General features: G+C 41.5%; 1 protein-coding gene across 1 annotated transcript; it reads left to right on the top strand.

The window, feature by feature from the left end:
- The first annotated feature begins 20368 nt into the window (after positions 1-20368).
- On the top strand, positions 20369-21100 carry LOC147444720 (uncharacterized). Its single transcript, XM_086528138.1, has one exon. The coding sequence runs from the start codon at positions 20369-20371 to the stop codon at positions 21098-21100; it is 732 nt and encodes a 243-aa protein (XP_086384264.1).
- The last annotated feature ends 123079 nt before the right edge of the window (positions 21101-144179 follow it).

Below are 144179 nucleotides of genomic sequence, written 5' to 3'. Positions count from 1 at the left end.
ATTTATTTATTTTTTGATTTTTTGGTCCTTTTTTTCTGACCCAGCTATAGAATAGAACGTATGATAGCTCAAAACAAGCGTCTCGGCCAGAGGGACGTGCCGTGCTTTACAGCCCTCCGTTTGGTCACTTTATGCCCTCGGAATCCCTAAAACCGTCAATTTCTAGTAGGGAACTAGGCCCAAATTAGAAAGTCTAAGGGTGCAAGTGGGAAGAGAAGGGAGGAGAGTGGAGGACTTGCCCCACATGCTCTCATTCCCTCTTGAGGGGGTAGGGTATATATATAAGAGTGAGTCTAGTATATATCATAAGACTGAGGACTAAAGCCTGGGCCTGGGCTTGGGCTTGGGCTTGGGCAAATGATCCCGATCCCGATCAAAATTTTAGTGTAGCCCCCCAGTCACTCACGCTTAAATGTTTTCGTTTTTTTTTTTTAAAGGCGATGGCCACGCGCGGTTTAGCTGACCCTTTCTTGGCCACACACACTCTCACCTACCTAACCTCCCAGTCAACAGCTCACATACAACTCACTACCTTATCTACTTATTAACAGTGCTGCTTACCACTGACTAATCTGTTAACTGCTTGCTGACAGTGAGCTAACTGTCCACCTACTTCCTCTCTCACTACCTTGCTGTGCAAAGACTATGTGCAGCCAAACCTTGACAGAAAACTGTGTACAGACTGTGTGCAAACAGAAATTGCTAACTGCCTTCCTACTTATTCATTCACTACAAACAAGCTAACGACTACTAATTGTGCAAATACTGTGTGCAAACAGAAAACACAACATTATGCAGAAAATACTGTGTGCAAACAGAAAACACAACATTATGCAGAAATCACGAAACTTGCAGACAACACAGAAATTAACAACTTACAGAAAAACAACTCATTCCTCTTCCTCTTCCTCTTCTTTCCTACTACAAACAACTCATAGGAGAAGCACAAAGTGCCTCTTGGGCTTAGTGCAGGGCGATTCCCCGGCAACGGCGCCAAAAATGTGCGCTCCTTGCCGCACTGTCGAAGCAAGGGACTTGCCGATACACCATGTGTGAGCCACAAATGGCTCCAAGCACACAACAAGACTAATCTAGCAAGCTCAAGAGAGCAAAGGGTGTGTCACTCACCGCTCTACGCTCGCCTTCGTGGTGGATTCCTCGCCGCGGTGAACAAGAAGCTGCAGTCGTGCTGCGCTCAACCGCTTTGCCGCTGTCATGCCTTCGTAATGCTCGATCGCACACACACTCTCCCTCTCTCTCTCTCTCACATACACACGCACACGAGGAGGTGAAGAAGAAGAAGATGGAGATGGAGATGGAGCAAGAGCACTCTTCTATTGCACAAATGAGAGAATGAGTGAATTTTAGGTTTAGTTGGCTTTTATATGAGCTCACCCCATTCACACTTGGGCGCCCATGCTTAGCCAACTAATCCCTTGAATGTCCCAGTTAGAGTGCGCCTCTCATCGGCGATCACTCTTACCCTTTTCCTATTGGTCCGACAAGCCCGGTACCTGACTCTACCAAATACATAATACACGTCCGTCGTAGGTGATGGGGTGTCCGTGAGCCGTGAGGGTTAACACATTTCCAACGATATGGTACGGCTTTTCCAAAGCATAGTCACTATCCTTAACAACTATTATGAAGCCAGTGTAAGCAGCCGCAACAACCCTCCCATGAGCGCATGCATGTCTAGTTTGGAGGTCGTGGAGCTAACATGGCATGACCTTCATCAGAAGCTTGCAGTGCTCTGGCCCTGGGAGAATCAATACGTGGCAGATATGGGCCCTACAAGTTGTGGCAAGTCTACTTTTCTGGTTAGTATGTAATACGCTCTGCCGTACGTCAATGCAAGGGACTTGCCTCCTACACCATGTGTGAGCCACGAAGGATGCAAACACACAACAACCCGGAAGAAGCAAGCGTCAAAGAGAACTAGGTGTGTCACTCACCGCTCAAGCTATCGTCGTGAAGGATCCTTGCGCGATGAAGAAGAAGGAGCAAGCGTCGCCACCTCTCAACCACCTCGCCGCCGCCGCACACACAAGAGCTCGATCGCCACCGCACATACTCTCTCTCTCTCTCTCTCTCTCTCTCTCACACACACACACACACACACACACACACACACACACACACACACACACACACACACACACACACACACACACACACACACACACACGAATATGCCTACGCGAGTAGAGAATGAGAATAGAGCAAGAGCACCTTGTATTAGCTTATGGGAGAATGAGGTATTTTTAGGGTTACATTGACTTATATAATACTTGGCTGTTTTGGGCGTCCACACTTGGGCTGCCAAACCTAACTCAAACCCTAAAAATAATAAAGTTGAGGTGCATCTCCCAAATACAATCCATGATCGTCCAAAGCATCTAATGGGACCGACAAGCCTAGCCCATGACTCTAAAAAATTATGTAAATGTCCATCTCACAGGTTAACATGCCCCCCTTCCTGATGTAGATTCCATCGTCGGAAGCTATGAATGTGCACAGCAACAGTCGATTGTATGGCTCCATAGAAGAGGACCTTCAGCACAAGAAGAAACACAAGAAAAGGTGAAAGCACAAGTGCAGCATGTGAGGAAGTGCAAGAGGTGACATGCAGACATTGGAAACTATGGAATGCAAGAAATCAGGATGTGTTACGTTGCCAATGTAGAATAAAAAAGTAGTACCTATGTAATGGTTCATTAACCCAAGTTAAGGCCTTATTAGAGCGCCTCAAAGAAAAGTAAGCATGATCTAGGGCTAAAACAAGTACTCGATTGACTAACACAATTGAAAATGGTCCATTAATAAGAGTCAAACCTAGTAATGCTCATCGGTTTCTGAGAACTAACCATCAATGGCAAAACACACATAAGAGTGATAACATGAAGCACAAGGAAGATTTTCTTTTCTTTTATTCACTCTTTTTGTCCTTTTGCTTTTTCTTCTTATTTTTTTTTCTTTTTCGTTTTGTCCCTTTTGTTTTTCGCTTTTTGGACATATGTGCCAAACTCAGTTGGGCGAGCTCATTGAGCACCCGAGAGATAGCTAGGACACTCTAGGCCTCTAATACTAGCTAGGCAATGCAAAGTGAATGATTATGCCAATAGTAGCTGGGAGCCTCGAGGACTCTAATACCAGCTTAAGCACAAATCTCAGGCATTTTTACTTCCTTTCCTTTATTCACAACTTATGCGGGAGCTACTAGAGATGAACTAGACACTCCTACCCTAAAGCATAGCTAAGTCAAATAACATTAATGAACAATTTACCAATCAAGGCCAGCAAATAAAGTTACTAGATTTTAGCCGAAAGCCATTATACCTACTTATACTAATAAGACTAAACTCGTCGTGAATGAAGCACAACAAGGTACTAGGTCTAAAACCTGTGAGCATCTACACTGGCAACAAGTAACACACCATAATTTCAATGCACTTCTAGCATACTACAATGACAACCATGCAACAACATTAAAATGTGGAAGGTCAAAAAAATAGAAAGAAGTACACCTGGTAAGCCGATGGATCGCGCACATAGCTACCTTTGGAGCCAATGCCACAGTCACCAACACTGCATAAAAAATCACCACAAGCACTACACACCTCCAAAAGGCACATTAGTGAATGCATCTAGACACTAGTGGGGTGTCGGGGCAATGATTCAGGATGGTAGGGTGCACTCTCATTGAATAAGTACTCTTGCTCTTTTACTGTTTTTTTGTTTTCTTTCAACTCAAATAGATGAGTTACTATAAGCTGTACAGATAAAATCCCGTGAATCAAAAAATTCAAAGGTCAGGGAAGGAAGATGTAGAGAGTAGCAATTGAATGACAAGTAAGCACTCCCCCCTTCCTCGGGTATATCATACCTTTTGAAAAGATGTTTTCACTCGTTTAAACCAATTGGTCCAATCGGGAACAAGTGGTGAATGGGGCAGCAATGTTGGAATCACGCTAGGTGAAACATCAAGTTGCAACGGTGGTAAGGTACTCTCCCAAGAACGAATATGAAATGGTGAATCTGAGGGTGGAAAATTTACAATGGGTGACGTAGGTTGTACTAGGTTCTCTGAAGAATGTACATTGGTATAAAGTGATGGTGTAGAAGCTTCGACATCACATGATGAACTTAATGAAGAACCAGAAGCTTTGGATGACTCACCTCTTTCTGAGAACAAGAGATATGATGGAGGAATGGTAGGTGTCTACACAGACTTAAAGTCAAATTTATCATTTTCAACTATCTTTCCCTTACCCCGGTCATCCACAAGAATTGGCAATGGAGGAGTGGATGGGAAATCTCTCACAGGTGATGGAGAATGATTCAAGAAACGTTTAGGAACCCAAATGTGACAATTTCCATCATAGTAGCCCTAGGCTTCAAGCAAAACTTTAGGTACCCACCATAAGGTATTCTGAGGATTGCGTTTATGGTTGCCCTTTCTCCAAGGCTTCCTCTTTGAAGTAGATGGAGAAGGAATCAGTGGAACCTTGGGAACCCATTCATACGTAACTTGTTTCCCAGTAGGAGCAACCCTTGGGGTAACACTGGTGGTGTCAATCGTAGAGGTTGAAACCTTTGACGGAGCAAAATCAATGGAGCTTGTTTTAAGCACATGTGGTTGGGGAGTGTCAATTGTTTGCATAGGCACAATATCATGATGACTCGGGCTTTGTCTCTAGAGCAGTAAGGCTCAGAGTTGGGTTTTTTGTTGTGATACATCGAGTCTCCCAATCAATTATGCACTTAGTTTCTGACATCCACATTCTTCCTAGGTTGATGTTGCCTTCCATACTACCAGTAGGCATGACCAAAAAGTCTTGCACAACCACCCCATGCTCATAAGAGACAGGAGCATTCAAGATGCCCAACACTTTAGTGGTTTTCTTATTGATACCCTTGAATTTTATGGTGCTATCCAATAAGGTAGGATTTCCTAGTTGACACCACACGCCATACGATAATAAATTATGTCTAGCGCCTGTGTCTAGTAATGCATTGTATAATACCTTTCCATATGGACTATTCAATTCAATTGGGTATCATAGAGGTGAATCAAAATCCAAAGGATCCTCATTAGTCTCCACAAAGAATGCTCGTGTAACACCAAGGGTACTCATGGCTTCATCCCGTATATCTTGAGAGAGCACATGTGGTATACTTAACATGTTTATGGGCACCAATTGTGAGGTTGGTACTTCAGCCCCCTCAGGTGTTACAAAGATTGTTCCTCTAGTTCCCCAGGTATCTATAGTGGCCGCTAAGTGTACCTACTGGACATTATCCGACTCAGTCATGCCAGGTAACACATCCATATAGGGAGAGTTTTGCTCAGTATCTGTCTCCTCCCTACAAGTATAACAATATTGTAGTGGTGCTGAGTTAACTGTGGTATCAGAGCGATTATCAATGATGGCTCTACTGCCAAGAGGATGCACTTTGCCAGTCACAAGGTCCACTCGAATGACAGATTCCTGGAATTGTAGATAGACATGGTTTTTTGACCAGTCGTACACCATTTTTGCTTCTCTCATGAAGGGTCGTCCTAAGATCATCTCGTATGACATACGATGCTTAGAAAAGTCCATGACAATGAAGGTATGTTGTACCCTGTGTCCAAGAACCTTGATCTTAAGATCCTTCAGTATCCCAATAGGCTTAGCAATGGTTCCATTTGCCATCTTTACTACAATGTTTGTAACTCCAAGACGAGGTCTTCCCATGGATTCCCAAAAATTCTTAGTAACAATGCTAACTCCTGCACCACCATCAAGGATTCCCTTTACAGTTAACCCCTTAGTAGTGATGGGTAGAGTGGCATTAGACTCATCACCTTCAAAGTATTGACCCAACTCATTGACAGGTACCTCAACTACAGACTCGTGTCCCTCTAGGTCAGGTTGTGGCACTAGCAGTTCCTCATCATTTACTTCCTAGTCAGGCCTATGCATTTGTGCAAACTGCGGTAATCCAGCTTGGAGTTCTCCATTAAGGAATGCACAAAGCGCTGAGCATAGTTCAGGAGCTCCATCCAACTTAGACATGATTGTGGTCCTTACTTCAGAAGACATGAAATCCATCAATTTGGAAATGTTCAATGGGACCTTTTGAGATTCTTGTCTGGCATCGAGAACTAGTGGAGAGCGGATCTCTACTTCTTCAACGGGGTCATGTATTTCCTCACTAAACATCCTCGCAAATAGATCAGGTGGTTGCCCAGTTTGTGATGACTTACCTTGACTTCCCTCTTGGATGATACTAGGTATGGCTAAGGGTTTTTGTTCCTTATGAGGATGGATCTGCGTGGGAAACACGGTATCGGTAATTCTGATCTGCTTAGTTTCGGGCTCTAGATTTCTTTGTGTCTCTTCCACTAAATTTCTGAAGTGTTTGGCTTGTTCAATCTCCTCCACGGGGTTTGGATATGTTCCTATCGTCTTATTGGTTTTCTTGGGGTTTAACCCTTGTGGATTCTCTTGGGAGTTCTTATTCTGTCTGGGAAGTGAAGACACCTTCTTTTTTGGGGGCGGAGGCATATTTTCCTTTTGATGTCCTTGAATTGTATCGTTGCTTGATCCCTTGTTGTTATCCTCCCCTTTAGTTGTTTCACTTATGGTGGCGGGTTTAGTTGCGATGGTTTCAACTGAATCATAGTCATCATCGCGGTCATTCAGATATACGGGGTCATCTCCTATCCCAATGTTAGTCTTTGAGCTTGGATCTGAATTTGTAGCCTTGACTGATTTCTTCCTTCGTGTTTTCTTCTTCTTTTCTTGGCCAATTGATGCAGCATCTCTCTCTTCAAGGACATAGTTTTGATTTTGAAGCATAGAAAGTGTGAGTATATTCACTGGCGTAACTGGAGTTGTTTGGGGCGCAACCTCAAGCAAGTTCAAGGGTGTAATCTTGGGTGCACTCAGGTTATGTGGACATTTTGCAATCAAATGGTCTACACCACACCGATTACAGGTCAGTATTGGCATTACAAATGAGCTCTCGTGATTGGCTTGCGCTAGGGTAGCATTTGTTTGTAATCTATTTGGACACTCCGCTACACGATGTGGTCCACCACAATCGTAGCATTGAAGAGGTGGTCTCTTGGCAAAACTATTGATATTTTGTGCCCTTGGAGCAAAAGCAAACGTTTGATAGACCGGTCGTACTTGTCCAAAAGGATCTTCCATGTAATAGTGAGGAACCATGTCAAATGTATCAAGTTCATACAGAATGAACGGATCTACGTCATCATTATAATCACATGTACTAGACAAATCACACCCCACCTGGTTCATTGGGGTAACTCTTGGATGTGGAGGTTGTGGTCCTAGCATTTGAGTTGGTAAAGGAATTGGTTGGATAGCATTTTGGGGTCTCGAGACTAAATGAGATGGTGTTTTCTCAGTAGGTGGAGCAGGCATTAATGCAGGCACTTGAGGTTTATTTGTCCAAGTCGTAGGGGGCCTACTCGCTAGCATGCATTTCAGTGTTAGGCAATCCTTAGATTGATGCCCATACTTACCACACGTCTTGCAATATCCATTGAATTTAGCCCTAAATGTGGGACATTCACTCGTACTATGCGGGCCCAAACAAACTGAGCACCATTGTTGCACCCATTTTTGGATACATGTGACTATTCGGTGGTGCACGATTATCCTTCATACCCTCTTGAATAGCCATAATAGCCTTGGTGTGATGCTCTAAGGTCATGTCTGCTAACTTTTTCTCTTTAACAATGGGCTTTATAGTCATTGGCTCATGCCCAGATACTTGTGAGCTAACAGACTTGGCTTCCGAAGAAACCTTCTTTCCTGCAATCATTAAATTATCCTCCAACTGGATTGCATTCACAGTTACATCTTCCCAAGTAGTAATGCCTCGAATGACTACGACATTATAGATCTCTTCATGTTGCAACCCTCAAATAAACCTATCAAGAAGTTGATTATTATTGAATCGCTCATTTGGGGTGCAGCGAGAGTTTAGATGTTTTAAGCGACTGATAAAGTCTCTCACTGACTCTCCTTCCTCACGCTCGGCTTTTTGGATTTGAGATGCTACTCCCCAAAGCCCTCCCTCTCGTACATATTCTTTTAGGAACAATCTTCAGAGAGTAGGGTAATGAGTGTGCTCTTCAGGTCTTAAAGTCCTATACCAGTCTCCAGCTTTTCCAGTCAAGGTCAAGCTAAAGGCATTACACCTATTTAGCTCATTGTGTTCTGTTAAGGAGTCGCACACATGTTCAAATACTTGAATATGTTTCCTAGCATCCTCGCCCCCATTAAACTTTTGAGTGAGCTTTGCTACTTGAATTGCTTTACTTCTAGGCTCCCTATCAGGTGCATTACGCATATTTTGTGCAATCGAGTGCCCAATGATCTGAGCAAAGGCAGCCAAATCACCCACAGGAGCAGGTAAGGCGGTGGGGGCACTGGTGGCATTATGGGTGGAGCATGGGTTCGCATTGGCCTTGGCATAAACACAGCCGATGCGGGATGTGGCATGTGACTAGGCATGGCCCCACCTGAATAAGGACTAGGGTAATACGCTTGTGGAGCATACGTCATTGGTATATTGATGCAATAGGCCCACTCCCTAGAACACACAGTGGTAAGGAATACATCATTGTCGGTGTGGAGATTACATGACAAGGTGGGCGGAGGCCATGCCTTCAAGTAGGATCACAGCCAAGGAAGTCAGAAAGTTTGTTTTTGAATTCATATGTTGTAGGTTTGGTGTGCCATTGGAGATCATTTCAGACCGCAGTCTAGGATTTAAGGGAGAAGTAGTCAGAAATCTTATGGAGCACTTAGGGATCGAGAGAAGGCACTCTACTCCTTATTATCCACAATGCAATGGCTTAGTGGAAAAGGTGAATGGTATGATTTTCAAGATCATCACCAAGCATGTACATCAAAATCCAAAGGATTGGGATAAGCACTTGAGTGCAGCCCTATGGGCCTACGGCACCTCTTTTAATACTTTACTTGGATTTACCCCATTTCATTTGGTGTTTGGCCAAGAGGCCCTTTTGCCTATCGAAGTGGAGCTAGCAAATTTGCGAGTACTGACCACTAGCACAGAGACGACACAGCGTGAGAAAGCCAAGAGCCGCATCTTGGATCTACAAAGGTTGGAGCTGGATCAAGAAGTGGCAGTGGAACATTATGCGAGGGAAGCTGAGAGAAGAAGGCTCCAATTCAATGACAAGGTGACCAACAAGGGCATAGGTGAAGGGGCTTTGGTTCTCAGGTATGACAATCGCTTTGATTACTGGCATGATGGTAAATTCTTGGCAAGGTGGCAAGGCCCATTTTTGGTGAAAGAGAAGTTTGAGAATGGTAGCTACCAACTACAAGACATCAGAAGAAAGGTTCACAACACTAGAGTTAATGGTTGTAGGTTGTAGCCATACTTTTGCAGAATTAAACTGCAATCCACCCACAACTTGGGAAGCCTTTCAGAGCATGAACCTCAAGAATCAGACTAGAGACATGAATGCCTCTAGTTACAGGGGGAGGGTTAATATGATGCGTGTTTTTTGAGCCAACAAAAATAAAGCAACAAGAATGAATCTTGTGTTCTAAAATCTCTTGGGTTTCACTTTAGGTTTTATTGATCTTTTTACAAACTCAAAAAAAAGAAAGGAAAAAGAAAATGCAGGACGTCATTGATCCGAGGGAGAGGGCTCAACAAAGCTATGTGGTTCGACAACAATGCTGGAAAGGTGCAAGGAAACAGTGCACGACTGAGGCTGAGCACGGTTGAGACTCGAATAGACAAAGCTAATGGAGCTCTCCATTGCGACTCTCATCACTACAATTTTGGAGCATCCAGAGGCACTCATCAGCCATACACATACTACATCACATGTAACTTTGGTCCCATAGGTCATATTTGACCTCCGAGGACGATAATAAAATCTATCTATCTATCTATCTATCTATCTCTCTCTCTCTCTCTCTCTCTCTCTCTCTCTCTCTCTCTCTCTCTCTCTCTCTCTCTCTCTCTCTCTCTCTCTCTCTCTCTCTCTCTAGCTCGCTGGAAGAGAAGGGAGGCCTAGGAGGGGGAGCTTTCCTCTACTATTAGGCTATTATAGAGCCCATCATCAATTTTGCGTGTGTTATTGAGCTAGCCTTGGGTTGAGGGCTAATCATCAATTGCACAAGACAAAGAGGCATTTTCAGAGTGGTGTTAGCTTTCTTGGGGGTCCTTGCCTATTTTTGAACAAATGGCAAACAAATTTGTTTCTTTAATATTTTAATGCCTAAAAAAGCAGCAAAGGGGCAGCCTCGTCTGGACCTAGCTCCCACCTCTTGGGTCCCCCACCACGCCACAATCATACCGTACGAGAGAGAGAGAGAGAGAGAGAGAGAGAGAGAGAGAGAGAGAGAGAGAGAGAGAGAGAGAGAGAGAGAGAGAGAGAGAGAGAGAGAGAGAGAGAGAGAGAGAGAGAGAGAGAGAGAGAGAGAGAGAGAGAGAGAGAGAGAGAGAGAGAGAGAGAGATTACCCCAAGGTCCCCAAGCAGAAAGGGGTTTTGGTTTACGAGTATCGGTGCAAGAAGGGACTTAGCCAGGGGGGATAAGTATTAGTGCCATTCATGGCATAATACCCTAGCTAATGACTCCTTAATTACAAGATAATTAGACAAGACTCAATGAAACAAGGGTGGAGTGAAATAGAGTAGAGTTGCATTAGGATTGCATCAAGATTTCTTTGAGTACATGAGAGCTCTTCTTATATAGAGCATGTGAGAGAGGAAGTACCTGGAGCTACATGTTCCCCATGTCACTATGTCATGTGTCCCTTGTGATATCATGTGTCCCATGTGATATGCTTCAAGGTAGAGGAGTTTCCCATGATGATGGTTACCCTTATAATTTCCCCCCTAAGCTTCATCATGGGTGTGTCTCTAAGCTATGTGATTCATCTAGGAGAAAGTAAGAGTCATTGATTCATCATAGTGGATCAACATGATTCATCACTATGGATCAATGTGAACTCTATCATGTGCCTAGGGTTAAAGCTTCGTAGTGAATCATAATAATTCATGGAAATAAGTGTAGAGGTTTGATCATCATGCCCTTCATTTTGTACCAGTGGATGTTTTTATCTCATATTTCTCTTCTTCTTTCTGCATGGTTGTCATCATGGTTCTTGGATTTTGAATCATACTCTTCATAGGTCTATTGGTAGGATCATCTGCATGAAGGTTGGTGTATTTCGTGAGCGTAGTCATCATCATGAGAAAGGTCTTACCTTGGTGGGCCAAGGCAAAGTCTAATTCTCTTTACAATCAGGGTGGTATCTCCATAGTGGAGTGCATAGAAGGCTTCGTGTCTGTGATGCATGCTTGGGCTTGTGCTTTGGGAGGTCTTACCAAATAGAGAGTCTCTCTATGGCAGTGTCTAATCCTTGATCAAGATCTACAAAATCATACCGTTTCTTGTAGCAAGAAAAGATAGAATACAAATCAATTAAGAACTAATAGGACATGAATCTCCCTCTTAAGCTCAAAAGTGCTAGGTTCTCTGCTTGAGGATGAGGTGGAATGAGAATGTGATTACAAATTGTCTTTGATATACAAAGAACCTTAGGCATAGAAACCACCCTTAGAGATTTTAAGTAATTTAAAAAATTGATGAATGAGATTAAAAAAATCCAATTAAGGTTCTAGGGGGTGTTCTCTGCTCGTGGGGCTATTGAACACCGAGGGAATCCTTGCGTGTCTACTTGAATGCCAAGAGAAGTTAGGCGAGCAAGTTATTGAATTTGAGAAGCAAAAGAAAAAACTTAATTAAACCTTCTCCAACAACCTCTGCAGCACAGAAGATCTGCACCATCCGCCCATTAGAGTGGCGTGATTGAAACCGAGTCCCCTTGCTCGCAAGCCCACCTTGACAAGAGTAGACTCTTCACAAGCCTTTGGAAAGTTTCAAGCTCTAAATGAGCTCTTGGGTTTTTCTGTAGAATTTGACAGATTTATGGCAGAAGCTCTAACTCATTGCCTGGTGTCCCAATCAGTGCTAGATTTTGTGAGCGAGGTCGTTGGGGCATGACAAGGCTATGCATTGAAGGGTTCGGGTTCAGCCACCTTACAACCCAAGAATTTCGGTTGACTTTGCTGCTCGGACTGTAGCGCTAAATCGGTTCTAATCGCGTGATTTGAGGCGTTAATTTGCTCAATTGTGGTGAAGCCTAGGTGCGCCCAAGGCAACGCTACAATTTTGTGAGGAAATTGAGCCCATTTACGTTATTTAAGGTGTGCCATGCTTCCCCCCATTGCAATCGATTTCTGGAAATTAATAATCCACTATAATTGCCTTAATTATAGAAAAGCTTATGGGTCACTCGATTTCTACCTATGATACTTGAGATGAGCCTTGATGTAGGGGAATATCACCAATGAAGAATGGACATTTGAGTGAAGGATTATCTTCTCTAATTTTTTCCCTTTTTACTAAGCACTTGTGAGTAGTGGTGCATGCACATTTCTCACTAGTGAATAGTAATTAGGGATTATAGAGAGATCAGTGCAAGGATTAATCTAAATGCAAAATGGATGCAAGGAGATATTGAATCAATCAAACATGGCAAAGAAGAGGTGCCATGATTATCTAGTCTAGAAATGAATGCCTAGGATACGAGGTAACTAGACCTTGTGAGGCTTTGATACCACATGAAAGAAGTGGCTTAGCTAGGGAGGATAAGTATTAGTGCCATTCATGGCATAATGCCCTAGCTAATGACTCCTTAATTACAAGATAATTAGACAAGACTCAATGAAGCAAGGGTGGAGTGAAAATAGAGTAGAGTTGCATTAGGATTGCATCAAGCTTGCTTTGAGTACATGAGAGCTCTTCTTATATAGAGCATGTGAGAGAGGAAGTTCCTGGAGCTACATGTGACTTTGTCATGTGTCCCTTGTGATAGCATGTGTCCCATGCAATATGCTTCAGGGTAGAGGAGTTTCCCATGATGCTGGTTACCCTTACAATCACCCCCTTAAGCTTCATCATGGGTGTGTCTTTAAGCTATGTGATTCATCTAGGAGAAAGTAAGAGTCATTGATTCATCATAGTGGATCAACATGATTCATTACTATGGATCAATGTGAACTCTATCATGTGCCTAGGGTCAAAGCTTCATAGTGAATCATAATTATTCATGGAAAGAAGTGTAGAGGTCCGATCATCATGCCCTTCATTTTGTACTGGTGGATGTTTTTGTCTCGTATTTTCTCTTCTTCTTTCTGCATGGTTGTCATTGTGGTTCTTCTATTTTGAATCATACTCTCTATATGTCTATTAGTAGGACCATCTGCATGAATTTTGGTGTATTTTGTGGGCTTAGTCATCATCATGAGAAAGGTCTTACCTTGGTGGGCCAAGGCAAAGTATAATTCTCGTGCATTTACAATCGCGGTTTCATCTCCATAGTGGAGTGCACAGAAGGCGTCGTGTGTGTGATGCATGCTTGTGCTTGTGCTTTGGGAGGTATTACCAAATAGAGAGTTTCTTTATGGCAGTGTCTAATCCTTGATCAAGATCTACAAAATCAGACTTTTTCTTGTAGCAAGGAAAGATAGCATACAAATCAATTAAAAACTAATAGGAGGTGAATCTCCCCCTTAAGCTCTGCTTGAGGATGAGGTGGAATGAGAATGTGATTACAAATGGTCTTTGGTATACAAAGAACCTTAGGCATAGAAACCACCCTTAGAGATTTTGGGTAATTTAAAATTTTGATGAATGAGATAAAAAAAACCCAATTAAGGTTCTGGGGGGTGGTCTCTGCCAAATTTTGTGGAGAAGCACATTTATCGGGACTTCTCGTGGGGCAATTGAATCCGAGGGAATCCTTGCGTGTCTACTTGAATGCTGAGAGAAGTTAGGCGAGCAAGTTATTGAATTTGAGAAGCAAAAGAAATAACTTAATTAAAGCTTCTCGGGCAGCCTCTGCAACACATAATTAGTTGCTCTGCAATTACCCCTACGGAGTATGTGGTGCCTAGTCTGCGCACATAATGTGGTGCCTTCTAGGGCTAATTCGAGCAGCCTCTGCTACTCGGACTATAGCGCTAAATCGGTTCTAATCGGGTGATTTGAGGCGTTAGTTGCTCAATTGTGGTGAAGCCTAGGTGTTGGGGTCCATCATTGAAGCAACAATGGAGACAACAAATTGTCAATCCAAGGGATGAGCTACCCATCTAGGGCAAGAAACATCACACACAAGAGAGTGTGTGAGAGCCTGTGAGTGGATTAGGGAGAGAGGTGAGACTAGTAGAGAAGGGGATTAGTTGAGAATCAAGCCAATCAGACTCCATTGGACTCTAATCACTCTCCAATGATGCCAAGATCAATCCATGAGGCTTTCTTAATCCTATGCCAACACAAGAGAGTGGCAACTAATCAATGCACATGATAATTAGCCTTTCCCGCTAATCTCACAAGCACACACACTAATTAGCACTCAAGGGGCAATTGGAAGAGAGAAATGCATCTTAATCTACACCAATTGAAGGTACACATAGAGATAAAAGATTGTAGCATGCAAGAAATCACTCTCTATGAAGCATACAAACAAGAGGAACATAGAAGAGATCCATCAAGATTAATTACCAATTACACACACACCAATTAGCAACTAATCACATCAATTAACAAAAGAGTTAACCTAAGAGAGGCAAGAGTGAGATACAAGAGACTCAACTTCATAATCTCATGCCAAAAAGATACATGTGTGAGCCTCCATCTCCATCTCCATAGCCAAAAGCTTGAGGGTGTGAGCCTCCATCTCTACATGTGTGAGCCTCCATCTCCAACTCCATAGCCAAAAGCTTGAGCTCTCTTCTCTACCCTATCTCTTTGAAAATGACCGACCCTCCTATTCACATTGGTGCAAACTCACCTATATAGTACTTAGGGTTTCTAAAGTGGTCAGCTGCCCAAATGTGAATAAAATATCCCTGGCACTTCTATGACACTCTAGGTGTCACGGCTCACTACACATACAACTTGGAGCTCATGGAGAGACCATCAATTGAATATACAATGTTTGGAAACTCAAAAAGACGTGGTCATTAATACATTCAAGTGCAGACGTGGACATATATTCAGGTGAAAGAAAAGACGTGGTCTTTAAAATATATTCGGAAGATTTTGAATAAAAAGTTTGCGTAAGTGATTTGTAAGTGATTTGTCAACATTTTTTTTTTCTTAGAACGAGACAAAAATCCAACTATTCAGGATTACTATAGCTTATTCAACATCCACCATCAATTTCTAAAGCTTCCATGGGTCACCAGATCACTATCTACAGTCCACACTATTGATGGAGAGATTGCTTGTTTAGAGACATGGATGGCTTGGTGGGATGTGAGAGTGCAACACAAGGGAGGGAGATTCCTAACACAAGATGAGTCCAGAATGTTTGTGCCAACAACTAGCTTATCTGAGACAAAGCATTCTAGTATGCGTGCATCTATTGGTTTCAAAGAGAAAATTAGCTTGTACAAGGCAGCTGGTGCAGACATGGCAATAAAGGTGTTACAAAGCATTAAGTACAATGCTTATCTTCAGGGTATTAGATCTGAAACTGGTCCGGTCCCGGGGTCAATGACCTTGCACAACGATTCTTGACACAGACATCAACCGCGTTGGCTGCCAAATCACTCATTGATTTGACACACCCTTCAATTTCTGAGATGGGTATGCAAACTCTCAAGATGAATAGAGCTCCATTAAGAGAAAAGAGTGTTAAAAAGAAGCGCCCAATACTCGTTGATGCGGATGAGGAGCTTGATGAAGATAGTCATAGACCAGAGTATGTGACAGTCAGTGAGCCTGTGGTAGTGGGACCTTGTGTGCATGCAGAGACTATGTCTGGAGTTGGTGAGCATTGACCTGAGGTGAATGTTCCAAATACTATGTGGGCTCTCAGAAGAACCGAGCCAGGGCAAAAGACGACTTCCACGCTATGCATTGCTCCACACGCTGAGCTTCTTGACGAATATGTACTAGCAGAACTTGAGCCCAATTGACCTCCTTCAATTTCACTGTGCGTAAAATAGCTCTGACCTTTAGATAAATATTCATGTCTTTGTGTGTAGCCAAATTTCTTCAATGAACCAACGATAGCATTCACGAAGATAAATATCTTGACAACTAGTCAAGCGATATTCCCCACTAGACTTCGGTCCAAACTCCAGCTCCATGTCAGCTAGTAAAAACCTCTCAGAAGCCATAGTCACCCATGTTCGTGGCAGCAATAAAATCTGAGAGACCAATTGATCACTCAATCGTATCTCGTCTCTATTCACCGTAACATTCATTCCCATGTTGAGCTCTCTGAGAATCTGCACTGCTCAAGAATGAATAGGTATATCCACCCACATGATGGTAGTATACGCGAGTAAACGCATATCTTGTAGCCACGCCTCTGCTCTAGGTACCCCAAAATGTTGAAAAGGCGTTACCGCAGAAACTGTACTTGCAGGCTCACCATCTCTGCGGGTTCACGAAGGAAAAGAGCAAGGGTAAAAGGAAGAAGTAAAAGCCAAACGATGCTCAAAAGCCTTAACGTAGATAGAAAGTTTTGGCATGCACAAAGAGTGTGCTTAAAATAGCTGAAGGCGCGCAAAAATTGGAGCAATGAAAATAACTACAACACAAAACCCGAGATACCATAAAAGTCATATCTTTCCATGAATAGCCCATCACCCGTAATCATCATGATCGAAATCTTTAAAATCTCTATCGACGGAAATGAACATTGAATGGCCGCCGCCAAATGATAATCACGGAGTTGAAACCCATTCACTGAATCTTTTAGCATTTTTCCTGATAAAGTGACCGAATGAAACGAATTAGGACCTGCATCCGAAAAAATCCAAAACGGATCAGACCACCAACAAAGCAAGTTTTCCAAGCATTTTCCCCAACCGTGTATTGAAATCCAAAACCAATTGGCCCTTTTTTAACGTTCTATACCGAGAAGCACGATTAGTGGTCTTTTTTCGGCGAGCTTGAACAACTTGAGTCCAGTGGAAGCTCAGAAGCCAATCCTCTTCAAGCTTCGAAATTGCCTCTAATCGGAACACCAGCGAATCTTCCGATAATAATCTGTCTTTCACCGCAATGCGCAGACTAGGGACCACATACTCTGTAGGGGTATTTGCTTCCATTCCAAAAGCTAGCCTAAAGGGTTTCAAACCCGTCGCAACCTTGAATGAGGTTCGGTATGCCCAAAGTTCCGACAAAAGCTTTTTGTCCCAATCTAGAAGATGCGTAGTAACCAACTTAGTCAACATCCGCACAATTTGCTTGTTTGTTGATTCTGCCAATCCGTTCGCTTGCGGGTAACAATCCACTAGAGAATGGGCCAAGGGAGAGTTGAGAGAGAGAAATCGAGCGTTGTAGCCTCCCTTAACTGGCAAATGCATAGAAATGTGCCAAGTGGCACTCATGTGACCATTTTCCCGTTCTGGCCCTTCCGGTCTAAAAATCTCACAATGCACGCGTTAGTTGACTTAGCGACAGAGTTATTTAAATGTTCCCCATGACAAACTGGAGCTAATGACACGAACACATTTTTTTGGCCAAAAATAGCAGCTTCCCTAAATTTTAGGAGATGCTTCCATTGCATCGCTACTGGTCTTTTGACCATCATTGGAGACTACCATATGACCAACACCTGCAATGTGAACCATCTACAAATGATTTTCCACTGGTGACCCAACCTTAGCTAGTCTCTTGTCTTCTTCTCCATTTTCAGTGCCAACTGGCCTAACGAGACAACTGTCCGGTCAAGACTCCCACTGGACATACTTGTCCGTTCCACAGTGGCCATACAACTCCCGGGCATTTAGATTTCCAGAGGGGTATTTCCAAAAAGTAAAACAAATATACAACAGGAAGAAAATCAGCAAAAAGATAGTTATGCATCACAGGCTTGTGACATTTATTGCCAATAGGAACAGTGGATGTTTCCTTGGTTTCACAGGCAGCTCAATGTTTCAAAATTGATTTTGATGATACTGAATTGCGGGATTGGTTCCCGACGCAGGAGCAATCTCCGGAGGATGAAATCAAGGATATCATTGCACATGAACGCATTTTTGAATCTCAGATGGCTCACAACAAATGCGTAAAGGAGGATGAATTGGAAGCGGTTTTTCTGAATGCGGTGCCTTCTGCTTCTCCTGTCAAAATTAGTAATTTGATGAATCTAGATTTTCGGGCAAAACTTATCACCTTGATAATGGAGTTTCGGGATGTCTTTGCTTGGGATTATAAAGACATGAAGGGGTTAAATCCTAAGTTTTATCAGCATCATATCTATTTGAAACCAGATGCGGTTCATGGCAACAACGCTATCGAATGAATCTGCATATTGCCAAGCAAGTAAACGAGGAAATTGTACGATTACTAAAAGTGGGGTTTATTGCGCCAATTGAAAATCTGGAGTGGATATCACCCATTGTTGTGGTACCGAAGAAGAACAAGCAGATTCGGCTGTGTGGGGACTATCAAAAGCTGAACGCCGCGACGATTCCGGATGCTTTTCCGTTGCCATATTTAGACTCGATGCTTGATGAAGTTTCGGGTCATGAGATGTATTCGTTCTTGAATGGGTTTAGTGGTTACAATCAAATCCACATGGCACTGGAAGATCAAGCAAAAACTGCATTTATCACCTCATGGGGAGTCTTTGTTTGTTTCGTTATGTGGTATGGGTTGCGCAATGCTCCGGGAACATTTCAGCGCACAGTCAATGAAATTTTTTCTCCATATCTGGCAGAGTTTATGAGGGTTTTCCTAGACGATTTATCCATTTTCGGGACAATGTCCAAGCATTTAGAGTATATTCAGTTGTGTTTGATGAAATGTCGGGAGGCTTCCTTTAGCCTCAACCCTTCGAAGTGTGCTTTTGCGGTCAAAGGTGGGAAGCTTCATGGACATATTATATCTCGAGATGGTATTGCGGTGGATCCGAAAAAAGTTGCGGCTGTGATGCAAGCACCACCATTGCGTACACCAAAGGAATGTTTGCGGTTTCTTGGCCAGATTCGATGGCATGGTTGTCATTTGCGATTTTTGGCTCATTTGGCTATTCCTCTAAATAAATTATCACATGCAACACCAAAGGAATTTCGGTGGCTTTCGGAAGCTGATACTGCATATCAACATATGAAAAGTCAACTTTCTCGGGCTCCGGTCTAATTGGGAACTAGATTTTCATGTTTTTGTAGATGCTTTGGATATTGCTATTGGCAGTGTGTTGATGCAGAAAAAACGGAGGACATGGTTTCATCCGGTGTATTACGCTAGTCGTCGATAGTCTGCGACTGAATGTAATTATTCCGTGACTGAAAGTGTGTTTGGGAATGATTTACTCGGTGAAGAAGTTCCGGCATTACTTTTTGGGAAGAAAATTCTATTTTCGTGTAGATCATTCGGCATTGTTATATTTGGTTCGGCAACAGCAGCTGACGAGTCGCCTAGAACGATGGATGCTTTTGCTTCAGAAAATTTGACTTTGACGTTATTCATAGACCTGGTGTGTAGCACAATGTTGCGGATTACTTGTCTCGTTTAGATCCTGGTGGTGTTGATGACGCATTTCCAGATGCGGGCTTATTTCGAGTTCTTCAAGATTTTGATGAAGCACAGGAAGACAATTCTGGGTCTGCTGTGCGGAAAATTCTAGATCCACCTTGGTCTTGGTATGAAGACATGTTTTGCTTTTTGGACTCAGGACAAATGCCGTCACATTTATCTAAAGATCAAAGGCGGAGATTGACATTGCGCAATAGATCCTTTGAGATTATTTTGGGAGAGCTTTATTTCCGGAATGTTCAGGATGTCTTGATGCGATGTGTATTACCGCAAGATCAGTCGGCCGTGATTCGGGATTCACATAAGGGACTTGCGGGGGGATATCTTGCATGGAAGCTTACGGTGAAGAAAATTTTCCAAACAGGGTTATGGTGGCCTTCTATGCATCAGGACACTCAGCGGTTTGTTTGGTCTTGTGATGTCTGCCAACGTCTTGGAGAACCAACAAACAAGGACCGGTTACCACTTTTTCTTGTCTTGCCTTTGGAACCATTTCAAAAATGGGGGTTAGATTTTATTGGACCCTTTAGTCCCATATCTTCTGAGGGTAATCGATATATTTTGACGGCAATGGATTACAACACTAAATGAGTTGAAGCATGGGCTTTACCAGACAATAAAGCGGTTTCTATGCGCGGTGTTTGTTCACTGATATTTTTACACGGTTTGGGTGTCCGGTCGAGCTGGTCAGTGATAGAGGCACACATTTTTTCAATAATTTGTTGAAGGAGATGACAAAGTTTTTCTTTATTATGCACCGCAAATCGTCTCCTTATTACCCGCAAGCAAACGGATTGGCAGAATCAACAAACAAGCAAATTGTGCGGATGTTGACTAAGTTGGTTACTACGCATCTTCTGGATTGGGACAAAAAGCTTTTGTCGACACTTTGGGCATACCGGACCTCATTCAAGGTTGCGACGGGTTTGACACCCTTTAGGCTAGCTTTTGGAATGGAAACGATTACCCCTACGGAGTATGTGGTGCCTAGTCTGTGCATTGCGGTGAAAGACAGATTATTATTGGAACGTTCGCTGGTGTTCCGATTAGAGGCAATTTCGAAGCTTGAAGAGGATTGGCTTCTGAGCTTTCACTGGGCTCAAGTTGTTCAAGCTCGCCAAAAAAAGACCACTGATCGTGTTTCTCGGTATAGAACGTTAAAAAAGGGCCAATTGGTTTTGGATTTCAATACACGGTTGGGGAAAATGCCTGGAAAACTTGCTTTGCCGTTTTGGATTTTTTCGGATGCAGGTCCTAATTCGTTTCATTTGGTCACTTTATCAGGAAAAATGCTGAAAGCTTCAGCGAATGGGTTCCGACTCCGTCATTATCATTTGGCGGCGGCCATTCAATGTTCATTTCCATCGATAGAGATTTTAAAGATTCCGATCATGATGATTACGGGTGATGGGCCGTTCACGGAAAGATATGACTTTTATGGTATCTCGGGTTCTGTGTTGTAGTTATTTTCATTGCTCCAATTTTTGTCCGCCTTCGGCTATTTTAAGCACACTCTTTGTGCATGCCAAAACTTTCTATCTGCCTTAAGGCTTTTGAGCATCGTTTGGCTTTTACTTCTTCCTTTTACCCTTGCTCTTTGCCTTTGTGAACCCGCAGAGATGGTGAGCTTGCAAGTACAGTTTCTGCGGCTAACACCTTTTGAACATTTTGGGGTACCTAGAGCAGAGGCGTGGCTACAAGATATGCGTTTACTCGCGTATACTACCATCATGTGGGTGGATATACCTGTTCATCCTTGAGGAGTGCAGATTCTCAGAGAACTCCACACGGGAATGAATGTTACGGTGAATAGAGGCGAGATACGATTGAGTGATCAATTGGTCTCTCAGATTTTATTGCTGCCACGAACATGGGTGACTATGGCTTCTGAGAGCTTTTTACTAGCTGACATGGAGCTGGAGTTTGGACCGAAGTCTAGTGGGGAATATCGCTTGACTAGTTGTCAAGATATTTATCTTCGTGAATGCTATCGTTGGTTCATTGAAGAAATTTGGCTACACACAAAGACATGAATATTTCTGTAAAGGCCAGAGCTATTTTGCGCACAGCTGAATTGAAGGAGGTCAATTGGGCTCAAGTTCTGGTAGTGCATATTCGTCAAGAAGCTCAGCGTGTGGAGCAATGCATAGCGTGGAAGTCGTCTTTTGCCCTGGCTCGGTTCTTCTGAGAGCCCACATAGTATTCACCTCAGGTCAATGCTCACCAACTCCAGACATAGTCTCTGCATGCACACAAGGTCCCACTACCACAAGCTCACTGACTGTCACACACTCTGGTCTATGACTATCTTCATCAAGCTCCTCATCCGCATCAACGAGTATTGGGCGCTTCTTTTTAACACTCTTTTCTCTTAATGGAGCTCTATTCATCTTGAGAGTTTGCATACCCGTCTCAGACATTGAAGGGTGTGTCAAATCAATGAGTGATTTGGCAGCCAACGCGGTTGATGTCTGTGTCAAGAATCGTTGTGCAAGGTCATTGACCCCGGGACCAGTTTCAGATCTAATACCCTTAAGATAAGCATTGTACTTAATGCTTTGTAACACCTTTATTGCCATGTCTGCACCAGCTGCCTTGTACAAGCTAATTTTCTCTTTGAAACCAATAGATGCACGCATACTAGCATGCTTTGTCTCAGATAAGCTAGTTGTTGCCACAAAAATTCTGGACTCATCTTGTGTTAGGAATCTCCCTCCCTTGTGTTGCACTCTCACATCCCACCAAGCCATCCATGTCTCTAAACAAGGAATCTCTCCATCAATAGTGTGGACTATAGATAGTGATCTGGTGACCCATGGAAGCTTTAGAAATTGATGGTGGATGTGGAATAAGCTATAGTAATCCTGAATAGTTGGATGTTTGTCTCGTTCTAAGAAAAAAAAATTGTTGACAAATCACTTACGCAAACTTTTTATTCAAAATCTTCTGAATATATTTTAAAGACCACGTCTTTTCTTTTACCTGAATATATGTCCACGTCTGCACTTGAATGTATTAATGAACACGTCAATACTAACCGGACTACGCCAACGATTCAAGAACCCACTAACCCTTGAATGATCCTTTTAAAATTTTTAATGGAATATATGAACCTCCATAGCTCCTGCGCATTGAAGTTTGTCGAAGCTCTGTAGACCAAGGTCCTGCGTAATGAAGGTCTGGAGACTTGCATGGTGCCGTGCACATTTGTAGCTCCCTTTCAACGTGCCTTGCAGCTCCCCTTCCACGATGTGTAGCCCTGCAGGTAGTTCGTATATTCGCTTTCTGTTTTCTTTTTTTTGTTTCCCTTCCACGCCGTGCGGCCCTGCAGGTAGCCTTCTGTTTTTGTTTCCCCCTTAACCCATGCACGATGTCGTGCGGCCCTGCAGGTAACCTTCAGATTCGTTTTCTGTGAGTTTTCGTTAGAGCGCCATTAGCTGTGAGGTTTATTCTATGCTTATGAAAATGAAATAATGTGCTTATGAAGCACGTTGATCAGTAGTTTGGGAACAAGAGCGATTGATTGAGTTTTCCCTTCAACCCATGCATGACACCGTGCGGCCCTGCAGGTAGATTTAGTTTCATTTTCGTTAGAGCGCCATTAGCTTGCACGTTGAAGTTTGTTCTGTGAGGTTTATTCTGTGCAAGTTGATTTGGGTGACCCAAGACCAGAGTTTGGGAATATGATTCTGATTTGGGTTGTGGTATCTGTGGATGTGGATGTGGAAAATGGAAGACCTTTGTTTTTGTCAGCAGCTAACACGTGAAGGGTGTGAGGCACATGAAAATATTAGAATACTCGTCAGAGGGGATGTTGGTGACGGTGGCCTCGCCGGTGGCGAGGCAGTAGGCATACTGATAGGATAGTGTTAGCAGGGCTAACGACACACATGCGATCTACAGTGGATATGAGTGGCATCTTTACCATTCTATTATTTTTGACATTTATATTTTTGGGTTTCCAAACATTGTATATTTCATTGATGGTCTCTCCATGAGTTCCAAGTTGTATGTGTAGTGAGCCGTGACACCTAGAGTGTCATAGAAGCGCCAGGGATATTTTATTCACATTTGGGCAGCCGACCACTTTAGAAACCCTAAGTATATAGGTGAGTTTTCACCAATGTGAATAGGAGGCTCGGTCATTTTCAAAGAAATAGGGTAGAGAAGAGAGCTCAAGCTTTTGGCCATGGAGTTGGAGATGGAGGCTCAAAGATGTAGAGATGGAGGCTCACACACCCAAGCTTTTGGCTATGGAGATGGAGATGGAGGCTCACACAAGTATCTTTTTGGCATGAGATTATGAAGTTGAGTCTCTTGCATCTTACTCTTACCTCTCTTAAGTTAGCTCTTTTGTTAATTGATGTGATTATTGGTGTGTGTGTGTAATTGGTAATTAATCTTGATGGAGCTCTTCTATGTTCTCCCTCTTGTGTGTATGCTTCATAGAGAGTGATTTCTTGCATGCTACAATCTTTTATCTCTATGTGTACCTTCAATTGGTGTAGATTAAGATGCATTGCTCTCTTCCAATTTCCCCTTGAGTGCTAATTACTGTGTGTGCTTGTGAGATTAGCGGGAAAGGCTAATTATCATGTGCATTGATTAGTTGCCACTCTCTTGTGTTGGCATAGGATTAAGAAAGACTCATGGATTGATCTTGGCATCATTGGAGAGTGATTAGACTCCCAATGGAGTCCGATTAGCTTGATTCTCAACTAATCCCCTTCTCTACTAGTCTCACCTCTCTCCCTAATCCACTCATAGGCTCTCACACACTCTCTCATAGACGGGTTGTTCATCCCTTGGATTGACAATTTTTTGTCTCCAACACCTAGGCTTCACCACAATTGAGCAACTAACGCCTCAAATCACCCGATTAGAACCGATTTAGCGCTATAGTCCGAGCAACAAAGTCAACCAAAATTCATGGGCTGTAAGGTGGCTGAACCCTTCAAGGCATAGCCTTGTCATGCCCCAATGACCTCCCTCACAAAATCTAGCACTAATTGGGACAACAGGTAGTGAGTTAGAGCTTCTACCATAAATCTATAGAATTTTGCAGAAAAACCCGAGAGCTCATTTGGAGCTTGAAACTTTCCAAAGGTTTGTGAAGAGTCTACTCTCGTCAAGGTGGGATCGCAAGCAAGGGGACTCAGTTTCAATTATGCCACTCTAATGGGCGGATGGTGTAGATCTAATGCGTGCAGAGGCTGCCCGAGAAGCTTTAATTAAGTTTTTTCTTTTGATTCTCAAATTCAATAACTTGCTCGCCTAACTTCTCTCGGCATTCAAGTAGACACGCAAGGATTCCCTCGACATTCAATTGCCCCATGAGCAGTCCCGATAAATGTGCTTCTCCACAGAACTTGGCAGAGACCACCCCCCAGAACCTTAATTGGGTTTTTTTAATCTCATTCATCAAATTTTTAAATTACCCAAAATCTCTAAGGGTGATTTCTATGCCTAAGGTTCTTTGTATACCAAAGACCATTTGTAATCACATTCTCATTCCACCTCATCCTCAAGCAGAGCTTAAGGAGGAGATTCACCTCCTATTAGTTTTTAATTGATTTGTATGCTATCTTTTCTTGCTACAAGAAAAAGTTTGATTTTGTAGATCTTGATCAAGGATTAGACACTGCCATAGAGAAACTCTCTATTTGGTAATACCTCCCAAAGCACAAGCACAAGCATGCATCACACACATGACGCTTTCTGTGCACTCCACTATGGAGATGACACCGCGATTGTAAATGCACGAGAATTAGACTTTGCCTTGGCCCACAAAGGTAAGACATTTCTCATGATGATGACTACGCTCACAAAATACACCAAAATTCATGCAGATGATCCTCCTTATAGACATATGGAGAGTACGATTCAAAATCCAAGAACCACAATGACAACCATGCAGAAAGAAGAAGAGAAAATACAAGACAAAAACATCCACCAATACAAAATGAAGGGCATGATGATCGGACCTCTACACTTCTTTCCATGAATAATTATGATTCACTATGAAGCTTTGACCCTAGGCTCATGATAGAGTTCACATTGATCCATAGTGATGAATCAATGACTCTTATTTTCTCCTAGATGAATCACATAGCTTAAAGACACACCCATGATGAAGCTTAAGGGGGTGATTGTAAGGGTAACCAGCATCATGGGAAACTCCTCTACCCTGAAGCATATTGCATGGGACACATGCTATCACAAGGGACACATGACAAAGTCACATGTAGCTCCAGGTACTTCCTCTCTCACATGCTCTATATAAGAAGAGCTCTCATGTACTCAAAGCAAGCTTGATGCAATCCTAATGCAACTCTACTCTATTTTCACTCCACCCTTTCTTCATTGAGTCTTGTCTAATTATCTTGTAATTAAGGAGTCATTAGCTAGGGCATTATGCCATGAATGGCACTAATACTTATCCTCCCTAGCTAAGCCACTTCTTTCATGTGGTATCAAAGCCTCACGAGGGCTAATTACCTCGTATCCTAGGCATTCATTTCTAGACTAGATAATCATGGAACCTCTTCTTTGCCATGTTTGATTGATTCAATATCTCCTTGCATCCATTTTGCATTTAGATTAATCCTTGCACTGATCTCTCTATAATCCCTAATTACTATTCACTAGTGAGAAATGTGCATGCACCACTACTCACAAGTGCTTAGTAAAAAGGGAAAAAATTAGAGAAGATAATCCTTCACACAAATGTCCATTCTTCATTGGTGATATTCCCCTACATCAAGGCTCATCTCAAGTATCATAGGTGGAAATCGAGTGACCCACACTACAAGAGGCTATTCATATTAGCGACGCTCACACAGCGACGCTCAAAAAAAAAAATTCCCGGCGTCGCTATGAGCGTCGCAAATTTACAAGTAAATTTGCGACGCTCATAGCGACACCGGCTGGGCTAAAAAAAATAACAGAGAGCGCCCAAAAACTCAGATCTCAGATCTGAGTTTTTCGGCGCCCTCAAGCAAGGAGCAGGTAACGCTCTCCCTCTCTCTCTCTCTCTCTCTCTCTTTCTTCTCCACACACACACACACACACACACACACACACACGAGGAGAGGAAGGAGAGCCAGGTATGCTCCTTCCCTCTCCTCACTCTCATGTTCCCTTCCCCTCTTTCTCTCTCCCTCTCTCTCTCTCTCTCTCTCTCACACACACACACATAGTGTTTTGAGAGAGAGAGAGAGAGAGAGAGAGAGAGAGAGAGAGAGAGAGAGGGAGAGAGAGAGAAAGAGTACAAACATAAACAAAAACGCACACACACATACATAAACAAAGAATGCACACACACATTGAGAGAGGAAAAGAGAGAGAGAGCATGCATAAACAAAAAACGCACACATTGAGAGAGGAAAAGAGAGAGAGAACATGCATAAACAAAAAACGCACACATTGAGAGAGGAAAAGAGAGAGAAAACATGCATAAACAAAAAACGCACACATTGAGAGAGGAAAAGAGCGAGAAAACATGCATAAACAAAAAAACGCACACACATTGAGAGAGAAAGAGAGAGAAACTAATTTAACGTCGTAGGAAACTAATTAAAATTAAAAGACCTAAAGATCTAGCCGACGAGGAGTTGAACTCAAGACCTATTATTCAAGAGGGAAATGGCATAACCAATCTATCATACTTGACATGGGTGATAGAAAGGTTATACCATTTATCTCTTTTTATTGGCACACACACGCACACACACAAGAAGAAGAGAGTTATAACGTCGTAGGAAACTATCCTAAAAGACGTTAAAGATTAGGTTAGATGTAGACTTACGTTAAATTAGATTTAGGTTTATATAAGTTAAATTAGATTAGATTTAGGTTTATTTTTAGTTAGATTTACGTTTATTTACGCTAGATTTAGATTTACATTATATTAGATTAGATTTAGGTCTCCATAGACTGCGATGCCTGCATGCAGCGGGTGAAGAAAGCCCTCACTGGAATATAGGGTATTGCTGCCTTCACTCATGGTGGGCTCCGTCGATCCAATAGTACTGGTGAAATGTCTTCAGAAGATAGGGAAGAAGGTGGATCTTCTGGGCGGCAAGAGTCACTACATCCCCGACAATGACCATCTAGACAACCTCTAGTCATTCAACATCAACTTCAAAGTTAGTAACAAGAGCAAGAACAGTCCAAAGGGCCAATTGCTGTCGTCAGATGTGGATGGAGATGAGGCAGCGTCACCGCCAGAAGTTAACTCTCACATCTTTAGTGATGAGAATGCCAACTCTTGCCGAGTTATGTGAAAAATTATGTGTTAAATCAGTTTTAAGGTTCTTATAATCCCTGTTAGTTTAGTTCTTTGTTTTTAATATAACATAATTTACGTTAGATTTAGATTTATGTTATATTAGATTAGACTTAGGTTTATTTAGGTTTACCCACACACACACACACACACACACACACACACACACAAGAAGAAGAGAGTTTTAACGTCGTAGGAAACTATCCCAAAAGACGTTAAAGATTAGGTTAGATGTAGACTTACATTAAATAAGATTTAGGTTTATTTTTAGTTAGATTTACGTTTATTTAGATTTACGCTTATTTACGTTAGATCGAGTCCACGCAAGAATTACTTACGGTTTAGGGTTTAGAGTTAGACGAACAGTGATAAGATCTACTGTGAAAAGATGTTAAGATGCTGTGAAGTGCTACAGCTAGAGAAGAGGCAAAGGGGTTTTGTCCACTACATGCAGTATCATGTAGACGTGGGTCTGTAGATTTTTTGTACCCACAAATATAGGTATTGACCAATAAAGACGAGATTATAACCCGGTGGTTCTGATCTCCGTGCACCTATAGACCGAGGTGTGCGGGGATTGGACATCACTAGAGAATGTGAGGTAGAGAGAGGAGAGAGAGAGAGAGAGAGAGAGAGAGAGAGAGAGAGAGAGAGAGAGAGAGAGAGAGAGAGAGAGAGATAAGACGAAGAATGTCAATAGAATATTAAATTTGTTGTCCAGGTTATAAGATTTTTATCCTCATTATGAGTAGTGACGAGGATGTGGGACCGTCCAACCGAAACACCTATCTCTCAACGAGGGTCTTATATCCTTGTAATCAATGCAAGCATGTTGTGCGACGGACAAGACGTGTTTCTTTGCAGCACGTTCGCGAATTTGGCGAGTTCAATCCATCTATTATAGATCGAGTTGTTGCCAATTATAACTCGTCGGACTCTGACGCTGGCCAACAAGCAGCAATCTTGCAACCCAATAGAGGTGTTCACAGGCGCTTTGGTCAAGCAGCATATGTGAGGCCACAAGATGTAGCCTCTGACAGCTCGGGGGATGATCATGCAGAGCACATTCCCAACGAGGCAATGTTTGAGCCCGAGATTGATGAAATGATCGAGACGATCATGGATTCAGAAAGGCTTATCTATGATGATATGAAAAGTGAAGCCGATACACCATTGTATAATGGAGCACGTATGTCTAGATTGAAAGCACTCCTGGTTCTTCTCAACATGCAGGCAAAGTTTGGATGGAGTGACACTAGCATCACAGCGCTTTTCAGGTGATCTATTACAATTAGTTTACTTTAATAAAACACTAAATGTATAATGATCTGATAGATTTTTACACGACTGTATCGTATTTTTATGTTGTGTAGATTGCTTAAAGAGCACATACTACCAGCAGACAATGTGATGCCAGATTCCCGAGATGAAGCAAGAAAGATTTTGCGAAACTTGGGGATGGATTACAATTCTATCCACGCTTGTCCTAATGACTGCATTCTTTTCAGAGGGGAATACATAGACATGGAGAAGTGTCCGAAATGTGATTCCGAAAGATATCGAGTAGATCTCCACGGGACAAAAATTCCACAAAAGGTTTTGTGACATTTTCCTCTGCTTCCTCGCATCAAGCATTTCTTCGAATGTAAGTCCATGGCCGCCCTAGCATCATGGCATGAGGAGAATAAATCTTCGGATGGTGTGCTACAAATTCCTGCAGATTGTGTAGCCTGGAAACATATAGATGGAACATGGTTGGAGTTTGCCAGGGAAGCTCGAAATTTGCGCTTAGGCGTGGCTATGGATGGCGTAAATCCATTTGGTCAAAGATCAACATCTTACAGTGTATGGCCCGTTGTCATCGTCAACTACAACATTTCCCTGTGGTTGACTACGAAGAAGGGGCACCTATGGCTAAGCTTGATTGTGCCAGGGCGATATAAAGTGGAGAATATGGATGTGTATCTTCGTCCACTATTGGAAGAGCTACAACAATTGTGGATTGGCATAGAGGTGGTGGATATGAGCCGACACACAGAACGACGGAATGCTTTGATCAGAGGCATTCTAATGTGGACCATGCATGACTATCCTGGGCTAACAGAATGCTTAGGTGATCTATTGACACTCCTCACTCAGACACTGTAAATCTTGTTTTTTCCCATAGTTGATCTATTATCATGTGTATACATGCAGGGCTTCAAACAAGCGGATACAAAGCATGTGTCACATATGGACCTAGACTGAATGCACGTAGGGCGCCCTCACTGAAGAAGCAAATCTACGAAGGTCATCAAGCGTATCTTCGAGAGAATCATGTGTTACGCGATGGCTTTTTGGGAAGAGAGCCACCAAGGATGTCTGCACAAGCATAGTTAGAGCTGAAGGAGATGTGCGATGACGGATTGCCTCCAGGGATGAGGAGACTATCTCTATGGTACGAGTTACCATACTGGCCCCGACTCATGATCAATCACTTGCTCGATCCAATGCACATATTCAAGAATGTGGGTAATCTACTATGGGACGATCTGACCGGCAAGAAAGATACTTTGGGAGCCAGAGTTGACCTTAGAAATCTGGATCGTATGGAGCAATATTGGCCGCAAACAGCATCTGATGGATGGATAAAACTCCCTAAAGCACCATGGATTTTCACAGGAGCCCAAGAACGCAAAGTAAAAGAGACCATTCAATCTTTGCGGATCCCCATTGGCGTAATGCACTCGCTCCGAACGTGTTTTACTAAAAAAGGAAAGCTTACCGGTTTGAAGTCACACGATTGGAATAAAATGTGTCAGGTATGTTCATAGTGGACTTTAATATCATTGCATAAAATGTGGACTTTAATATCATTGATGCACATACTTTACAGTTTATTTTACCGGTTGCCATTGAGGGATGTTTGTCTCTCGACATCCGTAACACAATCTACAAACTTGCAAAGCTGGTGCAATGGATCTCACAAAAGGAGATCAACGTAGACTCCATACCATTCGCCAAACTAAATGCTGCGGAGCTTGTGTGCATGTTTGAGAAACATTTTCCTACTACCATGCTAACCATTCAGGTGCATCTTCTTGTTCACATAGTTGATGAGGTGGAAATAGCTGGCACAGTTCATTCCAGATGGATGTTCTTCTTAGAACGTTTCATGAAAATGCTTAAGGGATATGTGCGTCAAAAGGCACGTCCGGAGGGTAGTATGACAGAAGGTTGGTTGGTATCAGAGTCCCTAGTGTACATTGGAGAGTGGCTAGACGGATTTGATAAAGCCCGGGACACGCTATGGAGAACCATAGATGATGAGCGCATATCTGGGATTGTCATGTGCAATCTCGATGTTGAGAAGAAGATGACGGAAGATCTAGAGGCTAAAATTAACCAATTTTGCATGCTTCACAATCCAGTGATGCAAAAGTGGATTTCACAATATGAGGATGCAAAGCAAGAGCGACAAAGGGCACGAATCGAGTGGAGACGGGGAAGACGACCACCGATGCACTATCCGACGGGTCTGGAGAGCCTACCAACATTCATGAGCTTAAGATGGTTGCACAACCAATTGAAAAGCGCACAACAATGCGGTGATAAAGTGATTGAGGAAGAGTGGGAGTACTCTCGGGGTTGCGCGACCAAGGTAAGTTTGCAATGTACGACTAGCTAGTGACTTTATTTCTAAACGTTTGAACGGACACTCATAATCTTTGTTCGTTGTAGTATAAGTCATACACAGGAGCATGGTGTAAAGGTCGACATTTTAGGGTGGAACGGATCGACAAAAAGCGTTTTACTCAAGATTGTGGAATCATGGCTAGATTTTCTTGAGGTGGATTCTACTAAGAAATGGACTGACCTAAGAGACACTTTTGTACTACCCGAGCATTGTGAACAAGTAAGTATGTAAATAGTTAACATCCCCCTTTTACAGGTTATGTGCTTGAAAGCTCTCATGTAAGTTATGTGGCTCTGGTAGGTAATATTTCATCCTACAAAGTCTACATCAAACTGGTGGTACGTCATAGAGGTAGCCCCTCGTAGTGCAAGGACGTATGAAGGCTACCACGTGCCAATCACAATGGCATCAATGGAGGAGATCAATGGAGAGCTCTATATAGATATAGGAAGTTATGCTGAGTTTTGCGAGGATGAGAGAGAGATCTCTTAAAGCCACAAATATTGTATTTGAATAATTTTGCTCCGTGTTGTAAAAGCTGTGGCTCTCTAAGTACCTTCCATGGTGTAAAACGCTCTTTTCTACTCGCGCTCACATCTTTTGAGCCAGAATTTATACCTTCTGCTTGTTCTTAGGTATGGTTGGAATTAGCCGGATCTGGCTATGGTGCTGACTTACAGAAAATCTAATCTTGCTTGGATATCTGGATTATAACTGGTTTTTTACAATACACCTAGTGATGATACTAGCATAAAATATATTCTAATGTTTTACTATTTTCCTTGACTTAATTAAAAAAAAGCTTCTGCTTATTGCCTGGTTGCCTGGCTTAGTTTTGGTCTTCATACACCATCTAGTTCTTGGTGATGATACTGCCTTAAAAACCTCACTTGAGTTTTTGGCATAAACTATGATTCTGACCAATATGTTATAATGTTACTATGGCTCTGGCTGTTACTTCTTTGGCTTTTACTTCTCTGAACTGATGGTTTAGCTCTTACTGTAGTTTCAAAGGAAACTCATTATAGGAATGTAAAAAATTGCATTACCTATTGCATATTATTGGTTAACTTAGTGACATTAGGTTTTTGTTCGAGTGATTGATAACCCTAGTTAATCTGATGTTGAAAGCTTGGTGGAATTATTGGTTTTGCTATCGAAATGTTATGGGTCATATTCTGGTGGAAAGGGCTAGCTTGGTCAAATGATAATCCTAGTTGTTTTTGACTTTGAAGGGCTCGACATCGGAACACACTTTTAGGATAAAATTACTTAACTAAGCTTTGTTTGCAAGCTTTTTACATACAATGATATGGATCAGTTGACATTTTGTACATTATAGATATTTTATAATAGAAGAGATGCTAAATATATGAGTAACTCTAGCAAACAAATGATGGTAAAAAATCCTCGAGACTTTTAATATGCAGGACAATATCTAGTCTAATTTTTTCTTAAGTTTTGTAAGGTCCCCAACCCGCCTATACCATGATCGGGATGGGATCCTTGACAGGTCTCTAGGCTTATAAAAATCGGAGTCTCTAGACAAGAAAAATCCAAGGAATAAACCTTTGTCATTGATAATGGCTTGGGTCTATAGCCTTAGAAGAAGACCTAGTCCTGTCTCGCAGCGGAAACGGGATAACATACTAGCAATCCCAAAAGTCTTTCGGCCCTATAACTTCCACATATTTGGGCTAAGGTATCCTCAACCAACGCTTTTTTCCCTCTAACAGATGTGAGGGCACAGTCGTTGGTGGACTCCTCTCCAAGTGAAGAAGTTTTCTAAACATTTTAGTGCGCAGGGATAGATAGTTACCTGACTAATTAGGTCCACCCGTCCATGATTGACAACCTTAGTCAATCCCCACTTACCACCCCACACTCACACATGATTCATTTATCTTACTATCACATTGTTTTAAACATTTAAAATAATGGTCTCTTTTAACTTTTCATCACAGTAATTCCTTGAATCAATTATTAAAGACAACAATGAAAGCATTCTTTTAGAAAACAGACATCTTTAAACTTAAGACAGGGTACTGTCAATCAAAACATTATCCATAATAACCATGACCAGTACTCTTCTTGTCTCAAGACCACCTAAGGGTGAAAAACGACACCCATTCCTTATTCAAATCCGGAGTGGATAAACCCCCACCCAAGGTTTCGGGTGCCCATACACCAAACCAGTTGCCCATACAACCGGGCGGCTCCCTTAGGATAAAAATGGTATCCTAACTTATGTAGAAACATCAAGACATGACACAGAGTAGAAACTCATCGTTCATGGGGGTAACCGACTTATCCGTGGCTAGAAAGCCAATCATTATCATCAATTTATATCAAGGAGTCGGAGGTGTCTTGAGACAAGCTGTCTTAAGGATGATCAAACATATCGTTCCTAATTCAACCAGTTTTTACCCAAACAATTATTTCCTACATTATAAACAAATGCACGTTGGAAGTTACCTTCCGTTTTCAGTCAGTTTATCCTTCTTACGTATGCAATTCTAACTTATAAATAACTTAACTAATTAAAGACTTAATTGAACAATGGGACACCCACCTGGGATTGATTGGCCATCTGCTGCTGCGCTGGTGCCTGAAGACTCTCCTCCGTAGGCCTACTACTAGGCCCGGCTTCATTGTCGTGCGACGCTCTAGTTCGTTTTGGAGCAACGTCCTCATCATCAGATGTAGGATTTGCTCGAGTCCTTTTTTTTTGGTATCATAACTTCTTATCCTTATAAAAGGATGTCTAATCATTAGGTAAATACCTTAAAATCTAAACTTAACCTTTGTATTCAACCGTAACCCGTCCAAGGTTAAATTTATAGTCTTAATTGGTAAATTCTTGACCTAGTAATTTCTTATTTGTCTATATAGGTATGATAACTTTTTCCACCGCTTCTCTAAGGGTTTTCTAAGCTCTCCTATCTTTCTTATAATTTTCTATATCTTTTCCTAATTTTTCCATCGACTTTTAAGCTAATAATCTACTTATTTCAGGCTTAATATTTGTTGTATTTAATTTCTCTTAAAGGTTTCATTTCCTCAACTTGATATCATAGGTTTACACTTACTATAATTTTCTTAAAAACTTTTGACCACAAATTTTATTTATTTTAATTAATCATTTACTAAAAATAGGACTTTTGGTCAATTATAATTTTCTAACTTCATCAATTAACTATGGTATAATTACCACAAGTAGATAAGGTAATTTTTGACCTCTTATAATTATCTTATTATTTTATAACTTAATTATATAATTTCCATCTTCAATTTTCAGCTAAAAATAGTATAATTTGACTTATATAAATATCTATACTACTCTTATAACCTTGACATAACTATCAAGGCCTTTTTACCCTATAATATAGCTCTGATAAATAGCATGTAATCATATAGCATGATTTACTAATTTCCCTCTTTAGTTTTTAGCTAAAAGTAGTGTAATTTGACTTTGATAAATATCTATACTACTTTTCTAACCTTGGAATAATTATCACGACCTCTTCAACCTATAATATATCTCTGATAAATAGCATGTAATTATAGAACATGATTTACTAATTTTCCACTTTAATTTACCCCTAAAAATAGCGTAATTTCACTAAGATAATTAGTTAAACTAATTATCTGAGATCAGAATAATTATCACGGGTTTCATAAACTCTAATTAACCTCTAATAAATAACTCATTTCAATTTGAATCTATTTGCTAATTTCCTCTATTTAATTTGTCTTAAAAATCAAAGTTTTTCTACTAACATAATTATTTAGATTAATTATCTGAGATTCCCCTAATTATCACGGGTTTCTTAATACATAATTAACCCTTTATAAATATATCACAACATTTAAATTAAATTTACTAATTTCCCCTATTTAAATTACTCAAAAAATAAAGTAATTCTGCTAACTTAATTAGCTAGATTAACTTTCTGAGATTGTATTTATTATCACGAGTTCTTTAACACCTAAATAACTACTGATAAATATATCAAAACATTTGAAATCCATTTACTAATTTTCCCTATTTAAATTACTCCAAAAACAGAGTATTTCTACTAAATTAATTATCTAGATTAGTTTTCTGATCTTCTCCTAATGATTAAGGGTTTTTGAACATCTAATTAACCATTGAAAAATATATCACAACATTTGAATTCCATTTACTAATTTCCCCTATTTAAATGTCTCAAAAAACAAGGTATTTTAGCTAAAGTAATTAGCTAGATTAATTTTCTGAGCTTATCCTAATTATCACGGGTTCTTGAACACCTAATTAACCACTCATAATTATATCATAGTATTTGAAATCTATTTACTAGTTTCCCCTAATGAAATGTTCAAAAAATAGAGTAATTATACCTAATTAATTAGAAAAACTTCTCAGAAAATTATAGGATAATTTTTCTAGATTAATAACTATCTAGTTCATCTCTGATAAATAATTCAACTTAATCTAATCCTAATTAATATTTTTACCATTAATTCATGGTTAATTTGGCTAATTTCTGTCTTAATATGATAGGATAAATAATCAGCTTAGTATTACTAAGCTTAATTATAATAATCAACAGAGATTGATTAATTTAAAGAGGTTTAAGGAGCATGCATAGGCCTAATCTTTGATTTATTAACAGTTTATCTTAATTTAACCTTGCTAATTAAGAAGGATTAGGTTAATTACCGTTAGGGTTAATCAATTAGAGATTAATCTCTAACTATTTCTGCGTAGCAGTCTCTCTAGAGGAAAGAGAGTGTGTCAAGACTCCGAGTGTGTAAAATGTGAAGCTAGGGGTCATATTTATAGTTTTCTGGCACTCTTAAGCTCTCACACGCTTAAAAAAGCAGTTGCTTGCAGTTCAAGCAGCCCCCTACAGGTCAAAAAATGACTCCTACTGCTAAATGAGTCCCTGGCAAGTCAGTGATGACCCTCCCATTACCTACCAGCTTTTAAAATATCAATTATGCTATATTTTGACCTATTTTTGCTTAATTGGTAAATATCTAGGAGGACTTTGATAAAGTCTATGCTTAAATGATTACTGCAAGCCTTTAATTTTACCTATTTTACTGAATTCACAGTGTAAACTTCCAGGGGTCATAACTATGTCAGTTTTTATCGGAATTCAATTCTGAAAATTTCTAGCCCGGGGTTTGTTGTGCTTAAGATTCCAAAAATACCAATATTTGCCATGGTCGGACAATTCTACATTTCTTTTTCAATAATCATATCAGTTTGATTAAGCTTTATACAACCTTTAAGGTTTCAGAAACTGGAAACCTTACAAGTTTGACATGGATAACAATTGATAGATTCTTTGAAGCCTGCCATACGTAGCCAAGTCTAATATATCTGTTGTCTTGACGATGCGGGTGATAATTCTATCTTGGCTTAAAGAGGTTTAGCTTGCTGAAGTTTGACTTTGGAAACATTTAATGATGCAATTGGAATACTTTTTGATACCTTTGTACAAATTCCTTTGGAATGAAACTTCATTCTTATTATGTTGTACAACTATGATTCAAAGATTGAATTGTTTTTGTACTTATCTTTGCCTTGACATCTTTAGCCATTCGTCTTTTTGAACTTCTTGTTCATTGGTGTGTTATTTATTTAAGTTAAGCAGCTACAAACACACCCCCACCCCTTTAGTGAGTTTCTAGTAGTTTGAAGCCCTGAATACCAAGTATTGAACCAATGATGCTACTTTTGTTTCAATGAAAATATCACTACTACTATCTTCTAATGTTGTCTACCCATGTTACATACCCAAGAGAGTTTTAGTAATGCTGAATTAAAACATATCTAAACAATTCTTTTTTTGAAATTTTGGGTTGTGACTACAATTGAAAACGAAAATTGCTTTCAAAATCTTAAATAGAATTATTGTTGTTTTCCCTTTGAATCCTCACATGGCTATAGGGTATTAGCTAAGTAGTGAAATAAAACAAAGTTGATATCTAGCTCCTATGAACATAGTGTCAACAAGTGGAACCTGATTACGGTTTTTTTGGAAAATTGTCATTAAATCAAACATGATGCTAACAAAATTTTCCTCAAGTATTGTGGCTGGTCTCTTTTCCAAAAGAATTAAAACGGTACTAGGTGATAACATCATCTAATTATATGTGTCAGATTTGGAATCTTTTTGACTACTTGGTAGCTTGTAAGATACCTACGGGAATCCTTGCTTAGTGTAAAAAGTTTGCATTAATATCTTACAACACATAGAGGATATCTTTGGATTATAGTTTTAATTTGAATTTTCAGCATGGTATATATTTTACATTAATCTATTAAAAGTTCTATATAAGCATCATGGCTTAAGCATCTTGAAGGGTATGCATACTTTTTTTTCTCAAAAAAATGACCAAAACAAATAGAATGCTAGCCAAACATTTAGGCTGGTTGACTCCTTAAACAATGACTAGACCTGTTCTGAAAATAAGGAATCTAGATAGAAATGCCTTTTTCGATTACTTGGTGTGACATGCATTGGATAAAGAAATCATGCATGGATTACACTATGTAATTACATACAATGGCGACAACACCTAATCATTTTAGTAGAGTTATTTGAAAAAAAAACTTTCTATGTGTTATATTATCGTTGTATATGGTCGACAATTACTTGAAACTGGTTTTGTTTCTCAAGTAACAAGGTGTATTATGCAGAATAGAGTAATTATGACAAGTGGATTAATGGTGAGATATCTAGACAATAGAAAATTGCTACTACTGAGAAATGACATATTTCAAGATTATGAGTTTTATTGTGTTAGTTTGAGGGCATGAATAGGAAAAGCGAGCTTTAGGGACCTTTAAATAATTTTAGTTTGACCTTAGTCCTCTTGTGAGGGTCTCTCTAGGAGATGTCATAACTTTCTGGATATATTTTTCTTGGAAATTTATTCAAGATATAGAGGAGATGCTATCAAAATTTTGAAGATCTTAGTAAAGCATGAACTTCTTATCAACTCTAGGACATATAGGGTTTAGGGTGACTTCCCGATTCTGATGATACATTAAAAGTTTGTTTACTTTAGTATATGGTGATAATAAGTGATAGTGTGGAGGTTAGGTTGTAAGCTAATTTTGTAGGTGTGACATGGTTAACAACTTGACTAGTTTTGACACCTATAATACACACAAGCATACTAGCCAATTCTCAATGAATTCTTTTGTGTGGATGCACGTAACAACTGGATCCTTCTTCTCGTAGGATTAGTGGAAGTATATCTCTAGGGAGTGGATATCTTCAAAGTGGATCGCAACAATTAGAATACCTAGAGAGAAGAAGTTATATATCAAACTTGTTTTTCAATGATAAGTTTCACTCATAAGTATTTCAGGCTAAGGGATGTATTCTTTTATGGTATACCTTACATGTTGATACTTTTGAAAAAATGATTTGTTACATTATTTTTTGGACAAGTGGATTCTTCCCTTGAGTAAAAATAGTTTAGAGGATGATTATTATTCAATGAAATCCTTGATAATAATCCTACATTAGAATTTTAAAAGAGAAGATACTATCCAAGGTAAGGCATAGTAGCTACTCTACAGGTTTATACATTTTAAAAATTTTTGAATTGAATTATTGTTATTTACCCTTTGAATGCTCACATGAATGCAGGGTATCAGCTAAGTAGTAAATAAAATAAATTTGATATCTTTTATGAATATAATGTCAACAAGTGGAACGTGATTACAAGTTTTTTGGAATATTGTCATTAAATCAAACATGATGCTGACAAAATTTTCCAGGTTACTGTAGCTGATCTCTTTCAAAAAAGAATTAAAACAGTACTAAGTGATAACAACATCTAATTATATATGTGTCAAATTTGGAATCTTTTTGACTGCTTGGTAGCCAGTAAGGTAATTATGGGTAACCTTGCTTAGTGTAAAAATTTGCATTAATATCTTACAACACATAGAGTTTATCTTTGGATTTAGTTTTAATTTGAACTACTAGCATGGTATATGTTTTACGTTAAGATATTAAAAGTTTTATATAAACATCATGGTTTAAGCATCTTGAAGGGTATGCGTAGATTGTTTTTGGAAAACGTGACCAAAAAAAAAAAAAGTTAGCCAAACTTTTAGGCTGGCTGACTCCATAAACAATGGCTAGACCTATTTTGAAAATAAGGAATATTCTAGATAGCAATGCATTTTCCAATTACTTAGTGTAACATGGATAACAACTGGACTAGTTTTTTATACATGTAATACGCATAGGCATAGTCAGTTCTCATTGAATGCATTTGTATGGATGCAGGTAACAAGTGGATCCTTTTTCTCGTAGGATTAGTGTAAGTCTATCTCTAGGGATTGGATATCTTTAAAGAAGATCACAAAAATAAGAATAGCTAGAGAAAGGAAGTTCTATAGTAAACTTGTTTTTCACTCATAAGTATTTCAGGCTAATGTAAACTATTAAAGTAAACAATTGATATGGTGTTGTATACATGTAACTTTTGTTTCTACCTAATATCATTATGATTATCCTTGTCCATATGTCATTGTCCTTGTCTAGATGTTAGGTTTGATCTACTTCATTGTATGATTCAATAGTTTGTATAATCAAACTATTGCTAGGTTTCTCATTTCACACACACACACACACACACAGGAAGTCATATATAGGTAGGTGTATCCTTAGGCAAAATTTGTACTCACAAAGGGGCCCTTTAAGGAGTTTGACTTTACCTCTCTCTACCAAAACGGACGCATGGATAAATTTTTGCAAATAAACTCCAAAGTTGGCGGAGGTTTGACAATTAGAATGTCCTCTTCAAGCTCTATCTACTGATATAGCACGCCATGAGATTCCTCATATTTTAGAAGATTCTTTTTTTGATTCACCTATGATGTGACAACTCTGTCGGAATCTAAAATTGTTACAACTCTGTCGGATAAATGTTACAACTAAGAGTCTAAAATTGAGATTGCACCACCAGTATGGCCATGAATGTGGGTGTGGTCTAGCGGCATTAATTCCATGTTGCTGCAAGTAACAGATGAGACTAGTATTATGAGTACAACTAGCTTACATGTCTCCAAAGTGGTTTGCAAATATAAACAAGGGCTTGAGTTCTTTGAGTGGAAACTGGCATTCCCCTTCTTACAAATCAACTTGTTCTCTTTCGACTGGTGCTCAGTTAAGTTTGGTTAAACCAAGGAAAATGGGAGGATCTCTGCACCAAATTTTTCTCATGTTGATGCCTTCGAAGAGTGTATACTCTGTAATTGGCAGGGTCGGGAATGAGCAACAGTGCAAAAGTGCGACTCTCCATGCTCAGTAGCTTGCCCCACCAAGCATGATTCCCACTACTCCACCACCCCCTTCCTTCCACTAATTAATTTGATGCTCCACTAATTACTTTGATCCTCCCCTAATGTTTATGAACGCATCGTTGTTGTCCTACTGTTGTTTATACCCCTGCTCATCATAAGGTGCAGCTGCAACCCCACCTTGATGCAGGACTTGATGCAGGACAACACATAAAGCAGCGGCACCAAAATTACTCCTTCATGCATCTCTCTCTCTCTCTCTCTCTCTCTCTCTCTCTCTCTCTCTCATGCACGCATGAGAAGCACTCGCTTGAACCGTCACCTTTTGAGGAATTTAGTAAATCAATTTTATTTGTTGTAAGCGATTTTCAAAAACTTCATTCTTCTTGCTTTTCCTGTTTGGAGGAGTTGAAGGCTTCACTTGATTGTTTAAACTATTTTTTTGAACGAGGTTTAATTTCTTGTGTTTGAGAAAGTGTCATTGTTGTCCGGCTAAGATTATACATGAATGCTCTTCTTAGACTATTCATCTGGTGGGACTTAAATTCTGAAGTTAGAAGGGTAACTTAAGTTTATTTATTCATTATCTGTGGTTTGAATTGGTGTAGTTCATACATTTGGTGGTATGTTATTTATGTTTTATCATTTCGTGCAAATGGTTGAGCTCTATTGTTGTGGGTTGAATTTGGCTTATGAGAGGTATCCACAAGTTCCTACATGGACAAGAAAGACACTACAAAGCATGAATGTATTCATATTGCAGCTTGAGCTGCAACACCCATGGTCCCCAAGCAAGGGAGCATGAATAGTTGGCCATGCCAGCCAAAGGAAATTGATGCTCTTTGGTGATGTCCAGATCCAACCTTTGACTTTGGAAACCATAGAAATTTAGTACATGATGAGCTATTTCCCCAGCTACTACTGAATAGCTTGCCTATATTGTATGTATGGTTTTTGTGGACAAGCTCTTATTGGTTGTAGAATGGCTTCATAAAGAATTAACAAAAGGACTTGAGCATGGAGACAAAACTAAGGGCAGAGAGAGATCCGTACAAACATATACGAAGCTACTTGTGGGAAGTAGTATTGGTGAGTACTCAGCAGTATGTAAGTGGATTCAACAAAGTGCATCTCTGTAGGAACTTGCAAGTTAAGAGATGAGCGGAGTCAACTATGACAAATTGGGGGATGGCATGCCCCACTAGGCAAGTAATGAAGGTTGAAAATAGCCAATGCAGTCATGCAGCATGTCATGCACTCTTGTATGTGCAATGGGTAGTTGATGAGTCCAATGTCCGTGGTGACATGAGCTTAAGATAGCTTGTATGTCAAAATTTGTGTTGACATTGGCTTTGAGCAGATGAAGAGAGAGAAGAGAAGAAGAAGAAGCAACGACAACCATGTAGGTAGAAATGGCAAACCAATCATCAAGGCCTTTTTGAGAGCAATGGGGATCCATGACCAACTACATTGCCTCTGGTATAATACATGATCTTCATTTATTTGAAAGTGCCTTAAAGAGCCAAAAATTGCAACCAGCCACTCATGAATAGGTTTGTTGCAAGAGTTCTCTATATGGGAACTTGGAAGATAGGAACCCTAAAAAACAAACGTCGAAGATATCATAGCTTCAACAACTGCTACGACGATTGTAGCAATTGTGCCTAGATCAAGTTCTTGATGAGTTACTTGATTGTTTAATGTTTTAGTTTTTTATTCATGGTAGACCTCGTGATTTTATCACTTGTTTTAATAATCTATATAAGAATTTTTATCCCCAAATAACTATGTTCCCAAAAAAATCACAATTCAGATGAATACCGACATCTATGTTTACTTTGGGACTGTAATCAAGTAAAATCTTGTAAACTTATGGATACTTAAAAATAAAAATCCATTACAGAACTTCATGGAGTACAATTGAGATTATGATAAAACGTCCTTGAATAAATTCCAAAGCGGTTATTCCAAAACCAAACCGGGGTCCTTTTTCCACTTTTGCAATATTATTACAAAAACCATGCCATACACTTAGGAAGATGACCAAAAATCCTTTACAAATTAAACTATGAAAAAAAAACCTCCTAGAAGTAACATCAATTGGGTACTTTTATTCCAAAAAACACAAATGGGGGTGTTTCCATTATCCACCATGATGGTTCTGTCTACTCTTCACCACTAGACGTGGTTGTCTGCATTTGGCATAAAAAGTTGTCACTTGTGAAAATATGTGGGTGTGTAACTTATTGTACGATGGTGTATGCTCTTAGCTTTTTATGTGGTAGGTGTGTCCCATTTCTTCTATATCATTAGTATATGAACCCTCTATGTGTGTGTGTGTGTGTGTGTGTGCGTGTGTGTGTGTGTGTGTGTGTGTGTGTGTGTGTGTGTGTGTGTGTGTGTGTGAGAGAGAGAGAGAGAGAGAGAGAGAGAGAGAGAGAGAGAGAGAGAGAGAGAGAGAGAGAGAGAGAGAGAGAACCAATTGAGATTACACATTGAGATGGTCTAGGGCCGGCAACAAGAGAGGTGATCTCTAAACACCCCTCAATGCTCCCATGCCACTCAATTGGGGCTAGGGAAACCACAAACAAGAAAAACAACAACAAACCCATAACCAACAAACAAGTGAAGGGGCACCACCTAGTTAGAGAGTGAACTAGGATGCAAAAGAGGAGAATCCTTGAGAAACACAAGCGAGAAGTAAATGTACACTGACACTAATATCAATTATACCAATACACACACCAAATACCTAGAGAGAGAGAGAGAAAATACTGAGAGAGAGAGAGATATTTTGTGCAAGGATTTAGCTTCAGTTTCAATGATTAAGGTGGGTGTATAAAAAACTTGGAGGAGAGTCAAGAAACACATTATCTTAGGGTTACGAGAACCCTCTGTGACCATCATACCCTCTTATAATGTTGTCCCAAGCAACAAAAAAAACACAAGAGCTCTTGAGTCACATAATAGCAAATACTACAACAAAATCCCAAAATGAAAACGTGTCACCTTAAACTAAACAAGATGAGGTTGCCAAGTGTGAATTGGAAAGACTCCAAAAATAGTTTTGAACCACGGTTGCACCCAAATTATTAACTCAATTGATGTGCAAGAGTAGGTACAACTTTGATGGGAAGTTAAGAATCACTCACTCCCTTGCAATGCTACAAGTATCTCAAAGAAGCTTTCTTATTAGTAAGGGTGTGATAATTATCTTAACCTCAAATAATTAGTTTCACTAATTATCTCAGTAGAATTACACTGTTTTTAGGGGAAAATAGCAAACTGATCCAAAATTCTTGAGCTAATTATCAGAGGAAAAACACATCTTGGGGAACCCTTGATAATTATCTTAATCTTAGATAATTATTTAACTAATTATCTTAGTAAGAAAACAATTTTTTTAAAGAAAAAAGTAATGGGGGAAAATAGTAAATTAAACTAAAAACCTTTGAGATAATTATTAGAGGTAAATCACATCTTAAAAAACCCGTGATAATTACCTTAACCACAGATAATTAGTTTAGCTAATTATTTTAGTAGAAAAACACTATTTTTTAGGGTAAAGTAAAGGGAGAAATTAGTAAATCATGTGATATGATTACATACTATTTATCAGAGTTAGACTAAATGAGAAAAAGGCCGTGATAATTATGTCAAGGTTAGAAACTTAGTATAAATGTTTATCTAAGTCAAAAGATACTAATTCTAGCTAAAATTTAAAGAGGGAAATTAGTAAATCATGTTATATGATTACATTCTATTTATCAGAGTTAGATTACATAATAAAAAGATGGTGATAATTATGTCAAGGTTAGAAAAATAGTATAGATATTTATTTAAGTCAAATTATACTAATTTTAGTCAAAAATTAAAGATGGAAATTAGATAAGTGAGTTGTAAAATTAAAAGATAATTACCAGAGGTCAAAAACATCCTTATATACTTGTGATAATTATACCATAGTTAATTAGTCATTTTAGAAAGTTATAATTGACCAAAAATCCTATTTTTAGCACAAGATTAATTAAAATAAATAGACTTTGTTGTCAAAAGTTTCTAGGAAAACTATAGTAAGTGTAAAACTGTGATATAAAGTTGAGGAAATGAAATCTTTGAGAGAAAATAAATAGAATAAATATTAAGCTCAAAATAAGCAGATTCCAAGCTTAAGATTTGATGGGGAGATTAGGAAAAAGATATAGAAAATTAGGATAGCCTAGAAAACCCTTAGGAAAGCTATGGAAAAAGGTATCATACCTATATAGGCATATAAGAAATAACTAGGTCAAGAATTTACCAATTAAGATTACAAATTTAACCTTGGATGGGTTACGATGGAATACAAAGGTTAAGTCTAACTTTTGATTAATTTACCTAATGATTAGACGTCCTTTTTATAAGGATAAGAAGTTATGGCACCTAAAACCCGAGAAAATCATACATCTGCTGATGAGGACGTAGCTCCAAAACGAACTAGAGCGTCACACGACGACGAAGCCGGGCCTAGTAGTAAGCCTACGGAGGAGAGTCTTTAGGCGCCGGCGCAGCAGCAGATGGCCGATTAGTCCCAGGTGGGTTTCCCATTATTCAATTAAGTCTTTTAATAGTTTAAGTTCGTATTGCATACGTAGGAAATGAGTAAGAATCAAAAAAAGAATAATTGACCAAAAACTGAAGGTAAATTCCAACGTGCATTTTTTTATAATGTAGGAAAGAGTTGTTTGGGTTAAACTGGTTGAATTAAGAAAGATATGATTGATCATCCTTAAGACAGCTTGTCTCAAGATACCTCCGACTCCTTGGTATATTTTGATGATAATGATTTCCAACCACGGATAAGTCGGTTACTCTCATGAACGTTGAGTTTCTACTCTGTGTCATGTCTTCATGTTTCTACATAAGTTAGGATACGGTTCTTTTATCGTAGGGGAGCCGCCCGGTTGTATGGGAAACTGGTTTGGTGTATGGGCGTCCCGAACCTTGGGTGGGGGTTTATCCACCCCAGATTGTGAACAGTGAATGGGTGCCATTTTTTTTCACCCTTAGCACTAGGTTGGTAATGGGACACTTTTATGTCCTGGGACACTTTTATGTCCCGTTAAGTGACCATTTTCCTTGAATTATGTCAAGAGTTTCAAAATGGATTTTGAGGTGCTATCTATCTAGAAAGTTGTCTCATGAGCTGAAAAAAACTCAACATTTTTTTGGAATATCAATTCCATCTTTAACCTTGTCCTTGCACAACATTTCACAACCTAAACTGTGTGAAAAAACGGGTCCTATTTTTGGCTTTTTTCAACTTTTTGCAACTATACCACTCTAGAATTCATGTTTGTGAGGTCTATAATGCTAGATAACTATCTTTAGTAGTCCTCAACATGTCCCGATGCTTCTAGGGAGAAATAAATGTTAAAGTTGTAAGTTATGACCAAATTACAAAAATTGTCAAATCTTTTTTTTTAGCCAATTTTAGCTCCTCTATAATTTTTTTGGTGGCTTTCATGATATCCAAATGCAGTTTTGATTTTCTATGTCGCATATTGAAACATAAAGGTAATATTCCTTGAGTTTTGGGGCACCTAATACCCTATTTTGCATAGTAGACAACGATGGTTGATTTTTTCAATTACAGAAGAAAATGAAACATTCTAGTATATCAGTATAGCTTTTTTAATATTGTTAGTTTCTTGTGACAACTATATGAATTTTGTAGGTAGTAACCATATCTAGTCATAAGGATCAAATTTGGCTAGATATTGAATAGTTTCTATGGGATTCTACAACTCATAATGTTGAACCCAGTGTTTTCATGTTTGCTGTATTTAGCACTTCATCTTTGTCCCCAAGATTCCCCTTGGTAAGAGATGTATTATTCTTTTGACATGCTCCATGGCTCCTTATGAACCTAAAGGACAATAGGGAACTAAGAAAACATGCATATATTATTTGTATTGAGCGTGGCTATAGAAACTTTGATGATAGGTTTGCAGAATGGTAAAAATTCAACTTTTTTGAACCTATTTCTTTTGGCAAAACAAAAAATAGTGAGTGAGAAGCAATTATATGTTCTGATCAACAACCCATTGAAGCTAACTAGGGAATTTATCTCAAGTCCTACAAAAATCCCTAATTTTATTTTTATGCAACAAAATGTAAGAAATGACAGTTTTGATGAAAATGTAATGGTCCATCAACTTTGGAGGCTTGGTGTGACGAAAAGATGAGAAATTTTACAAGTTTCTTATTTTTTCCATGTGTAGTAGGAACTATAATCTCATGAAAGGATTTTACAAAATGAGTGGATCTACTATGGTTTTGGAGGTTTTTTCCAAAACCCTGAAAGGACACTTTTATGTCCTGTTAGGTTACCAACCTAGTGCTAAGTGGTCTTGAGACAAGAAGAGTACTGGTCATGGTTATTATGGACAATGTTTTAATTGACAGTACCATATCTTAAGTTTAAAGATGTCTATTTGCTAAAAGAATATTTTTCAAATCTGTCTTGAATATTGATTGAAGGACCCACTGTGATGGAAAGTTAAAAGAAACTAGTATTTTAAATGTTAAAAAAATGTGATAGTAATTAGAAAACAAAAGAATCATGTGTGACTGCGGGGTGGTAAGTGGGGATTGACTAAGGTTATCAATCATGGACGGGTGGACCTGATTAGTCAGGTAACTATCTATCCCCACGCATTAAAAACATAGAAAACTTCTTCACTTGGAAGAGGAGTCCACCAGCAGCTGTGCCCTCACATATGTTAGGGGGAAAAAAACGTTGGTTAAGGATACCTTAGCCCAATATGTGGAAGTTATAGGACCGAAAGACTTTTGGAATTGTTAATATGTCATCCCGTTTCCGCTGCGAGATAGGACTAGGTCTTCTTCTAAGGCTATAGACCAAAGCCATTGTCAATGGCAAAGGTTTATTCCTTGGATTTTCCTTGTTTAAAGACCCTGATTTTTTATAAGGCCTAGAGACGTGTCAAGGACCTCATCCCGATCTTGGTACAGGCGGGTTGGGGATCTCACAATGTTGAGCTTGATTGTCTGCAAAGCATCTTGACCATAGACCAAATGAAATGGTGTGAACTCTGTGGCCTCCCTGTATGTGGTTTGATATGCCCACAATGCCCCATCCAAGAAGTTGCTCCACAAATTTGTCTTGTTTTTTTACCATCTTTCTAATAATTCCTACAATGACACCATTACCTTTTTCTACCAAACCATTTGACTAGGGATAGTAGGGTGTATTGTATCAATGTAAAATATGAAGCTTTTTCCAAACTTCTGTGAGAAAACCTGCAAAGGTGTGAAAAATGTGCAACAAATGTGAGTGTAGAAACATTTCCTCATTGTACTTTCATTTACCTTTGCCACACTTTGTGCTTCTACCTACCTAGTCATATAGTCTACTGCCACTAGGATGTAGAGTTTACCATTTTTTGTTCTAGGTAGTGGACCCATACCATTAATGTCATATTTTTTGAAGGGTCCATTTGCAAGTACAATTTTCCTTGGACCATGCACTAACCTTCTATTGCCATTAATCTTACACTTGTTACAACATCTACACCAATGTTGAACATCACCTTGGCCATACATACCCCGCAAGAAAAACATTCTTCACAGTTAACTCTTGGGAAAAATGACTACCACAAGATTTCTCGTGAAAACCTTTTAGAAAGGCTGGAATTTCCCCATTGTTGATACACTTCTACACACATGATCCTTTCCTCTTTGATAGATGGATCCTTGTGGAAGGAGATATATACTTTCCTTCTTTATGAGCCTCCTCTTTTGGGCCTTTGTGAAGCCTTGTGGAAACTCACCCTCCAAAATGTAGCCAATAATGGGAGCCAATGACTCCATTCCCTACACTGGTACCTTGGTTGCTTGACAATGTGTTGCCACCATGATGACCTAAACTTATTTCTCAATATATGTAGCTGCTTGTTGTGCAAGTAAATCAGCATCTTCATTTTGTTTCCTAGGAATATGATACAATTTCATTTCTTCAAACCAATTAAACAACCTATGAATGGCATGACTTTTGTCCTTGGGATTTTATTCTAGCATGCCCAAATGCCTAAAATTTTCTTCACAATGAAAAGTGCATCCCCCTTTACCATGAGATGTTTTGTACCTTGACTAATGTACATCTTCAAACCATGAAGTAGTATGCCGTATTTTGCTTCATTGTTGCTAGTTGAATTTGGTAGATTGACCTTCTCTTTCATCACTACCTCTCCACTTGGGTTGATAAACACTAACCCTCCCCTACTTAGCATGTGGCTTGTCAAAAATCTCCATCAAAGAACAAGGTAAAAGCATTGGGAATACTTTTAGGTGGTGGCAATGTTAGGTTCTTTACTTCAAGAACCTTAATCTCCTTTTCATGCACCCTATAAGTGAGAATCCCTACCAATTGTGCACGCACACTATCTTCTACCTTGAAATATTATTCAAACTATTACAATTTCATAATTCACTTTTAAATCCTACTACTAAGGCTCATTTGAGATTACACCCAAGGAAACAAATTTTCTACAGTGAGAATTACAAAAGGTTTTGGTAGCAGGTAGGATTTAAATTTTCTTACCGCAAACATGATAGAAAGCATCATGAGTTTTGCTTTTGTGTAGCCTTTCTCCAATGCATTCATGACCCTACTAGAAAAGTAGATGTTTCGCATCCAAGAATTGTGGGGATCTTGTTGTAGCAAAACAACACAAATTGTATCTTTTCCAACACTAGAGCTAACAAAGAATGTGTACTCCCAATAAGGAGTCATGCGTGTTGGTAGTTTTGATAGAATGCCTTTAATGTTATAATAAATTATTCGAGCTCATCAGACCAAAAAAACTAGACTTGTTTTGTAGATTTTTACAAGGGGTGAAGTAACTCTAAGGCTAGGTAAATAAAGCGGGACATATATTTCACCTTCTGAATGAATGAGATGACCTCCTTGAGACTTTTGGTGATGGTAACTCAATGAGAGCTTTTGCCTTTGAAGGATCCACCTCAATGCCCTTATAGGAAACCTTGTGACCAAGCAAGATCACTTTGTCCTCACCTATATGGAATTTTTTGGGATTGAGGAGACCTCCCTGTGGTAGAGCTTCTTCAAACCTTGTTCTACCCTTCGTAGATGCAACAATTTTGAGCTATAAATTCAGAAATCATCAATAAACACCCTAATTGATTTTCGAAAGAATTCTTGAAACACTATGTTCAAGAAAGTTTGAAAAGTTGTGAGAGCATTTGTCATGCCAAATGGCATGACTCTAAAAGCAAAGCAGCCCCAAGGAGTGATGAAGGTTGTTTTCATTCGATTCTCCAATGCGATACCTATTTAAAAGTAGCCTGAGTAGCCATCACACACAATGTACTTCTCATGACCAGCGACCTCATTTAGTATCTCATCCTAAAATGGGAGGGGAAAGTGATCTGGCTTGGTTGCCTCATTGAGTGGCCTATTGTCAACACATACTCTCCATTTTCCATTATTTTTAGGAGTGACCACAACTGGGGAGACCAATCTAAATTCTCTAAGCTTTCTTACCTCCATGAGTAAAGCCTGCTCCTTGATGACTCCTAGCATTTGTAGCTTCTGATTCTTAGATTTGGCCTCTAGCTTTAACTCGATCTTGATTTGAACAACATCTACTCCATGCATGTCTATGTTGTATTTAGCAAAAGAAGAGACTACTTACACACATAAGGCGGCATGCATAGAGAGCTCTTCTCCATCTATGCAGCCCCAAGACTTACTTACACACAACATAAGGAGAGAAGCCAAGCAAATAGACACCATGGCGCACAAAAAACTTTCTCAACAAACAAGCAACCAAATGAGCACAAAATATGAGAAGCTGCCAAGATATGCTTACCAATTTTACATGCGTTTAGAGCAAAAGTGTGACGACGACACCCCAATTGCAACAATTTGTTGATCAAACCATGAGATAGATCATTGAACTTGATATCCTTGGTCTCATATAGAATCTAAAAGCATTATTTAGGGATGAGTATGATAAGAGAAATGTTTGCAAGAGAATGGTAGCAATAGCATATTGATGCTCACTCTATGGTGCCGCTTATGATACCGAGCTTAGGAAATGGATAGGGAGACAAGAGGAGAGAGAGATTAGGGATTCCCTAACCTTAGATGAGCTTATTTGCAGCAATGGAGTAGGTGTGTGTATTTTTGTGCTTGCCAAAGGGCCTTTTTATAGCTGTACAAGACCTTGGGTTAGGTTAAACTTGACTAGGGTAGGTAATTAACCATAGTTAGGTTCCCTTTTGACCATTCCTTCAATTATGCAAATAAGGGACTTATTTTTTCATTAAAAATATCCTTTTAAGTCGTGGAGGCTCCATAAGGGTTGATAATGTATGTGGGGCCCACCATGATGTCCTTCCAGTGGCTCCTACAGAGTGTCCCCATCCTGTTTGTTGTGTCTCTGGAAGCATCTTGAGCCGACCCCTCCACATGCAAGTGGTTTTTAACTCCCCATTGGTATTTTAGAATGTTGGAGAAGTCAGGAAAACTTTTCACCTTTGTGGTTTACCTGATTGTAACTTTGACCTGCAGTAACAGTGTCCGTAGCACCTTGTTTTCACCATAACTTTCAGCCTGTAACTCAGAATTGGGTTCTGTAAAAGGAAAAGTTGACCTTCTCAAAGTGTTTAAGCTGACTTTGGAGTGTTCTTCAAGTATAACCATGAGCTAAGGCGTTCAAGATGCATCCAAAACACCTTTTGAACCAAGTCTCCTTGTAGGGGGCCCTTTAGCATGCATCCAAGGTGTAGCATGCTTTTTCAAAAGAGAATCCACCTTAAACAAATGAGGTAGGCTCCAATAAAGTTTGATTTATTGGGGATATACATTATATTTAAGATTTTTTGACCAACACAAGTAAATGATCCAAGAGTTGGGTCACATAGTGGTGGGGAAGGGAAGGCCTACAAGGTTAACCCTACCCTTGAGAGAAGATGGGTAAGATAAGTGCCCATAAATTATTTATTTACAAATTATGGGATTTAGATAGCTAATTAAATTAGTAAAGGTAATTAGTTAAAAGAATATACAGTAAAAAAACTAGGAGAGTAGAATTAAGTTTACTATTTACATTTAGCATGAAGAGAGAAATATGATGTAAATGCATAAAGATCTAAGAAGGGTAAGGTGTTTGTATGGAAAAAGGCTATTACGAAAAAAGAGAATGAACACTAGGTTAAAACTTTGATAAAAAATATATACATTTGAGTAGAAATGTAGTTCAAATGCAAGGTTACCATTTAACGCTACTCACCGAAAAAGGTAGAACTCCTTCCACTCCTTGTGGAGGTGGTCTTGCTCCATTTGGTCTTTGCAGAAGCATTGGTTGATGACTAGTTCCTTCACTTGCATTCAAAATTGGATAATTCAAGTTAGTTCTCCTTGGCCACACAGAGGGCCAAGGACAATTATACATCTCATGCCAGATTCCTTGAAATTCCAACACTGTAGTACTCATTGCTCCTCAATTTTCTTTAATTGTCCTTTGGGACCTACATCTTGTGCAAGATAAATTGACAAATTGTTGAAGGATCCATTAAACTTTTCAATTACCTCGTCTATTACCTCGGGCATCTCTTTATATGTGGATGCTTTTAATACCTAAACATATTATGATGTTGAGATATGAGGGATTCTGTTTATCTGCAAAAAATCTGACCTTTAGCCTATCACTATATACCACATTATTATTTGGCTTTTGTTTCTTATGACTGGCACAATTCTTGGATCACAGGTTGTGCCCTGAAGTAATTCTAGTATGGTATTTTTGGTTCTCGACAATTGTCTGTCGAACTTGCTAAAAGTAGCATTAGACTGGCCCTGAGAAAGGTTTCGATATTCTTCGAGAACACAAGCTAAATGCAAAGATGAGCAAGTGTTCATTTTTCACTACAGGGATTGAGTATTGGGGATTTATTGTTTCACATGAAGGAATCTCAGTGGATCCTACTAAAGTTCAAGAAATTGTTGAATGGCCTCAACCATCAAATGCAAGTGAGCATAGAGGATTCTTGGGAATCACAGGATGGTATAGAATCTTTATAAAAGATTATGCAGTGATTGCTTCAACCTTGACCGATCTTCTAAGAAAAGGAGTGAAGATAAGCTAGGAACCATTACGCCAAGAAATGTTTGACCAGCTGAAGCAGAATGTGACTAAAGCACCGTGCCTAAAGCTACCAAATTTCAACCAGGCTTTTGAAGTCATCTCACTGATGCTAGTGGAATAGTAGCTGGAGGGTATTAGTTCGAGAAGGAAAACCAATAGCTTTTACCTTATGTAAGCTTAAAATCCATGAAAAGAACTACCCACCCATGACCTTGAACTATTGGTAGTCATTCACTACTTATTGGGAAGAAAGTTTCGATTTATAACCGACCATAAGAGCTTAAAGTGGATTTTCACCCAAGAAGACTTGAATATGCAATAAAGGAGATGGGTAGAAATTTTGCAAGAATTTGACTTTGACATTATCTGTCGTCCCGAGAAGGAAAACATGGTTGCAAATTCACTCATTTGAAGACCCTTTTTCAGCCTCAAATCTATACCCAACAACCCAATCATTAAAAATATTAAGGAAGTTGCACCATCTAATCTAGAGTATCAAAGGCAGCTTAACCTTATTCAATTTGGACAATCAAAGAATATACCTTCAATGTTACACTTCTCGCATGATGGAGCTTGTCTCTATCATAGAGATAGGATATGTGTACCAAACTTGGACACTAACTTAAAGAAGGCTATCTTATTTGAAGCCCACGATAGCACTACGTCAGGACACCCAAGGTATGCAAAGACTCTCAATTCCGTACGTAAAAAATTTTATTGGATTGGGAAAATGGTAGATGTGTTACACTATGTTCAAAAATGCTTAAAAGGACAAAGCCTTTAAAGCTGAGAGAGTTAAACTTCCCGGTAAACTTCAACCATTGGACATTACTCACATGAAGTGGGAGTGTATAAGTATGGACTTTGTTGTTGGATTACCTATAGTACAAGAAGGATATAATTCACTTATGGTAGTTGTTGACCTACTCACAAAGGTTGCGCATCTCATACCGGTCAAGACAACTTTTACCACCTCTGACATTGTGTGACTATTTATTAAAGATATTTTTGGATCGCATGGATTTCCCAAATGGATTGTAAGCGATCGTGAAGCAAAGTTCACTTCAAACTTTTGGACCTCACTCTTCAAGGAAATTGGAACAGAATTAAGCTTTAGTACCGCATACCATCCTCAATCAGATGGTCAAATAGAGTAGGGCAACCAAGTCATCAAAGATCTTCTTGCAGTAGGGATCCTAAGCGATGGATTCAATTTTTACCTCTAGTGGAGTATGCTTACAATGCTTCTCATCATCAAAGAATTTATATGACCCCATTTTGTGCCTTGTATGGTCAAGAATGTGTCTCTCCACTCAACTTTTTTTGACCCTACCATCAGAGTTGAAGCATCCAAGAAGATGTTGTAGGTCAATGTAAAATCAAAAGATTCTTTGAAATAGAGTTATCAGAGTCCAAGCATCCAAGAAGATGTTGGTGTTCGATGGAAAATCTAAAGATTATTTGATATATAATTATTAGAGAACACCTTCTTCAATGGAGAGACACATAGAAGCTCTCAAAAGACGGTGACAAGCACAAAGCGCAACATGGATCCCGACGGCCTCAAATGCCAGGAGCCGATGCACTCCGAGCTGGCCACAATGAAGCGAACAGGGGGCACCACTTAGATTTGAGCGGCTATAGGATGCGGACGACAGTGATTGGAAATAACACAAACTCTACACACACACACACACACACACACACACACACACACACACACACACACACACACACACACACACAGAATGAAACAAGTGATGAAAACCCTTGGGGTGTGAGGGAAAACTATTTTCATGCAATATTTACAACAACCTTGTTTCCGACAAAGTGGAAACCATGGTGATAGAGAGAGAGCGATAGTGATCCTAATAGTGCGTTCTCTAGAGGTTACTCATAGACACGAGGATTTTTGCTAGCATGAGTGTGTGTGTGTGTGTGTGTGTGTGTGTGTGTGTGTGTGTGTGTGTGTGTGTGTGTGTGTGTGTGTGAACCATTGGAGTCAAGGTGTAGACATGGCTTCTTCACATAGGGATCATTCCCACAATGCTACACTAAATCCCCTCTCTCTTGATACAAGTGTTGCCAATCCCTCCCACCAAAATGCTACCAAATGATGATCCCCCCCTCGATAGTGACCTCTCAATGTCTTTTTATAGGTGTTGGCTGCTTTAGGTTAGGGTAATCTGATTAGGTTTAAGGACCTAATCAGGGGAGACAAAGCAAGGCGGTGGGTCCTAGTTGGTTGACCCTTGCTTTGTCTTGGGGAATTTTAAAAATTAAAACTCCTAGGTGGGCCTTTGTGGCCATCACCTAGAGGAAGGTGATAATTTACAATCGAAAGTTCTTACAAGATCTGGTTTGAAACTGGGAAAAACGATGACAACCTACGGATTTCACTGAAGAGGGCGTCGTGGACGAGATGCCGGCGAATGGCGGGCCTCGTTGGTGCGTCAGTGTAGCACGTTCTTCATTTTTTGTCCTATCTAGTTGGAGTCTTTCCAGATCCAGGATGTGGTTGCGGAGATTGACAATTAGGCACTGTACTTGGCTAGCCACGACTCGCAAGCTGTCTATGTGTACCTCAATGGGTAGAATGGCCTCCTTTCCATAGACTAGATGGAAAGGGGTGAAACCTAATGATGTTCAGAATGTCGTTTGGTAGGCCCATAGAGCGGCCATGAGATGTTTATCCTAGTCACCTGTGTGATTATTCACATGTTTTGTGATGATTTTACAGATCATGTTGTTTACCTTTTCCACTAGGCTATTGCATTGTGGATAGTATGTTGTGGAATGTCGGCGTGTAATGCCTAATTTTTTCATCAGTTCTCCCACCATGTCGCCTCTGAAACCTAGTCCTCTATTAGATATTATCTATAGCAGAGTGCCAAAACGGAAACAACAGTGCTCAAATATGAACGTTGCTACCTCTTGGGCTGTAATGCGTGTGGTGGCTGCTGCTTCCGCCCATCAGGTCATGTAGTCTACACCAACTAGAATGTATAGTTTACCTGATTGGGACCTTAGTAGAGGATCGATTGCATATGTTCTCCACTTTTCAAATGGACCATCTGAGATGATAGGAGTCGGTGTCTCATAGGTTAGTGTACGATCAGTTGACACATCCTTGTTCAGACTAGGCCAAGAGAATCATGCCTGTAGAATCTTCCTACTGGTGATATCTAAAGAAAAATGATTGCCGCAAACACCATCATGGAAACTTGAGATTACCTCTGTAATCTCACTGGAGGTTGGTACTTGCCTGAGAATCTGATCCTTGCCTTTACAATATAGGTGGTTGTTTACAAGGCGGTATCTTGTAACCTTCCTTACCAGCCATTGTTTCTGGCCCTTAGTGTACCCTTCAGGACACTCTCCTGTATCTAAGAAGCTGATGATATCAGCCATAGCATCGCTACCTTGAAAGAGGGGTAGTTTTAGTTTAATTGCTCCTATGGGCACGTCTTGTATTCTTTCCTTGACTAGAGCATCTTCCTCCTTATTGTCTATCCTAGTAACATGAAATAATTGCACTACTTCAAAATTTATTAAAAGATCCTTAGCTTGTCGTAGTTGACCAAGTAAAACCTGATTTTTACAATTCCAAGTGTCATTTATCTGCTTTATCAAACGCAGAGCATCGCCAAACACATTTAGGCATTGAATCCCCTGCAAAATACACCATTCTAATCCAAAAATTAAAGCCGCGTACTCTACTTCATTGTTCGAGTGGGAGTGTAGCAGCTCCCCAATGGAGAATACCCTCTCCTTTTTCTCTTTGAAAATGACGATGCCAGCTGTGCAGATTGGTCCACTGTTCTCTTGTATGCTCCATCAAAGAAAAGAGAGTGAGCTCTTTCTAGTTTAGCGCTTTCTACCATTGGTGTCACTTCTTTACCTTCTGTGTTGACCTTCAATTTTTTCTCATAGTGATGATGAGTAAGAATACCTACTAGACTAGCCCTGGTGGAGTTTTCTACTTGCATGGTGTAGTCAAACTCTTGTAATCTAACCAGCCATTTAGAGATCCTAGATGAGACATCCATGTGTCGCATTACATACGGAAAAACCTCCTCCACTGTCAGAACTACAAAGGGTTTAGGCAACAGATAAGAGCGAAACTTTGTAGTGGGAAACATTAATGCGAGCACCATGTGCTCTACTGCGGTGAATCCCTTTTCTCATGGGGTCATGACACGACTAGAGAAGTAGATAGGATGCTTGAAAGAGGTTTGGGGGTCCGTTTGCATTAGTACGACTCCAAGTGTATCACTTCCTACATTGGGGTTCACATAAAATGGCTCGTCCCATCTGGGGGGTGAAATGGTTGGAAGTGTGGCCAAGATTTGTTTTACTTTGGTGAACTGTTGCTCATTTTCTTCACTCCATGAGAAGACATCTCTATGGGTGACTTGTTGTAGAGGGAGAACCACCTGAGATAGAAAGTGAATGAACCTGCTTATGTACCTTACCTTCTAAAGAAAAGAGACCAACTGCTTAGTTGTGGTGGGTGATGACAAAGATACCACAGCTTTCATCTTGCTATGGTCAGTCTCAATCTCTTTTTCTGAAATTACATGGCCAAGGAGAGTGACCTTTCTTTTACCAATGTGACACTTATCCACGTTGAGCTGGACACCCAAGGTTTGCAGCCTGGTCAGGCTATCATAGACTTTGCACAAATGGAGGAAGCATGAACTATAGATGCAAAAATCATCTAAGTTAGTTGGCTAAACATGGGCGCCCAAGTGTGAATAGGTTGAGCTCATATAAAAGTCAATCTAAACCTAAAATTCACTTATTCTCTCATTTGTGCAATTGAAGAGTTCTCTTGCTCCATCTCCATCTTCTCCTTCTTCTTCCTCTTCTTGTGTGTGTGTGTATGTGTGTGTGTGTGAGAGAGAGGGAGTAAGAGAGGGAGAGAGAGGGAGTGTGTGTGCGATCAAGCATTACGAAGGCACAACGGCAGCGAAGTGGTTGAGCACGGCTTGAAGGTAGATCCTTCTTCATCGCGGCGAGGAATCCTCCATGAAGGCAAGCGTAGATTGGTGAGTGACACACCCTTGCTCTCTTGAGCTTGCTAGATTTGTCTATTCGCGTACTTGGAGCCATTTGTGGCTCGCACACGGTGTATCGATAAGTCCTTTGCATTGACACGTGTGACGGACGCACACATTTTTGGTGCCGCTTCCAGATAAATGTCGTGCATTAAGCTCGAGTAGCACTCTATGCTACTTTGTGGTGCATTTTTAAACTTTAGGAAAGGTAGAGAAGGAAGGTGTGTGTGTTGAGAAGAAAGGTGTGTGTGTTGTGAAGGAGTTTGTTTTGCTATTGTGTACTGTTTTTGTTGAAAGGTACTTTGTTTTGTGTTTTTCTTGTGATAAGGTGTTAGGATTAAGGTTGTAGATCCATAATGTTAGTTTTGTGTAAAGTACAGTAAGTAGTTCTGTTAGTTAATGAGTTGCTCTTGTAGTGTGTTAGTGTGTAACAGTAGTTGTATTAGTTGTAAGTAGGTAGGTTAGGTGTGTGTGTGCTCGTGCGCGCAGCGCAGTCACAACAACTTTATCCAAAAAAAAAAAATAGGACCGGGTTCAAAAATATCCCCTAGACCCAAGCCCAAGCTCACGCTCTGGCTCAAGGCCTCAGTCGCCCTTTAAAATTACATAATTTAGCCTCACACGTAGCTAAAAATCGACCTTTTGGAGCATCAACAGAGCTTCAGGTAACCGAACAAGGTGTTTTAAAGCACACCACAACCACCTGAGTGATATGCTCATTTTGAGCTATCACATGCTCTAATCTAAAAACCGATCATTGAAAAACATTAAAAAATGTCAAAAAACCGAGTGAAAACGGGGTGCAAAACGCATAAAAAAGTAAGTGGTTAACCTTCGAGGTTATTTGCCGATGCTTGTAGGGTGCCAAAGGAACATGCATCTGCGCTTTGGTTGTGTGCTAGAAGTCGAGAAACTAGAGAGCATTTCGACTTACGCGAGTTCTCAATATCCACCTACCTTAGGTTTTGGGCCCTCGCGGCAGGGACCCAAGGTAGTACAAACCAAGATCCAAACATAGCGGCTAGTGACTCTTCCTCTCACTACGACATCATGGAGGGTTACTCAATGCCTAATATTGATAGCTCAAGCCAAGACCTGCATGCCATGGGCCCACGGTCCGGGCCGAGCGTGCTTAGCCGCTTGAAGGAAACCTTTAGTAGAGCCACTCGCTCCGAACATGGAGCTAATGATGCAAATGAGGGGGGTGGGGAAGTAAATTCACCATCCATGACCAATGTAGATCCTATGCCCTTAGAGAGTGTGCGTGTGAATACTCCATTCACTGCACCCCATGACTCTTCAGAGCTATGGCCCTCCGAGCCTATATTACAAGATGGTAGAAGCCTTGCCGAAGTGCAAGAGGTTAAGTGATATATCATGGCGGCGATGGAAAAGGAAATTGAGAGCTTATGCAAGGAAGAGCAACGAAGAGAGTTAAAAGTGAAATTTCCTATGTCAACATCCTTTCTAGGAGAGCAATCGAGTGCTTCTGAATTACCGACCACTAAAGGTCAACCCATATAGAGACACATTGCATCTAGTTCAAAGGATATCCCTAGCACCTCTATCCTAGATGGAGCGTTCTTAAATGAGAACTGGGAGTATGAACTATAAACATAAACCCTCACCGACCTATACACAGGTCACACCTATCACGTGGGTTGGTTAGATGTCCTACAATCCACAACGAGTGCTACTAGCATGGAGGATCAACAACAAAGAGTTTGTGAGGTCATCCATAGGGTTATTGAGCTAGAGAGACAGAACAAGGGGGTCCATATTCCTTCAGATGATATCCACTTTTAAGGTCAATCCTACTGAAGTAGGTAGAGCCTTGTAACTTATTAAACATATCTTCTACCCGAGGCACAAGAAATCTATTTTTGATAGTGATATGTTTTAGTGCTCGATAGTCCACACACATACAGTATTGGCAAAAGGACTGGAAAACAAAAGGTAGAAGAACTAGACCTCACCATCCCTTTGGCTACCAATTTATGTACTTGCCTCATGATCTCCTCTTGTTGAGCTTGTGAGACTCGATGAGGAGGCTTGTTAGGCGGTGAGATTCCTAGAAGGAGCTCAATGCAATGGTCATCATTCCCTCATTTTGGACGTAAGTCCATAGGGATATCATCGATGAACACATCTTGGAATCCTTTTAGAAAATTAGACAAGTCTAACTCTTCTTGATTCCTACCATTTACATTTGATGAAACCTTAGGATCTTTTAGAGACTCTTTGACAAAAGTCATGTACGCAAAAATTGAGCTCTTCGTTGATTTATCAAGAGCAGGAGGATTTACAAGTGGAATAGTGCGACCATGCTCACTAGAATCTATATACATGTTCTTTCCCTTGTAGGTGAAGTAGATTCTCCTTTTAGGGAGCTTCATATTTGTAGCCATATGATCAAATCATGGCACCCCTAGGATAGCATCCTCATGTTGGAGAGGAGAGATGAAATAGTATTCTTTCTCGGCATATCTTTGGACATGAAGCCTCAACTTCCCAATCAATGGAGTAATGGAGACTTGATGTCCCTTGAAAGTTGTGTCAGTTGTTACCATATCCCCCATCTCGAAAGCTTGAATGCCCAATTTGGTGGTCAACTCCGTTGACATGAAGTTGTGAGTAGAGCCAGGGTCAAATGAGATGAAGGCATCATTCTCTCTTACCTTTCCCCAAGCATAGGAAAGTGATGATCCTCTACAATGAACATCCTCTTTGGGAGCTCTGATGGTGGAAGCCCTAGGAGTCTCACTACGAGCATTCTTTTGCGGCAAGATCCATAGCCATGTCCTTGCTCCCACACTTGAAACAATTACGGTCCTTGCAAAAATCTTCAAGCTCTTTAGGAGAGAGTTTGTTTTTGCCTTTGTAAACTCCCTTCTCCTTGGACCGATTGTTGTTGTTCTTGTTGGAAGTGCCTTAGGAAGAATTTTGAGCATTGGCTTTCCCCTTTGCATCATTCTTGTTTTGTTTTTCATGAGCTTGACATTCTGTCTAGCCCCTTGATGGAAATTTATTCATGAAGCAACCACGGTGTAATGGATTATTTCAGTGATAGAACCAGTCCGTTGACAGTTGATGTATTTAGCCATCTCTTCAGCAGGTAATCCCACAAAAAATTGCTGCTTTTGCTCGACAAAGTCTATCTTTTGAAAGATAGTAGCCTTGAGATGTAAATCCAAGAACTTGTCTACATACTTGTGGATAGACTCATGAGAGATAAGCTTCAATTAGCTCTTCCATTTAGTGAGCACTTTGTCCTTTGCATCGCTTGCAAGGAATTTCTTCATGATGGAAACTTGTAAAGTTTTCAATGTCTTTGGGGCTTCGCCATTGCCACAAAGGCTAGCCCACCATTGACAAGCTGATTTTTGGAAGTGCATAGCTACATGGCACATAGCTTGGAGGACTCTGTGAAGCCCTCGTCTCCAAAGGCCACGTCAAATTGCTAGATGAAGGACAACACTTTGTGGGTAGCATCAAAGGTGCCATCATAGGTGAGAAAAGAGATACTCTTTCCTCCCTCCTTGAACTTATTTAGCTTTTGTGAACTTCCCTGTGCAGGGTATTATTTGCAATGTCCTCCCCTCCTATATTCTCTAGGAGACTAGCCATAACTTTCGTCGAAAGAGGAAGAAGGTGAAGAAGAAAGAGAAGAGGGTGACCTCTCTCTTGCCATTTTCTTCCTTTGTTAACTCTCTTCCCTTTCGGAGTGACAAGGAGAAGGACTGTGTGTTGATCTTTTCCTCTTGGGAGGAGTGGGCGATCATCTAGACCGCCATCTTCGTCGTGGAGCCACATCTTCAGAGGAACTTAAAGTTTCATTGCTTTCTTGCTCTTTGGAATCGTCCTCTCGTATGGGAGAGAGTATTCTTTTGGGGGTCTCTTCAAGAGGCCTCCTAAGCTCTCTCTCCTCTTGAAGAAGAAGGGAAATTACATAAGCACGAAGTTGTTGAGTAACTTCGGCTTGGAAATCCGGGTTGCCCATAGCTTGCTGCAACCTAGTTACTAGATAATTCACAAACATGGGGGCATCATTCATTAGCACTTTCATGTGAAAAATCAAAGCTATCAATGTTCATTATACTCTCTTGGTTATTGTCAGCCATGCTAACAAAATTTTTGTACATACTTAGTGTATGCTTTGCCAATTCAAAACCTTAGTTGCCACTCTTCTTAGCCTTTGAAAATTGGCTCTTAACTATCTACACCCACGGCTCAAAGTGGTTAATTGTAGAGAGTAGTGGAGTAGGTCTAACATAGCAGAGTTCTCCAGGGCTAGCTCCTTTTGGAATTCTTATGATTCAATAATGGTAAAGTCGTGAGCAAGCAATAATGGTAAAGTCGTGAGAAAGTCTAAAAAGACTCCATTATAAAGTCTGAGGCTCCCGAGGTGTGCACCATATAGCACATAATGGGCTCAACATAACAGATAATAGATCCCAATTCCACTTAACCTAATATAATTTAATTAATAAAATAAACCATTTACAGGCTACTTAAGGACATCTCCTCTTAAGCAAGAAAAGAGAAACCAAATTCTCTCCTACCAATGTAATGGAATTGGCCTATTAACTTAAGAGTGGCAAAAATTAAAGAGAGAACTTTTGAGAAATTGCTTTGTGAGCATAGTAGGTGAACATAATTGATGGTAGCAACATAAACATAGCATTTAGTTAACTTGGCATGAACAATACTTTTGCAAGAGAGACAATATAGAGAACATGACAATAGTTGAGGACCGGATTCATGTGGAGTTGTTCCCCCCTCCAATAGGCATTTGTATTATGATTTTTCCCATCAAGAGAGACATGTTACAATATAGTCTTTGTGTTCCTTGTAACCTAGGTGATGTAATGAAGGTGAAAAGATTCATGCATCACAAGCATAACAAAAACTATAAGGAAAGCATTAACTATCCCAAGCCTCAGTTCGAAGACCTCAAACACCTTCGAAGGTGGAGAGAGCTAGAAGGGAATGCGGGTAGGGAAGAGGAAGAAGAAACATCTCATAGGAGAAAGAATTAGTTCCTTACTTATCATTGCTCTTCTTGCTAGTATACATAACAACATAGTAATAAAGATGGAGAAGATGGAAAGCTTAAGCATTGAATCGTGGATCTTGGTTGGATTTGCACTCCATAGCCAAGATAATTGTTCTAGGCTCTCAACCTCTCTACTTTCTTAGAGAAGGAGAGGGAGCTCTTGTACTTTGCACTTCACACAATGAGAGTGTGTGTGGGAGATTCTACCCCCTAAGAAAGGCCCCAGCTTCCTTGGACCAACCCCTCTTGTAGATCATGCTTGAAGCTCATTAGACCCTTCTATGCCTAGACAATCACAAGTAGAAGGTAAATCAAGTAACAAGGGTAGAATTGGGACAAGTGTCCCCATTTACCCTTTGAGAGAGAGGACTTGATAAATGCAAAGACAATTAATTAAATCTCCTAAAATATCACTGGACCCCTTGAGTGTCCAACCAATAGGCTTGAGGGACACCATGAGGACAACATGACGAGGAACTTGACAAGTGTCCCTTTTTTGCCAACCTCTTCTCTCTTCTTGGTCGACCCCTCTTCCCAAAAGCTCTTGTTGAAATTCCCATTGGTTGCTATGAAGCTTAGCCAATGGCAATTAAGAAGCATAGTTGATAGCCTTGTGACAAGTGTCCCCCTTTCCTCTTTTGTGAGAGATTTAGGTAATTACAATAATTTATTTAAACTCTCATTGGAACTTTCAGTCTTCTGGCCAATAGGAATCAATCAAGCCATTTGGCTACTGGATGCTCATTGGACCCCTTGGTAGACTGTCCAACATTCTTCTAGGGAGATTAATTTATATTGGTTCTTTTATCAAGAATTTTTAAATTGATTCGAGTGATTCTACTCTAGCCTAATTCTCATCGATCCACCTCTATGGCCATCCAATAGGATTTGAGGGGACATTGGAGGCAACTATGGGCTAGCAGCTTGCCATGTGTTTATTCTTCCCTTTGGAGAGAGCTTTGGAGTGTGTGTGTGTGTGTGTGTGTTTCTCTCTCTTCCCCTACCATTAGGGATCGCCCCCTCCTTCCTAGGGATGTGGAAAGACTTTTTAGTCTTCCCATAACCATCCAATTTTCCCCACTTTTGGTCATTGGACAATTTAATGAAATTTAGAAACTTTAGCCTATGGAAGTCCTAATGGAGTTAAAACTTCATTCTTTTAATCTTCATTGGTGCACATTGCACTTTTGCACATTGTCCCCCTTTAGATCCCTATTTTCTCTCCTTTGGATCCCTACTGACACCGGTCTGGCAGTCTTACCAATATTCTAGCTTTTACTCCCCTTGTACCTCCCCATATTAAATGATCAATTTAACATGAGAAAATCATTTGGGAGAATTAGATATTAGTTTTTACGACGTTACCTCTCTCTTGAAATCATAGTAGTCTTGAAATTTGAGGTAGAGAAGATAAAGCCTAGTGATTAGTCCGTTTGCTAGCGGGTAGATGATCCCTATTTTACCCTACAACACCTTTCCAAAATGGATGGCCAGTCCATTTGGTGCTTGAGAGCCTTATCTTCCACAAGCATGTTTGCACATTAGTCCGTATCAATCTTCAATGTAACATTTAATGGCCTAGTAACTTGTGTGTAGCAGAAATTAGCATGAACATAGTGAGCATTTCATTAGAATAGATTCCTAATGAAAATAACAAGAGTGCTTGGGTGGAGAGAGAGCAACAAAAAGCATAACACCTATTTAGATAGCATGAACAATACTTCAAAAGAGAGAGAAATTAAGCTATTGACAACAGTTGAGGACCGCATTTACATGGAGCCGGTCCCCCCTCCAAAAGGCTTTGTATTATGGTTTCTCCCATCAAGAGAGACATTGTACAATACAATTCTTTGTGTTCCTTCAAGACTAGCTAGTGCAATGAAGATGGAAACTTCATGCACTAAGCAAAACACTTATCAAACACAACATCAATTCCCTCACGGTCTTAGACCCAAGATCTCACACACCTTCGAAGATGGTGAGAGCTAGCAGGTTATCAGACTAGATTGAGAGGAAGAAGGAGTATTCTTACGTGAAAGATGTACATCTCCTCACATAATCACTCATATTAACATAGATTAGCTTAGTAATTAGCATGGTAGAGGAGATGAGCATGCATTGAAGCTTCGCTCTTGGTTGGATTTTCATCACAAAGCCAAGAGTTGTTGGTGTAGGCCTCCCTTCTCACAAGCTTGGAGTAGGAGATAAGCTTTCTATTAAAGCTTGAGAAGGAGAGAGAGAGTCTTCTTGCTCCACACATTGATTGTGTGAGTGTGTGTGTGATAATGCCTTGCAAAAATCAGCCCCCTCTCTCTCTTGTTTGACCCCTCTTGCTATTTGCTCATGTTGCAGTCCTATTGGACCTCCCAGGCTTAGCCAATGGAATTTCAAGATCATAAGTGATAGTCTTCTGACATGTGTGCCCCTTTCCCCTTTTGTGAGAGATTTAGGTAATTTAATAATTCAACTAAACTCTCATTGGACCCCTTTGCCTCCTAGCCACAATAGGAATCAGGCAAGCCATTGGGCTGCTAAATGCTCATCGGACCCCTTGGGAGACTGCCCAATAGTCTTCTAGAGAGCTTAATTCCCATTGGTTCTTGTATTAAGTGTTTTTAAATTAATTAAACTAGATTTACTCTAGCCTAATTCTTATTGGTCCTCCTCCAAGGCCATCCAATAGGATTTGAGTACTCCTTGTGGGCATCTGGGCTAGAGAGCTGACATGTGTCCCTCATTCCCTTTGTGTAAAGGGAGCTTGTGTGTGTGTGTGTGTGTGACTTTCTCTCTCATCCCCTACTTGCAAGGCTCGCCCCCTCCTATGTAGTAATGGATGAAGACTTTTGGGACACACACAAAGCATCCAATTTTCCCTAATGTTGACCTTTGGATCCCTATTTTTCCTCCTTTGGATCCCTATTGTGGCCGGTCTGCTAGCTTTTTCTAGCTTTTTTTGCCAATATTCTAGCTTTTTCTCCCCTGGCACTTCCCCATATTAAATGATCAGTTTAACATGACAAAATCATTTAGGAGAATTAGATATTGATTGTTATGACATTATCTCTCTCTTGAAATCATAGTCGTTGGTGCAGCCAAAGTGTGTCGACTCTAGAAAGTGGCATGGGCAGATATATGCAGGCGAGGAAAAGCATGGCAAAGGGCTAGAGAAGCTAAGAAAATCATGGGATGACAGGTAGAAGCGGAGTTGTATGAATGATGTGGCTTATAGGCCAAGGAAGGCTCCATGAGGGGCTAATTTGGGTAGCAGATGAAGGAGATGAAAAGTGCAAATTTTGGGTCCATGAACATAGAGCTTGAAGTGCTGAAGGAGAAGGTCCAAACGGCTCATCAAACCGAGCTACGGAGCCCAAGTTATTGAAGGTTGAAGTTTCAATGGATTGTAGATTCTTGCCGGACAGGGCAGTTGGGGACAGGTGGTCCAAGTGGAAGTCAATGTACATGTGTGTAGAGTTCAATTTATGGAGCCTACCCGTTTTTTCAGATTGTGGATCAGAGTCATGGTTTGCATTTTATGGCCAGTTGAATTTTTTTGGGGGGGCGGTTCTGAGCCCACTTGGTTGCATTGAAGGGTGTGCCATCTGGCATCTTTTGGGCCTTGCCAAAGTTCTTGGTGAAAGTGTGCATCATGTGGAGCTAGCACAAATTAACGGTGCATCAATCGGATACTCGGTCAGCTAGATGTGGCGGGACGAAGCCGGGAGGTAATGCCGAGAGGAAAGTGACAGATACTTTTTGGTTTTTTTTTTTTTGCGGCCTCGGATGACAGCATTGGAGACCTCAAAATGGGGCAGAAGGCAGATGACTTGATGATGAATACGGTGAGTTTCAGGTCGGGCTCCAAAGTCGGCGCATAGGCCAATTGGGCAGGACATAGCAAAGTACCCAATACAAGCAAAAAGAGGTTTTTTTTTTCCGAGAAAAAGATCCTTCTATTAGTTAATGAAAGTTGCCCGTAGGTCTACAACCACCTCTGCAGGAGAGGGCTACAACAAACATGATGGGGAGACTCTCTCAATGAAAGAAAAACATATATACAATGAGGCTAAATCAAGGGAGGGGAGGAGGGAAGAGCCACACAGGTGGTTGGTAGTGCCATTTGAGCACACCCTGGACAATGGTATAGAAAGGCCCAGGGAGACAAAGTCGAAGGAAAGCCTCGCGGTGCTCCCGCATGCGGTCGGAGCTGCCCTGTAGTCCCTCAAGCTGTCCTCTAAGAGTATGGATCAGCTTTAGCCAAAAGTCACGAACAGTCTCTGCTGGCGGCACAGAGCGGGCCTCAAAAATGCGGAAACAGTGGGCCCACCAGATGAACCACAGTGTGAGGCCACTGATGAGCTCCCAACACTCCTCTCTCTCACTGCGCCACTCCTGTGGAGTAAGCTCTATAGCAGGCTAGAGTGAAGGACGCCCCCCTGTATCACTATCATCCTACTGGTGGAAGATAGCTCAAGAAGTCACGGGCCCGTGAGAGTGGACCAAGCCGCTGCCCCCCAAGTGTACTGTCTAGCCGTGGAGAGAGTAGGCATCAGCCGAAGAACTTGTAGCCACACCTGCTCGGCCGAGGGACAGTCCCAAAGACAATGACGTTGACTCTCCACCAACTGGTCACAGGCTGCACATGCGGTCGAGAGACCACTATGCACAAGCTAGCTCCCTACTGCTATAGCTCTGTGTGCAACCAGCCATTGAAACAAAGTGACGCGCCTCGGTTGTCTAGATTCCCACAGTCTCTACCAAAAGGCTTCCAAGAACTCGACGGTGAGGCCCTCCTCCTGCCAATTACATGCTGCAGCGGGGCGGGCCTCTCTCTGTGCTGCAAGTATATGACGTCCAAGCCGAACAGTGTAATGAAAGAAGGGAACTCCTGGGTGGTCTGCAATGGAGAAGGGGTCCCTCCATAGCCACTCACCAGGATCCCACTGTACTCGTGTCAGTGGAAAACACTCCCAAGCCCATCGCCTCCAGTGTCCAATCTCAAGAGCTGTTGGGTCAGGGTCTATGACGCAAGTCCTCCCACAGATGCCCGTAACTCGGATCCTCTGAAAACAACACTCTGCTACCTGGGGGGTCTCTATTGCAACTCGCTGTAATCGTCCCCCACCCTGAAGCTCGAAGAACAGGGTTGGGAAAGTCTTTGAGCAGGCCCTGACTGAAATGAGAACCTCCAGTCGTGTGAAGGCTCCCATCCACCGGGGTGCTACTGGCTCTAGAGGCATGAGCCACTCAGTTGGAACTGACTCTGAGATGTCCTGACACATGCTCTGCACCCCTCTCATGCTTTGCAGCTGGAAACCTTGCACCTCCTCTGACAAACTTGTGAACTCTAGCCAGTCACATAGAGAGCGCGCTAGACCTGCTGCCATGGGACCCCAGGAAACATGAGGCCGACTACCAACCAAGTGGCCTCTCTGAGTGCTAACCATGGGGTTCCAGACGAGGGGCTGCCGTAGGCGCTCCTCCGTGCACATCGGCTATCGCTGCTCCAGGCCATGCCATAAGAGCTCCCAAGATCGAAGCAAACTCACAGCGAAGCGGTCCTCCGGTCTCCTGCTCAAACCAACTCGGCACATCTCTGTAAAGATCCATCTGGTCAAAGGTTGCCAAGGGAAAACTGACTGAGGCACCCTGGCATGAAGCCTCTGCAACAAGAACTCATTCCAGGACTCCTCACCTGGAAGAAGTCCTCTGACTATGAACTTCCCTAGAAGGGCTCTACTCTGTTGTGTTGGATCAATGATCCCAAGCCCTCCCTAAGAACTAGGAAGCATGATGACCGACCAAGCCACCTTGGCTGGGGCCATCTGAGTGTCACATCCTGACCAAAGGAATTTCTTGATCAGTCTCTCTACCTGGCTGATACAAGAACTCGAGAAGATCCAGTAGGAAGTGATGTACCATATAGTCGCCAACAACACCTGGTTGGCAACTACTACTCTACCAGCCAGCGAAATTCGTGCTGAGCTCCAATGTAACAACTTTCGCCTGATGGACAGGAGAAGAGGAGAAATTTGATGCTCGGGAGACAAATCCAAACCAGCCTGACAACTCAAGTACTAAACTGCAGTCCATGGGGGAATCCACCTGAAACCCTCTTCTGGCATCCAATCTAGCACAGGAGCACTACCAACTAAGAAATCCACTGTCTTTCTCCAGTTGATCAATGCACCCGATGCACAACAGAAGGTCTCCAAAGCCTGCTCACATTTGTGAATATTGGCCTCCTGGCCATCTAGGTACAAGGCTGAGTCATCGGCAAACTTAGCGTCCAGTAGCTCCTCTCCCCGAATAGGGAGTGCTAAGCCCTGAAGACCAACCTGCTGTGACATCAAAAATCTGCTCATCGCCTCCGCATAGAAGAGAAAGAGAAAGGGGGAAAGAGGACAACCCTCTCTGACCAATCATGTGAGCATGAAGCGCTCACCTCTCCCCCCTGCCAAAAGCACCTGAATGTGAGCCTATCTGTATAAAGCTGACACCCCTCTGATCCAAGCATCTGAGAAGCCCATCCTGCGGAGAGTGCCCTCTAGAAAGTCCCAGTTAACTCGGTCGTATGCCTTCTCAAAATCGAGAAGAAGTATCACAAGGCCCTCACCACGGAGCCGTGCCAGGGGAGAAGCCTCCCAGAAAGTAGATATGTTGTCAAGGATACTGCGTTCCTTGACAAAACCTGTCTGAGTCCCATGTATAAGGCTCTCTAAAAGTGGTTGAATCCTCAAACTCAAAGCCTTGGCAAGAATTTTGTAGGCTGAGTTGAGGATGGTGATGGGGCTCCACTGTCAAAGCTCATCTAAGGAGCCACCCTCCTTGGGAATGAGGTAGATCAGGCCCTAACTCATGCTGTCAGGCATCACTCCTATGTGCAAAATGTACTGAAAAGCACTGCAAAGATCTGGGCCAAGTAGGTCCCAGTACTCCAAGAAAAAGCTGGGGGTCAACCCATCCTCACCAAGACAGCTACCACGAGGGAGGGCCCTAAGAGCTGTGTGCAACTCCTCATGCTGAAGTGGCATCTCAAGCCTCAAGTGCATCTCCTTTGTCACAAGACATGGCATCCATGCCCAAACCTACTCCCTGCATGCATCGTGCCGCTCTGGCTGAGGCTCAGCCGATAGTAACTCACTGTAAAAGTTAGTAGCAATTGCACGCATATCCTCGGGCTCACAAGCAATTGACCCATCGGGCCTCCTCAACTGAATGACCTTGGAATGCGAGTGCCGAGGTCCCACTATCTCAAAAAAGGCACCAGTCACTCTATCACCCACCTGAGTCCACTGAGATGTCTGTCGGTGAAAGGCAAACTCCTGACGCCTCTCCTCTCTGCTAGCAAGCTCCTGTCGAGCCTTCTATAACTGCTCCTCCAACCATGGACTGTCTGGATGTTGATCATGCATCCTCTGTAGTGAAGCAATGCCTCGTCAAAGACGCTGCTCCGTCTCCCTCAGCGCAGCCCAACGAGCCAAAGACTCTTGAAGAAAAAAGAGGCTAAGCTGAGCTAGGCTTGAGGCCACTCTACTACAGGTGAGGCCTGGATGTCCATGACCTTTGTCCAGAGAGACTCTACCCTCTCTCTAAGTGATGAGTCCAACAAGACCCTCTCTAGGATGCGAAGCATCATGCTCCCAATCCTCTGCCTGTGTCCGCCACCGTGAGGATCAGTGGAGCATGGTCCAAGAAGGAAGTCCCTGCGAGGATGCCCACTGAACCCCCCATGTCACTGAAGTGGTCACTAGTGTAGAAGCAATCTATCCACGATAGATTCACTCCTCCCACTCTTCGGTCCGATCTAGAGAAGGCAAGACTGGCTGGGGGCCTCACAAAACCAAAGTGCTGCCATGTATCCGAGACCCTGAAAGTCATACAAAACCACTCCCAAGTTGCCAACTCAACTCCATGCACCGTAGCATGGCTGCCACCAATCCTATCAGAAGGGTCCTCCAACATGTTGAAGTCCCCTCCTATACACCAATGATAGGCCTGCGGCAAAGACTCAACAATCTATGACCAAAACTCTGCACGAGCACTCGCCACATTGGGCACATAGATGTTCAAGAAGCCCACAAGGCCACCCTGAACCCACATAGTAATCCATTGAGCCCTGCCTGGCACAATAATCCCTCTGCCCACAATGGCCTGCTGCAATGAGTCCGCAATAGTCATACATACCCCACCTTGGATGCCTCCAGGTCCAAAAGCAGCTGACCAAAAGGTATCATAACGTTCACACAAAATCTGACCACATCGTCGAATGCGACTCTCACACAGATGGTGCTCCTTAAGCATAATGAGATCAATCTCTCCTCCCACAAGCGCTGAAGCTCCTGACGCAATCGGCCCTTCTATCGCTGAAACTGGGGCCCACCTAGTCCCTACACGTTCCATGAGATGATCCTCATGGGGAGGGAGAGAGAACAAAGGTTTTCGCAGTAGCAAGACGGACTATCTTCGAGGCAGGCTTGGATGGGGAGTAATCCGCATCCGAGCGTCCTCTAGATAGGCATGACTGCAGTGAGTGCCTAGCCCAAGCCCAAGTAGAGCGAGCCGTGCGTAACGCAACCTACTCTATCCAGGAGTCTTCATGAATGTATACATAGCAAGGCAGACACTGCGTATCAGCAAAGAAGTACACCACAATGTGCCTACATCCTGTTGATTCTGGGGGTGTCACCACAAACTAGGCCAATGGCCACAAAGTCTTCAGCATATCTGTAACTCCAAGTTCTCCCGTATGGTGAGATAACTCTAAGACCTGTGTATGCAACCATCCCACCACTGAGTCAAGGGACCACTTTTTCTCGGCCCTACCACAGAGGGGGAAGGAGAAACCAGCTTCTAAGTTCAGGGCCTTTGTCTCCCTAGTGGCGAGGAACAAAACATGAACCCTGAAACAGGCTGCCTCATGGTCTGCTGCGGAATCACCGAGAAAACGAGTGAAACCGTAGTCGAAGAAAGTCCCAGTGGCATCGGATGTCAATGCTCGTCATCCCACGAGGGATGGTTGCAAGGGAGGATGTCTGAATATTCAGAGGGGCCGCAAGAAGGGCTTACCCTCTCTCGCTAGGCAACTCATGGCAAAGGCGCTGCCAAGAGATCTCCTAGCCGCCGAAGAGGGACCAGTCTCCTGAGCCGACTGAGGAACTGCAGCAGGAGGAGGGGGAGAAAGATCTAGGAAGAGTGGAGGAGAAGGGGGGCGGGATGGGGCGACAGTGGTAGAGGGGCGAGGTGGAGAAGCGACGGGAGCAGAAGGCGAGGAGGAGGAGGCAAAGGGGGGGAACTCTTGGGGGGGGAGTGTCTGTCGAGGGAGAAGCGAAGGTGGGGGTTGGTGCGAGGATCTCCTCCTGCTCAAGAGGACCAAAACGGTTCCCCATGGGAACCCACTATTGCTGAGTAGGCACCTGAGGGCCACTCTGAGTGCCAAGCTGATGTTGTGGCCCCTGGCGTTGGCGGCCACGGGCCTGCTGCCACCCCTCCTCCACTGGAGCCCTAGGCTCGGAGGGTGGCTCTGCATCTGTACATTGTGCCACTAGCTGTGGCTGCAGGCCAGCCCTGGCAGGCTGGGGATGAGGCTGTGGTGCAGGTCTCTGCCTCCTCTGTGGACAGGCCTTCGCTAGATGACCCATCTGTCGGCAAATGAAGCACTGGTTTGGGAGGCCCGAGTACGCCACACTCTGTGAAAACCAACCTCCACTCACCTGAGGTAAAAGGATAACCTTCGGGAGCGTGTTGGTATCTCTGACCAAAACTCGAACTAAGGGAATGCTAGCCGCCTTGGCAGCTACTGATGCTACCGTGCGAGGTGTCTCCAAGACAGTCCCAATGGCAGAACCAATCCTGGAAAGAAGTGGTAGGTACTCCCTTCGTAAACTCGGAAATCACACTAAGATGGGGATGTCTTCCTCCTCTACTAGAACAACCAAAGCTGGGTCAAAACCATGTCGCCACTATCGAAAGTGGGCACGTGATGCTCAGATGGCTAGTGGACTCATAGCTATGACCTTGGACGCCATATCAGAGGACTCAAACTCGATCTGATAATGACCCCGTCCGAGAATCTGGACATCCAAAATATTTCCCACCTCTGCAAGAAGGCGGGCCTAGAGAAGGTCTAGCAGCTCTCCTCTGCTAGGTCAGGTGCTGAGAATCTTGCAGATGACCGAGGTTGCCTACAAACACTCTACCTCTGTGGCAAGCCTCGCTTGCTCTATAGGCAAGAGAGCAAGTCGAATGGTGGGCTCAGCGGGGTCGGGCAAGGGCGCTTCTGGCGAGTCCTTCTGTGGATAAGCTGGAGCCTCCATCTGTGTCTATTGCTGTGGCGTAAGAAGGGCACGACAGGAGGACGCTGCAATTGGGCACGCCAACACTGCTCCAAGGAGTTGAAACAATGCCGAAAGTGCCGAACTACATGGAGTAACCGAGGAGAAGGACCCAAACGTGCCGGTGAATGGGTCGAGGCGGGGGGGGAGGGGGAACTTTATGCGGGCTGCGGCAAGCGGGCAGGCAGCGGGTCTGAAGGCGGGCGGACGGGTTGGGACAGGGGCAGCACGAGGGGGGGCAGCGGGGGCTGAGGGCAATGCTAGGGGTGGGAGGGGGGGGGGGGTGAGGGTGGCGATGGCGCAGCGAAGAGCTCACAGCAGCAGCGAGCGCGCTTCAAAAACAAAATCAAAAAGATTTTTTTTAAAATTCAAAGGATGAATTTTTTTGATGGCCTTGAAGGCCATTGTAAGGAGATTCACCTGCGAGCCGCCACGTGGCATGGGGAGGTAATCCCACATGCGGTTCTACAATGCAAGGTGGTGGGGTATATAGGCTACAAAAAGGCGCCCTTTGAGAGTAGGAAGGCATGTAGGAGCACCATGAGCTCTTGGCTATGGCGTGAGGGTGGCAGCCCTGCAGGGCGCTACGTATGGCGGTGCAGCCAGTGGTTTTGTCCAGGGGAGAGGTGGCGCAGGTCGCACGCCCGCAGGTGAGAAAGGAGGTCGTTTGGCCTTGATGATGTGGCAGGCCCGCGACTAGAGGCAATTCTTGTGGCTCACATGGGGCCCCAAAATTTTGAGGAAAAGAGAGAGGGCAATAGCGACCTCGCTATTGCCTCCCTCTCTCATGAAAGAGGAAGTTCCTGCAGTAGAGGACAGCAGGAGGTAGAAAGAGAATTTGAAGGCCCAAGAAGTGCAAGGGCGGCCAAATTGAGAGGCTAAAGGAGTCAAGAGGGTTGCACCATGCAGATACCAAACACTAAGAAAGTGTCAAGTGGTGGCAAAGCAAATCAAATTCCAAAAAGAGCTCTAAGTGAAGTGCACGAGAGGAGAAGCACACCCATTATTTCTTTTTTAAACCTCCTAGAGACACCCCTATAAAAGAATGTAAACATGAAAATTTGAGGGCTTTTTGGCCTGAGGGTGTGATTGAAAGTTGCAAGCCTGTGTAGTGCAAAGCTTGCCAATTGGAGTGGCATATTCTAATGTATTAGCCCCCTTGTGCAATAATACCAAGTGCTAGCACCTACATCTTGTATTGCTTCTCCCCATTCCCCTTTTTTTCCTTGCTCCTTGTGTGCTTGCTAGTATTTGCAGAGAATTTGCCTGCAGCTTGAAGGGTTCTACTAGGAGGGCAAAGTTGGGGTGTTTTGTGAGTAGAAATCGTGACTTGAGCACTGTGGGTGTGTATACGTTGAAGGGTGTTTCTTGCAAGGTGCGAGGCATTAGCTTGGTGAATTACGGTGGGATTGTTAGTGAAAATTAGCCAATTTGAAGGTGTTATTTGAGAGGTTAGGGGTGTTGTGGAATCCTTGGGCTATAGAGAGGCATCCATTTGGTGTGCTGGGAGTGTTCCTTAATCCCCCTCTCCATCGTCCTCAACTATGGGGTAGAGAAGATAAAGCATATTCATTAGTCCTTTTCTTAGCGGGTAGAGGATCCCTATGTTACCCTACAACATCATTCCACAATGGATGACTAGTCCATTTGGCGCTTGAGAGCCTGGGGCTGCCGCAAGCATGTCTCCATATTAGTCCTACCAATCTTCCATAGTAGAGTGACGAGCTCTACATGGTGTTCGGGAGACGTTGTCTCCAAAAACTTGATCTAAGCATGCATACTACTTCATTTTTGTGCACAATAAAGAAAAAGAGAGTCTTAAAAGACAAAAACTTTGTTCATTTTTAACATTTTAATTTTGCTTACTCTTGGGAAGCATTGTAAGCATTGACAAGGTTTAGGTTATCCTTTAATTGTATGCCTTGCATCCATCTAGCATCTCTAAAAGGATAATTCTTAAACTTAATAAGATATCATCGGATAGTCTTACCACCTCTTAATACCTTGTCTTCATGTCGAAGAATGGACTTGGGCTGCAACACCTCTTCTTGGTGCTCGATCTGCGGTGGGTCTTCAGTAGTTGGTTCTTGAGGTGGCTCTCCTTTGTAAGGCTTTAATAGGCTCACATGGAAAGCATTGTGTATGAGCCAGTGATTGGGAAACTTGAGTTGATAGGCCATCTCATCGATTGGCTTAAGAATCTGGAAGGGACCATAGTACCTTTTTGCTAGTTTAGCATAGTATTTCTGGTGTCCAGTAAAATTCTTGCCCGTCGTGTGCCTTAGTCGAGCCTTGGGAAATTTTAATAAGACCCAATAATTTTCTTTAAAGGCTTGGGCTCTTCTGTGCTTTTCAGCAACAGCCTTTTGCCTTTGCTGTGAGATAGAGATAGCATCCTTAATCTTTTGAAAAGATTCTTGTAGGTCTCAGCTATACTCATCTACTGTGAAGATCTTCCCATGTACCTTAAGTAGCAAGGGACTTTTTTATCTTCCCTCAATTACCTCGAAAGGTGCTTTTCCTGTGGAAGTATGCACAATGTTATTGTAATCATAATCCGCTAAGGGTAAGTACTTCTCCCATTGGGATCTTTGATCTACCTCCATTACATAGGCTTTTGGTAGATCAAGAATTGCTAGGTTAGCTATTTCCCCGGGGGATTCACTCTATATACAAAATGGGGTGCCACCTGCGAGCAGACTACTTTGATAAAACCCCTATATACGACTTACATTAGATAATATGACCCCCCTTTCTACGCTTATACGATAATCAATGCAGAAAACTATCATACCCCTTTCTTACATATAAAATGTAGGTCTCACATGATCTAACTGAGTAAAACTAGTCAAAGAGCGTGTAGCATAGTGATTGGCAATGTACAAAGGAACAAATTCTGTTGATAACTAGATGTACTCTCAATGTGTCTTAATTTGACTTTCAAACTATGTGCCCATTCAACCTGCACTCTAGCTACTCGTCCAATTTGGATCCATCTAAATTACTCAAAAAACATGGTTATAAAGTTGTGTTAGGTTCTCTGTGTAAATTTTCATCTATACAAGCTCTTTATAGCTTTCATCCCTCAACAAATGAATTGTAATCACAAAACAAGCAATTGATACAAATCAATGCTAGTTCTTGCATGTATATTTGTAGCTATTGACTCACAAGTTTGAGGGAAGACTCTTTTGGGAAGCCATGATTTTGAAACACAAAAACTTCCTCTCATCCCTTCCCCCCCCCCCCCCCAAAAGAAAAAAAAAATGATACCATTATTTTTAAGCTTGGGAGATAAATTATTAGGGGCCTGCCCCTTAACTTATAAGATTATGTAACTTGTAAAAAAAAACCCTCCCCTATACTTACATGGTGAGGTAAGTTTTCCATGGTGAATCCCCCAGGGCTATATCACTTTGGCCATCCGTTTGTGGATGATAGGCCGAAGAGAAGTTTAGCCTTGTCCCTAAATTCTCACAGAGACCCTTCCAAAAATTACTCGTCATTCTAGGATCTCTATCCCACACTATGGACATTGGCAAGCCATGGTGCTTGAAAATTTGTGAAATGAAGAGGGTTTCCATTTGATGGGCTTTGATAGTCTTTTTGATAGGTATAAAATGAGCTTGTTTACTAAACATGTCTACTATCACCCCTATTCCCATATTCCCATATTCCCATGGATAGACTTAGGCAATCTAAAGATAAAATCCATGGATATGCTCTCCCATGGTGAATTAGGAATTGACAAGGGTTGAAGAAATCCAGGTTGCTTCCCTCTATCAAATTTTGTCTTTTGGCATACCACACATTTAGAAACATACTCTTGTATGTTAGGTTTCGTGGTAGGCCAATAGAAATATGTCTCAATTCCCTTTAGGGTAGGCTGAATCCCTCTATGCCCCACATAAGGAGGAGCATGAGATTCATACATTACTTTCTCACGGAGTGAGTTAGTAACGCATAGTCTATTGCCATAGAGAAGATAACCATCTTGTAAGGTAAATGGTTCCTCTTTCTTTCGTAATGCAAGGGCTGAAATCACATCTCAAAAATCGAGATCAATAGCATACTCATCTATGATTGAAGATATATCATTGTAAGTTGCTATGGAAACCGCATTCACTCTTAGCCTTCTTGAGAGTGGATTGGCTACCTGATTATGCTTGCCAACAATGTGCAATATGAAAATGAAATTGCGAAATGAAATTTTCCCATCTCATTTGTTGTCGGAGAGCTTGGTCTACGTCATGAAGTACTTAAGACTTTGTTGATCCGTTCACAGAATGAAAGGAGTTCCCAATAAATAGTGCTTCCATGAGTCTAAGACATGTAGAACTGTAAGGAATTCCTTTTCATATATGCCTAGAGCTTGCTCAACAAGATTGAGCCTTCGACTTTCATAGCCTATGGTGTGCCCTTCTTGAATCAAAATAGCTCTGAGGCAATCACCACAAGCATCACATTGGACCTCAAATGGCTTTGAGAGATCCGGCTTTGTATTATGGTTTCTCCCATCAAGAGAGACATTTTACAATACAGTTCTTTGTGTTCCTTCAATACTATCTAGTGCAATTAAGGTGAAAACTCCAAGCACTAACCAGAACACTTATTAAACACAACATCAGTTCCCTCACGGTCTCAGACCCAAGACCTCACACACCTTCAAAGATGGTGAGAGTTAGCGAGTTATGAGAGTAGATTGAGAGGAAGGAGTAGTCTTACGAGAAAGATGTACATCTCCTCACATAATCACTCATATTAGCATAGCTTAGCTTAGTAATTAGCATGGTAGAGGAGATGAACATGCATTCAAGTTTGGATCTTGGTTGGATTTGCATCACAAAGCCAAGAGTTGCTTGTGTAGGACTCCCTTCTCACAAGCTTGGAGTAGGTGATAATTTCCATTAAAGCTTGAGAAGAGAGAGAGAGAGAGAGAGAGAGAGAGAGAGAGAGAGAGAGTCTTATTTCTCTACACATGAGCTAGTGTGACTGTGTAGGTGATAATGCCTTGTCAAATTCAGCCCCCCCTCTCTCTTGGTCGACCCCTCTTGCTAATTGCTCTTGCTAGCACCTCATTGGACCTCCCTAGGCTTAGCCAATAGGATTTCAGGAGCATAAGTGATAGCCTTCTAACATGTGTTCCCCTTTCCCCTTTTGTGAGAGCTTTAGATACTTAATTAATTCAACTAAACTCTCATTGGACCCTTTTGCCTCCTGGCCAATAGGAATCAGGCAAGCCATTGGGTTGTTGAATTCTCATTGGACCCCTTAGGAGACTGTCCAATAGTCTTCTAGAGAGCATAATTCCCATTGGTTCTTTTATTAAGTGTTTTTAAATTAACTAAACTATATTGATCCTAGCCTAATTCTCATTGTTCCACCCCCATGGCCATCCAATAGGATTTCAATACACCTTGTGGGCATCTGGGCTAGGGAGCTGACATGTGTCGGTCATTCCGTTTGTGTAAACGGAGCTTGCGTGTGTGTGTGTGTGTGACTTTCTCTGTGATCTCCTACTTCTAGGGCTTGCCTCCTCTTATGTAGGGATGCATGAATTTTGAAAACACACAAAGCATCCAATTTCCTAAGCTTTTGACTATTGGACACAACCTTTGAATTTTGGAACCTTAGCATTTTGGAAGTTTTAATGTGTTGAACCTTAGGGTCTTTTAAGCCCATTGTTGCACATTGCTCTTTTGCAGATGGCCCCCCCTTTGGATCCCTACTGTGGCGGGTCTGTCAGCTTAACCAATATTCTAGATTTTTCTCCCCTGGCACTTCCCCATATTAAATGATCAATTTATTATGAGAAATTCATTTAAGAGAATTAAATATTAGTTATAATGACATTACCTCTCTCTTGAAATCATAGTTGTCCTCAGCTATGGGGTAGAGAAGATAAAAAATATTCATAAGTCCTTTTTCTAGTGGGTAGAGGATCCCTATGTTACCCTACGACATCGTTCCAGAATGGATGACTAGTTCATTTGGCGGTTGAGAGCCTGAGGCTGTCGCAAGCTGACTGCACATTAGTCCTATCAATCTTCCATAGTAGAGTGGCAAGCTCTACTTGGTGTTTGGGAGACGTCGTGTCTGCAAACTTGATCTAAGCATGCATCATACTTCATTTTTGTGCACAAGAAAGAAAAACAGAGTCTTATCAGACAAAAATTTTGTTCATTTTAAACATTTGTACATTTGCTTACTCTAGGGAATAATTGTAAGCATTGACAAGGTTTAGGTTATCCTTTAATTGTATGCCTTAAATCCATTTAGAATATTCAAAAGGATAATTCTTAAACTTAATAAGATATCGTTGGATAGTCTTACCGCCTCTTAGTACCTTGTCTTCATGTCGGAGAATGGACTCGGCCTGCAGCACCTCTTCTTGGTCCTTGGTCCCCGGTGGGTCTTCAATAGTTGGTTCTTGACGTGGCTCTTCTTTGTAAGGCTTTAGTAGGCTCCAATGGAAATCATTGTGTATGAGCCAACTTGAGTTGATATGCCATCTCATTGATTGGCCTAATAATCTGGAAGGGACCATAGTACCTTTTTGCTAGCTTAGCATAGTACTTTTGGTGTCCCGTAGGATTCTTGCCCGTCGTGTGCCTTAACCAAGACTTGGGAAATTTGAGTAAGACCCAATCATTTTCTTTAAAGTATTGGGCTTTTTTTCTGCTTATCGACAACAAAATTTTTCCTATACTGTGAGATAGAGATAGCATCCTTAATCTTTTGAAAAGATCCTTGTAGGTCTCAGCTATACTCATCTGCAACGAAGATCTTCCCGTGTACCTTAAGTAGGAGGGGACTTTTTTATCTTCCCTCAATCACCTTGAAAGGTGATTTTCCCGTGGAAGTATGCACAATGTTATTGTAGGCATACTCCACTAAGGGTAAATACTTCTCCCATTGGGATCTTTGATCCAGTTCTGTTAGATAGGCTTTTAGTAGATCAAGAATTGTTAGGTTAGCTATTTCACTTTGGCCATATGTTTGTGGGTGATAGGCCGAAGAGAAATTTAGCCTTGTCCCTAAATTCTCAAAGAAACCCTTCCAAAAATTATTGGTCATTCTAGAATCTCTATCTGACACTATGGACATTGGCAAGACATGGTACTTGAAGATTTGTGAAATGAAGAGGGTTGCCATTTTATGGGCTTTGATAGTCTTTTTGAGAGGTATAAAATGAGCTTGTTTACTGAACCTATCTACTATCATCCATATTCCCGTATTCTCATGGATAGACTGAGGAAATCCAAAGATAAAATCCATGGATATGCTCTCCCATGGTGAATTACGGATTGGCAAATGTTGAAGCAGTCCAGGTTGCTTCCCTCTATCAAACTTCGTCTTTTGGCATACCACACATTTAGAAACATACTCGTGTATGTTTGTTTTCATGGTAGGCCAATACAAATATGTTTCAATCCTTTTTAGGGTAGATTAAATCCCTCTCATGCTCCTCCTTATGCCCCGCATAAGGAGGAGCATGAGATTCATACATTACTTTCTCACGTAGTGAGCTAGTAATGCATAGTCTATTTCCATAGAGAAGATAACCATCTTGTAAGGTAAATGGATCATCTTTCTTCCCTAGTTCAAGGGATGAAATAACATCTCTAAAATCGGGATCAATAGCATACTCATCTATCATTGAAGATAGATCATTGTGAGTTGCCATGGAAACCGCATTCACTCTCGGTCTTTTTGACAGTGCATCGCTTACCTGATTATGCTTGCCATCAATGTGAGCAATATGAAAATGAAATTGCGAAAGGAAATTTTCCCACTTCCTTTGTTTGTCAGAGAGCTTGGTCTGCACCATGGAGTACGTAAGACTTTGGTGATCCGTTCACAGATTGAAAGGAGTCCCCAATAAATAGTGCTTCCATGAGTCTAAGGCATGTAGAACTGTGAGGAGTTTCTTTTCATATATGCCTAGATCTTGCTCAACAAGTTCGAGCCTTCGACTTTCATAGTCTATGACGTGTCCTTCTTGGAGGAAAAAAGGTCCAAGGAAATAACCACAAGCGTCACATTGGACCTCAAATGGCTTTGAGAGATCCGGTAGTGTAAGCACAGGTTGAGAGATAAGCTTTTCTTTAAGCTTTTTGAAAGCATTGCTATCCTTGGTAGACCATGTATACCTAACGCTTTTCTTTGTTAGGTCATGTAATGGTTTTTCAATTTGTGAGAACTTTTCTATGAAGCGTCTATAGTATGCACACATACCTATAAAGCTTCTTAGTTCATGAAGATTCCTTGGTTTAGGCCATCATTTTATTACCTCTAACTTTTATGGATCCATTTGGATGCCATCTTGAGAGATAATGTTACCTAAATATTGAATCTCTTGCAAGAAAAATTCACTTTTCTTTTGATTAATATAAAGTTTATTCTCCCTTAGAACTTGAAATATTACCTGGAGGTGTTGCTTGTGTTCATCTAATGAATTAGAGTAGATTATAATATGATCAAAGAACACTCTAGTGAAGGTTCAGTGAGGCCTGAATAGCTTCTCCTTCAAGCGGTTGAATGTGGCTGGTGCATCGGTCAAGCCAGAAGGCATGACAATGTATTCATAAAGACCAAACGTAGTGAAAAATGCAGTCTTTACAATGTCTTGATCAACTATCCTTATTTGATGGTAGCCACTTTTTAGGTCAATCCTACTGAAGTAGGTCAATCCTTGTAGCTTATCAAATAGGTCTTCCACCTGTGGAACAGGAAACCTATTCTTGATAGTGATCCTATTTAGTGCTCTATAATCGACACACATATGATATGTGCCGTCTTTCTTTTGCACTAATAGCACAAGTGAGAAAAATGGAGATGAGCTAGGTCTAACCATCCCCTTCTCAACTAACTCATGCACTTGCCACATAATCTCCTCTTGTTGAGCTTGAGAAACTCTATAAGGAGGTTTATTAGGCGGTGAACTTCCTGGAATAAGCTCAATTGCATGGTCATTGTTGCCTCGTTTAGGAGGTAGTTCACAAGGGATGTCGTCAATAAAGACATCTTGAAACCCCTTGAGAAAATTGGATAACTCTAATTCCTTGTGGTTGATTTTATTTTCTTTTGCTAAAGCATTAGGTTCATTTTGAGAATCTTTAACAAAAATCATGTACACGGAAATAGAGCTCTTTATTGACTTATTGAAAGCTTGTGTATGTACAATGGATATGGTGTTACCCATTTCCTTAGCATATATGTACATATCTTTTCCCCTGAACCTAAAGTAGATTTTTCTTTCAGGGAATTTAACATTGGCAGCCAGGCGATCAAACCATAGTGCCCCTAGGATTTCATCCTCACGCATGAGAGGAGAGATAAAGAAATCCTCTTTGTCCACATAGCTTTGGAGATGGAGCCTCAATTTCCCGATTAAGGGAGTGACTGAAGCTTCTTGCCTCTTGAAAGCACCATCTGCGAGTAGAACATCTCCCATCTCGTAAGCTTTTATGCCTAGCTTGGTGGCCAACTCTGTGGATATGAAATTGTGAGTAGAACCAGGGGCAAAGAGAATAAAAGCATCATATTCTCTTACCATTCCCCAAGCATGTCATAGAGGAGATCCTTTGTGGTGAGTTTCCTTCTCTTGGATTTCAATCAAGGTAGCTCTAGGAGGCTCATGGTATGTGTTCTTTTGGGGAAAAGTGCGGTACGCATGCCCTTGCTCTCCGCACTTGAAATAGCGGTTATCCTTGTGATAACGCTCAAGCTCTTCAGGAGACAGTTTGTTCTTGCCTTTGTAAACTCCCTTCTCCTTAGCTTTGTTGGAATTGCCCTTAGGAGACTTTTCGGCATTTTGCTTCCCCTTAGGCTCATTGGAACCCTTGTTTTCTGTGGGCTTAGTATTTATTTTAGCCCCCGTTTGGAAATTGATTCGAGAAGCCACCATAGTATGGTGTATAACCGCTGATATGGTGCGTGGCCTTTGGGAGTTGACATACTCTGCCATTTTTGCAGTTAAGCCCGCACAAAATTGCTGCTTTTGCTTTCCAATATCCATCTTTTTGAAGGCAGTGGCTTTGAGATGTAGGTCCCAAAACTTATCTACATATTTGTGAATGGATTCGTAGGGGGAGAGCTTCAAGATTTGACATTCGGTGAGTACTTTGTCTTTGGCATCGGTGGCCCAAACCTGCTATTTTGTTCACTTTACAAATATTTAAGGTTCGCACTTTGTTAAGTCATAATGTGTCAAACGGAATGATCGGATTGAAAATAGGACTCTAAAACTATTACTTATGGCCTTTATTCACTTGAAAACAATGGGTTGATGGGAAACTTAAGCCTCAAGTCTATTTCTAAAGATAAAAGTTGACTTTGAAGAAGGAGGGAGTATTTTTAGGAAAGAGAGATCAATTTTAGGAAAGGAGGAGTATTTTTAGGAAAGAAAGAGGAGAGAGTTAAGTTTAGAGTTCTTGTCTTGGAAGCCAAGCTTCTTCTAAAATTGGAGAACCGAAATCGCGCATCGAAATCCGTGTCCATAAAATACTTATATTTATTTATTGATTTATTTAAATTTTTATTTATTTATATTTTGAAGCCGCAAAATTATCTTCCCTCTATTCTTAGATGGCCTTGAGAGCCCATATAAAGACCCTCTTCCTTCACTTTGAAGACACAAACACTCACTCTCAGAAGCGGAAGCTCTCTTGCATTGACATCAGAGTTACCTTCTCTCTCTCAACCTCTCTACCTCAAGCTCTTACCCTCAAGCCATCTCCATCTCTGAGTCTTTCTCTACCATCGTCGTGCTGCCTTTGGATTCTTGAGTTCTCTTTCTCTCTTTCCCTTTTCTCTACCTCGCCGATACAATGACCCCGAAGCGAGTGACACAAAGCTCAAAGGACGCTCATGTCGCTCCACCTCCAAGAAAGGTGCAGAGGAAGGCATCCACTACTCCAAACGTTACTCAAGCAGAGGTACTGGTTGGAAAAGAAATCAAAGTTGTCGAACCTCAAACACGGGAGGTAATCGAATATGTCGCTAATCCAGTAAGAGAAATTTATAATTTTGCATTTTTATTCATGTTGATTTGGGAAGCTCAGCATAGGGGATTCCCTTAAACCGTCCAAGAACGTGATTCTATCACAAGAGACAGGCATATGTTTTCATAGATTAGTGAAACAACTGTTTGATAGATTATCACTGTTTGTTAAATCGTTATTGCTTGATAAATTGTTATTGTTTGATAAGTTGTTACTGGTCGATATGAAGGGTTGGTTGATCATGTTTGAAGAATCAATTAAAGAGAAGAAGTGTTGAAAAGGGTATCTTTTATTCCTCGCGGGTAGCGAGATGATTTCGTGGGTAGCGGAGATTAAGTCGAGGTTATCAGCTCTCTTTTTATTCCTCGTGGTTAGCGGGATGCCTCGCGGGTAGCGAGATGCCTAGCGGTTAGCAAGATGCCTGGGGGTTAGCGGGATGCCTCGCGGTTAGCGAGATGGGAAGGTTGCACAACTCGCGGTTAGAGAATAAATCCTTTTCAAAGGCTCTGTTGGTTGGACAAAGGAAGTCCGCAGGTAACGGCAAACTCATAAGAAATTGGAAAGTTGTTTTTGTTGAAATATAGGGTTGTCTTCATTAGGCCTTGTTTGAATTGTTTTGGTACTTTTTGAAGAGTTGTATAAAAGTATCTTTGTTGAATTAGGTCTTATTTGAATTTTTTTGGTATTGTTTGAAGGGCTGTATAAAAGGATCTGTGTCTTGAATTAATTAAGGAACCCTGTTTGTATATGTAAAATAGTGTGGTAGTAATTAGAAAACAAGTTAAAAAGTGTGAGTGGGGGGTGGAAAGTTGGGGTTGGCTCAGGTTTCCAGTCAAGGATGGGTGGTCTTGATTAGTCGAGAAACTCTCCTCTCCCTCTTATTAAGAGAATTGAAATTAGAGACTCATTGTGCCAACAATTGAGATGTTCCACATCTACGTGCTTCTGAAAGCTATGGACTTAATTAGTCAGGTACTTTTCACAAGATTACTCGTTAGTTTATACTAAGTCTCATATCACATTTATGGTTTATGGATGGCAGTCGTACCTCTTAAACGTGGGAAAAAAGGCATTGTTTATGGATTCTACATATTTCAATGGGATTTCACCTTTATGTTAGAGAACAACTTTCATTAGAATCCTGGATTTATCGACCTGGCTTGTGGTGTATGACCCTTATAACCATGTATACGATGGATAAAGGACTTCCTCTCTTCTATTGCTTGTATCTCTACTTTGTGGAAACAGAGTAGGTTGTCATCATAGAAAAGGAGAATAAAGGGAGGCCATCTATCAAGTCGCCCCAATCTTCTCGGGGTTGGAGACCTCACAAACGGGGTATGAGAGTAGATTGAGAGGAGGAAGGAGTAGTCTTACCAGAAAGATGTGCATCTCCTCACATAATCACTCATATTAGCATAGCTTAGCTTAGTAATTAGCATGGTAGATGAGATGAGCATGCATTTAAGCTTGGCTCTTGGTTGGATTTGCATCACAAAGCCAAGAGTTTTTGGTGTATTTCTCCCTTCTCACAAGCTTGGAGTAGGTGACAAGCTTTCCATTAAATCTTGAGAAGAGAGAGAGAGTCTTCTTACTCTACACATGCCAGCTAGTGTGAGTGTGTAGGGGATAATGCCTTGTCAAATTCAGCCCTCTCTCTCTCTCTCTCTCTCTCTCTCTCTCTCTCTCTCTCTCTCTCTTAGTGGACCCCTCTTGCTAATTGCTCTTTATAGCACCTCATTGGACCTCCTGAGGCTTAGCCAATAAGATTACAGGAGCATAAGTGAGAGCCTTCTAACATGTGTCCCCCTTTCCCCTTTTGTGAGAGCTTTAGGTAATTAATTAATTCAACTAAGATCCCATTGGACCCCTTTCCCTCCTGGCCAGTAGGAATCAGGCCAGTCATTGGGCTGTTGAATGCTCATTGGATCCCTTGGACCCCTTTTCCTCCTGGCCAGTAGGGATCAAGCAAGCCATTGGGCTGTTGAACGCTCATTGGACCCCTTGGAAGATTGTTAAATAGCCTTCTAAAGAGCTTAATTCCCTTTGGTTTCTTTTATTAAGGGTTTTTAAATTAATTAAACTAGACTTACTCTAACCTAATTCTCATTGGTCCACCTCCATGGCCATCCAATACGATTTTAGTACACCTTGTTGGAATCTGGGCTAGGGAGCTGACACGTGTCCCTCATTCGCTTTGTGTAAAGGGAGCTTGTGTGTGTGTGTGTGTGTGTGTGTGTGTGTGTGTGTGTGTGTGTGTGTGTGTGTGAGTTTCTCTCTCATCTCCTACTTCTAGGGCTTGCCTCCTCCTATGTAGGGATACACGAAGACTTTTCTAGGACTTTTTGACCTTTGAATTTTAGAACCTTAGCATTTTGGAAGTCTTAATGGGTTGAATCTTAGGGTCTTTTAAGCCCATTGTTCCACATTGCTCTTTTGCAGATGCCCCCCCCTTTGGATCCCTATTGTGGCAGGTCTGCCAACTTAACCAATTTATTCTAGCTTTTTCTCCCCTAGCACTTCCCTATATTAAATGATCAGTTTATCATGAGAAAATCATTTAGGAGAATTAGATATTAGTTATTATGACATTTGATATATGTAGCCTATGCTCCTCTCTTTATGTACTACTTGGTCCATTTGGAACCTTAAATGTACATTTTTTGCCCAAAAACTGTCTTGTCCATGTTTGGCGACGACCTGGGTCTTTAATGGTCAATTCTGATCCCGATCAATTTTCATCACTTTTCACCCCATATTTGGATTTATCATTCATCTGACCTATAGAGTACCCACATGCCATACATTTTTTCAATGTATTGACTTCTGTGCTTGAAAAGGAAAAAAACTATCGGAGTGGAAATAGTTGCGATTGCTGTCAACTGTGACAGTTTTTGGTTTTTTTCATCCATCTTATATATTCAGTTCATGCTCTTTCCATCTAGGCTATTCCTGATAAATTTGAAGCTTAGAATCTTCAAATCAAGGCCAAAACGTGTTGATTCATGTCATATAACTTGGGTTGTAGGGGTGGTTTTTTACTCCAACCACTTTTTACCAAATTTGAAACTATCTTTGGGATCCTCTTTGAATTTCTAATTTGTAGAGTACCCACATGCCATACTTTTATCCACTATATTGACCTCTATGCTTGAAAAGGCAAAAGGTTGTATGTGTGGCGCTGATTGTGGTTGCTGCCAACTGTGACCAAACTGGGATAAAGTGGTATGGTTGGGTTCCTCTTGATGAGTGAAGTCCAATTATGCTTTCCATGACTTGTTTCATCAGGGATTTGGACATTATACATAATATTTTGTGTTGTGAAACAAGCCTTCAACTAGTTCTGGTCCGATGATGGTTTTTTGTTCATCTTAAAACCTTCCCTGTAGCTTCATTTGGACATGTTTGAGCTATCCATGAGGAAATTCATGCATTTCACACTTCTTTTAAGTTGTTCACAATAGTTTTGGTGAGAAATGTTGTGGTTTTGCATATGTAGACATAACTTGAAATCCGTGATGCTTTTTTGCATGGTTTCTTTTTAGGATAGTTTCATCTCATTTCCATTGAACTATAGGAATCAAAATTCTTGAAAAAGAACATTCTTTTTGAGCTGTTTTAATATGTTTATAGTTGGTACTCTGAATTTACTGTTTTTGCTCCTATGACCTGTTTACTCGTCCATTTTGACTTTGGGTTGTACCTGTGGGTTTCTCTAGGCTAGGGAAAGCTAACCATAACATTATTTCTCAATTTGTTGGGGGGTGTCACCTACCACAATTGCTGCCATCTTGAGAATTTTTGGACTCTTTTTACATGGTTGGATTCCCCTTGCTTTGATGGTTCTCTTAATCCTTTGCAACCCTGATTTGGAGCTCTAGATCCTTGTAGACTTGAGATTTTTAGTCTAGAACTTGTGGAACTTTTTGCATGATTGGGTGAGTTTTGGGTGTTCATTTTCACTTTGGGTGGTACTTGGGGACTGATAGGCTATGGAGGGTGCAGATCGGAATCCATGGTTGCACAGTCTTGCAGAAGAGCACGAGAGAGAGAGAGAGAGAGAGAGAGAGAGAGAGAGAGAGAGAGAGAGAGAGAGAGAGAGAGAGAGAGAGAGAGAGAGAGAGAGAGAGAGAGAGAGAGAGAGAGAGAGTAGTTGATACACAGAGAAGTAAAAAGAAGAACACACTATTTTTAAAAAAATTATTGCTTGTAAAATTAACCCTACATATAAAGGCAAAAATTGTCATGCATGACTTAACTTGCAACTAGACTAACCTGCATGCTATAGGAGATTGTGCCCACGAGCTAGAAAAACTTGGGCTTGCATACCCAACAACCCCCCCCTCAAGCCCAAACCACTGACAATGGACTCTAGACAGATAGACCATGGCAGATCCACCTAAAACCCTGAGTAGAAGTCCCCCCTCTTGACTATAGCATAGGTGTGTGTGTGTACTTCCCTTAAATAAATATCAGTGTGAGACATACCAAAACTCAACCAAACAACAAAGGGTGGTCTTACCATTTTATTTTATGGCAGTGTCTATAACCCATACAATTATTGAGAAATAACTGACATAACAGAAACATAAAGACGGACTAAAGCGAAACAAACTACAGAACATCACTTTCTACAAAAAGCATCGGTGATACATCTTCTTCACCACCTTCAACCATATTGATCTGTCGCTTGTTCTTCTTAAAGCATTTTTCTGACGGATGATTAGTCTTTCCACAATGAGTGGAAGGATTTTTGCTAAAACAATCCTTGGTTTGATGATTTCTGCGTCCACATATAGGACAAGGTCTAGTGCTAGTAGTAGACTGGTGGAATTGGCAATTGAAGTGCAACCACGGGCTACACATGCAGTTGGTACGAAAGAGCTGATTCGTGGTACTCGTTTCTCGTGTTCCTGCAATGAGTTAACAATACCATCAAAAGAAGGCAGAGAATCCTTCTCCTTTAAAATAGTGACAATTTGACGAAATTCTGCAGGGAGACTATTCAAAAAAATAGATATAAGGTCTTCATCTGGCACAAGGGCTTCAACATTTAAACTAGCTGTGTTTTGATGCTCTTCAGTCTATTAGCTAAAGCTGCAATATTTTCATCTTCATGCATACAAATAGAATATAATTACATTTTTAAACTCATTTTGGAATACTTAGCTTTTGCACCAAAAAGCTTCTCTAACTCTATCCAGGCAGCACTTGAAGAATCAACATCATCCAAATAATGAATAAAGTCGTCTTCTAAGGAAGTTAGAATGATACCAACAGCTTGTTTGTCTTTCCTCTGTTGCTCAGTAGATAATGCCCTTGTAACTGCAATGGACGTGCCAAATTTTTCAGCTGCGAGAGGCTTGACCACGTTCCATAGGTTTTTCCACATCAAATAGCCTTTAACTTTGATATGCCAAGTGTGGAAACCGGTCCCATTATATTTGTCGACTTTTGACGCCATGTTGAGTTCTTTAAAATAAAAGGTGGAGAGTTCGGTCAGATTTGACTTGTAGTAGAATGATTTTGCGAGAGTGGGAATTCCCATTTGCTTGAAAATCAAAATAGGGTTGGGTTTTCCATCAACCGATGTCTCACTTGACTTGGCTAATTTTCCTTCAGCAATGGCACAATTTTCCTTCAGCAATAGCTTTGTAGCTTCCGCCCCCAAAATGGTGGTCCAATGTCTTAATGTTTCACAAAGTCGGCTTTGAAGGTGAGAATCACCTCTTTCATAGGGGGCGGCCAAGAAAATAATGGGCGGACAGGCTCAAAATAAGCCTTGTGTGTGAGTTCTAATGCAAATAAATACACATGTAACGAGTTTTGTTGCAGAGGACGCCAAAAACGGCTTGCTTCAGAGCAGCACACAGAGCTTGATATGCAAAGAGATGTAGTGTCAAGTGTTGATGCTCATGCCACGGCACTCTATTTGATGTCATCTTTGCTCAGCGTTTCACACGTCAATCACCTTCATGCTCCCCTTTGCAGGCAGCGATTCCCGCGAGTGGGTCGAGCCAAAGCTGTGATACCATCTGATAGGCTATGGAGGTTGCAAATGGGAAGCCATGGCTGCACAGTCTTGCAGAAGAGCACGACACACACACACACACACACACACACACACACACACACACACACACACACACACACATACACACACACACACACACAGAGTAGTCGATAAAGAGAGCAGTAAAAAGAAGAACACACTATTTGATTTTTTTATGTTGCTTGTAAAATTAACCCTACATATAAAGGCAAAAATTGCCATGCATGACTTAACTTGCAACTGGACTAACCTGCATGCTATAGGAGACTGTGCTCACGAGCTAGACAAACCTGGGCTTGCATACCCAATAGAACCTCCTCTTATCATGGTGAACATGTGGGTACCTTCAAAGTCTAATTTGGTGGGGGGTGGTGCCAACCGCGATTGCTGCCACCTGGAGGATTTTTGGAAACTTTTTTACATGGTTGTGTTTCCTATGCTGTGGGGATCCTTTTGAGCCTATGAATGTTAAATTTGGCCAAGTAGATCTTTGTAGATCAGAGATTTTTTTGTAAAGACTCTTTGAGACCTTTTGGCCTGATTGGTTGAGTTCCAAGTATCCATTTTGAGATTGGGAGGTACCCCTAGACTCCTCTAGTCATGGTGAACCTATGGCACCTTTAAATCTTCATTTGGTGATGGGTGTCACCTACCACTTGTGGATTTTTTGGGAAATATTCATATGATTGTGTTCTCCATGTCTTGCTAGTTCTTTTGAGCCTATGCACTAGTCATTTGGGTTAATGGAATGTAGATCTAACTTTTCATCTCCATGGCATCCATGTTTGGTTGAGTGTGATTTACGTGTCCAAATCGAGTTTGGGTGGTTTCCCTAGACTCCCCTTGACTAGGGATATCTATGGGTATCACTTGCCCAAGTTTTGAAATTAGGTGGCACCAATCGTGGTTGCTACCACTTAGCACTTTCGTGAGTTGTGACCATATCCTTGGGCTCCTAGCTCTTTGCTGGTCATTTTGATATTATGCTTCATTTGGACACCTTGTGTGTATATAGTGATTATAAGTATTTGTGAGCTGTTTGGATTCCATACCATTTAGGTCTGCTATTCCAACTTTCAGACTCTGAATACTCCAAATATTGTGCTCTGATCATATCTTGATTTCCAACATAGTGATGACCATATGTTGACCTCTGTTTCTTTGCTTCCGAGTTTTTCTTTTTTTCTCTCTTTTCTTCTATTTTATTCCTTTTTTTTCTACGTGTGTGAATTACTTGCATGCTTGATGTACATCCCCCCTCTCTTGTCTGGGTTATATTGTCGTGGTGGGTGGATATGTTGATCTCGCTGACTTGTGGAGAGGTTGACATTCCCACTGTTGCTCTTGACGGTTGAACGAATGAATCCCCTCTTCCGTATCTGCATCTTTGTCATATCCTTTTTGTTGCATCTTTACCTGATCTTGGATTTTAGCTTCTCAAGCTCTTGAAATCCTTGTAGACTCCATGGACTTAGATTGTTGCTAAACAGTTATTTTTTCGTATCTATGGAAGAGTCGTAAGCCTTATGCAGCATGCATATATATGGAGTGGTGGAGTGAGAGACTTGCTCTCTTCTAACTATATTGTAATCGTAGCAGGAGGAGTTGAAAGAATTTAAACAGCACATCGATGACAATAGTGTTGTTGGTTTCCTTTCGGATCCACTTCATTATGATCATTGGCAGTTTTGCTGATGATGCTCACTTGGGGACCCATAGTTGTCTCTTCTTTGTATGTGTTGAAAGAGACTTCTTCAGGATCCATCTTGTGTTTGTGTGAGTCAGCAACGATCTTTGCTTCAACACTTGTATTCTTGGTTGCAGACAGGATGGAGTTGATACTTTAACCGTTTTAGAATCCAAATGAACTCCTAACCTCTTTGTGCTTGAATCAACTTCTTTAATACCCAAATTTGAGTTGTGAAAGCTTGAAACTTTGCAATTTTATTATCCATTCTTGCATACTTTGATTTTTTTCCTTTTGGTGTTGGATCTTGTGTTGTTTTATTGGAGATCTTTGTTTTCTTGACCCATACCTGCTTTTGGCCGAGCTGGCTCTTTGGTATCCGGATTTTTCAAATGTTTTGGCTCTGAATTGTTGTTATTTGCTTTTGAAATTCCATGGTTGTTACAAAAGCTGCTAGTGATGGTGATGAACGAAGTTCTTGATAGGGGATATCATAAGAATCATGAATGTCACTAATATCCTCATCAAAGTTTAATCTTGAAGGTGATGGCACAAGTCATTGATAAGGGAAACCATAAAATCTCTCGCTTTCATTGCCTATCAAGATACTATTATCACCAAGGTTGATATTTGGTGTTGTTCCTTTGTGGTTTGGCTGGTTATGGAAAGTTAAATGTTTTTGCACTTGGATTGTTATTTCTAGAAGGACTTTTCTAGCCAATTGATTAGAGCATTGTTAGTTCGTTGCCATGGCCATCTTCTTCTTGGCTAAGTCTTTTCTTCATATATAGGATCTATGTATGAGGATGCTTGTTGCGGTTGTGTCACCACTAGAGACTTCGGAATCCACTTTTGATGCACTATATTCTCATAGTAGTGACATTGGCTCCTAGGTCTTGATTTGGAAAAACATAAAACCGTGCATTAGTTAATTTTTTGTTCATGTCACCTTCTGGGTTGTCTGGGTTTTTGTTGCATGCATCCTCTTGAAGCTCTAGAAAAGTGTTCTACGGAGTCATAGAACTTGTCTTCTTCTTTGTCTTTTGCATGATTTGCGACATTCCTTTGTTTTCTCTTCATCTTGAGAACTTGTTGATGTCTGGTTCTCTTCGTTCTCCTAGATCACATTCACTGCAAAGTAAGGAAATACATCAAAGTCATCTTTTCATGGTTCTAGAGTATCCAATATGTCCCATTCTAGTGGCTCTAATGCTACTTCAAAAAATGGTTTTGGGACATAGTCTTTATCCTCTATAGCCCTCTCTAGGATACATTCCATGTGCTTTAAGCTTCCACATTGCGAAGCTCTAGGTAAACCAATTGTAAAATCCATGGAGATACTCTCCTATTTCCCTGAAGTAATTTCTCATGGATGGAGTAGCCCTCCCATCTCAAGTCTTTCAGCCTTACTAATCTAGAATTCACCACATTTAGCTAGATATTCCTTGATTTCCTTATACATTTTTTGACCAAGAAAATTGCATCTTAACAAGACTACAAGTCTTGTTTACACCTCATTGTCCCGCATTTGGACTATCATGACACTCATAGAGTGTCTGGTGCATGCTATCTTCATCTTTGGGAGACATACTTTGTAATGGAATTGGCCTATTAACTTGATAGTAGCAAAAATTAAAGAGAGTACTTATGAGAAATTACTTTGTTAGCATAGCGGGTGAACATAATAAATGGTAGCAACATAAACATGACATTAAGTTAACTTGGCATGAACAATACTTTTGTAAGAGAGAATTTAGAAACATGACAACAGTTGAGGACCGGATTTATGTGGAGACAGTCCCCCTTCCAATAGGCATTTGTATTATGATTTCTCCCATCAAGAGAGACTTGTCACAATACAATCTTTGTGTTCCTTGTGACCTAGGTGATGCAATGAATATGGAAAGCTTCATGCATCACAAGCATAACATAAACTTTGAGGAAAGCATTAATTATCCCAAGACCTCAAACACCTTCGAAGGTGGAGAGAGCTAGCAGGGAATGAGGGTAGGGAAGAGGAAGAAGAAACATATCATAGGAGAAAGAATTAGTTCCTCACTTATCATCACTCTTCTTGCTAGCATACATAATAGCATAGTAATGAAGAAGGAGAATATGGAAAGCTTAATAATTGAAGCATGGCTCTTGGTTGGATTTGCACTCCATAGTCAAGAGTATTTGTGTAGGCTCTCAACCTCTTTACTTGCTTGGAGAAGGAGAGGGAGCTCTTGCACTTTGCACTTCACACAATGAGAGTGTGTGAGAGTGTGTGTGGGAGAGTGTACCCCCTAAGCAAGCCCCTGGCTTCCTTGGTCAACCCCCCCTTGTAGCTCATGCTTGAAGCTCATTGGACCCCTCCATGCCTAGCCAATCACAAGCAGGAGGTAAATCAAGTAACAATAGTAGCCTTGGGACAAGTGTCTCCCTTTCCCCTTTGAGAGAGAGGATTGATAAATGCAAAGACAATTAATTAAATCTCCTAAATTATCATTGGACCCCTTGGGTGGCCAACCTATAGGCTTTAGGTACACCATGAGGGAAACATGAGGAGGAACTTGGCAAGTGTCCCTTTTTCTTTCTTTATACCAAGCATGCCTTGTGTGAGTGTGTGGGTGTTCTTTCTCATCCCCCCTCTTGTAGGACTTTCCCCCTCCTTGTAGGGATTAAATTTGAGTTTTGTGCCACCTCAAGCCCCTTAAACTTGGGCCTAGTTCTCACCACAAGCATGGGCTAGGTTCTCACCTCAAGTACATCCCTAGAATCTCAAACATTACAAGCACCTCAAGCAACTCAAACATCTCAGTCATCATGCACCTCAAGCACCTTATTCATCAAGTATGACAAGCACCTTAAGTTAGGCTGGTTTCCTACCTTAAGCTTAGCCCTAACTTACCCAAGGTCAAAGGACTTTTTCACAAACTATTGGAGTTCTTCAATGAATCTAACCCTAAGGTCTTATGCTCCATTGGTTAGCCTTTCTCTTGATAGACCATCTCTCATTTGGGCCCCTTTACCATTGGCCTCATGTTGAGATAGATCTATAAGCACATGTCTATATCTTAGCCCTTGTTCTCATTTATTCTCCCACATTAAATGATCAGTTTAATATGAGAAAATCATTTGGGTTGGTTAGATATTAGATTTTATGACATTACCTCTCTCTTGAAATCATAGTCGTCCTCCACTATGAGGTAGAAGAGATAAATCCTTAGTCATAAGTAAATCTTACTTAGCAGGTAGAGGATCCATTTTTACCCTATGACATCTTTCCAAGATGGATGAATAATCCATTTGGTGCTTGGGAGACATAGCTACCGCAAGCATGTCTTCTCTTTAGTCCATTTTATTCTCCCAAAGTAGAGTGACAAATTCTACTTGGTGTTTGAGAGACATCGTCATCACAAACAAGATTCTAAGCATGCATACTATTTAAATTTGTGCACAATTAAAAAAGTAGTCTTATAAGACAAAAACATGGGTCATTTAAAATAAATTTGTACATTTTCTTACTCTAATGTAGCATTGTAAGCATTGACAATGTTCATACTATCCTTAAGTTGTATTCTTTGCATCCATCTAGCATTTTCAAAAGGGTAATTTTTGAACTTAATAAGATACCATCTGATAATCTTACCCAGTTGTAGTACCTTGACTTCATGTTGGAGAATAGCTTCGGGTTATATCACTTGTTCTTGGTCTTCAACTTCGGGAGGGTCTTCATTAATTGGTTCACTTGGTGGCTCTCCTTTGTAGGGCTTTAGTAGGCTTACGTGAAAAGCATTGTGTATGAGCCAATGGTTGGGTAACTTGAGCTGGTAGGCCATCTCAATGATGGGCTTCAAAATTTGGAAAGTACCATAGTATATTTTTTCTAGCTTAGCATAATACTTTTAATGGCCCGTAGTAGGATTTTTTCGCGTGGTGTGTCTCAATCGAGCCTTAGGAAATTTAAGCAAGACCCAATCATTATCTTTGAACGTTAAGGCCCTAATGTGCTTGTTAGTAGCAGCTTTTGTCTTTTGTTGAGAGATGGATATAGCCTCCTTAACTAAAAAGATTCTTGTAGGTCACGGCTATACTCATCGGCAACGAAGATCTTCCCATGTGCTTTGAGTAGAAAGGGACTTTTAGGTCTTCCCTCAATGATCTCAAAAGGTGATTTTCCCGTAGAAATATGTATAGTATTATTGTAGGCATACTCTACAAGGGGTAAGTACTTTCCCATTGTGAGCATTGATCTACTTCGGTAACATAAGTCTTGAGTAGATTGAGTATCGTAAGATTGGCTATCTCACTTTGGCCATTCGTTTATGGGTGAAACGTCGAAGAGAAGTTCAATCTTGTTCCTAGATTTTCAAAGAGACCTTTCCAAAAATTATTGGTCATTCTATGATCTCTATCTGACACGATGGATGTTGGTAATCCATGGTGTTTGAAAATATGAGATATGAAGAGAGTTTCCATTTGGTGTGCCTTAATAGTATTTTTTGACACGAATAAAGTGTGCTTGCTTGCTAAACATGGTGACTATTGTCCATATTCCAATGGATAGACTTGGGCAATCCAAAGGTGAAATCCATGGATATAGTCTCCCATGGTGAATTTGGGATAGGCAATTATTGGAGTAATCCATTTTTCTTCCCTCTATTATACATGGCCTTTTGGCATACTATGCATTTTGAAACATAATCTTGTATTTCCACTTTCATGTAGGCCAATAGAAGTATGTTTCTACTCCTTAGAGAGTAGGTTGAATGCCTTTATTCCCCACATACGGAGGAGCATCGGATTCATACATAACTTTCACACAAAGTGAATGGGTAACACATAGCCTATTGCCATGGAGTAGATAACCATCGTGCAAGGTGAATGGTTCCTCTTTCTTCCCCAAAGCAATGGCTAACATTACGTATCTAAAGTCAGGGTCAGTAGCATACTCATCTATCATAGAGGATAGATCATTGTGAGTAGCTATAGACACCACATTAACTTTTGGTTGTCATGAAAGTGCATCCGCCACTTGATTGTGCTTACTAGCAATGTGATCAATATGGAAATTATTGCGAAAGAAAATTTTCCCACCTTATTTGTTTTTCATAAAGCTCGGTTTGCATCATGAAATACTTGAGACTTTGGTGGTCGGTTCGTAGAATAAATGGGGTCCCCAATAAATAGTGCTTCCATGTGTCTAGGACATGTACAACAACTAGAAGCTAGCTTTTCTCATAAATTCCCAAGACTCGTTCATCGGTATTGATCCTTCGACTCTCATATGCTATGGCATGCCCTTCTGGAAGTAAAACTGCTCCAAGGCAATCACCACAAGCATCACATTGGACCTCAAATGGATTTGAGAGATCCGGAAGCATGAGGACTGGTTGGGAGGTAATATTTTCTTTGAGCTTATCAAAAGCATTTTTCTCCTTAGTAGTCCATACATACCTAACATTCTTCTTAGTTAAGTCATGTAGTGGTCTTGCTATTTGAGAGAATTTTTCTATGAAGCATCTATAGTATGCGCACATACCAATAAAGCTTCTAAGCTCATGTAGATTCCTTGGATTAGGCCATGCTTTTATTACCTCTAACTTTGATAGATCCATACGGATATCATCATGAGAGATAATATGACCTAAGTATTGAATATCTTGGAGGAAAAATTCACTTTTCTTTTGGTTGAGAAAAAGCTTGTTCTCCCTCAATGCTTGAAAAATAACTTGGAGATGTTGCTTGTATTCATCCAAAGACTTGGAGTAGATAAAGATATCATCAAAGAACACTCTAGTGAATTTGCGGTAAGGTCTAAAGACTTTCTCCATTAGACTATTGAATGTAGCTAGCACATTAGTCAAGCCAAAAGGAATGACTAGATATTCATAAAGACCAAACATTGTGCAAAACGCCGTCTTTAGGATATCTTCATCCACTATCCTTATTTGATGATAGCCACTTTTAAGGTCAATCCTACTGAAGTAGGTAGAGCCTTGTAACTTATCAAGCAGATCTTCTACCTGAGGTATAGGAGATCTGTTTTTGATAGTGATATGTTTTAGTGCTCGACAGTCCACACACATACGGTATGCACCATCTTTCTTTGGCACTAAAAGGATTGGAGAACAAAAGGGAGAGGAACTAGGCCTCACCATCCCTTTGTCTACCAATTCATGTACTTGCCTCATGATCTCCTCTTGTTGAGCTTGTGAGACTCGATAAGGAGGCTTGTTAGGTGGTGAGCTTCCTAGAAGGAGCTCAATGCGATGGTCATCATCCCCTCATTTTGGAGGTAAGTCCATAGGAATATCATCAATGAGCACAACTTGGAATCCTTTTAGAAAATTATACAAGTCTAACTCTTCTTGATTCCTACCATTTACATTTGATAAAACCTTAGGATCTTTTAGAGACTCTCTGACAAAAGTCATGTACGCAAAAATTGAGCTCTTCATTAATTTATCAAGAGCAGGAGGATTTACAAGTGGAATAGTGCGACCATGCTCACTAGCATCTATATACATGTTCTTTCCCTTGTAGGTGAAGTAGATTCTCCTTTTAGGGAGCTTCATATTTGTAGACATGCAATCAAACCATGGCGCCCCTAGGATAGCATCCTCATGTTGGAGAGGAGAGATGAAAAAGTCTTCTTTGTCGACATATCTTTGGACATGAAGCCTCAACTTCCCAATCAAGTGAGTAATGGAGACTTGATGTTCCTTAAAAGTTATGTCAATTGTTACCATATATCCCATCTTGAAAGCTTGAATGCCCAATTTGGTGGTCAACTCCGTTGATATGAAGTTGTGAGTAGAGCCAGGTCAAATGAGATGAAGGCATCATGCTCTCTTAACTTTTACCCAAGCATAGGAAAGTGATGATCCTCTACAATGAACATCCTCTTTTGGAGCTTCGATGGTGGAAGCCCTAGGAGTCTCACTGCAAGCATTCTTTTTGCGGCAAGATCCATAGCCATGTCCTTGCTCCCCAAACTTGAAACACTTATGGTCCTTGCAAAAAGCTTCAAACTCTTTAGGAGAGAATTTGTTTTCTCCTTTGTAAAATCCCTTCTCCTTGGACCGCTTGTTGTTGTTGTTGTTGGTGGAAGTGCCTTAGGAAGAATTTTGAGCATTGGTTTTCCCCTTTGCATCATTTTTTTCTTTGTTTTTCATGGGCTTGACATTCCGTCTAGCCCCTTGATGTAAATTGATGCGTGAAGCAAGCACGGTGTAATGGATTATTTTAGTGATAGAACCAGTCAATTGAGAGTTGATGTATTCGGCTCAGCAGGTAATCCCACAAAGAATTGTTGCTTTTGCTCGACAAAGTCTGTCTTTTGAAGGAATGTAGCCTTGAGATGTAAATCCCAGAACTTGTCTACATACTTGTGGATAGACTCATGAGAGAGAAGCTTCAAGCTCCGCCATTTAGTGAGCACTTTGTCCTTTGCATTTCTTACAAGGAATTAATTCATGATGAAAACTTGTAGAGTTTTCCATGTCTTTGGAGCTTCGCCATTGCCACAAAGGCTAGCCCACCATTGACAAGATGATTTTTGGAAGTGCATAGCTACATGGCATAGCTTGGAGGACTCTATGAAGCCCTCGTCTCCACAGGCCACATCAAATTGCTAGATAAAGGCCAACACTTTGTCGGTATCACCAAAGGTGCCATCATAGGTGAGAAAAGAGATACTCTTTTCTCCCTCCTTGAACTTCTTTAGCATGTAGGGTATGATGTGTAGGGTATGATGTGTGATGTCCTCCCCTCCCGTATTCTCTAGGAGAATAGCCATAACTTTTGTCGGAAGAGGAAGAAGGTGAAGAAGAGGGAGGAGGAAGAAGGTGAAGAAGAAAGAGAAGAGGGTGACCTCTTTCTTGCCATTTTCTTCCTTTGTTTTGTCTCTTCCCTTTTGGAGTGACCTGGAGAAGGACTGTGTGTTGATCTTTTCCTCTTGGGAGGAGTGGGAGATCATCTAGAGCACCATCTTTGTTGTGGAGCCACATCTTCAAAAGAACTTAATGTTTCGTTGCTTTCTTGCTCTTTGGAATCCTCCTCTCGTATGAAAGAGAGTATTATTTTGGGGGTCTCTTCAAGAGGCCTCTTAAGCTCTCTCTCCTCTTGAAGAAGAAGGGAAATTTCATGAGCACGAGGTTGTTGAGTAACTTTGGCTTGCAAAGCCGGGTTGCACATAGCTTGCTGCAACCTAGTTACTAGATAATTCACAAACATGGGGGCATCATTCATTAGCACTTTCATGTGCAAAATCAAAGCTTTCAATGTTCATTATACTCTCTTGGTTATTGTCAGCCATGCCAACAAAATTTGTGTAGGTACTTAGTGTATGCTTTGGCAATTCAAAACCTTAGTTGCCACTCCTCTTAGCCTTTGAAAATTGGCTATTAAGTATCTACACCCATGGCTCAAAGTGGTAAATTATAGAGAGTAATGGATTAGGTCTAACATAGCAGATTTGTCGAGGGCTAGCTCCTTTTGGACTTCTTATGGCTCAATAATGGTAAAGTCATATGCAAGTCTAAAAAGACTCCATTATTAAGTCTCAGGCTCCCGAGGTGTACACCACATACCACATAATGGGCTCAACATAACACATAATAGATCCCAGTTCCACTTACCCTAATATAATTTAATTAATAAAATAAACCATTTACAGGCTACTTAAGGACATCTCTTCTTAAGCAAGAAAAGAGAAACCAAATTCTCTCCTACTAATGTAATGGAATTGGCCTATTAACTTAAGATTGGCGAAAATTACAAAGAGAAATTTTGAGAAATTGGTTTGTGAGCATAGCGGGTGAATATAATTGATGGTATCAACATAAACATAGCATTTAGTTAACTTGGCATGAACAATACTTTTGCAAGAGAGAGAATTTAGAGAACATGACAATAGTTGAGGACCGGATTTATGTGGAGTTGGTCCCCCTCCAATAGGCATTTGTATTATGATTTATCCCATCAAGAGAGACTTGTTACAATACAGTTTTTGTGTTCCTTGTGACCTAGGTGATGCAATGAAGGTGAAAAGCTTCATGCATCACAAGCATAACAAAAACTTTAAAGAAAGCATTAACTATCCCAAGCCTCAGTCGGAAGACCTCAAACATCTTTGAAGGTGGAGAGAGATAGAAGGGAATGCGGGTAGGGAAGAGGAAGAATAAACATTTCATAGGAGAAAGAATTAGTTCCTTACTTAGCATCGCTCTTCTTGCTAGTATACATAATATCATAGTAATGAAGATGGAGAAGATGGAAAGCTTAAGCATTGAATCATGGCTATTGGTTGGATTTGCACTCCATATCCAAGAGTATTGGTGTAGGCTCTCAACCTCTCTACTTTCTTGGAGAAGGAGAGGGGGCCCTTGCACTTTGCACTTTACACAATGAGAGTGTGTGTGAGTGTGTGTGGGACAGTATACCCCCTAAGAAAGCCCCTAGCTTCGTTGGTCAAAACCCCCTCGTAGCTGATGCTTGAATCTCATTGGACCCCTCTAGGCCTAGCCAATCACAAGCATGAGGTAAATAAAGTAACAAGGGTAGACTTGGGACAAGTGTCCCCCTTCCCCCTTTGAGAGAGAGGACTTGATAAATGCAAAGACAATAAATTAAATCTCCTAAATTATCATTGGAACCCTTGGGTGACCAACCAATAGGCTTCAGGGACACCATGAGGAGAAAATGACGAGGAACTTGACAAGTGTCCCTTTTGCTGCCAACCTCCTCTCTCTTCTTGGTCGACCCCTCTTCCCAAAATCTCTGGTTGAAATTCCCATTGGTTCCTACAAAGCTTAGCAAATGGCAATTAAGAAGCAAAGTTTATAGCCTTGTGACAAGTGTCCCCCTTTCCCCTTTTGTGAGAGATTTAGGTAATTAAAATAATTTATTTACAACTCTCATTGGACCTTTTAGTCTTCTGGCCAATAGGAATCAAGCAAGCCATTTGGCTACTGGATGCTCATTGGACCCCTTGGTGGACTGTCCAATAGTCTTCTAGGGAGCTTAATTTATATTGGTTCTTTTATCAAGCATTTTTAAATTGATTAGAGTAATTCTACTCTAGCCTAATTCTCATCGGTCCACCTCTATGGCCATACAATAGGATTTGAGGGGAGACTGGAGGCAACTGTGGGCTAGGAGCCTGCCATGTGTTTATTCTTCCCTTTGGATAGAGCTTTGGAGTGTGTGTGTGTGTGTGTGTGTGTGTGTGTGTGTGTGTGTGTGTGTGTGTGTTTCTCTCTCTTCCCCTACCATTACGGCTCACCCCCTCCTTCCTAGGGATGTGGGAAGACTTTTAGTCTTCCCATAACCATCCAACTTTCCTCACTTTTGGCCATTGGACAATTTAATGAAATTTAGGAGCTTTAGCCTATGGAAGTCCTAATGGAGTTAAACTTCGGTCTTTTAAGCTCCATTGGTGCACATTGCACTTTTGCGGATTGTCCCCCTTTAGATCCCTATTTTCTCTCCTTTGGATCCCTACAGACACCAATCTGGCAGCCTTACCAATATTCTAGCTTTTAATCCCCTAGTACCTCCCCATATTAAATTATCAGTTTAACATAAGAAAATTATTTGGGTGAATTAGATATTAGTTTTTACAACATTGCCTCTCTCTTTAAATCATAGTCATCCTTGACTCTGAGGTAGAGACGATAAAGCCTAGTCATTAGTCCGTTTGCTAGCAGGTAGATGATCCCTATTTTACCCTACAACACCGTTCTAGAATGGATGACTAGTCCATTTGGTGCTTGAGAGCCTTAGCTGCCGCAAGCATATCTTCACATTAGTCCGTATCAATCTTCAATGTAACATTTAATGGCCTAGTAATTGGTGTGTAGCGGAAATTAGCATGAACATAGTAAGCATTTCATTAGAATAGCATGAACAATAGTTCAAAAGAGAGAGAAATTAAGCTATTGACAACAGTTGAGGACCGGATTTACATGGAGCCGGTCCTCCCTCCAAAAGGCTTTGTATTATGGTTTCTCCCATCAAGAGAGACATTGTACAATACAATTGTTTGTGTTCCTTAGAGAATAGATAGTGCAATGAAGATGGAAACTTCATGCACTAAGAAAAAAACTTATTAAACACAACATCAATTCCCTCACGGTCTCAGAACCAAGACCTCACACACCTTCGAAGATGGTGAGAGCTAGTGGGTTATGAGAGTAGATTGAGAGGAAGAAGGAGTATTCTTACGTGAAAGATGTACATCTCCTCACATAATCACTCCTATTAGCATATCTTAGCTTAGTAATTAACATGGTAGAGGAGATGAGCATGCATTGAAGCTTGGCTCTTGTTTGGATTTGCATCACAAATCTTGGATTAGGAGATACGCTTTCCATTAAAGAAGGAGAGAGGGAGTCTTCTTTCTCCACACATTGATTGTGTGAGTGCGTGTGATGATTCCTTGAAAAAATCAGTCCCCCTCTCTCTCTTGGTTGACCCCTCTTGCTATTTGCTCATGCTGCAGTCCTATTAGACCTCCCCTGTCTTAGCCAATGGAATTTCAATAGCATAAGTGATAGTCTTCTGACATGTATCCCCCTTTTCCCTTTTGTGAGAGCTTTAGGTAATTTAATAATTCAACTAAACTCTCATTGGACCCCTTTGCCTCCTGGCCACTAGGAATCAAGCAAGCCACTGGGCTGTTGAATGCTCATTGGACCCCTTGGGAGACTGTCCAATAGTCTTCTAGAGATCTTAATTCACATTGGTTCTTTTATTAAGTGTTTTTAAATTAATTAAAGTAAACTTACTATAGCCTTATTCTCATTGGTCCACCTCCAAGGCCATCCAATAGGATTTGAATACTCCTTATGGGCATGTCGGCTAGGGAGCTGGCATGTGTCCCTCATTCCCTTTGTGTAAAGGGAGCTTGTGTGTGTGTGTGTGTGTGTGACTTTCTCTCTCATCCCCTACTTGCAAGGCTCACCCCCTCCTATGTAGGGATGGATGAAGACTTTTGGGACACACACAAAGCATCCAATTTTCCCTAATGTTGACCTTTGGACACAACCTTTGAATTTTGGAAGTCTTAATGGGCTGAACCTTAGGTTCTTTTAAGACCATTGTTGTACATTTCTCTTTTGCAAATGGACCCCCCTTTGGATCCCTATTGTGGCCGGTTTGCTAGCTTAACCAATATTCTAGGTTTTTCTCCCCTGGCACTTCCCCATATTAAATGATAAGTTTAACATGAGAAAATCATTTAGGAGAATTAGATATGGATTATTATGACATTACCTCTCTCTTCAAATCATAGTCATACTTGACTATGGGGTAGAGAAGATAAAGCATATTCATTACTTCTTTTCTTAATGGGTAGAGGATCCCTATGTTACCCTACGACATCGTTCCACAGTGGATGACTTGTCCATTTGGCGCTTGAGAGCCTGGGGCTGCCACAAGCATGTCTACACATTAGTCCTATCAATCTTCCATAGTAGAGTGACAAACTCTACTTGGTGTTCGGGAGACGTCGTCTCCGCAAACTTGATCTAAGCATAAATATTACTTCATTTTTGTGCACAATAAAGAAAAAGAGAGTCTTATAAGACAAAAACTTTGTTCATTTTTAACATTTGTACATTTGCTTACTCTTGGGAAGCATTGTAAGCATTGACAAGGTTTAGGTTATCCTTTAATTGTATGCCTTGCATCCATCTAGCATCTTCAAAAGCATAATTCTTAAACTTAACAAGATATCGCCAAATAGTCTTACCACCTATTAATACCTTGTCTTCATGTTGAAGAATGGACTCGGGCTGCAACACCTCTTCTTGGTCCTCGATCTCCGGTGGGTCTTCAGTAGTTGGTTCTTGAGGTGGATCTCCTTTGTAAGGCTTTAATAGGCTCACATGGAAAGCATTGTGTATGAGCCAATGATTTGCCAACTTGAGTTGATAGGCCATCTCATTGATTGGCCTAAGAATCTGGAAGGGACCATAGTACCTTTTTGCTAGTTTAGCATAGTATTTCTGGTGTCCCGTAGGATTCTTTCCCATTGTGTGCCTTAGTCGAGCATTGGGAAATTTTAATAAGAACCAATCATTTTCGTTAAAGGGTTGGGCTCTTCTGTTTTTGTTAGCAGCAGCCTTTTGACTTTGCTGTGAGATAGAGATAGCATCCTTAATCTTTTGAAAAGATTCTTGTAGGTCTCGGCTATTCTCATCTGCAGTGAAGACCTTCCCATGTACCTTAAGTAGCAAGGAACTTTTTGATATTCCCTCAATTACCTCGAAAGGTGCTTTTCCTGTGGAAGTATGTACAATGTAATTGTATGCATTCTTCAGTAAAGGTAAGTACCTCTCCCATTGCGATCTTTGATTTACTTCTATTACATATGCTTTTAGTAGATTGAGAATTTTTAGGTTAGCTATTTCACTTTGGGCATCCGTTTGTGGATGATAGGCCGAAGAGAAGTTTAGCCTTGTCCCTAAATTCTCAAACAAACCCTTCCATAAATTACTCATTCTAGGATCTCTATCCGACACTATACATTGGCAAGCCATGGTACTTGAAAATTTGTGAATTGAAGAGGGTTGCCATTTGATGGGCTTTGATAGTCTTTTTGACAGGTATAAAATGAGCTTGTTTACTAAACCTGTCTACTATCCTCCATATTCCCATGGATAGACTTAGGCAATCCAAAGATAAAATCCATGGATATGATCTCCCATGGTGAATTAGGAATTGGCAAGGGTTGAACAAATCCAGGTTGCTTCCCTCTATCAAATTTTGTCTTTTGGCATACCACACATTTAGAAATATACTCTTGTATGTTCGGTTTCATGGTAGCCCAATAGAAATATGTTTCAATTCCTTTTAGGGTAGACAGAATCCCTCTATGCCCTGCATAAGGAGGAGCATGAGATTCATACATTACTTTCTCACACAGTGAGTTAGTAATGCATAGTCTATTTCCATAGAGAAAATAACCATCTTGTAAAGTAAATGGTTCCTCTTTCTTCCGTAATGCAAGGGCTAAAATCACATCTCAAAAATCGGGATCAATAGCATACTCATCTATCATTGAAGATAGATCATTGTGAGTTGCTATGGAAACCAAATTCACTCTCGGCCATCTTGAGAGTGCATCAGCTACTTGATTATGCTTGCCAGCAATGTGAGCAATATGAAAATGAAATTGCAAAAGGAAATTTTCCCACCTCAGTTGTTTGTCAGAGAGCTTGGTCTGCGTCATGAAGTACTTAAGACTTTGGTGATCCATTCGCAGAATGAACGGAGTCCCCAATAAATAGTGCTTCCCTGAGTCTAAGGCATGTAGAACTGCAAGGAGTTACTTTTCATATATTCTTAGATATTGCTCAACAAGATCAAGCCTTTGACTTTCATAGCCTATGGCGTGCCCTTCTTGAAGCAAAACAACTCCAAGGCAATTGCCACAAGCATCACATTGAACCTCAAATGGATTTGACAGATCCGATAATGTAAGCACAGGTTGAGAGATAAGCTTTTATTTAAGCTTTTTGAAAGCATTGTTCTTCTTAGTAGACCATGTATACCTAATGATTTTCTTTGTTAGGTCATGTAATGGTCCTGCAATTTGTGAGAACTTTTCTATGAAGCATCTATAGTATGCACACATACCTATAAAGCTTCTTAGTTCATGAAGATTCCTTGGTTTAGGCCATCCTTTTATTGCCTCTAACTTTGATGGATCCATTTGAATGCCATCTTGAGAGATAATGTGACCTAAATACTGAATCTCTTGCAAGAAAAATTCACTTTTCTTTCGATTAACATAAATTTTATTCTCTCTTAAAACTTGAAATATTACCTGGAGGTGTTGCTTGTGTTCGTTTAATGAATTAGAGTAGATGATAATATCATCAACTAACACAGTCTCCAGTGAAGGTTCGGTGAGGCATGAACAACTTCTCCATCAAGCGGTTGAATGTGGTTGGTGCATTGCTCAAGACAAAAGGCATGACAATATATTTGTAAAGACCAAACGTAGTGCAAAATGCGGTCTTCACAATGTCTTGATCAACTATCCTTATTTGATGGTGTGCTCTTGTGACGCTGTTAACGACGGAAATACATTGGGTTTTTATAACCCCCGGTGTCGCTAAAACCGTCGCTAATAGCGTCGCTATAGGCGTCGCTATATAGAGACGCTCATAGCGGCGGTCATAGCGACGGTGATAGCGAAGTTTACACAGAAGTCTATAGCGACGCTCATAGCGACGCTACAGAGCCATAAATAGCGACGCCCGAGAGAAATTTTTTTTGGTGACAGGGCATTGAATGCCCTGCCACCCATCAACCATATTGTACTTGATTCACTTTTTTAAAAAAGTGCAAGGGTAGATAATAGACCCAAAATAGTCACCCACAAGACGCATTGTTTGCAAAATTGACAAGTGTAAAATTGACAATTGTACACATCATAGGCAAAATGAGTTGACTGGCAAATGTAATAATGACAATTGTACAACATCATAGGCATAAACAATTGATTGGAAAAATGAACTGCGGTGACAAATGTAATAATATACATGGTTCAAAAAGACGTATAAAATTCGTCTCATGATACATAAGCTATGAGAAACCCTAAACTAATGCTATCTAGCTACGACTAAACTGACGTCGTCTAGTCAGACATCTCATCGCGTCCAAGCGGCGTATCTGTCGGATTCTGCAAAAGAAGACAATAAGATAGCTTTCAGTAAGTATAAACATATAACGACATTTATAAAACAATACAAAAAATAGAAAAGAGTAAACCCTAATACTAACCATGCCGCCGCGAGAACTGAGAATGTCTATCAGGGCGTGTAAGCCCTTCCTGCCTGCGTACTCGCGCTCGTACGGTGTGGGATCACGTCCTGTCATCGACCACTGTCAAAACATACAAAGAATTCATTATGTTAGAATTAAAAAACTCATAAACCCTAAACTATCGAACATAAAGAGCAATGCGAAAACACTTACAAAATCGGCCTCAAATGATGCCCATCCACCGCTCCCCAAGTGGTGCGAGCTCCCTGCCTCTACTCGCGCTCTGGCTGCATCCTTTTGTTACTTCCAATTGTCAGGATTCTCGCGCGCTGCTTTCTTCGCATTCTTCCAATCTTCTTTGGCCAGCCAATCTGGCCTGTTCCACCCATGCTTGATTGCTTTTTGCACTTCGGAACGCTTGTGTTTGCAATATTCGCGCATTCAAATCTTCATCAGGTCTTCATTGAAGCGCTGATCCCGTGTTGGAACGGGAAACTCATCATGAAGTATGCTGATGACTCTGTTTTTTAAATCACTTGGTACTTCACTCCATTTGTTTAGTATGTAGTGTCTAAACAGCTGAGAGCAAAGATCACGCATGCGCGAGATCACCTTCTTGCCGTCATCATCCATGATGATGCCGCCGCTGAAGTCGACGGAGTAAGGCAAGCCCTCTGGCCGGTGACGCGTGAACCTGGGGGTCTCGGTAGGGGTCTCTAGTGGCGTGTCGATGGGGGTACGGACGTCAGGTGTCTCCACCGGCGTCTGGGCCCCGAAGCGAGGAGTGTCGAGTGGGGTGGCTCCTGGCGGAGTAGGTAGAGGTGTGTAGCTGCTAGGAACAGTCAGCCGTGCAAAACCTGGCGTAGATGGCGATGTTGTGGCTGGTGTGGGGGCGGGAAAAGAAGGGAAGGGTAAAGAGCCTCGTCGAACACGAGGCGGTGTGGAGGCATCGGTGGCGAAATCCCCACAACAACCGCCACCGCCACCACTAGAGCGCCCGTGTCTAGACGAGTGTGAAGATTGTCTCGTCAACGCCGAAGCTTCGGAGCGCGCCGAATGCTCCGAAAGAGAGGGAGATGCGGATGGAGTAGGAACGAGCGATGATGCGCCAGAGCGATGACACTCCACGTACCACTGTCTCTGCTGCGGTGACAAAGAAGAAAGAAACTCCTCATCATCCATACCTGCTTTAAACACACGAATATTTAAACTTAATATTGAATGAATAGAGTAGACAATGACGCAAAGACCATTAAATACAATGACATAATGACGCATATAAATACAATGACGCAATGAATTGAGTGATAGAAGAGGCAAGTCGAAAACTCAGAATTTTCAATCAAAAGATGTGAGCGCGAGTAGAAAAGAGCGTTATACACCATGGAAGGTACTCAGAGAGCCAGAGCTTTTACAACACGGAGCAAAATTGCTCAAATACAATATTTGTGGCTTTAAGAGATCTCTCTCTCATCCTCGCATAACTCAGCATAACTTCCTATATCTATATAGAGCTCTCCGTTTAAACACATATCCTCTGTTTCATTTTGTCGCTCCTCTGCATGCACCCCATATAGAGTAGTAGCATCTTGATGCTCATCTGGCACCACCGTAGCGGCTTCTGATTGAGCATCTTCTCTGATCTCCTCCATTGATGCTGTTGTGATTGGCACATGGTAGCCTTCATACGTCCTTGCACTACGAGGGGCTACCTCTATGACGTACCACCAATTTGATGTAGACTTTGTAGGATGAAATATTACCTGCCAGAGCCACATAACTTACATGAGAGCTTTCAAGCACATAACTTGTAAAAGGGGGATGTTAACTATTTACATACTTACTTGTTCACAATGCTCGGGTAGTACGAAAGTGTCTCTTAGGTCAGTCCATTTCTTAGTAGAATCCACCTCAAGAAAACCAGACTCTCCTCTACGCACAGTAGCGTTGCGACCCTCCATGATTATCTTGAACCATTGCACGTCGAACAAGTCGACAAAAAATCCTCTGTAATCGATCCTCAAAATCTCTTGCAGCGTGCCGAAGTAAGTGAGTTCCGCCACCACAGCATCTACATCAGAGGAACGTCGTCGACTAGACTGTTCAAATTTTGCCATGATTCCACAATATTGAGTAAAACGCTTTTTGTCGATTCGTTCCACACTAAAATGTCGACCTTTACACCATGCTGCTGTGTATGACTTATACTACAACGAACAAAGATTATGAGTGGCCGTTCAAACGTTTAGAAATAAAGTCACTAGCTAGTCGTACATTGCAAACTTACCTTGGTCGCGCAACCCCGAGAGTACTCCCACTCTTCCTCAGTCACTTTGTCACCGCATTGTTGTGCGCTTTTCAATTGGTTGTGCAACCATCTTAAGCTCATGAAGGTTGGTAGGCTCTCCAGAACCGTCGGATAGTGCATCTGTGGTCGTCTTCCCCGTCTCCACTCGATTCGTGCCCTTTGTCGCTCTTGCTTTGCATCCTCATATTGTGAAATCCACTTTTGCATCACTGGATTGTGAAGCATGCAAAATCGGTTGATTTTAGCCTCTAGATCTTCCGTCCTCTTCTTCTCAACACCGAGATTGCACATGACAATCCCAGATATGCGCTCATCATCTATGGTTTGCCATAGCATGTCCCGGGCTTTATCAAATCCGTCTAGCCACTCTCCAATGTACACTAGGGACTCTGATACCAACCAACCTTCTGCCATGCTACCCTCTGGACGTGCCTTTTGACGCACATATCCCTTAAGCGTTTTCATGAAACGTTCTAAGAAGAACATCCATCTGGAATGAACTGTGCCAGCTATTTCCACCTCATCAACTATGTGAACAAGAAGATGCACCTGAATGGTTAGCATGGTAGTAGGAAAATGTTTCTCAAACATGCACACAAGCTCCGCAGCATTTAGTTTGGCGAATGGTATGGAGTCTACGTTGATCTCCTTTTGTGAGATCCATTACACCAGCTTTCCAATAGTGGATGAAGATACACATCCATATTCTCCACTTTATATCGCCCTGGCACAATCAAGCTTAGCCATAGGTGCCCCTTCTTCGTAGTCAACCACGGGGGAATGTTGTAGTTGACGATGACAACGGGCCATACACTGTAAGATGTTGATCTTTGACCAAATGGATTTACGCCATCCATAGCCAGGCCTAAGCGCAAATTTCGAGCTTCCCTGGCAAAATCCGACCATGTTCCATCTATATGTTTCCAGGCTGCGCAATCTGCAGGAATTCGTAGCACACCATCCGAAGATTTATTCTCCTCATGCCATGATGCTAGGGCGGCCATGGACTTACATTCGAAGAAATGCTTGATGCGAGGAAGCAGAGGAAAATGTCGCAAAACCTTTTGTGGAATTTTTGTCCCGTGGAGATCTACTCGATATCTTTCGAAATCACATTTAGGACACTTCTCCATGTCTATGTATTCCCCTCTGAAAAGAATGCAGTCATTAGGACAAGCGTGGATAGAATTGTAATCCATCCCCAAGTTTCCCAAAATCTTTCTTGCTTCATCTCGGCAATCTGGCATCACATTGTGAGCTGGTAGTATGTGCTCTTTAAGCAATCTACACAACATAAAAATACGATACAGACGTGTAAAAATCTATCAGATCATTATACATTTAGAGTTTTATTAAAGTAAACTAATTGTAATAGATCGCCTGAAAAGCGCTGTGACGCTAGTGTCACTCCATCCAAACTTTGCCTGCATGTTGAGAAGAACCAGGAGTGCTTTCAATCTAGACATACGTGCTCCATTATACAATGGCGTATCGGCTTCACTTTTCATATCATCATAGATAAGCCTTTCTGAATCCATGATCATCTAGATCATTTCATCAATCTCGGGCTCAAACATTGCCTCGTTGGGAATGTGCTCTGCATGATCATCCCCCGAGCTGTCAGAGGCTACATCTTGTGGCCTCACATATGCTGCTTGACCAAAGCGCCTGCAAACACATCTATTGGGTTGCAAGATTGTTGCTTGTTGGCCAGCGTCAGAGTCCGACGAGTTATAATTGGCAAAAACTCGATCTATAATAGATGGATCAAACTCGCCAAATTCACGAACGTGCTGCAAAGAAACACGTCTTGTCCGTCGCACAGCATGCTTGCATTGATTACAAGGACATAAGACCCTCGTTGAGAGATAGGTGTTTCGGTTGGACGGTCCCACATCCTCGTCACTACTCATAATGAGGATAAAAATCTTATAACCTGGACAACAAATTTAATATTCTATTGGCATTCTTCGTCTTATCTCTCTCTCTCTCTCTCTCTCTCTCTCTCTCTCTCTCTCTCTCTCTCTCTCTCTCTCTCTTTACCTCACATTCTCTAGTCATGTCCAATCCCTGCACACCTCGGTCTAGAGGTGCACGGAGATCAGAACCACCGGGTTATAATCTCGTCTTTATTGGTCAATACCTATATTTGTGGATACAAGAAATCTACAGACCCACGTCTACATGATACTGCATGTAGTGGACAAAACCCCTTTGCCTCTTCTCTAGCTGTAGCACTTCACAGCATCTTAACATCTTTTCACAGTAGATCTTTTCACTGTTCGTCTAACTCTAAACCCTAAACCGTAAGTAATTCTTGCGTGGACTCGATCTAACGTAAATAAGCATAAATCTAAATAAACGTAAATCTAATTTAACGTAAGTCTACATCTAACCTAATCTTTAACGTCTTTTGGGATAGTTTCCTACGACGTTAAAACTCTCTTCTTCTTGTGTGTGTGTGTGTGTGTGTGTGTGTGTGTGTGTGTGTGTATGTGGGTAAACCTAAATAAACCTAAGTCTAATCTAATATAACATAAATCTAAATCTAACGTAAATTATGTTATATTAGAAACAAAGAACTAAACTAACAGGGATTATAAGAACCTTAAAACTGATTTAACACATAATTTTTCACATAACTCGGCAAGAGTTGGCATTCTCATCACTAAAGATGTGAGAGTTAACTTCCGGCGGTGACGCTGCCTCATCTCCATCCACATCTGACGACAACAATTGGCCCTTTAGACCGTTCTTGCTCTTGTTACTAACTTTGAAGTTGTTGTTGAATGACTAGAGGTTGTCTAGATGGTCATTGTGTCGGGGATGTAGTGACTCTTGCCACCCTGAAGATCCACCTTCTTCCCTATCTTCTGAAGACATTTCACCAGTACTTTTGGATCGACGGAGCCCACCATGAGTGAAGGCAGCAATACCCTATATTCCATTGAGGGCTTTCTTCACCCGCTTCATGCAGGCATCGCAGTCTATGGAGACCTAAATCTAATCTAATATAACGTAAATCTAAATCTAGCGTAAATAAACGTAAATCTAATTAAAAATAAACCTAAATCTAATCTAATTTAACTTAAATAAACCTAAATCTAATTTAACGTAAGTCTACATCTAACCTAATCTTTAACGTCTTTTAGGATAGTTTCCTACGACGTTATAACTCTCTTCTTCTTGTGTGTGTGCGCGTGTGTGAATGTGTGTGCCAATAAAAAGAGATAAATGGTATAACCTTTCTATCACCCATGCCAAGTATGATAGATTGGTTATGCCATTTCCCTCTTGAATAATAGGTCTTGAGTTCAACTCCTCGTCGGCTAGATCTTTAGGTCTTTTAATTTTAATTAGTTTCCTACGACGTTAAATTAGTTTCTCTCTCAATGTGTGTGCGTTTTTTTGTTTATGCATGTTTTCTCTCTCTTTTCCTCTCTCAATGTGTGCGTTTTTTGTTTATGCATGTTCTCTCTCTCTTTTCCTCTCTCAATGTGTGCGTTTTTTGTTTATGCATGCTCTCTCTCTCTTTTCCTCTCTCAATGTGTGTGTGCATTCTTTGTTTATGTATGTGTGTGTGCGTTTTTGTTTATGTTTGTACTCTCTCTCTCTCTCTCTCTCTCTCTCTCTCTCTCTCTCTCTCTCTCTCAAAAACTGTAACATTTAATGGCTTAGAATCTTATTTGTAGCGGAAATTAGCATGAACATAGTGGGCATTTCATTAGAATAGATTCCTAATGATAATTACAAGAGTGCTTGGGTGGAGAGAGCAACAAAAAGCATAACACCTAGTTAGATAGCATCGACAATACTTTCAAAAGAGAGAGCAATTAAACTATTGACAACAGTTGAGGACCGGATTTGCATGGAGCCGGTCCCCCCTCCAAAAGGCTTTGTATTATGGTTTCTCCCATCAAGAGAGACATTGTACAATACAATTCTTTGTGTTCCTTCAAGACTAGCTAGTGCAATGAAGATGGAAGCTTCATACACCAAGCAAAACACTTAATCAAACACAACTTGAATTATCCCCGTTCTCAGACCCAAGACCTCACACACCTTCGAAGATGGTGAGAGCTAGCAGGGTATGAGAGTAGATTGAGAGGAAAAAGAAGTATCTTACGAGAAAGAAGTACATCTCCTCACATAATCACTCATATTAGCATAGCTTAGCTTAGTAATTAGCTTGGTAGAGAAGATGAGCATGCATTGAAGCTTGGCTCTTGGTTGGATTTGCATCCACATGCCAAGAGAGTGTTGATGTAGGCTTCTATCTCACAAGCTTGGAGTAGGTGATGAGCTCTCCATTAAAGCTTGGGAGGAGATAGAGTGTTTTTCCTTCACACATGGTCAAGTGTGAGAGTGTGAGAGTGAATGCCCAGCAAAAATCAGCCCCCCCCCTCTCTTGGGCGAGCCCTAGCTGCTAAGTTAGGCTGGCTTTTTCCTCATTGGACCTCCCCAGGTCAAGCCAATAGGAATTAAGCAGCATAAGTGATAGCCTTCTGACATGTGTCCCCCTTTCCCCTTTTGTGAGAGCTTTAGATAATTAAATAATTAAACTAAACTCTCATTGGACCCCTTTGCCTCCTGGCCAATAGGAATCAGGCAAGCCATGGGGCTTCTGAATGCTCATTGGACCCCTTGGGAGACTGCCCAATAGTCTTCTAGGACACTTAATTCTTATTGGTTTCTTTTATTAAATGTTTTTAAATTAATTAAACTAGATTTACTCTAGCTTAATTCTCATTGGTCCACTTCAAGGGTCTTCCAATAGGAATTGGGCACACCTTGTGGGCATCTGGCCTAGGGAGCTGACATGTGTCCCTCATTCCCTTTGTGTAAAGGGAGCCTGTGTGTGTGTGTGTGGTTTTCTCTCTCATCCCCTAGCTTTGGGGCTCGCCCCCTCCCATGTAGGGATGCAGAAAGACTTTTTGGGCACACACACTAAGCATCCAATTTTCCCTAAGGTTGACCTTTGGACACAACCTTTGAATTTTGGAACCTTAGCATTTTGGAAGTCTTAATGGGCTGAACCTTAGGGTCTTTTTAGCCCGTTGTTTCACATGGCTCTTTTGCAGATGGCCCCCCCTTTGGATCCCTATTTTCCCTCCTTTGGATCCCTACTGTGGCCGGTCTGCTAACTTAACCAATATTCTAGCTTTTTCTCCCTTGGCACTTCCCCACATTAAATGATCAGTTTAATATGAGAAAATCATTTAGGAGAATTAGATATTGATTATTATGACAAAAACATTGTGTGTGTGTGTGTGTGTGTGAGAGAGAGAGAGAGAGAGAGAGAGGGAGAGAGAAAGAGGGGAAGGGAACATGAGAGTGAGGAGAGGGAAGGAGCATACCTGGCTCTCCTTCCTCTCCTCGTGTGTGTGTGTGTGTGTGTGTGTGTGTGTGTGTGTGTGTGTGTGTGTGTGTGTGTGTGTGTGTGTGTGTGTGTGTGGAGAAGAGAGAGAGAGAGAGAGAGAGAGAGAGGGAGAGCGTTACCTGCTCCTTGCTTGAGGGCGCCGAAAAACTCAAATCTGAGATCTGAGTTTTTGGGCGCTCTCTGTTATTTTTTTAGCCCAGCCGGCGTCGCTATGAGCGTCGCTATGATCGATTATCAAATATGTCTTCTACCCATGGAATGGGAAACCTATTCTTGATAGTGCTCCTATTTAGTGCTCTATACTCGAAACACATACGATATGTGTCGTCTTTCTTTTGCACTAATAGCACAAGTGAGAAAAATGGAGATGAGCTAGGCCTAACCATGCCCATCTCAACTAACTCATGCACTTGCCGCTTAATCTCCTCTTGTTGAGCTTGAGAAACTCTATAAGGAGGTTTGTTAGGCGGTGAACTTCTTGGAAGAAGTTCAATTGCATGGTTATCATTGCCTTGTTTAGGAGGTAGTTCACAAGGGATGTTGTCAATAAAGACATCTTCAAACCCCTTGAGAAAATTGGATAACTCTAATTCTTTGTGGTTGTTTTTTTTTTCTCTTGCTAAAGCATTAGGTTCATTTTGAAAATCTTTAACAAAAATCATGCACACGGGAATAGATCTCTTTGTTGACTTGTTCAAAGCTTGTGTATGTACAATGGGTATAGTGTTACCCATTTCCTTAGCATCTATAAATATATCTTTTTCCTTGAACTTAAAGGAGATTCTCCTTTCAGGGAATTTAACATGGGCAGCCATGCGTTTAAACCATGGTGCCCCTAGGATTACATCCTTGTGCTTGAGAGGAGAGATAAAAAAGTCCTCTTTGTCCACATAGCTTTGGACATGGAGCCTCAATTTCCCGATTAAGGGAGTGACTGAAGCTTCTTGCCCCTTGAAAGCACCGTCTGCAGGTAGGACATCTCCCATCTCATACGCTTGTATGTCTAGCTTGGTGGCCAACTCTATAGAAATAAATTTGTGAGTAGAACCAAGGTCAAAGAGGATAAAAGAACCATGTTCTCTTACCTTTCCCCAAGCATGGCATAGCGGAGATCCTTTGTGGTGAGTTTCCTCCTCTTGGATTTCGATCAAGGTAGTTCTAGGAGGATCATGGAGGGTGTTCTTTTGGGGACAAGCACGGTACGCATTCCCTTGTTCGCCGCACTTGAAACACTGGTTATCCTTGTGATAATGCTCAAGCTCTTCAAGAGAGAGTTTTTTTTTGCCTTTGTAAACTCCCTTCTCCTTAGATTTTTTGGAATTGGCCTTAGGAGGCTTTTGGACATTGTCCTTCCCCTTAGGCTCATCGGAACCCTTGTTTTGCGAGGGCTTAGAATTCCTCTTAGCCCCTGTTTGGAAATTGATTCGAGAGGCCACCATAGTATGGTGTATTACCACCGATATGGTGCATGGCCTTTGGGAGTTGACATACTCCGCCATTTCTTCGGTTAAGCCCACACAAAATTGTTGCTTTTGCTCTCCATAATCCAACTTTTTCAAGACAGTGGCTTTGAGTTGTATGTCCCAAAACTTTTCTGCATATTTGTGAATGGATTCAGAGGGAGAGAGCTTTAAGCTTCGCTATTCGATGAGTACCTTGTCTTTGTCATCGGTGGCCAAAAACTGCTTCATAATGGAAGCTCTTGAAGCTTTCCATGTTCATGGAGCTTCACCATTGGCCCATAGGCTAGACCACCATTGTCTGGCGGACTTTTGAAAGTGCATAGCTACATGGCATAGCTTAGAGGACTCTGTGAAGACCTCATCTCCGAACGCCGCATCAAATTGTTGGATAAAGGCAAGGACTTTGTCCGTAGCACCAAAGGTGCCATCATAGGTAAGGAAAGAGATGCTCTTCCCTCCCTCTTTGAACTTCTTGAGCTTGGACGACCTCTTCCACGCGGCATAGGATTTCCTATGGCCTCTTCTTTTTTATGGTTCAAAGGTTGCACCATCACTTTCTTTTGAAGATGAATAATTTGAGGAAGATGGAGAAGAGGGTGACCTCTTTCTCGCCTTTTTCTTGCCTGGATCTTTGTTTTCTTCACCATCACTTTCATAAGAGCAAGAGGATGAAGAAGATGGAGAAGAGGGTGTCCTCTTTCTTGCCTTTTTCTTCTCTTGATTTTTTTCATCCCTCTTTGAATTATGGTGTAGATAAGTGTGCGATGGTATTCTCTATTTTGGAGGTGATGGAGAGCGTTTAGCCCACCATCTTCGTGGATCCATCTCCGCTGAGGTGGCAGGAGACTCACTTCTTTCTTGTTCCTTCGGTGGAGGCTCTTGAGTTCTCCTTTGGGAAGGAGATGCATCAAAGAAGTAAATTCTTGACCCCTTTGTATGGATCCTCTTATTCTTCCCGAATTGGAGAGAGACCTCTTTTGGAAGTCTCACAAGGAGGCTTCCTAGGTGTTCTCTCGTCATGGTGGGGAGCTTCGAGAATCCCATGAGCACGAAGCTGTCGTTGCACTTCACTTTGGAGGGATGGATTGCCCATGGCTTGTTGAAGCCTAAAAACAAGATGGTTAACAAGCATCGGGGCATCATTAGTAGCTTTCTCATTAGCAAAATCAAAGTTATCAACATTAATTTCACTCTCTTTACTATTGTCAGCCATTCTAACAACTTTTAGGTGTACTTTGGCACTTCAAGCCCTAGTTGCTACTCCTCTTTATCCCTTTAGAAAAAGCACTCAAGCTAATGTACTCGTGGCTCGAATACCATTAATTACAAGGAATAGAAGAGAGAGTCGTTCAACATCAAAACTGCACCAGCTCCTGTCAAGCTTCTAATAGCTCAATAGTGGTTAAGCCGTAGGCAAGCCCGGTAGGACTCCAATATTAAGATCATAGCTCTTGACGGTGATGCCGCGTTAACTCCACAAAGGCAGGGACACTGCAAGGTTGAAAAATCCTTATTCTACTTACTCACATGCAATTAATAGTACCAACCATTTATAGCTAGCTTGAGGACCTCCCTTCTTGAGCAAGAAAAGAGAAACCTTGTGCTCTGATAACAATGTAACATTTAATGGCCTAGTAACTTGTGTGTAGCGGAAATTAGCATGAACATAGTGAGCATTTCATTAGAATAGATTCCTAATGAAATAATAACAGTGCTTGGGTGGAGAGAGAGCAACAAAAAGCATAACACCTAGTTAGATAGCATGAACAATACTTCAAAAGAGAGATAAATTAATCTATTGACAACAATTGAGGACCGAATTTACATGGAGCCGGTGCCCCCTCCAAAAGGCTTTGTATTATTGTTTCTCCCATCAAGAGAGACATTGTACAATACAATTCTTTGTGTTCCTTCAAGACTAGCTAGTGAAATGAAGATGGAAACTTCATGCACTAAGCAAAACACTTATCAAACACAACATCAACTCCCTTATGGTCTCAGACCCAAGACCTCACACACCTTCGAAGATGGTGAGAGCTAGCGGGGTATGAGAGTAGATTGAGAGGAAGGAGTATTCTTACGAGAAATATGTACATCTCCTCACATAATCACTCATATTAGCATAGCTTAGCTTAGTAATTATCATGGTAGAGGAGATGAGCATGCATTGAATCTTGGCTATTGGTTGGATTTGCATCACAAAGCCGAGAGTTGTTGGTGTAAGCCTTTCATCTCACAAGCTTGGAGTAGGAGATAAGCTTTCCATTAAATCTTGAGAAGGAGAGAGAGAGTCGTCTTGCTCCACACATTGATTGTGTGAGTGTGTGTGTGTGTGAGAATGCCTTGCAAAAATCAGCCCCATCTCTCTCTTAGTCGACCCCTCTTGCTATTTTCTCATGTTGCAGTCCTATTGGACCTCCCCAGGCTTAGCCAATGGAATTTCAAGAGCATAAGTGATAGTCTTCTGACATGTGTCCCCCTTTCCCCTTTTGTGAGAACTTTAGGTAATTTAATAATTCAACTAAACACTCATTGGACCCCTTTGCCTCCTGGCCAATAGGAATCGGGCAAGCCATTGGGCTGCTGAAATCTCATTGGACCCCTTGTGAGACTGTCCAATAGTCTTCTAGAGAGCTTAATTTCCATTGGTTCTTTTATTAAGTGTTTTTAAATTAATTAAACTAGATCTACTCTAGCATAATTCTCATTGGTCCACCTCCGAGGCCATCCAATAGGATTTGAGTACTCCTTGTGGGCATCTGGGCTAGGGAGCTGACATGTGTCCCTCATTCCCTTTGTGTAAAGGCAGCTTGTGTGTGTGTTTGTGTGTGTGAATTCCAATTTTCCCTAATGTTGACCTTTGGACACAATCTTTGAATTTTGGAACCTTAGCAATTTGGAAGTCTTAATGGGCTGAACCTTAGGGTCTTTAAGCCCATTGTTGTACATTGCTCTTTTACAGATGCCCCCCCTTTGGATCCCTATTTTCCCTCCTTTGGATCCCTACTGTGGCCGGTCTGTTAGCTTAACCAATATTCTAGCTTTTTCTCCCCTGGCACTTCCCCATATTAAATGATCAGTTTAACATGAGAAAATCTTTTAGGAGAATTAGATATTGATTATTCTGGCATGTTCCATTGTAGAGTACTTGGTGTTCGGGAGACGTCGTCTCCACAAACATGATCCTAAGCATGCATACTTATTAACATTTGTGCACAATAAAGAAAAAGAGAGTCTTATAAGACAAAAACTTTGCTCATTTATACATATTTACATTTTCTTACTCTAGGGATTCATTGTAAGCATTGACAAGGTTTAGGTTATCCTTTAATTGTATACCTTGCATCCATCTAGCATCTTCAAAATGATAATTTTTAAACTTTATAAGATATCATTAGATAAGTCTCACCGCCTCATAATACCTTGTCTTTGTTTTGGAGAATGGACTCGGGCTACAACACTTCTTCTTGGTCCTCGATCTCCGGCGGGTCTTCAATGGTTGCTTCTTGAGGTGGCTCTCCTTTGTAAGGCTTTAGTAATCTCACGTGGAAAGCATTGTGTATGAGCCAATGGTTGGGCAACTTGAATTGATAGGTCATCTCATTGATTGGCCTAAGAATCTGAAAGGAACCATAGTACCTTTTTGTTAACTTAACATAGTACTATTGGTGTCCCGTTGTCGGGGGATATGTGTTCTCTACGTGAGGCGGCGCGTAGGCGCAGGGCCTCTGGCTATGGGAGGTGTGAAAGAGTGAGAACAAGAAACACTGAAAGCTCTGGCAATCATCGCAATCATCCATTAATTGAATATTATTTTGAGTACAATTTAGTCCTTAGCCAAAGCGAGCGGTTAACAGCGGCGTCACTTGGATCATCTGTTAACTAGGACTTGCCCGGTGTCATCAATTCAAGTTGCCCAATGTCAACAATTCAAGTTGCCCTAAACCGGGCCATTAATGACACCGGGCCATTAATGACACCGGGCTTAACAGAATGATTAATCTGTTAAGCATGGAGCCTGATTTACCCTTGTAATTTTCTCTGGTAAAAGCGCACATTTGTAAGGCCCCCATTATGAGGAGAAGCCATCGTGCGTGAAGGAAAATCACTCACCGAAAACCAAAATTTTCACGGACAAGAATCAGGGGCAACTTTAAAGGCCTCGGGGGCGGAGGCCCCTGAGACTTTTTTTTTTGCCAGAATATTCTTTTTCGCTGGAATATTATGGCCGGACGACGGCCGGAAAGTGGTCGGAAAACTACTGGTCGGTTGGCCGGTGGTCGGTAGTCAATGGCCGATGGCCAGTGGTCGGAAGTCAATGGCCGGTGGCCGGTGGTCGGAATTCAATGGCTAGTGACTGGTGGCCGAATTCAAAAGCGGACTTGTCTTCTCAAGGGCGGCCACACATGGGCGGATTGGAGGGTCCGATTTGGACTTATTCGCACAATGGCCGCTACACATGGCTGTCTCTCATAAGAGAGGGCAGCCCTTTTGGCCTATAAAAGGAGGCCATTTCTACACACATTTCATAGTGTGAAGTTGATGCAACAAGGTGAGTGTGAGGTGGTGAGAGTGAAGCAAGGCGGGAGCTCCATTAAGGGTATAATCCCTTTGTAAACTACTTCTTGTTTTGAAGTACTAAAGCCATTAAGTGGTTGCTTTCCTGTGGACGTAGCCCACATTGGGTGAACCACGTATATCGTGTGTACTCTCTCTCTCTCTCTCTCTCTCTCTCTCTACTCTATAATCTCGTGTATATAAATCTGTCTCTCTCCATTAAGTAATCTACTCAATTATCTATTTAGCTATGTCTTATTTCCTAACAACTGGTATCAGAGCAAGGTTTGCTCGTAGCTAAATTATCTCAAGGAAAGGATTCCTTGAATTGAGTGGGAGTTATGGCGGAGGAAGGGAAGCTCAAGATTGAGAAGTTCAACAGCAAAAACTACCAACATTGGAAGATGCAGATTGAAGACTATCTCTACCAGAAGGACCTCTATTTGCCACTAGGCGGTCTTGCGAAGAAGCCCGCAACAATGGCAGATGAAGCATGGATTGTCCTTGATCGAAAGGCACTGGGAACAATCCGGTTAAGCTTGGCGTCAACGGTGGCCTTCAATGTTTCGGAGATGAAGACCACGAAGGACTTGATGAAGTCACTTGACGACTTCTACGAGAAACCATCGGCATCCAATAAGGTATTTCTTATGAAGCGCTTGTTCAATCTAAAGATGGCAGAGAATGGTTCAGTTGCAGAACACCTAAATGACTTTAACACAAACATAAGTCAACTTCGATCAGTGAAAATCAATTTCGATGACGAAGTGCGAACTCTCCTTATACTATCATCTCTATCGGATAGTTGGGACAGCCTTGTGATGGCTGTAAGTAATTCTATCTCTGGCACAAATACTCTTAAGTTTGATGATGTTGTGGGTGTTCTCCTAAGCAAGGAAATGTGAAGGAGAAGCACAGGAGAATCATCAACTGCTGCACTATCAGTGGAAACAAGAGGAAGGCTTAAGGAGAGGTTCAAAAACCAAAAGGGTCGTGATCGCCCAAGGCGGAGCAAGTCACGCACAAAGTCCGTTCTTGAATGTTGGAACTACGGCAAGAAGGGCCACGTCAAGAAGGATTGCTGGTCCAAGAAGAAGAAGGAGATAGAGTCTCAAGACAACAAGCCAACATCGGAGGCCAATGTGGCAGGTAAAGCAGAGCAAGATGCTCTAATTCTCTCATTAGACAATGTGTCTAATTCCTGGATAGTAGATTCCAGGGCTTCATTCCATGCGACACCACACAAGCAACATTTCCAAGACTACACCAAAGGTAATTTTGGGTATGTATACTTGGGAGATGATGAAGCTTGTGAGATTGTCGGCAAAGGTGCAGTTTCTGTCAAAACTGCTAACGGAAATGAATGGAAGCTTAATGATGTTAGGCATGTTCCTTCTCTTCGCAAAAATTTGATCTCTACAGGACAATTGGACAATGAAGGTCACAACATTGCATTCGGAAACAAACGGTGGAAGATCTCAAAGGGATCTTTGGTGGTTGCCAAGGGTGAAAAAGTCGGTACACTTTACTTGTGTACTGTTAGCACGCAACCTTCAGCTTGTGCAGCAACTACAAAAGTTGACAGTGCGGTGTGGCACTACCGACTTGGGCATATGAGTGCCAAAGGAATGCAAATCCTTCAAACAAAGAAGCTTCTACTAGGTTTGAAAGAAGTGGACTTAGAGTTCTGTGAAGATTGTGTTTATGGTAAACAAAAGAGGGTAAAATTTCAAAAATCAGGAAATGAAAGAAAAACTAAAAAACTTGAGTTGGTTCATTCTGATGTTTGGGGTCCTGCAAGTACACCATCACTCGGTGGCTCATTGTACTATGTAACATTCATAGACGATGCGACTAGAAAAACATGGATTTATGTCATGAAGAATAAATCCGATGTATTTTCCATATTTCAAAGGTGGAAAGCCTTTGTGGAGAATGAAATAGGTACCAAGGTTAAATGCCTCAGATCCTACAATGGAGGCGAATATTGCAGCCAAGCTTTTGAAAGCTTTTGTGCTAGCAATGGCATTCGGAGGCAAAGGACAACCCCAAGGACACCTCAACAAAATGGGATTTTGAAAATGATGAACAGAACAATCATGGAACGAGCATGAAGCATGCGGCTACATGCAGGCCTACCGCTTGAGCTTTGGGCGAAAGCTATAAGTATGTCTGTGTACTTAATCAATCGGTCACCCTCAACGGCATTGGATGGGGGAGTTCCAGAAGAGGCATGGACAGGTAAACCGGTGAATTATGCATTTCTCAAAGTGTTTGGGTGTGAGGCTTTCATGCACATAGATAGAAGCCTAAGATCAAAGTTAGATGCAAAGTCCAAAAAGTGTTTCTTCATTGGCTATGGAGAAGGAGACTTTGGGTATCGCCTATGGAATCCTGAAGATGGTAAAATCTTAAGGAGTAGGGATGTAATTTTTAATGAACAAAATATGTACAAAGATTACTTGGAAAGAAAACAAACAAAAGAAACACGTGATGAATACATGGATCTTGAGGACGGTGAAGACTCAAGGACTGCAAACGGTGACAATGTGCAACAACGTCAACCAAATGAGGAGCCTCAACCTATTCCCCGAAGATCTACAAGAGCAAGTAGACCTCCAGAAAGGTTTTTTCCTTTCTTCAACCATCTCTTGATCTCAGATTCTGGAGAGCCGGAATCATATGAAGAAGCTATGCAACATGAATCCAAAGAAGAATGGACGAAGAGCATGCAAGTGGAGATGGACTCACTACATCGCAACCAAACATGGGAGTTGGTTGAGTTGCCTAAAGGTAAGCGGGCACTTCAAAACAAATGGGTGTACAAGCTAAAGGAAGAAGAAGGTGGGAAGAAAAGGTACAAGTCTAGGCTTGTGGTAAAAGGTTTTTCTCAAAAGAAAGGTATTGACTTCAATGAAATATTTTCTCGTGTTGTAAAAATGAACTCAATTAGGCTTGTCTTAAGCCTTGTGGCTGCTCATGATCTAAATCTCGAGCAAATGGATGTAAATACGGCATTCCCTCATGGTGACTTAGAGGAGGAAATCTACATGCTTCAACCAAAGGGGTATGAAGTAAAAGGTAAGGAGAAAATGGTTTGCAGATTAAAGAAGAGCTTGTATGGTTTAAAGCAAGCATCAAGACAATGGTACTTGAAGTTTGATCGATGGATGTTGGATCATGGATTCGCAAGATGCAACTCGGATCACTGCGTCTACACGGAGAATTTGGGAGATGGGAAATTCATCATCCTAATGTTGTATGTTGATGACATGTTGATTGCAAGTGCTAACATGCAGGACATCAAAGACCTAAAAGAGGAGCTGTCCAAATCTTTTTCAATGAAAGATTTAGGTGCTGCAAAGAGGATACTTGGTATGAAAATATCAAGGGACAAGACGAAGAAGACAATAAAGCTATCTCAAGAAGATTACATCAAGAAGGTACTAGAAAGGTTTGCAATGCAAAATGCAAAACCAGTTTCTACACCTTTGGCTGGTCATTTTAAACTAACGAAGGATATGTGTCCAAAGACACAAGAGGAGATAGCCTATATGTCTAAAGTTCCATATGCTGCAGCGGTAGGTTCATGGACAAGGCCAGACATTGCACATGCAGTGGGAGTTGTGAGTAGGTTCATGGACAACCCAGGTAAAGAGCATTGGCAAGCTGTGAAGTGGATACTTAGGTATCTAAAAGGGACAACAACAAAAGCTTTGTATTTTGGAGGAACTGATATTTTTCTAGAAGGGTATGCTGATGCAGATATGGCAGGTGACAAAGATACTCAAAGGAGCACTACTGGCTATGTGTTCACGGTTGGAGGCACAGCAGTAAGCTGGGCTTGAAAGCTGCAGAAAGTGGTTTCACTTTCTACCACGGAAGCAGAGTATGTAGCAATGACGGAGGCAAGCAAAGAAATTCTGTGGTTTCACAGATTCTTAGAAGAGCTTGGATTCAAACAAGACAATTGTGTCTTGTACAGTGATAGCCAAAGCGCTATCCATCTTGCGAAGAACTCAGCCTTTCATTCAAGGACAAAGCACATTGAGGTGAGATATCACTTCATACGCACTCTTTTGGAAGAGGGACAACTAAAGCTAGGAAAGGTGCATACAAGTGAAAATCCTGCAGACATGTTTACAAAGGTGGTCAACAAAGAGAAGTTGAGCTTTTCCTCATCTTCAATCGGCATTCAAGGATAAGAAGACAGAATGGAAAGCAATCACAGGTTTGGTTTGGAGATCAGTCTCCAAGTGGGAGATTGTTAAGTATGGAGCCTGATTTACCCTTGTAATTTTCTGTGGTAAAAGCGCACATTTGTAAGGCCCCCATTATGAGGAGAAGCCATCGTGCGTGAAGGAAAATCACTCACCAAAAACCAAAATTTTCACGGACAAGAATCAGGGGCAACTCTAAAGGCCTCGGGGGTGGAGGCCCCTGCGACTTTTTTTTTGCCGGAATATTCTTTTTCGCCGGAATATTATGGCCGGACGGCGGCTGGAAAGTGGTCGAAAAACAACCAGTCGGTTGGCCGGTGGTTGGTAGTCAATGGCCGATGGCCAGTGGTCGGAAGTCAATGGCCGGTGGCCGGTGGTCGAAAGTCAATGGCCGGTGACCGGTGGCCAAATTCAATGGCCGGTGGCCGAATTCAAAAGCGGACTTGTCTTCTCAAGGGCGGCCACACATGGGTGGATTGGAGGGTCCGATTTGGACTTATTCGCAAAAGGGCGGCTACACATGGCTGTCTCTCATAAGAGAGGGCAGCCCTTTTGGCCTATAAAAGGAGGCCATTTCAACACACATTTCATAGTGTGAAGTTGATGCAACAAGGTGAGTGTGAGGTGGTGAGAGTGAAGCAAGGCGGGAGCTCCATTAAGGGTATAATCCCTTTGTAAACTACTTCTTGTTTTGAATTACTAAAGCCATTGAGTGGCTGCTTTCCTGTGGACGTAGCCCACATTGGGTGAACCACGTATATCGTGTGTACTCTCTCTCTCTCTCTCTCTCTCTCTCTACTCTATAATCTCGTGTATATAAATCTATCTCTCTCCATTAAGTAATCTACTCAATTATCTATTTAGCTACGTCTTATTTCCTAACATAATCAAACATGAGCTGATGACGATGAAGTAAATTCTGCAAACTTTATCTCGACTCATTGTCTCAATCTTCAGGCTTCAAAAATGATATGCACCTTTCTACTCTGTTTGCATGCACTGCTTTAACTCCCAAAGTTCGATCCCCTTTCAACTCGAATCCCTTTGCTTATGCTCCCTTGTCTTATACTTGCTCAATCTCGGCTTATGTAGGCTCAAATCTTATGCTTGCTTCTTGGTTCTGCTCACCTCCTCGTGCTCTAGACTTCCCGATTTTCCTTCAGGCTCGGCTTGCTCAAGATTCTAGTTCTAGCGAGAGAGAGAGAGAGAGAGAGAGAGAGAGAGAGAGAGAGAGAGAGAGAGAGAGAGAGAGAGAGAGAGAGAGAGAATCTTTTCCTTCCTTTATCTTGCCCTCGTTATTTTGCTTGCTTTGCTTGTTCAAGCGAGAGAGAGAGAGAGAGAGAGAGAGAGAGAGAGAGAAAAGCTTTGCCTTCTTATCAAACTTTGGATGTCCCGAGCCCTATCTTCCTCGAGCTTATTTTCCTGCTTCGGCTCCTTGGTTCCCAAGCTCTCCCCGACCACTTTCTCTCTCAAGCTTCGACCATGGCTCAGCTCTCCAAGCTTGGACCATCTTCCTTCCTTAAGCTCCCCTTGACCTCTCCTTCCCTTTGCTTCTCAATCTGCTTGTGTAAGGTTTCTGACCCCGATCACAAGAGCACCATTGTACCTTGAAATGAATATAATGAAAAAAGTTACTATTTTTAGCAGTTTTCCAAATTCTGTCAGTGCCATGATGTTTAGAATAATATAAAGCTTCGAAATGTGAATTAAAATAATTTTTGTTAGAAAATTCCAAAAATAGTAAGTTTTTGGTTACCCGACCAATCTAGTTTTGACCGTCTCGAAAATCTGCACCTGTATTTCGAATTTGAAAAAAATGCATTTTTGAACCCCGAGGAGCTGCTAAATATGGCAGGTACTCGAGCCAGTACGCTTTAGTTAGACCTCAGTATAGAAATTTACGGCATCAAAATCCGACTCGTATGGTCCGTTTTAGCCTAAAACCAATTTTTTCAAAAATTGTCCGGGGAGGCACTGGGGCCCGAGGCTGTGTGGGAACAGGTTCCAGGCAACTCGAGATCAGGTTTAGCAGCTAGGGGGCGCCTTTTGTCCTTGTGGGAGTCTTGGGAGAGTTTCCAAGCTTGCAACCAAGTGTGAGAGCCAGTTAACTAAGCCAATTGGACACTTGGTGGGTAGGCAACTGGACTTGCCATGCTTAACTGGAGTAGCTCCCAGATGCATATAGCAAGCAGGTTCAATTTTCATCTTGAGGAGGCCTATTTAAAGGTCTGCTCACACACACACACACACACACACACACACACACACACACACACACACATGCTCACACACACACCCAGTACACACACACACACACACACACACACACCTACACACCCCTTGGGAGGGTGCTGCCGGTACACACAGTTTTCGGAGGAGAAGCAAGAAGTGAGGTGTTGCCGAAATTCTCATATTGAGGATTCATTGGTTCAAAAAAATTAAGAGGATTCTCAGTCCTAATCACGGTTTAATTACTGCTCTTCTTAATTCTCATCTTTATTCTCCAAATTCCTTATCTACTACGCTTAATCTTGGCTATAATTCCCTATAGCTGCCCTCTTAGTTTACATAACTATTCTCCATTACATAATCATCATTCAATTAGCTAATTTATGCAGCCATTCATCATTCTTAATCGATGGTCAATTCTTGATTAGGAGAGATTTCTCTCTCTATGCAGCATAGTTAATAAATTGTCAGCCGGTAATAGTGTAGATTTGATGAAATTCATTCTTTTTCTATTCATTAGTAATGTAATTAATTAGATTCAAAATATTCTCTCACATTAAGACGAGATTAAGGTTAAAATTAAACCGTCATTAGGCCATTAAGAAGAGATTTTTATGTCATACATGCCTGTGGTAACTCTGCATCTTCAAATTGCACTAGGAAAGTGATTGAGTTTGCTTACTTCATCTCTCTTGCAAATCAATTAGTAAAATTCTGAATTTCTTAATCATCTAAGCCTAGTGATTAACTTTAGAACCAGTTCCCATAGGGAAAGTAAAGAATTACCCATAAAATTGCTAGGTCTCGAAGGAAAAATCTAATCTCTTGCATAAGGAGGATTCTTTAATGATTCTAAACTACCAATTGGTTTGTTATGATGCTCTTGGACTTTATCTCTTTTCTTCAAGTTTATCATTTAAAGTAGTGAGTAAAATGGCCCCGGTTAAGAGAACTCACTTCGGTGGTGCCCACGACCGCGAGCCGGGAACGAGCAATGTGAACGGAAAGGGAACAGCTCTCATGGATGAACAAGCACCGGCCATCTCACGGGCCACTGACGAAGAAATGGAAGAGGTAGGTCACAATTTTATTCTAGTCGTTTAAATTAACATTGCACACGTTTAGCTAGGAATGAACATATCCCCAAACATGTTGGAGAGATCCGACGGAAACCTCGGCATTGAATTCATTTGTACATTAAAGTCTAAAGTAGGAAAGAAATGATTCATGGGTATGTTGTTTGCAATAGGAAAGAATGTCTGCTAGGGAAAATTTAGCTCTACATGTTCATTCTATTTCCAATGTTGAATCAGTCCTGATCCCCCTACTGATCACAGGGGGCGGCTCGTGACGGGTTCGCAGTAGCTAGAGTTACTAGCTTAGGGCCTTACCGACGACTTGCTTTCTATGTGGTGGGAACCCACGTCTTTCTTTCTATGCGGTGGGAATGTCTGTGTCGTGCTTTCTATGCAGTGGACATACCTAGTTGTATGGGCAGCTAGACGACAACGGGAGGAGTAAACTCTCGCTGGAGGGGGGATGTTGTACCTCCAGAACATTGGAATTTTAATGAATAAGTTTGAGTAGAATTTTTACTAGATTTCTGTCTTGGTGCCGCTTTGCAATACTGGTTGAAGGGCTTTTTTAACGAACATTGTGAATCGAAATTTAATCAAGGAACTTTTATGTTGAACAACTACTGTGGTAGTAATTAGGACACACAAGGAAGTGTGAGTATGGGGGTGGAAAGTGGGGGCTTGGCTCAGGTTGGCAATGCCTATGAGAAGGGTGGTCCCGATTGGTCGAGAACTCTCTCTCTCCATAGTGTTTAAATCGATACTAGTAATACTCATTGCCCCTAGAGCGGCGAAGTCTTAAGTGTACGTGCCTCTGAAACATGGGGAAAAAGGCACTCGAGGTTTCTCTCCTCTTGGAAGGTGGGTCTTAGGATCGCTAGATAGGTTAAGTACGCTTCCCCTGCGAGGTGGAGCTAGATCTCGTTGCTAGTAGGCTTGAACTCGACTAACTTTGTGATGAGAGATCGTCCGCTAGTTGAACCTTGAACCACTTTGTTTGCTTCCGCTTTAGATCTAGTGGCCACTAGGTTTACCATCAGATCCGTCGTTTGAGACGACGGGGTGGAGACCTCACCCTGGTATGAGAGCCTAGGTTAGGCTGAGAAATAAAGTCGTATTGTTTGAATATTTAAAAAAGAACTGGAAGTATATAGGTAGCTGATCCGGATTCCTTGCATTGGTGTTGCAGGAAGACCCCGTGCTAGAATATCGAAAGTTCCAAGTGTTTGAGCTTATTTATGAGCAAGCTCGACGATCCCCAATTTACCAATTTAGGCGAGATGTCATGGAGATACTGATGAAGGCTCATACGCCACACTCCACTCGCATCGATAGAGGATGGGGACTTGATTGGACACTTGCATGAGGGGTTTACTACATCAACGCTCGGAAGCTAGGATGCCTGGCTATTGACTCGAAGAAGATACGTTGGGGAGAAGAGTTGAGGATGTTACAGATATTCTACTTGCTACTTGCACGATTGGACCAGACTGTCTCTGATGAAACCAATCAAACCCTCAACGACTGGCTCTTGGAGAAGGTCACCAATGTGATCCCAGCAAACAGAGTCAGAACTTTTGGAGTACCAAAAGAAGAATCCCGGCTTGACACCATAGTTTATTATCCACTCAAGGATGAGTATAGGGACTACTTCACGAACAAAGTAGTGCATCATGCGAACACAATCTCTTAGGCGTATCTTATACACAATCCAAGCCATGTAATAAGTTGATCATCAGTTATCCTATACCTTGAGGGGTTTCAATTGTAATAAATTTTCATCAATAAAGTTCTTTTTGCTTCTGGATCTCTATCTCTTGATAAAATGGAGTCTTGAATTTTATTTTAAAGTCTCGTGTCTATTTTGAAATCCAAGTAATGGTATCAAGAATTTCGTATAACCCATGTAGGCACCGCCTGTTGGTCTCTACTCGGCAGCATAGGAGAAGAAGCTCCTCCTCAAACAAGCCCAACCTCCACTCTTTAAGGGCGAGGGGGAAAATGTGGAGAGAGATGCAGAAGTGTGGATGGAAGCCATGGACGATTACTTTGAAGCTGCGGTAACCCAACCCGTAAATCAGACCATGCTTGCGATGTTCCGCTTGACTGGTGATGCCAAGATATGGTGGACACAACATTGTAGGGACATGGATATTAAGGGATCTTCCCAATCCTGGGAAGACATCAAAGCTGCGATAATGGGGTGCTATTTACCACCTGTCTATAGAACCTTGAAGATGAATGAATTCTTTTCACTTCGGCAGCTGACTTCATCTGTCGAAGAATATTATGCAAAGTTTGTCACTCTTCGGAGATATGCTCCTAAGATGACCTTGGAACAATAGGTGGTGAGGTTCTGCCAAGGACTAATCGACCCTTTGAATACTCGTTTGGAAGCTCTCAGGCCGACGACACTACAAGATGCCTTGTTGAGGGCCAAACCTCTAGCTCTTGAAGTACAAAAGGTTAATCAGAACAGGAGGAATCATTGGGCAAAGGGGGCAAGGACGACTACTTGGAACAATAGACCAGCCAACCAAGCATATGACCAGCGTCCTATTGTGTCTACCACCACAACCCTGGAGTTCCCAGATGTTCGATGCTATGGTTGCGGTGAGTTTGGACATTACAGATCCAAGTGTCCCAGGAACACTCAGGCAACCAGCGCCAATGCCATACCCTTGAATACCCATGGGCGTGGACAAGCTAATTGGAACAATAGACCATCCAACCAAGCATATGACCAGCGTCCTATTGTGGCTACCACCACAACCCTGGAGTTCCCAGATGTTCGATGCTATGGTTGCGGCGAGTTTGGACATTACAGATCCAAATGCCCCAAGAACACTCAGGCAACCAGCGCCAATGCCATACCCTTGAACACCCATGGTCATGGACAAGCTAATGGAAGAGGAGGACGAGGAAGGATGAACAGAGGGCAAGGGCGTGGAACTACCACCAGAGTTAATGCCGAAGTGGTACAACCAACTGTGGGTGACGAAGCAATGGAAAGAGAAACCCTACATGCTGCAATTGACAATCCCAATGGTTGCAAGCAATACGCAGTCATTCATACGCGAGGATCTCTCAGAGTTGAACAAGTTAACTTCCTTATAGATTGTGGTAGTACTCTTTCATTTCTTTCACCCAGATGCATGAGGAAGCTAAAGCTAGATAAGTATCCATCAAGCAAGCTAGTTGTAGAGTTAGCAAACAGCAAGGAAGTAGTATCTCAACATTCTGTAGGAAAAATCGACTTTGATTTAGGGGGACACCCAACTTCTGCCCAACTTCGAACCCTACCCTTAGGATTCTTTGATGGGATACTAGGATGGGCTGGCTAAAGCAAAATAGGGCCCACATCCATTGTGCACAAGGAAACTTTACCTTTACAGATAACTTGGATAATGAAGCCTTAATCCAAGGGGAAAATGGGAGACCTAGGGCTACTCTAGTTAAAGCCAGTAGACTCTTGAAAGGACTAAGAAAGGGGCAACAAATTTATGCGGTAAAGCTCAACAAGTTGGACCAATCAGATACCTCACTTCGACCAAACTGGTTGAGGGAGTATGATGATGTATTCCCTAAAGACATTACGAATCTTCCGCCACATAGAGAGGTTGATCATGAGATTGAGACTATCCCTGGATGTGAACCTATCTCAAAAAGACCTTACAAAATGTCACTGCCAGAGGCCATCGAACTCAAGGAACAACTTAGGCAACTCATTGAGCAAGGATTCATTCGACCCAGTACTTCTGCTTAGGGTGCACCAGTTCTTTTTCAGAAGAAGAAGGATGGAACCTTAAGGCTATGCATAGATTACCGTGGACTGAACCAGGTAACTGTCAAGAACAAATATCCAATTCCAAGGATTGACGAACTGTTGGGCAGACTCCACGGAGCCAAAATGTTTACAAAGATAGATTTAAGGTCAGATATTACCAAATCAAGATCAAGGAATCAGATATTCCAAAGAAAACTTTCAACACTAGGTATGGACACTACGAATTCACAGTAATGTCTTTTGGTCTAACAAATGCTCCTGCAAGCTTCAATCGACTTATGCAGGATATTTTTAGACCTTACCTGGATGATTTTGTCTTGGTTTTCTTTGATGACATTCTAATCTATTCTAAGAACGAGGCAGATCACGAAGAACATGTTCACAAAGTACTTGATCTTCTTCGGGAACACCAACTTTACGCTAAAGAGAGCAAGTGCACCTTTTGCTCACCAAAGGTCAATTATCTTGGATTTATCATATTGGCTGAAGGGATTTCAGTGGATCTACAAAAAGTCAAGGATATCGTTGATTGGCCTCAACCATCCACCGTCAGCAAAGTAAGAGGATTTCTTGGAATTACGGGATGGTACAGGATTTTTGTGAAGGATTATGCACGTATTGTTGCACCTTTGACGGAACTCCTGAAAAAAGGAATGAGGATCGAATGGAAGACCGAGCACGAGTATAGCTTTGCTAAGCTAAAAGAATTCTTGGTCTCAGCTCCTATTTTAAAGCTTCCAGACTTCAGTAAAGAATTTAAAGTAGCGACCGATGCTAGAAAATTTTCTCTTGACGGAGTTCTTACTCAAGAAGGAAGACCAGTGGCTTATACTTCGCGAAAGTTGAGGGATCACGAGAAGAATTATCCTACTCGTGATTTGGAACTTTTAGCGGTTATACATGCGCTAAAGTTATGGAGACATTATCTTCTCGGGCACAAGTTTCAGCTAGTGACAGACCACAAGAGCTTAAAATGGATTTTTACTCAACCTATTCTCAATATGCGACAACGGCAATGGATAGAGCTATTACAGGAATACGACCTTGACATAAAGTATAGACCAAGGAAGGAAAAACACAGTTGCAGATGGTTTCTCAGAGCTATCTCTATTTCAAATAACCCTATTTGGGATAAAATCAAAGAAGCATCCTTGGTAGATCCAGAGTACCAACGTATAGTTTCATTAGTTCAGTAGAATAAGATGCCTGAAGCTAAAGATTACTCTCTTATGGGAGGATGTCTTTACTACAGACATAGACTCTGTGTGCCCAGAAACCCAGCTCTAAAGAAGGCTATTCTATATGAAGCACATGATAGCCCTACATCCAGACATCTAGGCTATGCAAAGACTCTTCATGCTGTCAGAAGGAGTTATTTCTGGTCTGGAATGAAAGGAGACATACTTCGCTACGTGAGGCAATGTCTTTCTTGTCAGTGGATCAAGGCCGAAAGAATCAAGTTACCAGGGCAACTTCAACCTCTTGACATACCTCAGATGAAATGGGATGCACCAGTATGGATTTTTTTACAGGAGGTTATGATTCTGTTTTCGCGGTTGTTGATATGCTCACAAAAGTGGCTCATTTAATACCCGTAAAGACAACCTTTACTGCTTCACATATTAGCCGAGTATTCATCAAGGAGATTTTTAGGCTACATGGTCTACCCAAACGTATCGTTAGTGATAGAGATACCAACTTTACATCAAAATTTTGGACTTCTCTTTTCCAATCTATTGGGTCACAATTAGCCTTCAGTACAGCATATCATCCGCAGACAGATGGGCAAACTGAAAGAGTTAATCAATTCATCGAGGACATTCTCAGAGCTTATTGTTCGCAAGAACCAAAGAAGTGGTTACAATATCTACCTTTGGTGGAGTATGCTTATAATTCTTTCGAACATAGAAGCATTGGAATGTCACCCTTCAAAGCTCTTTATGGACAGGACTATTTAGCACCATTGAACTTCTCAGATCCAACCATCAGGGTAGAAGCCTCTAGGAAGATGTTAGAAGATATCGAAGCGCAGACTAGAGCTATTTGCCAAGACATCCAGGCCGCTCAGGATAGACAGAAGCACTATGCAGATAAGAACCGTTCGGAAAGAACTTTCAAAGAAGGGGATAAGGTTTTTCTGCGAGTACGACCAAAGAAAAGCAACTTATCTAGGAAGATATAAGAAGCTCGGCCCAACGTATTGTGGACCATTCGAGATCGTTAAGGTTGTAAGTGACCAGGCCTACAAGCTAAAGCTACCTACAAACTTGAAGGTTCATGATGTATTCCATGTCAGCTTACTCAAACCCTACATCCCCAATCTTGATCAATTCTTGGACTCAGATCACATAGTCATGCTAGCACAAGGAGATCTCGAGCTCCAACCTGACTATGTACTTGAAACAAGGGAAATAAAGTTACGCAACAGAACTATCACGGAGCATCTAGTAAAGTGGAAGGATTACCCTGAGGAAGATGCAACTTGGCAGGACGAATCAACGCTCATATAAGATTATCCAAACACATTCTTGAGAAGAGGACATCTCAAATTTTTCACATTCGGGAGGTTCAAAGGTCTCTGACCCCGATTACAAGAGCACCATTGTACATTGAAATGAATATAATGGAAAAAGTTACTATTTTTAGCAGTTTTTCGAATTCTGTCAATGCCATGATGTTTAGAATGTTATAAAGCTTCGAAATGTGAATTAAAATAATTTTTGTTAGAAAATTCCAAAAATAGTAAGTTTTTGGTCACCCGACCCGTCTAGTTTTGACCGTCTCGAAAATCTGCACCCGTATCTCGAATTTGAAAAAAAGTGCATTTTCGAACCCCGAGGGACTGCTAAATATGGCAGGTACTCGAGCCAGTACGCCTTAGTTAGACCTCAGTATAGCAATTTACGGCATCAAAATCCGACTCGTATGGCCCGTTTTAGCCTAAAACCAATTTTTTCAAAAATTGTCCGAGGAGGCACTGGGGCCCGAGGCTGTGTGGGAACAGGTTCCAGGCCACTCGAGATCAGCTTAAGCAGCTAGGGGGCGCCTTTTGTCCTTGTGGGAGTCTTGGGAGAGTTTCCAAGATTGCAACCAAGTGTGAGAGCCAGTTAACTAAGCCAATTGGACACTTGGTGGGTAGGCAACTGAACTTGCCATGCTTAACTGGAGTAGCTCCCAGATACATATAGCAAGCAGGTTCAATTTTCATCTTGAGGAGGCCTATTTAAAGGTCTGCTCACACACACACACACACACACACACACACACACACACACACACACACACACACACATGCTCACACACACACCCAGTACACACACACACACACACACACACCTACACACCCCTTGGGAGGGTGCTGCCGGTACACACACAGTTTTCAGAGGAGAAGCAAGAAGTGAGGTGCTGCCGAAATTCTCATCTTGAGGATTCATTGGTTTAGAAAAATTAAGAGGATTCTCAGCCCTAATCACGGTTTAATTACTGCTCTTCTTAATTCTCATCTTTATTCTCCAAATTCCTTATCTACTACGCTTAATCTTGGCTATAATTCCCTATAGCTGCCCTCTTAGTTTACATAACTATTCTCCATTACATAATCATCATTCAATTAGCTAATTTATGCAGCCATTCATCATTCTTAATCGATGGTCAATTCTTGATTAGGAGAGATTTCTCTCTCTATGCAGCATAGTTAATAAATTGTCAGCCGGTAATAGTGTAGATTTGATGAAATTCATTCTTTTTCTATTCATTAGTAATGTAATTAATTAGATTCAAAATCTTCTCTCACATTAAGACGAGATTAAGGTTAAAATTAAACCGTCATTAGGCCATTAAGAAGAGATTTTTATGTCATACATGCCTGTGATAACTCTACATCTTCAAATTGCACTAGGAAAGTGATTGAGTTTGCTTACTTCATCTCTCTTGCAAATCAATTAGTAAAATTCTGAATTTCTTAATCATCTAAGCCTAGTGATTAACTTTAGAACCAGTTCCCATAGGGAAAGTAAAGAATTACCCATAAAATTGCTAGGTCTCGAAGGAAAAATCTAATCTCTTGCATAAGGAGGATTCTTTAATGATTCTAATCTACCAATTGGTTTGTTATGATGCTCTCAGACTTTATCTCTTTTCTTCAAGTTTATCATTTAAAGTAGTGAGTAAAATGGCCCCGGTTAAGAGAACTCACTTCGGTGGTGCCCACGACCGCGAGGCGGGAACGAGCAATGTGAACGGAAAGGGAACAGCTCTCATGGACGAACAAGCACCGGCCATCTCACGAGCCATTGACGAAGAAATGGAAGAGGTAGGTCACAATTTTATTCTAGTCGTTTAAATTAACATTGCACACGTTTAGCTAGGAATGAACATATCCCCAAACATGTTGGAGAAATCCGACAGAAACCTCGGCATTGAATTCATTTGTACATTAAAGTCTAAAGTAGGAAAGAAATGATTCATGGGTATGTTGTTTGCAATAGGAAAGAATGTCTGCTAGGGAAAATTTAGCTCTACATGTTCATTCTATTTCCAATGTTGAATCAGTCCTGATCCCCCTACTGATCACAGGGGGCGGCTCGTGACGGGTTCGCAGTAGCTAGAGTTACTAGCTTAGGGCCTTACCGACGACTTGCTTTCTATGCGGTGGGAACCCACGTCTTGCTTTCTATGCGGTTGGAATGTCCGTGTCGTGCTTTCTATGCAGTGGACATACCTAGTTGTATGGGCAGCTAGACGACAACGGGAGGAGTAAACTCTCGCTGGAGGGGGGATGTTGTACCTCCAGAACATTGGAATTTTAATGAATAAGTTTGAGTAGAATTTTTACTAGAGTTTTTTCTTGGTGCCGCTTTGCAATACTGGTTGAAGGGCTTTTTTAACGAACATTGTGAATCGAAATTTAATCAAGGAACTTTTATGTTGAACAACTACTGTGGTAGTAATTAGGACACACAAGGAAGTGTGAGTGTGGGGGTGGAAAGTGGGGGCTTGGCTCAGGTTGGCAATGCCTATGAGAAGGGTGGTCCCGATTGGTGAATAACTCTCTCTCTCCATAGTGTTTAAATCGATACTAGTAATACTCATTGCCCTTAGAGCGGTGAAGTCTCAAGTGTACGTTCCTCTGAAACATGGGGAAAAAGGCACGCGATGTTTCTCTCCTCTTGGAAGGTGGGTCTTAGTATCTCTAGATAGGTTAAGTACGCTTCCCCTGCGAGGTGGAGCTAGATCTCGTTGCTAGTAGGCTCGAACCAGACTCACTTTGTGATGAGAGATCGTCTCCTAGTTGAACCCTGAACCACTTTGTTTGCTTCCGCTTTAGATCTAGTGGCCACCAGGTTTACCATCAAATACGTCGTTTGAGACGACGGGGTGGAGATCTCACACCTGGTTGCTCTCCTCATTTTTGCTTGCCTCCAGGATGAGAGCAAGAGAGAGGGAGAGAGAATCTTTGCCAGTCAAGGATGATCCGAGGGCTTCTTCCCATTCTCCTCTGGCTTCCCCCTCGTTTTTTCCCTTCGTTGATAGCCCTCTCCTTCTTATTATGCCCTACTTGCTTCCCTAAAAGAAAACTAACTCCATTTTTTGCCCCACCACGCAGTCATGGTGCCGCGACTGACGTGGCATGGGAGCGATGTCGATGACATGGCAGGCAGATTTGACCAGTGCCTTTTGCAGGGCCGAATATCATCGCGCCGCCATGCTGAGAAACTCTTGTCTCTCCATCGCGCTCATTAGAGAAACGCGGTAGCCTACGCTTCTCTCTTCCTCCCTCACGTTGCCTGCTCGTCGCCCTGACCTTCACGCCATGCTCTTCCTTTTTTCCTTGGTTCACACTCCATAAAAACCCTTTTTTTCTTTTTCAGTTTGTTGGGCAGCCTTCCATAGTGGGCGGGCGGCCTCCCTTTGGTTGCCTTTGGGCCGCCATAGGTTGAGGCCATTGGGCTTCTTTCTTTATTTATAATCATCTCATTGGTGCTCCCTCCGGATAACACAGAGAACTGAACCGCTACAACATTTTGAGTGTGGCCTTAGTTGTGGCCCTTGGCCAATATTTGATGGGCACCACATTTGGTATACATGGGTCGATTGGGCAGCCAAAATCATTTGGCTTCTTCCTCCAATAGTCCTTGACTAGCAAAATCATTGTGATTTTTTCTACCATTTCCCCGACATAGCCTTCAAGATGTTACTATAGGTGATTGCATTTTGAGAGAGAACTTCGACTTAGTATTTTCTTAAGCCATAGTCGTGTTGGGCTTTTCCTGCTGGAATTGGAGCTGATCTCTTAAGATATCTAATTCTAGTGTTAGAAGATTTCAGCCACTAGTGTAGGAAGATTTCAGACAGTAGACTGGACAGAACTCAGAAACTAGACTGGAATCTGGATACTGAAATAAGAATCAGACTTATGTACTAGAAATAAGATTCAGATTCAGATTAGAAGATTGAACGAGAAGTCAGTGTAACTGGAATATATGCCATGATTGGGAATACAGATCAAGATTACAGCGAATATGATTGACAAAGAGTGAGTAGAGCCGACAATTGCCAACACACTTGCCGATTACAATGCCAAAACGTAACCCAAAAACGTAACCCGATTACAATGTAATGGGCCCTATTTATACACTTTGGATTTACTGTAGTAATTACCATAGTAACCATTAAGTAATTTGTTGCCCATCTCCTAAGAAGACGTTCCCACATAATGATCTATCCAGTTGTCTACATCCTTCCCTTCTTTCTTGAATTTTGGCAAGATTCCAAAATTTGTGAAAAAAATTGCCCTGTCTGATTCTGATGTGAGTCTGAAAAATCCACCGTCTAGTTCTACTGGTATATTGGAAAATCCACCGTCTGGTTTGGACAATACTCTACTGCAGTACCTTGTACAGGAGTTCAAGAAGAAGCCATGGTTGAACTCCTAACAGACTAAAATCAATCTCCTAGCTGAAAATTGAAAAGCCCACAATCTGAATTCTGAAACCGAACTACCCATTGTCCTTCCACTGAACTTTCTTCCTCTTCCCCTTCGGCGTGGTAGGCTCTTGAGAAGTCCCAGTACCAGCATTCTCCTTTTGAGTCAGTCAATAAATGGTCTCCTGCTCAAGCTGATCCCGCCTTTTGATGTTCATCTCTACTTCATAAGGAGTGAGGGAATGATAGGTTTTGGTGTCAGGATCATAAAGTGTACGCCTGCCCTTGCTAATCCTGGTTCTGACCAGCTTATGACAATGCGAAGCAGTATGGATCCATCCTTTTGGAAGAGGCTGATTAGTTTTGAATCGAGCTTCGAAAAGAATCTCAGCCATATCCTTGTACTGTGGTGCTAGACCTGGCTTTGCTACAATATCCTTTTAAGGCAATTTAGAAGATTCGACTGTAAGTTGTAGCAACTGATTAGTAATCCTGGTCAAACCCCTGATTTGAATCTTCCACTGGCCCATACACAGCTGGATCCTATGCATCTCCTCTTTCAGTGCCTGAATATCATTGATTTGGAGAGCATCATTGAACAGCGTTTGCCAAGTCTTCCATTCCACAGTCGAGCACTCATACCAATCCTGAAGCTCATCAATGATTTTGAAGTATGTAAGGCGATCAACTGGTTCTGGGTGTTGAGGATATAGTGTGGGAAGGAATCTTGGCAGCTCTGCCTCTCTTGTTGGAAAGACATACAAGAGAATTAGAGAATCGGGCACGAATCCTAAAAAATTGAGAATAGCCTGGTTCTCTTGCTACATCATCTTTCTGGTGATTCTCACTAGCTGGAACCATGCTCGGAGAGCAATTGTCTGTGCTCCGACTAACATTCTAGTGTGAGGTCCTTTGCTACTGGTTTTCCGATCCTCAAGAATAGCTTTGACTCTCTGATACAAAAGAATAGCTTTGACTCTTTGATCCAAAACCCCTCTGGCAGCTTGCATTTGCACCAAAACTTCCTTTAGCTGGTCCCTAACATCCTTCATGCATCTGTAAGTTGGTCTGTTTCCCAGCAAAAGTTCTAATTCCAAGCCAAGGGAGCGACAATCTGCAGTAGACTGCCTTTGCAAATGTGGGTTTTTCACTCTCTCGTCAGTAAGTATCCATTCAGGAACTCTTTCCAGTAGTTGGACTGTACTGGGATGCGCAGGTAAATGACAAGCTTCTTGATCATGGAAAGATGTTGATTTCCAATGCTCCACCATTTCCGTGGCTCCAACATATAACCTTTGAAATCTTTCTAAATCAGACAGGAGATCATCATCTTGCAGGTATTGTCGGGTTATGGAGGCGTGTTGATGTCTCAATTGCCAATTCAGGGTAATCAGCTACAGTGAATGTTGATGATCAGCAACTGATCCTTCATCCTGCACTTTCATTTTTCCTTTAGCATCCCTGCTGAGCTAGGACTGATCAGCTGGCTGATTCCTAGTGTGAATGTGTTGTTGTTCTTTCGTCTGCTGGTCACCCGACTGATGCCCTTCATTTTGTCCTTCTTGTTGACCCTCATTCTGGTCTGGCTGGTCTGGCTATGATTGGACTCCTTCAGTTGGCCCTGTACCACCAGTACCAGGTCCTGGAGGTGGAGATGGTGGTGGGGCATCATCATCATTATTTGTATGCCCTTCATCTTGGTCATCTTCCTCCTCATCCGCTTCATCCTCCTTGTCTTCATTTTCCTCATCCGGAGAAGTCTGTTGCTCCATATAATCCAATATGGCTTGATTCATTAGAGCAGTATTATACTCAGTCACCTTATCCTACAAATCACTCTGCATACTTTCCATCAAGGACTTCAAATTCTCTAAATCGAAAACAGCATTGCTTGCTGGATTTAGAATTTCAGCCAAACTCCTATAGATGTATCTTTTAGTAAGAGAGGCCTTCAGAGCTGTATGGCGAATGGATAGAGATTGGAATTCCACCCTCTTCATTTTGAGCATCGTTTCAGCCCGTTCTGCAGCTCTCAGTGCTTCATTTCATTGATCCTTGACGATCATTATTTCAAATTCAGCCTTACCTAGCTTCTTGTTTAACAACTCATTAGTCCTTTTTGAATGAGCTTCTAGTACCTTGTGTTGTATGTTCTGCTCTTCCCGAGCTTTTTGGAGTTTTTCAATCTGCTCTTCTGCCTCCTTCAAATCAGCTTTGAGCTTTATCACTTCACCTTTTGATCCAGCAGCCTCCATCAGTTGTCCCATACAACTGACAATGGTATTCCAAGAAGACTGTATGAGGACTGAACATCTGTCTTTAACCATAGTTGGATCAGAATCCGTAGGCTCATATATTGTCATTGGAGCCATGTAGGGTAAAGTTGCATAATCACATTAGGAAATTTCAGAGGTCATTTGGAGGGCCATATGAAGAGAGAGAAAAATAGAGCGCGTCCAATGAGCACGAAGGCTACGTTACGTAGGAAAGTAAGTGGAAAGACTCAAAAAATAGGAAAATAGCATAAAACTTTCACGAATCTAGGATTGTAGTATCGTAATTTCCTTCCTTTTACCGAGCTTTTAGGTGCTTGCATGTGGTCCCACTTCTGATATTCTCTTATGGTCATTAACGTACTGGAGGGTGACCATTAAGCCCGCACAAGATATTGGAATTCTAAAACACTTTCCCTCCATTAGAATGTTTTCAAAGTTAATCTCCCTCCACTAAAGCTTTTCTCTGAGAGCTATGGCTTCCACGTCTTCTCGCCCAAGAAGCTCCAGGTGTTTACTGTCTCTCACACCAACAACCAACAGCTGCACTTTGCCTAGAAGGCCAAGTAGTAGCATATCCTCAATTACAATATCAACTTCAATAAGTGCAGAGAACCAATGGGTTGGACAAAGGATAAACAAAGGTTCATGGGTCCTCATGCAACCAAGAAGACCCAAGAGGTCTAGTGGTATCAACGTTTACCGCTCAGCATGGAAGGCCAGAGTGTTGGATTTCAAAGTTGAAATCGGCAAAAGATCTGTAAAGGAAGTTCTTGTTCAGCATGTGTTTACCCATCCAGAGGTGATAGCAAACAGTGGAAATGTATCAGATATACATCAACCACGTTGCAATTGTAAGTACTCTTGACATGTGAACTTACTGATACTCTCATTAACTTTTCTTATATATTTTGCAATGTTCTCCCGCTTGTTATGAGCAATGTCTCCATTCTTCACAGCTCAATTACATTAGATTTGTCATTTTTACTTATTGATACTCTTAGTTTAACTCTTCTTATATATATTGAAGATGTTTATCCCTCTTCTTATGAGCAATGGGAGCCTGTGGAGTGCATAATAGGCCTCTTCCATGTTGTTCATGCCCACATTGGTTCTCTACAGTATTCAGGGAGGAGCAGCAAAAGACTAGCTAATGAGGGAATATTTTTTTATGACCACTTCTACCAACTCAGCTCAAGGAATAAGAATGGCATGTTGGTGAAAGTGCCTCTACCAACCGATTGGAACACTGTGGACTGGCCAGTTCTCGAGGAAACAATGGTGGAGGCAATGCGAAGTAAGCTCTACAAGGATATACAGAGGTCTCTACGTAGCTCTATTCCCACCAAACTGGTTAGAATTGCAAACTTTTGTCCTGTTGCACTCTTCATAGAGTTGTTTCATAGCTACAACATCCGTGTTACGAAAACTATGTTCATGTGTAAGTCATTTCAGCAGTCATCCTGTGACAAACTTCTTGACAGAGGATGGTATGTAAAGGAAGAGATTGGTTTACGGTGCGAGGTCGCGCTTGATACTCTAGTTGTCAAGTACATGATTGCAAGCCAATCACTGTTACTCTCATTTTGGTATATGCGATCACAAATGCTCAATGGTAAGTACATTCCTATGGACCAGGTTTCTGCAGGTTTGGAAGATAATCCTGTTGTGGATGTGGAAGTGATTGATAAAGAGCATGGCCTACTGTTGGTGGTTACAATAAGGGAGCTATGCAGTCTTCAGCATTTGCGGCATGACATAATTGAAGATTCAATGGACAAGGACCTATCAGATTTTTCCTTTTTCCTAGCTGGCCGTAAGGTGATGCGGCGAAGGGAAAAAGATATTTTGTACAAAGAGTTGGATGGTCGGGTTGAAGTAGTGTCAATGTAACAGATATTCTTGTG

Source organism: Adiantum capillus-veneris, chromosome 13 (assembly GCF_014529385.1).
Source record: "Adiantum capillus-veneris isolate H3 chromosome 13, ASM1452938v2, whole genome shotgun sequence".
Lineage (NCBI taxonomy): Eukaryota > Viridiplantae > Streptophyta > Polypodiopsida > Polypodiales > Pteridaceae > Adiantum > Adiantum capillus-veneris.
The sequence above is the reverse complement of the archived record's forward strand: the minus strand, read 5'-3'. Positions and strand labels throughout refer to the sequence as shown.

Excerpts from the sequence above, each read along its gene's own strand:
- LOC147444720 (XM_086528138.1), top strand. The coding sequence starts at position 20,369 with ATGACAAAGTTTTTCTTTATTATGCACCGCAAATCGTCTCCTTATTAC.